The 102676-nt window shown below is 41.0% G+C and overlaps 11 protein-coding genes and 2 long non-coding RNA genes across 29 annotated transcripts in view; 8 read left to right on the forward strand and 5 right to left on the reverse strand.

The window, feature by feature from the left end:
- The window catches only part of ehd2a (EH-domain containing 2a), a 6322-nt gene extending 4200 nt beyond the window's left edge, over window positions 1-2122 (forward strand). Inside the window, exon 6 of the mRNA XM_035761358.2 lies at window positions 156-2122. Coding sequence (XP_035617251.1) covers window positions 156-695 — 540 coding nt within the window. The 3' untranslated portion in view covers window positions 696-2122. The remainder of the gene's footprint in view (window positions 1-155) is intronic.
- A 160-nt stretch (window positions 2123-2282) lies between these two features.
- Window positions 2283-4951, forward strand: selenow1 (selenoprotein W, 1). 2 transcript variants are annotated; one of them, XM_035761360.2, is made up of 6 exons: window positions 2283-2443; window positions 2688-2712; window positions 2833-2886; window positions 3015-3089; window positions 3191-3303; window positions 3513-4951. In XM_035761360.2, exons 1-5 carry the CDS (start codon window positions 2283-2285, stop codon window positions 3266-3268), a joined length of 393 nt encoding a protein of 130 aa, XP_035617253.1. In that variant the 3' UTR covers window positions 3269-3303; window positions 3513-4951. The 2 variants fall into 2 exon arrangements, with proteins under 2 accessions (XP_035617253.1, XP_035617252.1); XM_035761359.2 differs by having other exon boundaries at window positions 3191-3287.
- Window positions 4952-12367: 7416 nt separating this feature from the next.
- On the forward strand, window positions 12368-13018 carry LOC118374874 (syncollin-like). Its single transcript, XM_035761355.2, has one exon. The coding sequence runs from the start codon at window positions 12410-12412 to the stop codon at window positions 12803-12805; it is 396 nt and encodes a 131-aa protein (XP_035617248.1). The 5' UTR covers window positions 12368-12409; the 3' UTR covers window positions 12806-13018.
- A 1578-nt stretch (window positions 13019-14596) lies between these two features.
- LOC118374879 (guanine nucleotide-binding protein G(I)/G(S)/G(O) subunit gamma-8-like) lies at window positions 14597-16204 on the forward strand. The gene is made up of 3 exons (XM_035761361.2): window positions 14597-14767; window positions 15544-15662; window positions 15843-16204. The coding sequence occupies exons 2-3, from the start codon at window positions 15579-15581 to the stop codon at window positions 15969-15971; spliced, it is 213 nt and encodes a 70-aa protein (XP_035617254.1). The 5' UTR covers window positions 14597-14767; window positions 15544-15578; the 3' UTR covers window positions 15972-16204.
- Window positions 16205-19653: 3449 nt separating this feature from the next.
- On the forward strand, window positions 19654-24653 carry LOC118374873 (transmembrane protein 45B-like). Of its 3 annotated transcripts, none has more exons than XM_035761351.2 (7): window positions 19654-19795; window positions 21023-21225; window positions 21335-21547; window positions 21736-21920; window positions 22035-22177; window positions 22486-22584; window positions 23125-24653. In XM_035761351.2, exons 2-7 carry the CDS (start codon window positions 21036-21038, stop codon window positions 23204-23206), a joined length of 912 nt encoding a protein of 303 aa, XP_035617244.1. In that variant the 5' UTR covers window positions 19654-19795; window positions 21023-21035; the 3' UTR covers window positions 23207-24653. The 3 variants fall into 3 exon arrangements, with proteins under 3 accessions (XP_035617244.1, XP_035617246.1, XP_035617245.1); XM_035761353.2 differs by having other exon boundaries at window positions 22486-22618; window positions 23125-24651; XM_035761352.1 differs by lacking the exon at window positions 23125-24653 and having other exon boundaries at window positions 22486-22987.
- A 30-nt stretch (window positions 24654-24683) lies between these two features.
- On the reverse strand, window positions 24684-49679 carry nfrkb (nuclear factor related to kappaB binding protein). 6 transcript variants are annotated; one of them, XR_008139056.1, is made up of 26 exons: window positions 49576-49679; window positions 48987-49131; window positions 48616-48817; window positions 48391-48518; window positions 47912-48083; window positions 47679-47783; window positions 46644-46717; window positions 46401-46485; window positions 45054-45246; window positions 39219-39330; window positions 38692-38818; window positions 38499-38576; window positions 38308-38387; window positions 38161-38207; window positions 37969-38032; window positions 37674-37848; window positions 37477-37583; window positions 37264-37387; window positions 37071-37150; window positions 33387-33577; window positions 33033-33285; window positions 32576-32785; window positions 31696-32406; window positions 29883-29989; window positions 29065-29229; window positions 24684-28904 (listed from the first exon to the last, which is right to left on the reverse strand). XR_008139056.1 is itself a non-coding variant. In XM_052520912.1 (26 exons), exons 2-26 carry the CDS (start codon window positions 49110-49112, stop codon window positions 28767-28769), a joined length of 3822 nt encoding a protein of 1273 aa, XP_052376872.1. In that variant the 5' UTR covers window positions 49113-49131; window positions 49576-49679; the 3' UTR covers window positions 24684-28766. The 6 variants fall into 6 exon arrangements, 5 of the variants coding, with proteins under 5 accessions (XP_052376872.1, XP_052376873.1, XP_035617231.1 ...); XM_052520912.1 differs by having other exon boundaries at window positions 29065-29200; window positions 37969-38029; XM_052520913.1 differs by having other exon boundaries at window positions 29065-29200; window positions 33387-33574.
- A 29-nt stretch (window positions 49680-49708) lies between these two features.
- On the reverse strand, window positions 49709-59546 carry st14b (ST14 transmembrane serine protease matriptase b). The gene is made up of 18 exons (XM_035761341.2): window positions 59096-59546; window positions 57605-57764; window positions 56732-56865; window positions 56575-56645; window positions 56173-56366; window positions 55920-55955; window positions 55572-55806; window positions 55257-55399; window positions 55070-55167; window positions 54858-54967; window positions 54589-54722; window positions 54205-54312; window positions 54001-54117; window positions 53775-53897; window positions 53359-53542; window positions 52893-53164; window positions 52627-52763; window positions 49709-52521 (listed from the first exon to the last, which is right to left on the reverse strand). Exons 1-18 carry the CDS (start codon window positions 59138-59140, stop codon window positions 52360-52362), a joined length of 2463 nt encoding a protein of 820 aa, XP_035617234.1. The 5' UTR covers window positions 59141-59546; the 3' UTR covers window positions 49709-52359.
- Window positions 59547-60021: 475 nt separating this feature from the next.
- Window positions 60022-62116, forward strand: LOC118374864 (uncharacterized). The gene is made up of 4 exons (XR_004823693.2): window positions 60022-60321; window positions 60485-60642; window positions 61062-61173; window positions 61383-62116. It is a non-coding gene; the product is annotated as an uncharacterized LOC118374864 (long non-coding RNA).
- A 4278-nt stretch (window positions 62117-66394) lies between these two features.
- LOC118374883 (sialidase-3-like) lies at window positions 66395-69262 on the reverse strand. 2 transcript variants are annotated; one of them, XM_035761364.2, is made up of 3 exons: window positions 69099-69262; window positions 68630-68878; window positions 66395-68490 (listed from the first exon to the last, which is right to left on the reverse strand). In XM_035761364.2, the coding sequence occupies exons 2-3, from the start codon at window positions 68858-68860 to the stop codon at window positions 67495-67497; spliced, it is 1227 nt and encodes a 408-aa protein (XP_035617257.1). In that variant the 5' UTR covers window positions 68861-68878; window positions 69099-69262; the 3' UTR covers window positions 66395-67494. The 2 variants fall into 2 exon arrangements, with proteins under 2 accessions (XP_035617257.1, XP_035617259.1); XM_035761366.2 differs by having other exon boundaries at window positions 68630-68881; window positions 69099-69259.
- Window positions 69263-69602: 340 nt separating this feature from the next.
- xrra1 (X-ray radiation resistance associated 1) lies at window positions 69603-76779 on the forward strand. Of its 2 annotated transcripts, XM_035761362.2 has the most exons (17): window positions 69603-69852; window positions 70014-70192; window positions 70344-70415; window positions 70560-70632; window positions 70743-70840; window positions 72681-72829; window positions 73233-73334; window positions 73490-73668; window positions 73756-73808; window positions 73928-74050; window positions 74131-74224; window positions 74761-74879; window positions 75094-75393; window positions 75507-75672; window positions 75788-75903; window positions 76054-76159; window positions 76265-76779. In XM_035761362.2, exons 1-17 carry the CDS (start codon window positions 69759-69761, stop codon window positions 76417-76419), a joined length of 2178 nt encoding a protein of 725 aa, XP_035617255.1. In that variant the 5' UTR covers window positions 69603-69758; the 3' UTR covers window positions 76420-76779. The 2 variants fall into 2 exon arrangements, with proteins under 2 accessions (XP_035617255.1, XP_035617256.1); XM_035761363.2 differs by lacking the exon at window positions 70344-70415.
- Window positions 76780-76983: 204 nt separating this feature from the next.
- On the forward strand, window positions 76984-82487 carry LOC118374881 (uncharacterized). Of its 7 annotated transcripts, XR_004823695.2 has the most exons (7): window positions 76984-77082; window positions 78899-79015; window positions 79247-79427; window positions 79883-79974; window positions 80089-80190; window positions 80312-80387; window positions 80619-82487. It is a non-coding gene; the product is annotated as an uncharacterized LOC118374881 (long non-coding RNA). The 7 variants fall into 7 exon arrangements; XR_008139059.1 differs by having other exon boundaries at window positions 79883-80190; XR_004823694.2 differs by having other exon boundaries at window positions 80089-80387.
- Window positions 82488-88856: 6369 nt separating this feature from the next.
- LOC118374869 (chordin-like protein 2) lies at window positions 88857-95099 on the reverse strand. The gene is made up of 11 exons (XM_035761344.2): window positions 94924-95099; window positions 94217-94329; window positions 93849-93942; window positions 93457-93602; window positions 92646-92739; window positions 92490-92551; window positions 92079-92247; window positions 91692-91880; window positions 91408-91590; window positions 91196-91288; window positions 88857-90820 (listed from the first exon to the last, which is right to left on the reverse strand). The coding sequence occupies exons 1-11, from the start codon at window positions 94997-94999 to the stop codon at window positions 90687-90689; spliced, it is 1353 nt and encodes a 450-aa protein (XP_035617237.1). The 5' UTR covers window positions 95000-95099; the 3' UTR covers window positions 88857-90686.
- Window positions 95100-96366: 1267 nt separating this feature from the next.
- spag7 (sperm associated antigen 7) lies at window positions 96367-102072 on the reverse strand. The gene is made up of 7 exons (XM_035761342.2): window positions 101930-102072; window positions 99222-99289; window positions 98928-99016; window positions 98705-98789; window positions 98442-98531; window positions 97924-98080; window positions 96367-97812 (listed from the first exon to the last, which is right to left on the reverse strand). The coding sequence occupies exons 1-7, from the start codon at window positions 102057-102059 to the stop codon at window positions 97691-97693; spliced, it is 741 nt and encodes a 246-aa protein (XP_035617235.2). The 5' UTR covers window positions 102060-102072; the 3' UTR covers window positions 96367-97690.
- Between the last annotated feature and the right edge of the window lie 604 nt (window positions 102073-102676).

Below are 102676 nucleotides of genomic sequence, written 5' to 3' on the forward strand. Positions count from 1 at the left end.
ACAGGGCCCTACTCATAATGGTTATTGCTGATGTGTTTATTGCAGGAAACAGAAAGCTCTCAGGATCAGTACAACTTCTAGAAAATCAGACTAGTTGATTATCACTTACTCAAAATCATGCTCGTATGACTTTCCTGCTTTTTTTCTGTTCTCAGGAACGGCTAATGGGTCAAGATTTCACAAAGTTCAAGACACTCAAGCCCAGCCTAATGGCTTCCTTGGACAAGTTACTGTCCAATGACATTGCAAAGCTGATGCCTTTACTACATCAACAGGATCTGAAGAAGGCTTCCCTGCCAGGGATTCCGGATGGAACATTCTTAGAACCTTCTTGGTCTCTCTTTGAGCAAATTACAAAGAGTGGAGTAAGCAGGGAAATGCAGAATGATGAGTGGGTGGTGACAAAAGATAAACACAAATATGATGAGATATTCTACAATCTCTGTCCAAATGAGGGCAAACTGAGCGGTACTAAGGCCAAGGAGTGGATGGTCAGCACCCACCTGCCAAACTCAGTACTTGGCCATATCTGGAGGCTTTCTGATGTGGACTGTGATGGCATGCTGGATGATGAGGAGTTTGCCCTAGCCATCCACCTCATTGAGGCCAAGCTGGAGGGCAATAGGCTCCCAGGAGAGCTGCCTGCCCACCTGGTGCCACCTTCGAAACGTTTGCATAAAGGATTAGCTGTTTAGCTTAGTCTGGCAGGTTGAACCTATGATGGGCTGGGCAAAGCAAAACTAGAGAACATCATAATGCAGTCAAAAACACCAACACTTTTGAATGAAGAGAAATAATTCAACAAAACAATTGTTCAGAGAAAAAATGACTGTCCAGGATAGATTTCCAACAACTTGGTCATGTCAGGCCACCCACTGATTTTTTTTCCCTGGGAAACTACAATCCTGGCAAGATTTTTCTTCCAAATTATGTAATACCTACAAACACTGCATTTATATTGTGGATCCTGACACTGGTTCACTCCAATAGATCGCTGGATTGTGAATTGGACTCATTCTGTCATTTCTTGATTTAATTATATGTATATTTGTATTGTATTTTAAGAAATACAAATCACTACCAGTGAATTGACACTGACAACAATTTCACAGAAATGCAAGTATCTCAAATAAAATAATCAGAAAAGGGTCAGGGGTTACAATTGTATCAAACTATGATAAAGTTGTAAGAATACATTGTTTTGTCATTGACTAATTCTAGAGATTGTATGGGGACAGATTTCAAATATTTGTTTTTGTGTATGTAAAATTGACAAGAGAATTAAGAAATGAACAACTAATTCAGTAGTTTGTTTTCATTTGAATAATATATTACATCTTTCATTGTAAATACATGGATATTATTAATGAGATAACACATGTAATTACTTAACTCGTGCCAAAATAACTTCACAGAGTCGCACTCATAAAACGTGTAGTTTCCCCTTTTTTTTTTAATCACAAAACATGCTATTAAAAGTTATTACAATGGTATAGTTTGTGCAATATTTTAAAGTTAATTTGTTTTACTTCATTTGAAATACAACATTTGTGAGGGAGCAACCAAGCTTTTTTCCATTCAATTTCAGTAATGTCTACATTCCAGAAGAATTTCCCCCAGAGAGAGAGAGCTTGTTCTTGGAATGTAAACGTTCCCTTAATACATTTCTTATCCAGCTGGGGGCAACCATACAACAAATTGTGCCTCTATCTTGACATGTTCTACAAAACACATTAGATTTAATGAATTGAGTAAATCCTGAAGGTATTGCTTTTCATTTAGAATTAAATTATTTAATGTAATGAAGTTGTTTCTAAGAACATTCTATAAGAGAGTATATTCCCTTTATCAAATAAATCAAGCAAAAATATAATGGTTATTTCAAATCACTTAGGGAAGAATAACTATTTGTTTTTAACAATATCTTTGTTGAAGTGTTTTGTTGCGGGAGAAGATGTGGCAGTTTCCAGGCTAAAAGGGCTTCGTTCTCTAAAGTCTAGTGGTCACGTGAACGCAACGATGACGTAGTTGGAAGGTCGAATTTCCCAACCAAACCATTTGATGCAAGCTTTTAGGGGTAGACAAAATGTACTGTTTTATATTTTTACTTATGTGAATAAATCTATGTATGAAAACGTTATGTATATGCATACAAATATTAAGACTAGAACATGCATTTATTTTTGCCATACTTGTTTTCATGTGAAATATTTTGGTAATGCAAAAAACACATCTCTCCTCCTTGGTAAAGATGTGTTCTCTCCTGTGTGAACCGGGACCTCATGAAAATGTTTCGTGGGTCGCTCCGCCTTATTTATTTCATAACAACGTCAAATATCAAGGAAATAGCCTTACACCGACAACCCTTTTGCAACTACTATCTCTCTCGGAGAAGGGCTGCTGCGACTTGCGATATGGGAGTCAAAGTTCATATCATCTATTGGTAGGTTGCTATTTTTACTACTGCTGACGGTACAGTTTATCCTCCATGCAATTGTTTATTTAGGTAACATTACCGCTTGGTTGCGTTTGCAAATTGCTAGATTGATTGTTAGGTAGGATAAATCGTAGGCCTTCACCCAAAAATTAGTTGCTGGAGCTATTTGCTAATAAAGTTGCATAAACATGGCACAGTGAAGTGAAAGCATGCTGTTTGTTTGACACTAATCTCTGTTTCTCATGCCTAGCGGTGGATGAGGGTACAGGCCCAAGGTACGTGTCCATTAAATGTGGATTAAAACATGTGCTGGTACAATTTGATTAAAAATTAATCTTTTGATTGAATCATTCTTTCTACATCTGAGTGGTATGTATGTATGCCTTAATTTTTAGTTCACCAGACTCAAGACACAGCTTGAGGATGAATTCCCAGGTGATCTTGAGATTGTGAGTCATTTTAAGTAGCCTAAAGAGCAGAAAATTGCAGATGGATGTTACCAGATGTTTGTTTCAAGTTACATACTGACACCCCTCTTTCTGTCTCACATCTTTTCTATCCATCACTCACTCACCAGACTGGTGAAAGCACACCTTCAACCTCTGGGTGGTTTGAGGTGGAGGTGAATGGCAAGTTGGTCCACTCAAAGAAGGTACCGTATCAAACAGTGGAACTTGTTTCTTCACCCAACAAAACATGTGTGCACAGTATATTTAAAAAATATTGTATCAATCAAACATTTGCTTTCTGCAGGAGGGGTCAGGCTTTGTGGACAACGAGCAGAAAATGGCAACATTGGTTGATGCCATTGATAAGGTGTTGGGGAAATAAGATGGTGCTGATTATGGAGGTATGAACCACAGGAGGTTGGTGGCACCTTAATTGGGGAGGACGGGCTCATGGTAGTGGCTGGAGCGGAATGGGTGGAATGTTACAAAATAAATACATCTAACACATGGTTTCAACAATTGTTACACAATGTAATTGTTATATTACTTTGGCTTCTTTCTTGTACACTGTTACTGGTAGCAGCATATGTACATTTTCTTAATTTGATCGTTTTCTCTTTCCACAGTCTGATCTCTGTTAGTCATCTCCTTGACATTGCATAATGATGGTGGTGCTCCAATTGTCAAAGACATGGGTGCTGCTTGATGAAACCTGCTCTGCCAGGGAGGTGCCCTGCAGATTGCTTCAACTCCTACAGTAGCACTGCTTTTGTAAGATGGTGGGTGATACAAAGGGAGAATATACTGTTTATTTGTCATTGAAACATAACATTTCAATTGAGCTTCTTACATTGTTCCATTATTTGTACTTTTAGGCATGGTCAAGCTTTAAAACATTTAACATTGTATGTATCTTCCCAAATGTTGATGCGACTATGAAATGCAAGTTCTTAACTTCTATTTAGTTTGTATGTCCACTTTCTTCTCTTAGTTTGTCTGTATTTTATAAAGGCCTGACGTTTTGATTAAACAAGGAAAGGAAGACCCAACACCTCGACAATAGAAATGCATATTGCAATGTCCAGTAGACTAGTGAGTGATCGTGACACCCTTGGTAGACATGCCTCAAGGAAAATTATAGAGCTGCACTGTCTGGTTCTTGAGTGTCTTTGTTCTATGACCGATAAATAGGATACATTTTCATCTTAAACAGCATCTATTTAGTGTAAAAACAAGACTGTTAACCATTTAGTGTTACATTTATTTGGGGTTTTATACATATTTCTATAAACATTACAGTAGTTTTAATCTACATTCAAGATTGGTGTTATGTGTACCTTCTCTTAAACTAGATCATGAATAATGCATAATGAAAGTTGAAACTGAAATATTTGTCAGATGTGATATCTGAGACAAGCATGTGAAACATGATCCCCTTGCCTGGGTATGGTAGATACCAGTAGGTTGTGCACTTGTTAGAGGAGTATACTAAGTGTCCAAAACATTAAGGACACCTTCCTAATATTGACTCTAATGCTTCCTGCAGTTGTAGTGAGTTGGATGAGTGTCATTTGGGTTTTGGACCATTCTTGATACACACGGGAAGCTGTTGAGTGTGAAAAATTGAGCAACGTTTCAGTTCTTGACACAAACCGGTGCGCCTGGCACCTACTAACATACCCATTTCAAAGGCACTTCAATCTTTTGTCTTCCCCATTCAACCTCTGAATGGCACACACACACACAATCTGTCTCATGGCTTAAATTTGTATTTTTTTAACAAGTCTCCTCCCCTTCATCTACACTGATTTGAAATGGATTTAATAAGTGACATCAATAAGGGATCATATCATTCAACTGGTTAGTCTTTGTCCTGGAAAGAGCAGGTGTCCTTAATGTTTTGTACACTCTGATGACAAGATGGCACATGTCCAGACACATTCTCATTTTCACATGTCTATCCATCAACAAACTTCTGTGATATTTTATTATAAATGTGATTCTTCAAGGTCCTATGATGTAATCTTCTATATCCAACCCCTCAATAAAAGTTAGGTTTTCATTAGTCATTCTGAATATTAGTTCAGGATACCAAAGTCAGTTAACATCTGTTTTCAAAATGGTATATCACTACACCTTCAGAGTGAAGCTGGTAAAAGGCAGAAATTAGCATTTTGCAGATAGTGGCACATGTAAGTGTCCCTATGTGAAGGATTACCATCTGGTTCATTCTCAACAGTAACAGCAGAGATACTGTATATAGTTATGAGTTGGTCTTGTCTCCACCCTAACAATGGGAGTCGTTGTCCCAAAGGCAGGAAGGCAGTCTCTCTGCTTGACAGATAAGCAGAATCACTGTATTCCCACGTGGACAGATTTTGACGGGTGGGTACCCTCTCGCTTCGCCTCTTTCTCCCTGGTCTACAATTAAGGTAGAACAACCTATGCATTTGATGCATTCAAGCAGTGGTTCCCAACCAGGAATACTAGGACTTGAGTACTTGAGAAGACTCATGAGATCATAGGCTCACTGGTATAATGTACATGAGTGGGTACTTCAGGGGTATTCCGGGCAGAGCAAAATGAAATTGGTGGTACAGTCACCGAAAACATTTGGGAACCACTTCATTAAAGTGGCAATATGTGAATGCTACATACATTTGACTTTTAAATTAATTCTATATATTGATTCTTGAAAAAATAAATAAAACTAAGCCTCATGAGCTTAGTTCAACTGTCTGTCACACTCCATCAGACCCCAAAACATAAGCTTGTTTTTCTCCATTGTAAACAATGTCATTCTAAAAAACACTATAGCTTCAAAACATTAAAACTATCATGTCCTTCATCTATAGCCCTGTCTGAATTTGATAAGCCGTTTAGCCAAAAAGGTGGCAGGGAACCAATTTGTTTGAACTCCAGATTCCCCCTTTAACATACATTGAAAATATATTTAACAGCAAAGTTCAAGAAGAACATAAGCAATTTTATTTGTATTTATTTAACCAGGAAGAGCTCATTGAAATTTAGATAGGCAGCACCAAGTCATTACACAATTACAGACAGATAATCTAGTAAAGTAATCTACAGGTAATATAGTAAAAAAACATAGCATTCAAAAGAGTATTACAAAATCATAAAACAGCCAATTAAAAATATTGACAGGTCAGGGAATCAACCTCAAAATCCTTCATCAATGATTTAAAAACGCCAATCAGGACAAGTTATTCCAGTTTAAAAGTATTTTGTACGGTGTTCCAAGCTGATGGCGCAGAGTACATAAAAGCCCTTTTACCAAATTCAGCCCGGACATTTGGAACAGTTAGCAGGATAAAGTCCAGCGAACGAAGAGAGTACCCATCACATTTCTGAACAATACAAATGCCCAAATAAAAATGGTAGTAAACCCAAAATGGCTTTGTAAATAAAAGTATACCAGTGACTGAGCCTACGAGTGACTAGAGAAGGCCAGCCAACCCTGGTATACAAAGTGCAGTGGTGAGAAAGGGTTTTGCAGTTTAAAATAAATCTCAATGCTCCATGGTAAAGGGTGTCAATTGATCTCGAAAACTGAGCGGAAGCATTCATATAAAATATCCCCAGAGTCTAGCATAGGCATAAATGTAGCTGATATTAGCCTCCTTCTGGCTTCAGAACAGGTAGATCTGTGGGTGCACTGACAATGTGACATTTGCAGTTCTGTGATATTCTAATACTGAACACGACACCTTGCAGGACAAGGGAGATATAGTGCCCTAGATACAAGAACGTGTCCAACTGTTTGCACACGATAGACACATGTACTTTCCCAGGGGTGAGTTCAGTTCGATTCCTTTGAGGTGTGTTTGCTCCCTTTCTATGGTGTGGCCTGATCGATATGGGCGTGACCATTTTTGAAATCTCTAATCTCCTGTAGCACACCGTAACACAATCGCCCTCTGGACCACCATAACCACAACGTTCTTCAACTGGTTGTTCAGTACAGTACCAACTCCATTGAACTAAACGTTGCACACCGTTATGTTGTACTAAACATACCCCAGGTGAGTCACTGACTGCTCATGGTCAAGTAAAAGTAAGCACATGTCCTGGGAATGACTGCCATCTGGGTTATTCTCAACAGTAACATAAGTGCATCTGACCTTTTGTCTTTAAAGGAGTGTTGTATTTGAGAGTAACCCAGATGGCAGTCATTCCCAGGACATGTGCTTACTTTCCCAGAACTCACTTGGGGTATGTTCAGTGGTGTGCAACGTTTAATTCAATGGATTTGGTACTGTACAGAATGACCAGTTGAAGAAAGTTGTGGTTATGGTGGCACAGCGGTCTAAGGCACTGCATCTCAGTGCAAGAGGTGTCACAACAGTCCCTGGTTCGAATCCAGGCTGTATCACACCCGGCCGTGATTGGGAGTCCCATAGGGCACATAAGGCGGTGCACAATTGGCCCAGCGTCTTCTGGGTTTGGCCGGTGTAGGCCGTCATTGTAAAGCAGAATTTGTTCTTAACTGACTTGCCTAGTTACATTTTAAAAATCAACACGTTTAAAATACATTGAGGCCAATAACATATGGAGCAGGTAGATCTGATTTTGTGTCCCCCTAAGGACCGAGTCAATGGTAATTTGATTTTGGCAGTGGTGGAAATGAGGGGGATTCAGGGAGTGAATTATTTTAGCATTCATTTCGAACCCAGATGACCCTTTGTTGGGTTTTCTCAGTGAATCCAGTACATTTCCACCATTGGACAGGCCTATAAGTTACACTGAATAAGAACATTTTATATTTTCATTATTGTAGTGTACACAAGTACCGTGTTAATAATGTTTTTTTTTTTTTTTAGCTTTTGTGGTTTCACTAGGCATTTACATTTATTTATTTTTTGCCCACCTCCACCCTCCATAATGGGAGGACAGCTTCATTATTTAGATGTATTTTAAAAACAGGGTGATTCAGATAAAGAGTCAGTAGAGTGGGTCAAATATACAGCACCTTTGGAAAGTATTCAGAATCCTTGACTTTTTCCACAGTTATAGCCTTATTCTAAAATTGATTCAATATATTTTCTCTGAAATCTACACACAATACCCCATATTGACAAAGGGAAACGTTTTTTGAAATTTCTGCACATTTATTATAAATAAAAAAACAGATTCCTTATTTACATAACTATTCAGACCCTTTGCCCTGAGACTCAAGATTCTGCAGCATTGAAGGTCCCCAAGAACACAGTGGCCTCCATCATTCTTAAATGGGAGAACCACCAAGACTCTTCCTAGAGCTGGTAGCCCGGCCAAACTGAGAAATCGGGCGAAGGGCCTTGGTCAGGGAACCCAATGGTAACTCTGACATAGTTCTAGAGTTCCTCTGTGGAGATGGGAGAACCTTCCAGAAGGACAGCCATCTCTGCAGCACTCCACCAATCAGGCCTTTATGGTATAGTGGCCAGATGGAAGCCACTCCTCAGGCTCATGACAGCCCACTTGGAGTTTGCCAAAAGGCACTTAAAAGACTCTCAGACAATGAGAAACAAAATTCTCTGGTCTGATGAAACCAACGTTGAACTCTTTGGCCTGAATGCCAAGCGTCATGTCTGGAGGAAGCCTGGCTGCATCCCTATGGTGAAGCATGCTGGTGGCAGCATCATGCTTTGAGGTTGTTTTTCAGCAGCAGGGACTGGGAGACTAGTCGGATCGAGGGAAAGATGAACAGAGCAAAGTACAGAGAGATCCTTGATGAAAACCTGTTCCAGAGCGCTCAGGAACTCAGACTGGGGTGAAGGTTCACCTTCCAACAGGACAACGACCTTAAGCACACAGCCAAGACAACGCAGGAGTGGCTGCGGGACAAGTCTCTGAATGTCCTTGAGTGGCCCAGCCGGACTTGAACCCGATTGAACATCTCTGGAGAGACCTGAAAATAGCTGTGCAGCAACGCTCCCCATCCAACCTGACAGAGCTTGAGAGGATCTGCAGAGAAGAATGGGAGAAACTCCCCAAATACAGGTGTGCCAAGCTTGTAACGTCATGCCCATGAAGTCTCGATGCTGTAATCGCTGCCAAAGGTCTTCAACAAAATACTGAGTAAAGAGTCTGAATACTTATGTAAATGTGATATTTCAGTTTTAATTGAATAAAGTTGCAAAAATGTTTTTTTAAAATGTTTTTTGCATTGTCATTATAGGTTATTGTGTGTAGATTGAGATAAAAACATAAGGCTGTAACGTAGCAAATGTGGAAAAAGTCAAGGGGTCTGAATACTTTCTGAAGGCACTGTATATAAAAGCAAGTACACCAGGCACCAAATATGAGCTAGTATCTTCTTGATACCCACTCCCGTCACATAGCTCTACCACCTCTTTACCCTCCCCATCCCACCATCCAACAGTACATACAGCTGTTTATTATAGTGAAGAAGGTCAACTGCAACTAAAAAGCAAGAAAGAGCAGAAAGGTTGGGTAAAAATACAAAAAAGAGGAAGCTAAATATAAGGGAGAAGTCAAAACAGGACAAATCAAGCGATGACCAGACTGGAGAAGACAGGACAGAATGGAACAGAACGGGACAGGAAGGATGTGCCATATTTGATCTTGTCTGGGGTTGCCTGGGGGAATGTAGGATAGGAATGGTTCCCAGATTGTGTTAAAGTCCTTCAGTTGTTATTTAGTTTGAAGGTGGATCTCTCCAGGGAGGCCAGGTCAGACAGTAAACTAAGCCAGTGTATGGTTGGAACATTGGATCTGCTTATCCAGTTTAACAGTATCACTTTTTTTGAAGATTGTTAATGAAATTAATAGGAACAGTTTTTTGTCCTTGGGGATAGCAAAAACACAGGGGACGTCATCATCAAAGTAATGCAGTATACAGAGTGATTGGGGATGCAGGAATTGTAATATGGAGGACGTCTGAGAGAATGTTTTTTCCCAGTAATTCTCAATGATGGGACAAAACCAGAATGCATGGAGATGAGTGTCTGGAAGGTATTTTTGGCAGAATGGACACAGAGGTGAATCAACAAGCCCCATTGGTGACAACATTCTATTGGTGTAGTGGAATCTGTGTAGGATTTTTTATTTGTTTTGGCTAAAGACTTCCAATTAAATTGATTTATGGGGAGGATCTCTGATTTGCTCCAATTAATCTTATATCCTGATATACTGTACTACCAAATGTGTTGATTGTCGAGAGCAAGTGTTCTAATGATCAATCGGGTTCTTGTACGAACATCAGAATATCATCAGCATAGACACTTATTTTGTGAGTTATGTTTGGGGATCGGACACCTATGATTGAACTGTTTTGGCAAACAGCAGCAGCCAAGGGTTCAATATTTTTTTTAAACAGAAGTGGAGACATTGGACAGCCTTGTCTGGTCCCATTTAGTAATTTGAACAGATATGAGATTATATTATTGGTATATACGGAGGCTTGTGGTGAGCTACAGTTGAAGTCGGTAGTTTACATACACTTAGGTTGGAGTCATTATAACTTGTTTTTCAATCACTGCACAAATGTCTGGTTTACAAACTATAGTTTTGGCAGGTACAAAAGTAAATATATCCACAGTAAAACGAGTCCTATATCGACATATATTCGAGTCCTATATCGAAATATGTCTTGTGTCATGCACAAATTAGATGTCCTAACCGACTTGCCAAAACTATAGTTTGTTAACAATAAATTTGTGGAATGGTTGAAAAACGAGTTTTAATGACTCCAAACTAAGTGTATGTAAACTTCCGACTTCAACTGTATGCACTAAAACCGAATTACTCAAGTGTCAAGTTCAGGAAGGTCAGATCGACTGTCAGATGCCTTCTCTGCTTCCAACATCACTAATGCAGTAGGAATATCGGTTTGGGAAGCGAGATGCGGAGTGAAATTCGTTGGGAGTTAGCTCAGTATATATAGTAGTTTGGAATAAAATACCTTGGAGATGGAATTAATATTTTCATTTTGCTTACGTTACCTTCTATGTTTTTAATAGAGTAGATTACCAACATTTCCTTGTTATGTTTAAGCATATTAGCCAAGAAATTTCCGGATTTATCCTCGAGTTCGGGGTCATTTTGTTGCGTTCTCATAATTAAAGCCTCTGTTTCTGCAGAAATAATTCAATTACATTTGAGTTTGGCCTGTAATAGTCGCTTATATCATCCGTTTGAGTAGATGTAAAGAGGGTATCAAGCTCCTTGACAAATAACGCAAATTCAACTTTTTTTATTTTCCTTTTTCTTCTTTGCCGAGCAGAAACATATTTTTTCCTCTTAAGTACAACTTTTGCAGTTTCTAAGAGTAGTGTCGGCGTACATTCAGATGTGCTATTAAATACACTTGGAAATTATTTGAAATTACTGAAATACATTGGCTCAGATACACTCCCATGCATTTAAACTCAATGAATTTGTTCCATTTCCCATTAAAATGCGTATCGAATTTGGAATCTGATAGAAGCAAGGTGTTACATTTCCATATTGAAGGATGACGTTCGGAGTTGATGGTTAAAACAAGGTTGATCAATGCGTAATCGGAGGTGCTACTCGAATGAATTTGGGGTTTGGAAATTTGGGATTGCAAAAATGCATTACCGATGAAAAGGTTTATACGGGATTACGTTTTATGATAAAGTGAGATACAGGTATACTCTCTCTCGTCCGGATTGAAGAGGCGCCAAATATCCACCATACCTTGTTTTACCATGTAGCTTTTAATGGTTCCTGGAGCGCTTGTTGAATGCATGTGCGCACTGCCATGGGACTTCAGCTAGTGGGTCAATAACAGCGTTAATGTCTCCTCCAACTAGAATTCTGGAGTTGGTAAAATCTTGTAAATGTTTTAAGATTAAATGGACAAATTGAGGATAGTCAGTTTTGGGACCATATGAATTCAGCATGGTGTATGATTGATTGTTGATTATACCATGAATTAAAATGAAGCACCCTAAAATATATTAGTTTAAATGAAATGGTGTTTCTATGTTGATGAGGATGGCGACCCCTCTGCTCTTGGAGTTAAAGGAAAAATAACACTTCTGGCCAATCCACTTTATTTCTAATGTTTCATGTTCAAGATCAGTTAGATGTGTTTCTGGTAATAAACAAATATCTGATTTGACCAGACTGAGATTGATGCCTCTTATTATTTGATTTGGTAACACTTTATAACCTTTCATGAATAAGCATTTTATACACCATTAATAAATCATTATTTCATTATTTGTTAAAATTTATAAAGCATTTATAAACATTTATAAAACCGCAAAATGGATTGTTCATGAAAGTTATTAAGTATTACACATTATTTGGCTAAAAGATATAGCCTATTTGTAAGTAATATAGCTAGGTCAATATGTATCATGTTGGTTTCTGAACTGGTTCTAATCTGGTTCAAAAAGAGAAACCTTCAGGACACCTGCCTATACACACAAATTTTCACACATGACAAAACATCCACATGGTCAGAGGTTATTAAAGCTATTTAAGGAGACACCTGCACCCCTTCTGTCCAGACACCAACGAAGCAACCATGAAGGTGATGATCGCTCTGCTTCTGAGCACTTTGTGCTTTGAAGTCCTCAATGCCCAATGCCCAGAAGCCAATGCGTTGAAAGACGCAGATGGCGTGAATCTTTGCGCACGTATGTTCGAGGACAGTCACTATTATTACGAGCAGAGTTGTGGGGGAGAGTACCTTGATGCTTACCCAGGTGAGGACGTCCCTATCATCCCATGGCGCTGGAACAACCGTATCTCTTCCTTGGTGGTATCAAGATTTTGCAGCCTTACTGTTTGGAAATACACCAAGAAGAGAGGAAGCAAATCTAAATTCGGTGCTGGAATCAAATATCGCCTCAAAGAAACGATGCAAGGTTTTTTCGGCGATTGGGAAAACGACATCTCTGGATACTACTGTGTGTGCTAGAGGCCAACATCATCACGTTCACCAGACACTTCAACCCATTCCTCAGAATTGTTATGCGCAATTAGCCTGAGGACGAGTTTAGAGATCATGCAAGAAGAGAGTCTGTCAGCAGGAGAGTCTGCCAACAGGAGTCTGCCAATCAAAACAGAGACTACGTTGAGTGCATGATAATGATATCCTGTGTCTGGAGAATAAATGTATTTCTGCAAATCATCTTTGGGCCTATGTGAATTTATTTCAGGGAAAATGTTTTGTCCAGGTCAGTTCATAATAACAGGCCTTAAAACAAAGTATCCCTTTTAAAAATGTGTTTTGAATGTATTCATTGACTAAATGTTAAGGGAAATGGCCAGTCAGCAAAGAAAACAAGTTTAAAATGCACCAGAATAGTCTCAGGTGTAATCTGAACAAGTTAGTGTCTGACAATGGGCCGTCATTATCGTCTGCAGAATTCATTCAGTTCAGGGTGAAGTATACATTTTAGCACAATATATAATAATAAAACATAATAATATAATTAATTTATATAGCAAAAAAAGTGCATGTAGTGCTTGGGCTGGAAAATGGTCTTCAACAGAGGTTGGTGCCTCCAGGTCACATCCAACTCCAGTGGGCTGCACAAAGGCCTAGCCCAGAACAATAATATCATCAACAAGTGTACATAAACTGCTGTTATTTAACCTCTAAACATCTCAATGACTCACCAGCTGCTTGGCCCTCTGTGGCAACTTCCATACATGGTATGATATATCATTACACCATGGTCTAGCCCCCTCAAACTTAAATCTGGATCTCGAAGCCAGTTCCCCTCTAATCAGGGACTGATTTAGACTTGGAACACCAGGTGTGTGCAATTAATTATCAGGTAGAACAGAAGTCCAGAAGGCTCTGGACCTCGTAGGGTCAGAGTTCAGTACTCCTGGTCTAGACTCTAGAGTAAAAGTTTCGTAAAAGAACATGAATTCAATTTAAAAAATCACCATTTAACAGAACACATTTCTGTGGGCAAACTATCCACCTCTCTGCCCCAGCAGCAGAGAAAGGGTTAGTGTAGAAGGGCTAGCTGGTTGGGCTGGTTGGAGCCCACTACTTGCAGTGAGACGACCAATTAATGCAGGAAAACACCTGCTAATGAGACGCTTGGCATTCAACTATGAGGCAGCCACTGTGCCCCCTGCTGTTGTCTGGCAACCCTGCAAGCCCTGCTGGAGATACTGACAATCCAGGCAGTACTATGAGTTACTGGGAGCTTACTGTAACTGCACCTTGAGAGATTTCACTTCACATGCTATATCAGACTGTCAGGATCCCTAGCCGCACAATGAATTATGATAATAGGCTAGCTATATGGTATTAAACATTCCGTATTACACTCCATCAAGAGTATTTTAAGATAACGATGATATTCTCTCCCCTCAATCCCAACAGATAAAATGTGTAGAGTCTTGCGTAATCTTGCAGGTACATATTTGTTGTGGGAGTATGTGGGAAAACAACCACTGGGCGTATCTCTCATGTCACCAGTCCTGCCTAAGGCTCTTGGTTACACGCAGATCACTGGCTTAAATAATTATCTCCAATAAGCATTACCCAAATTTGCAAGAAAAATTATTACGAGAAAAAAAGTACAACCTTTACAACAAAATTACAATCTCCTTTCCAAAGAACGATCTAGTTGTCTAAGGCAAACAGATCAAATGCTAGTCTAATTGATGACAAGCAAATGATAAAGAAAGGAAGGTCACACCCCATGTCGCCTGCTACTACTGTTGCATTGAGCCCAACATGGGGCTAGAAAGACAGCTAATTATAAGAGGAGGCAACCTATTCAAGCACTCCTCCCCATCTTACCCCTAATCTCTCTCCATTTGGAACTCTAAGTGGGTGGAGTGTGCCTTGTTCAACTATCACACCTCAACTGTAGAACCCTGGACCTACCAACCCGTCTGTCTTGTTTTTTTGGTAAGTGGCTAATTAGACTCTTTGAATTAAATTGTGTTGATGTTTCTGTGTTGTAGACCATAGTGACAGTGACATTGTGTTTTGGTAAATAAAACATACATTTGGCTGAGTTCTGATATAGGCAAATAATTATAAAGTTTTACATAATTATTGTAGTACAGTCCATTAAAGTGCAGGTCATGTTATGTAAATGTTCATGTCAAAAACAAAACTAGTTTTCATCATCAGTTCATTCAGTTGTCGATGAAAGAAAATACTGAGAAAATAAACTGCAGTTAAGTTTGGATGTTTCACTGCCCTCTGAATGGGCATAGTGGGCAACGGTCATCAAGAGACAAACCGCGACATGATTACCAGCAACAAAATTGGGCATTGTAAATGGAGGGATGAGAGAGGTGGTTGTTATTTTCTTTATTCACATGCAATGTGTAAGAGAATGAATGCTACTTTTAATCATCACAAATACAGTACGATCCTCATTAAAGGATAATAAGTGTTAAGCAAATGTCATTTACAGATACATATACATATACAGAGAAACAAGTGAGGTGCCCCTTGGGTAATGCTGCTGCCTATGCATGCCCCTCCCTGCACCTCTCCCTCTGAGGCCCTCACTGTAACACTTCCAGCTGAGACCCAGGCAGCAGAAGCAATAACAAGCACATGAAACCATTACACACTATCTCTTTAGCATGTATGTATGATGGAAAATGGATTTTAACGGATTTTAAGAAAAGTGTGATTTTGCATTAACATAATGCATGATCTACAAACAGTTGGACCAGGCTGAGGTACAGCGAGAGGAAGCAGGATGTCCAATAACATGGCTAAGATTGCAGATGCTCGCAAGACAGTGGAACAGCTGAAACTGGAGGTCAACATTGAAAGAATGATGGTGAGCAGCGAATGGTTACAGGGCGTACGCGCTGGAGTACCAGTAGTACATTATATCTCTTCATGTTACCGAATAAACTGTTGATTATCAGTAACTACATTGTAAATAGAGCACATTGTCTCTTTCCCCTCTCTCCAATATTTTATCTTTGTCTTTGTTAACCATGTTTTATATGTGCAGGTGTCCAAAGCAGCAGCTGATCTAATGGCCTTCTGTGAGGCTCATGCCAAGGAGGACCCGCTGGTGACACCAGTGCCATCCTCTGAGAACCCCTTTCGGGAGAAGAAATTCTTCTGTGCAATACTCTGATCCCCACACTTATAACCCCAAGTTTTGTGTCATTATTAGCAAGAATTAATTGCCAGTTCTAAGGAATAAATCTGATAGTAACAGTGAAGAACACTTGAAAATGTTGGTTTTGTTATGCCTAGTCAGGGTGATGATTTTGTATTTAAAAACCTGTATAGTAAATGCTTTAAATATTTATCTGGATTGATCTGATTGACTGAAATAAACATTATTGATGATGGGAGCAAATTTCATTTGAGTCTGGCATTTACACTGGCCTCTCCCTTCCAGCAAACACCTCCCTGAAAGTAAGACATTAACTGAAATTGCGCCTAAGTCCTCCTAAAAACAGCAATATTCTACTGTAAAATGCCTGACATCTGAGAGTTCTATGACCCTTTTCAGAGGTTACACAACAGTGTTGAACAGGGCTGTTCAACTCCGGTCATGGAGAGTGATGCCACTTCTGGTTTTCATCCTCTCCTTCAAATCAGGGACTAATTCAGACCTGGGATACCAGTTGAGTGCAATTAACTACCAGGTAGAAACAAAAAACAGAAGTGTTTCAGCCCTTCAGGACTGGATTTGAACAGCCCTGGTATAGAAAAGTCAAATTTCGGTTATTTTGAAATTGACAACAAAACAGCTACCTGCCTTCAGAAAGTATTCATACCCCTTGACTTATTCCACTTTGTTGTTACAGCCTGAATTATTTTTTTAAATTTTTTTATTTAACCTTTATTTAACCAGGTAGGCTAGTTGCGAACAAGTTCTCATTTGCAACTGCAACCTGGCCAAGATAAAGTGTAGCAATTCGACACATACAACAACACAGAGTTACACATGGAATAAACAAACATACAGTCAATAATACAGTAGAACAAAATAAAACAAAAAGTCTATATACAGTGAGTGCAAATGAGTTAAGTTAAGGAAATAAATAGGCTATGGTGGCGAAGTAATTACAATATAGCAATTAAACACTGGAATGGTAGATCGGCAGAAGATGAATGTGCAGGTAGAGATACTGGGGTGCAAAGGAGCAAAATAAATAAATACCAGTATGGGGATGAGGTGGGTCGATAGATGGGCTGTTTACAGATGGGCTATGTACAGGTGCAGTGATCTGTAAGCTGCTCTGACAGCTGGTGTTTAAAGCTAGTGAGGGAGATGTGAGTCTCCAGCTTCAGAGATTTTTGCAATTCGTTCCAGTCATGGGCAGCAGAGAACTGGAAGGAAAGACGACCAATGGAAGAATTGGCTTTGGGGATGACCAGTGAGATACATCTGCTGGAGCGCGTGCTACGAGTGGGTACTGCTCGGGTGACCAGTGTGCTCAGATAAGGCGGGGCTTTACCTAGCAGAGACTTGTATGTAAATGTAAATGTACTTGTAGATAACCTGTAGCCAGTGGATTTGGCGACGAGTATGAAGCGAGGGCCAACCAACGAGAGCGTACAGGTCGCAATGGTGGGTAGTGTATGGGGCTTTGGTGACAAAACGGATGGCACTGTGATAGAATACATCCAGTTTGTTGAGTAGAGTGTTGGAGGCTATTTTATAGATGACTTCACAAAAGTCGAGGATCGGTAGGATGGTCAGTTTTACGAGGGTATGTTTGGTAGCATGAGTGAAGGATGCTTTGTTAGGAAGGAAGCCGATTCTAGATTTAATTTTTGATTGGAGATGCTTAATGTGAGTCTGGAAGGAGAGTTTACAGTCTAACCAGACACCCAGGTATTTGTAGTTGTTCACGTATTCTAAGTCAGAGCGGTCCAGAGTAGTGATGCTGGACGGGCGGGCAGGTGCGGGCAGTGATCGATTGAATAGCATGCATTTAGTTTTATTTGCGTTTAAGAGCAGTTGGAGGCCACGAAGGAGAGTTGTATGGCATTGAAGCTCGTCTGGAGGTTTAGTTAACACAGTGTCCAAGGAGAGGCTAGAAGTATACAGAATGGTGTCGTCTGCGTAGAGGTGGATCAGAGAATCTCCAGCAGCAAGAGCAACATCATTGATGTATACAGAAAAGAGAGTCAGCCCGAGAATTGAACCCTGTGACACACCAAACTCTATCAGAGAAGTAGTTGGTAAACCAGGCGAGTCAATCATTTGAGAAACCAAGGCTGTCGAGTGCCAATAAAAATTTTGTGATTGACAGAGTCGAAAGCCTTGGCTAGGTCGATGAATACAGCTGCACAGTAATGTCTCTTATCGATCGCGGTTATGATATCGTTAAGGACCTTGAGCGTGGCTGAGGTGCACCCATGACCAGCTCTGAAACCAGATTGCATAGCAGAGAAGGTACGGTGGGATTCGAAATGGTCAGTAATCTGTTTGTTAACTTGACTTTCGAAGACCTTAGAAAGACAGGGTAGGACAGATATAGGTCTGTAGCAGTTTGCGTCTAGAGTGTCACCCCCTTTGAAGAGGGGGATGACCGCGGCAGCTTTCCAATCTTTGGGAATCTCAGACGATACGAAAGAGAGGTTGAACAGGCTAGTAATAGGGGTTGCAACAATTTCGGCAGATATTTTTTTTAAAGAGAGGGTCCAGATTGTCTAGCCCGGCTGATTTGTAGGGTTCCAGATCTGGTTGAAAACAGTATGCATGTTTTGGACAATTTTTTATTCTGTACAGGCTTCCTTCTTTTCACTGTCAATTAGGTTAGTATTGTGGAGTAACTACAATGTTGTTGATCCATCCTCAGTTCTCTTGTCACAGCCATTCATCTCTGTAACTGTTTAAAGTCATCATTGGTGAAATCCCTGAGCAGTTTCCTTCCTCTCCGGCAACTGAGTTAGGAAGGACGCCTGTATCTTTGTAGTGACTGGGTGTATTGATACACCGTCCAAAGTGTGATTAATAACTTCACCATGCTCAAAGGGATATTTAATGTCTGCTTCTTTTTTTCTAACCCATCTACCAATACTGTAGCTGCACTTCTTTGCGAGGCACTGGAAAACCTTCCTGGTCTTTGTGGTTGAATCTGTGTTTGAAATTCATTGCTCGACTGAGGGACCTTACAGATAATTGTATGTATGGGGAACAAAGATTAGGTAGTCAATCAAAGATCACATTAAACACTATTATCAAAGACAGAAGGGATAACCCAGACATGTCACAGGGGCTGTAAAGCTGAAGCACCCGTTTGAACTATCTTGGGTTAGTTATAAATTATTTGCTAGTATTGCACTCAGAGCGAGTCTATGCTACTTATTTTGTGACTTGTTGAGCAAATGTTTACTCCTTAACTTATTTATGCTTGCCATAACAAAGGGGTCGAATACTTGACTTAAGACATTTCAGCTTTTCATAATTAATTGGTGCAATTTTTGAAAATGGGGTAGGGGGTATTGTGTGTAGGCCAGTGACCAAAAAAATCTCAATTTAAACCATTTAAAAATCAGGCTGTAACGCAACATAATGTGGGGGGGGATCAAGGGGTGTGACTACTTTCTGGAGGCACTGTATACTACTAGATCAAACTGTTTGCATATGGAACCGGTATTAGCCTATTGAAGTAGGCATAAACACTGCAGGTGTCTCACATAATTCTATTGATGCACTACAATGATCAACAAAAAATACATTAATTTCATAAATAGATCATTAAAATAAGCATACCATGTGTTTCCATTTGTAATTAGAACCCTGGGGGCTGTGCTCATTGGTCGCAGTCAAGTCATGCAGAGCAAGCAAGAGCAGTGTCACATGATGCTTTCAATACAGGTAGACGAGCAGGTGTGCGGACAGGTAGGCTACTGTTATTGCAATTCATCACAACTAACAGGATTCACTGATTTGAGAGGGAGCAGTCATCCAACTGCTCTGTAACAACAAACAAGGTATGCACATTTTAAACTTTCTCTGGATTGTTATGGTTGTTTTGTATACAGTTTATTAATAGTGGAGAAAAACAGTGTTCTTTCATGATTGATGAGTAAGGGTATAAAGTCCCGTCTCTGGTGTTAATCCGGTAACAGCCCATATGTCAACAAGTCTGACGGTTTCATTTATAGGACCAGATAGAAGAGGAGAAATACTCAAATTAAACTCAAAATCAACAATTATTATTTCTAATTGTGATGAGAACAGAAAATAAGGCAATATTTTATGCAATGTTGAAAGCGAATGCAAGGCGAACAGTCGAGAAAAACTTGTCTGACAGATAGCTTACCACTCCTCTTTTTTAGATCACACACACACACACACACACACACACACACACACACACACACACACACACACACACACACACACACACACACACACACACACACACACACACCCTCTGTCGAAACTAAAATAAACAGTAACCAACCAAAAGTATACAATACATTAAACCAACAACCAAAAAATAAAAAGGATGGAACTCCAGCCTACTGTGATGCCTAATAAGTATGTGACATCCCACCAGCATGACTTAAAGGACATCACCCGCACAACCAACTCTTGTTTTTTTCCACAGTACAGACAACATAGAAACATTGACCTATTATAAACAGCACATGCATATTCAACTCAGTACAGCATTTGTATTAAAGGTCAAATTTGCTATGATCACACAAGTGCTTTTTTTGGGTCAATTATCTGACATGACTGGAAACTACACATTTTCTTGCCTTGGTCTCTCTCTCTTTACGATGCACCTCTAGGTTCTCTCTAACCATCTAGCTCTCTTTTGGACTGCACAAATGGATTTGCATTTTAATTTGCTAGACAAATGCCTTTGGGACATTTAGGACATCTATCTTCCGGATACATGGGAGTCATTGCCAGGACTCAATGCGTGTTCTAAATTGACCTCAAGATAAAAAAAATATATATATACTTTCATTCTGGATGACTGAATAAGCCTAGTACAAAATCATTTCCATCTGCATCGTTTAGCTCATACGCACCTTTTTTGGATATTTTATTAAAGTTGTGAAAATTGTAAAGTTGCTCAAACAATTACTCTCTGTGGTACTTTCTATTATCACAAAACATTTAAGTCATTTAAGTCTTTGTCTTTGTTGTTGTTTATGATTTGTTTCTCATTTAATGTATCATTCATATTTCTCATTTTTCAGTTTTGACAGGAGGATGGCCAACTTCAAGGGACATGCCCTTCCCGGCAGCTGCTTTCTGCTGTTAGGCCTGTGTTGGTCAGTGATGTACCCTCTCCGACACTGCTGGAGGAGGCGTCAGCCTAAAGGAAGACAAAAACTGCCCCTGTTCTTTAACAGAATCGACTTAATCGAGGGGTCACTCGTTATTTTCTTAGCCTTTGTGGGTGAGTGTCTTCCTTGGTGAACTTATTTGTACCACTCTCTCTTTCAGGATTTTACACTATGGAATCTCTCAACCACTTTTGACCGGGATGTTGTTCTGCCATTCTGTAGGCATCATGGCAGAGCAGTTTGTGCCAGATGGGCCCCATGGCCACCTGTACCTCAGAGAGACTAAGTCCTGGGTGAAGCTGATGAACTGGCAGCACAGCACAATGTACTTCTTCTTCGGCATCTGGGGAATTGTTAAAGTCCTCAGTATGTCACCGCTTCCAGTCCCACTTGGTCTTGACCGTCTTGCTCTCTCTCTGGCTTTTTTCATTGAAGGTACAGTGTCAAAAAGGTTGATTGTACATCTCTAGTCATTAGCAGACTTAATTTGCAGGTATTCTTACCATCAGGATAATTGTTATAGTTATTACAAATAATATTTCCCTGCTCTTTGAACTGTAGGCACTGACTAGATGTTATCGTCATGTTGTGTTAATATTCCAGGATGTTCCATTCCCCTCCAGGGTTTCTGTTTTACTTCCATGTGCACATGCGCCCTCCTCTGGATACCCACATCCACTCCCTGCTGTTTGTGGCAGTGTTTGGTGTGGCGGCCAGCACCCTGTTGGAGGTGTTCATGCGAGATAACATCGTACTGGAGCTGCTCAGGGTCAGCCTAACCATCCTGCAAGGCTCCTGGTTCTTTCAGGTAATACAGTAGCAAACCACCACCAAAAAAAACACTTTCATTTTCAAACGAGTCGATCTCATGAATCACACTCTCACAGAGAAAAACTGAGCAAATATGTGTTTGTTCTTTCAGATTGGATTCGTGCTGTACCCATTAAACGGAGTACAGTGGGATCTGCAGGCACACGATAACACCATGTTCGTCACCATGTGCTTCTGCTGGCATCTAGCTGTGGCCCTGCTGATCGTTGGCATCAACTACTGGATGGGCTGGTGGTGAGCATCTTCCTTTATCCACGTTTCACCCATATGCTTTTATACCGTCTCCAAATAGGTCAGTAAGTTTATCCCTACTAGCACTGATTTGCTGACAGTTACGTTATTAAGGAAAAATGTGTTTACTATGACTGAGATGTGGTTATCCCACCTAGCTATCTTAAGATGAATGCTAAATTACAAAAATGTAAATGTCAGTTTAACTTGAATGAAATAAACTAAGTCATTACATTAATATAGCTTGGGTAAATTCACTGCCAGTATGAGCCAACCTCCACCTATGGCTTCTTCTTCTCTGGTCCTAACAGCTGTGTACAAAGATGTGCAGGGAAGGGAGGTGACATAGAGATCGGGATGAGAAAGACATCCAGCTCCCAGAAGGCTCTGCTACAGGATTCCGATGAAGAGTAAGCAGATGGATCATGAAGTGTAACACAGGAGGTTGGTGGCACCTTAACTGGGGAGGATGGGTTAGTGGTAAGTGGTAATGGTTGGAACGGAATCGTATCAAATACACTACAACACACATGGAAGTGTTTGATGCCATTCCATTAGCTACGTTCCAGTCATTATTGAGCCGTCCTCCCCTCACCAGCTTCCACTGGTGTGTTCAGTAGTAGATCACTGTTATTGTTTTCTCCCCAATATTTTTTTTTGTCTGAAGTTTGGTTAACAGTTTTTTCCTGTTTGTATCAGTGCTAGCGTGTGTATTTTTTATTTTGAGTGACGATTTTCAATTAAATAATGAGGTGCATTGTTGAGTTCAGATTACGGCCAAATTAATTGCAAATAAAATTATTTACAAATGCATGTAATTCAAAGTATAAAAGCTCATTTATGATTGTCAAGATAAGTGAAATGTACTAGCATTCTTTTGAGGTTTCTTTCATGAAGTGAAACATTAACCCCGGACATTGTTACCTGACAGGGTTTCCTCTCCTCTTAAGACAGGTTAAACATTTGCTCATCCCCGCCTGTGGCTATAGAGCAACGTACTTCCTTCCATCCTGGAAAAAACAGAACGTCTAATGGATTACCAAAGATAATACACTGAACAAAAATAGAAATGCAACATGTAAAGTGTTGATCCTATGTTTCCAATCTGAATGTGTGGCATATCAAAAAGCTGATTAAACAGCATGATCATTATACAGGTGCACCTTCTGCTGGGGACAATAAAAGGCCACTTTAAAATGTGCAGTTTTGTCACACAACACAATGCCACAGATGTCTCATGTTTTTAGGCACGGTGCAATTGGCATTCTAACTGCAGGATTGTCCAACAGAGCCGTCGCCAGATAATTTAATTTACATTTCTCTACCAGAATCCGCCTCCAAAGTCATTTTAGAGAATTTGTCAGTACGGCCAACTGGCCTCACAGACCACGTGCATGGAGTCGCGTGGGCGAGCGGTTTGCTGATGTCAACGTTGTTAACAGAGTGCTCCATGGTGGTGGTGGGGTTATGGTATTGGCAGACATTGACAACGAACACATTTGTATTTTATCGATGGCAATCTGAATGCAGAGATACCGTGATGGAATCCTGAGGCCCATTGTTGTGTCATTCATCCGCAACCATCACCTCATGTGTCAGCATGATAATGCACGGCCCCATGTCACAAGGATCTGTACACAATTCCTGGAAGCTGAAAATATCCCAGTTCTTCCTTGGCCTGAATACTCACCAGATGCTCTGGATCGACATGTATGACAGCGTGTTCCAGTTGCCACCAATATCCAGCAACTTTGTGCAGCCATTTTTCTTATTTATTTAACTAGGCATTGAATAGGAGTGGGAGGAACATTCCACAAGCCCCAATCAACAGCCTAATCAACTAAGGAGAACATTACCTGCCCCAATTCATAGTGCCAACTGTAAAGTTTGGTGGAGGAGGAATAATGGTCTGGGGCTGTTTTTCATGGTTCTTGTGGCAACAGTTTGGTGAAGTCACTTTCCTGTTTCAGCATGACAATGCTCCCGTGCACAAAGTGAGATCCATACAGAAATGGTTTGTCGAGATTGGTTTGGAAGAACCTGACTGGCCTGCACAGAGCACTGACCTTAACCCCATCGAACACCTTTGGGATAAATTGGAACACCGACTGCGAGCCAGGCCTAATCGCCCAACATCAGTGCCAGACCTCACTAATGCTCTTGTGGCTGAATGGAAGCAAGTCCCAGCAGCAATGTTCCAACATCTAGTGGAAAGCCTTCCCAGAAGAGTGGAGGCTGTTAAAGGGGGGACCAACTCCATATTAATGCCCATGATTTTGGAATGAGATGTTAGACGAGCAGATGTCCACATACACTACATGACCAAAGGTGTCTGTGACCAACAGTATTCCCAGTCATGTGAAATACATAGATTAGGGCTAATGAATTTATTTCAGTTGACTGATTTCCTTATATGAACTGTAACTCTGTAAAATCTTAGACATTTTTGCATGTTGCATTTATATTTTTCTTCACTATATATTTTCAATAAATCGTAAAAAAAAAAAAATTCATTGTACTGTAGTTATTTATTTTTTAGGTATGAAATACTTCTACTTTCACAACCACAGAAAAAAAGAACACTATGTTACAACCAGAATCATCATGAAATGAACAACGACAGGATGTCAAGAGAGGTTACACTGCGATCATATTTTTATACCATGTCTTAAAGATGGAACCACAAACTTTGCATTCAAATCGTCAGTAATTGCAATGATAAGGCCCTCCATAGACTTAGAGATGAAGGATACCTAGAACAATGTATCTGCTTACTGGAAAAGACATCATACCATTCTGGCTTTAAATTGGATAGAAATAAATAGCAATCAATTTGAATTTGTTTATAAAGATCAATGAGTAAGGTGAAAATACACTGTCTGTTTACCATTAGTAAAAACTAGGCTAGTTTCAGTCTAGTTTGCATAGTGACATGTACAAGCTGTTGACCGAGCCTTGCCTGACACCTACTGTAAGAAAGCTTAGACACCTACTGTAAGAAAGCTTAGACACCTACTGTAAGAAAGCTTAGACACCTACTGTAAGAAAGCTTAGACACCTACTGTAAGAAAGCTTAGACACCTACTGTAAGAAAGCTTACAGTAAGGATGGATTGAAATTGACATAAATGGGTACCTGGAGGAAAATGAAGGAGGGTCATGCCTAGTCAATTTTATTCAAGAGGAGTGTTTAGTATTTTTTTCTATCTAGTCCAGGGGAGCATCATAATTTGTAATTGATGAAATTTCTATATTTTTCAGTGTTTTAGAATTGGTTGCTTATAAAGGAGATGCTTGATGTGTGCCCGATGCCACCCCTCATCTATGATTCTCCACTGGGCATGCTATTTGAGTGCCCTTATAAGCTATTTAGTATGGTCTCAATCAAATGACCCATACCCTATAAGCCAGGGTTCTCTAGCTGGCGGCCTGCGGGCCACATTTTATTTGGTCCCACAAGTTTTCTTTTGCGTGTGGAATTTTCATTGTTGGACATAAGGCTGTAAAGACACCAGGAAATCAGCTCCAAGTGGTTTTAATTTAAGAAATCTATTCCCAAGTATTTCCACGCATAATAGACACGTGATCATATACAAATGTAAGTAAGGTTTGAAATGATTACGTTTTAGTCAAACATTATATCCGGTTGGGCTTCTTGTGGTCAATTTGCAGTCTACAAATGATTTGAAATTATGTTCTGGCCACCCGACCATCCGCTCCAGAAAAATATTGTCCCGCGGCTGAATCTAGTTGATCCCTGCTATAGGCTACGAAGTGCATCCTCACACAAGCACAGAACAAAGTTATATTTCTAAGATAGCATTACACACTGCAATGGATGTTCCAACCCTGAGCCCCGGCCTGCTCTGCTCTTGCTGATCAAAACCTTTTTTTGTGTACTGCCTAACCAATGCTGTGCTGTGTAGACCTATGTTGGTAGTTCAGGAGGAGACTCAAAGGCTGCTTCCAAAAATAATATTTTATTAGGGCTAGTCCAAAAAAATGGACTATCTTGCCCATGTTCTGTTCAGGTCAGTTTGAGAAGGAGAGCGTGAAGATGAGGAGGATCGGAGGTAAACTTTGATAGCTTGCTATTATAATAGATTTGATTAAAAAACTATATGTTTCTTTCCCATTATGTAGGCCTATTTACCAGAGGTAAATAATAAGACAGGTTCCAGCAACTTACATTGTGTTGCTGAGACTTGAAGCAGCAGCCGCGGCACAATCAATCAGAAACAGCTCATGGTGCTGAAAGTAGGCATAGTTCATTTTTATTAGACTTTACTAACACGAGGGCTTTGTGTTGGAGCCTGTATCTTCTTATTTAAGAAATAAGAGGTAGGCCTACCTGTCTGGCAGAAGAAATTAGGCTGCTATGTTATGTCATATGCCTACTTTTGCTAAAGAGAATGGCAAAAAGCACAGCCCTACCCCTTGTTATCTTAAGATGTTGAAGAAAATAGAATGGATCCGATTATATAAAGTGATCTATAAAATCACTTTCGTCCGCGATGCTTTATGCTAGAAACAATCTGTATCATTGGGGATATCATTGTTTCGTTTCTTTGACATTGAGAGGCTGATCTACAACCTCTTATATCCGAGAAGACAAAAACAATGACTTTGCTTGGGAAGCAATCTAATTCTGTCACTATCAATTGATTGAGCTATTCACTTTCTGTACAATAAAATATGTTTAAACTCAGACAGCTTTGAGGGAAGCACTTACGACCTTCTCTCACTGGGTTAAGCCATAGAGGAAGAGTAGCCAGCAGTTAAAGCTTACATTTTTCTGTGTCAGTAGGTCTACTCTGTCTGGGGTGGAAAGGTAGGCCTACTCTGTCTGGGGTGGAAAGGTAGGCCTACTCGGTCTGGGGTGGAAAGGTAGGCCTACTCGGTCTGGGGTGGAAAGGTAGGCCTACTCTGTCTGGGGTGGAAAGGTAGGCCAACTCGGTCTGGGGTGGAAAGGTAGGCCAACTCGGTCTGGGGTGGAAAGGTAGGCCTACTCTGTCTGGGGTGGAAAGGTAGGCCAACTCGGTCTGGGGTGGAAAGGTAGGCCAACTCGGTCTGGGGTGGAAAGGTAGGCCTACTCTGTCTGGGGTGGAAAGGTAGGCCAACTCTGTCTGGGGTGGAAAGGTAGGCCAACTCTGTCTGGGGTGGAAAGGTAGGCCTACTCGGTCTGGGGTGGAAAGGTAGGCCTACTCTGTCTGGGGTGGAAAGGTAGGCCTACTCTGTCTGGGGTGGAAAGGTAGGCCTACTCTGTCTGGGGTGGAAAGGTAGGCCTACTCTGTCTGGGGTGGAAAGGTAGGCCTACTGTGTCTGGGGTGGAAAGGTAGGCCTACTGTGTCTGGGGTGGAAAGGTAGGCCTACTGTGTCTGGGGTGGAAAGGTAGGCCTACTGTGTCTGGGGTGGAAAGGTAGGTCTACTCTGTCTGGGGTGGAAAGGTAGGTCTACTCTGTCTGGGGTGGAAAGTTAGATCTACTCTGTCTGGGGTGGAAAAGGTAGGCCTACTCTGTCTGGGGTGGAAAGGGTAGCCCTACTCTGTCTGGGGTGGAAAAGGTAGGCCTACTCTGTCTGGGGTGGAAAGGTAGGTCTACTCTGTCTGGGGTGGAAAGTTAGATCTACTCTGTCTGGGGTGGAAAAGGTAGGCCTACTCTGTCTGGGGTGGAAAGGGTAGCCCTACTCTGTCTGGGGTGGAAAAGGTAGGCCTACTCTGTCTGGGGTGGAAAAGGTAGGGCCTAACTTTTGAAAGTACCATGTTCAGATTCAAAATGACATCTCAGATTTAATTATTTGCAAACAGGGTCAGTGTTGTTGCAAACAAGACACACTGATTTGACAGTAGAGAAATATGACAAGATGAACAGATAGGCCTCTCTCTCCGTCCCTTCGTTTGGTCATTTGTGCAGCATTAAAAAAATATTCTAACATGTAAAATTAAGTAGAACTGCATGACATGATAATAGATTCATGCAATGCTTTACTACAAAGGAGATATTTCTACCCCTACTCTTGTTCACATTGGTCTGCGAACCCACAACCTTCTAGCCTCAGCCATGTGCGCACTCAAAAGTCATGTGTTGCCATGTAATGCTTACAGGACGAAGAACAGTTTGTAAAACTGCACATGTAAGGCTCTGGTCTGTCCCAGAAGTGAGGCTAAACGCTAGACGTACTCTGCTATCCACTTAGGTTTATTATTATTGTGTGTTCAGGGAGGGTTTAGGTCAAATATATTTTTTGCTGAAGGGAGGGCCATACATTTTCATTTCAAAGTGGTCCAATTTTCTCCATGTAACCCTTATCATAAATAACGTTTACTCCCTAAATGCAGGCTATTTCATTAGTGCTGCTGAAACTTAGCCTTGCACAACAGACATGTCAGGTGAAACCACTGTCTATAAATGGTCTAGTGATATGCTGTCCTGGAATTACTGCTATGTTCATCTGCTGCCAGATTACTCCTGTGTTCATCTCCAGACATCCGTCCTAAACATTGAGAGAGCAGAGTTGGGCTGTGGTTCCTAAGCATCACCTGCCTCTGGAGCGGTGGCACTGCCCAGAGCAGTAGCTGGCTTAGGGAATACGCGTCACTGTGTTGGTGGTGGCGGGTCCGGGGCCCGTTTGGGTGAGGGTGCGGTGGTGACTACGACAGTGGACATTGACTTGGGGGAGCCTGCTGCAGAGCGCTGCTGGAGCTGCTGGGCTGGCACCGTCTGGATCCGCACCTGGAGGAGACAGATACATCAGCCTCTCCTACCAACTACTATACCTGATGGGTCAGGTGTTCCCCCATCATATGTTCAGGAACAATTCTTGTCCTGCAACAAAATGCAGTTTGTTTGGGAGCTGGGTGAGTAACGGATAACAGGTGAGCTGCTGACTGACCTGTGTGGCCTGTCCCTGCTGCTGCAGCTGCTGTAACTGTTGAGCCGTGACAAAGCTGACTGGCTTGTTCCCAGCTATCAGCTTGGTACCGGCAGGCATGGTGGTGAGGATGATGTTCCTGCCCAGACTGCTGATACTGCACCGACCATATACATACACAGTGAGCTACAAAAGTATTGGGACAGTGAAACATGTTTGTTTGTTTTGGCTCTGTACTCCAGCACTTCTGAAATGATCAAATGACTGAGGTTAAAGTGCAGACAGCTTTAATTTGAGAGTATTTTCATCCATATATCCAGAAATTACAGCACTTTTTGTACATAGTCCCCCCATGTTAGGGGACCAAAAGTCTTGAGACAAATTCACGCATCATGAATGAATCGTGAATAACGATGAGTGAGAAAGTTAGAGGCATAAATATCATACCCCCCCCAAAAATGCTAACCTCCCCTGTTATTGGTAATGGTGAGAGGTTAGCATGTGTTAGTAGAATGTTATTTGTGCGTCTAACTTTCTCACTCATCATTATATACGATTAATTCAGGACATCTGTAATCATGGTAGCATCCACATTAATGTAGACGTGTTTACAAACATATTCTATTCATTTTGCTTCATAGGATGCTGCCTTTTGCATCGTATGATAATTAATAATAATTTAACATAATTTGGGAATGATTTATGTATTTTTAAAGTTACATATCTTCAAAACTTGATTTCTGACAAGCAAAACATTTTGGGACTATGTCAACAATGGACTAAAAGATAGTTTTGGGGTAGAGTTTTCCTTTAAGGCTGAACTGAACATGAGGACTCACTTGGTACTGAGGTTTCCTTTCAGCATGGGCGTGGTCATCACACTCTTACTTTTCAGTGGTTGGCTGAGGACAGACAGAGGCACTGTGAACCGAGCTGGTAACTTCCCCTGGGGAAATAAAAGAAGGAGACAATCATTGGATGATCCTTTCAAAGGTGGATGGTGGGGGCTATATAGAATGGGGCTATATAGAATGTGGCTATAGAGAATGGGGCTATATAGAATGGGGCTATATAGAATGTGGCTATAGAGAATGGGGCTATATAGAATGTGGCTATAGAGAATGGGGCTATATAGAATGGGGCTATATAGAATGGGGCTATATAGAATGTGGCTATATAGAATGTGGCTATATAGAATGGGGCTATATAGAATGTGGCTATAGAGAATGGGGCTATATAGAATGTGGCTATAGAGAATGGGGCTATATAGAATGTGGCTATAGAGAATGGGGCTATATAGAATGTGGCTATAGAGAATGTGGCATTAGAGAATGGGGCTATATAGAATGTGGCTATAGAGAATGTGGCTATAGAGAATGGGGCTATATAGAATGTGGCTATAGAGAATGTGGCTATAGAGAATGTGGCTATATAGAATGTGGCTATAGAGAATGTGGCTATAGAGAATGGGGCTATAGAGAATGTGGCTATATAGAATGTGGCTATAGAGAATGTGGCTATAGAGAATGGGGCTATAGAGAATGTGGCTATATAGAATGGGGCTATATAGAATGTGGCTATATAGAATGTGGCTATAGAGAATGTGGCTATAGATAATGGGGCTATAGAGAATGGGGCTATATAGAATGTGGCTATATAGAATGTGGCTATATAGAATGTGGCTATATAGAATGTGGCTATATAGAATGTGGCTATATAGAATGTGGCTATAGAAAATGTGGCTATAGAGAATGTGGCTATAGAGAATGTGGCTATATAGAATGGGGCTATAGAGAATGTGGCTATAGAGAATGTGGCTATATAGAATGGGGCTATATAGAATGGGGCTATAGAGAATGGGGCTATATAGAATGTGGCAATAGAGAATGTGGCAATAGAGAATGTGGCTATCGAGAATGGGGCTGTATAGAATGGGGCTATATAGAATGTGGCTATAGAGAATGTGGCTATATAGAATGTGGCTATATAGAATGTGGCTATATAGAATGTGGCTATAGAGAATGGGGCTATCGAGAATGGGGCTATCGAGAATGTGGCTATATAGAATGTGGCTATATAGAATGTGGCTATATAGAATGTGGCTATATAGAATGTGGCTATATAGAATGTGGCTATATAGAATGTGGCTATATAGAATGTGGCTATAGAGAATGGGGCTATATAGAATGTGGCTATAGAGAATGTGGCTATAGAGAATGTGGCTATAGAGAATGTGGCTATATAGAATGTGGCTATATAGAATGTGGCTATATAGAATGTGGCTATATAGAATGTGGCTATAGAGAATGTGGCTATATAGAATGTGGCTATAGAGAATGTGGCTATATAGAATGTGGCTATAGAGAATGTGGCTATATAGAATGTGGCTATATAGAATGTGGCTATAGAGAATGTGGCTATATAGAATGTGGCTATAGAGAATGTGGCTATATAGAATGTGGCTATATAGAATGTGGCTATAGAGAATGGGGCTATCGAGAATGTCTTGAAAATAAGAGAGATCCTACGTTAGCCCTCCCAACAGAGGCAGAGAAGGTGTTTGGATAAAGAGTTATTACACAACCATCCTGAATCCCACAGTAGATATAAGAGGGGAGTTAATGGTGATGTTGATGAAGCTGTGGGTCTTACTGGTTGTGTGGACACCACTGTGGCTGTGACGGGGACCTGGCGGACAGTAGCTGTGGCTGTTCCCAGAGTCAGGGAGCCTGAGGCAGAAGATCCCACCGTCAACCCTTTAGCTCCGGCCAGTCCGCTGGTGGCTATGGTGACAGTGGCGGCTCCAGTGGAGACTGGTTTGCTGCCAGTGGTGGTTGTCATGGTGATGGTTTGGCCCTGTTTATGTGGGATGACCCCGAGGCCGGGCATGATCCGTATGGTGGTGCCACTCTTCGAGTCAGACGAGGAGACGGTGGAGAAGGTTCTGGTCTTCTGTTCGGCCATAGTGACTGCTAGGGTGGGCATCAGGCGGATAGTGTCCCCTGCAGCCTTCAACAGGGTGGTGGTGCCAGCAGAGGCCTTGCTGGTCCGGACTTCACCCGAGGAGGAGGCTGGGCTGGAGGTGGAGTGGGGTGGGGCTACATGGAGAGTAGCAGATATGCTCTTGGTAGTGGCAGTGCCTAACATGTCGGGGGTGAGTTTGACGGTGGTGAGAGGGGACTTAGTTAGGGTGGCCATCATGTCAGGAGTGATCCGCAGCACCGTCTGTCCTTTAGAGTCTGTGGTGATGGAGGAGGGGGGCAGGCGGAGCACATCCTTGCCCTGGATGCGAAGATTGGTAGTCGTTATTGGAAGACCCGGTCTACCTTGAGACTTTATGCCCAACTGGCCTGTGATAGCCACCTTTAGAGAGATAAATGACATGAGAATAAAACATACAGGAAATACTCTGACAAATGAAAAAAACAACTCTTTCATGAACACATTACAGCGAAACTATAAATATCTGAACCCTTATTTACATGTACATCCTTAAATTCCTCCTAATGAACTGTACTAACTTCCTGTTCACCTGTTTGATGATGTTCTGGCTGGTGACTCCCTGACGGACAGCGGGGGAGGTAGGGTTGTGTGCTGGGCTGCCAGGGGATGCAGTCTGAGGTTTGAGTACAGTAACAGCAGTGGTCAGGCCTGACACTGACAGGGTTGTCTGCCCTCTGGATGCCTGCACCTGGATGGGGCTACCAGCAGACTGGGTCCTCAGTGGTAATGACACCACAGCCTGCTCAGTTACAGGGTGGAGAAAGGAGAAACACAACCCTTCAATTACATGCACCAGTGTATTACAGCAAAAAATGCCTCTTATCTGTGGTTCAAGACCATTTCTGATTAATACAGTTAAATATGGTGCAAATTCCAGGTAAATGTTTTTAACTCTACTCAAAATCGAAGTAACACGGAAGAGACTCAGTTCTCTTGATAGTAAGCATTGCATTGTTTTGTGGGTAACAGAATGGTCCGTGATTAACCTGTGTGATGCCCTTGGTTCCCATGGTGACTGGCACTCTGATTTGATGAGGGGTTTGGTGCACCAGTGTGGCATGCTGTCCTCCTGCTGTCTGGGAAGAAACCACTCGTACCTGTGGGAGAGTGCCTGACTGGTGGCCCACTACCCTGGCTGTGTGTTGGGAGGTAGCTGGCTGAGAGACCTGGGGGCCAGACTGGCTGCTGGACAACAGGGTCCCCAGCTGGGGCATGGGAGGAGGAGACACCAATAGAACACTAAGGGTGAAGAGAGCAGTGGATTAGTACTATCATAACATAAAGACGTTCTAGAATTGAGCCTGATAAGAGTTCATCCATGGTATCTGGGTTATACTGACCCAGGACTGGTCTTGACTGAATCTGGGATCCCAGCTTTGGTGGGGGTTGTGGCTATAGGGGCGAGGGGTGATTTGGGGGTTCCAGGCGTGCTGGTAGTGGGGGTGGTCGGAGTTGGGGACATGGGACCCCCCACATCACTTGCTTCCAGGCCTCCAGGGGTCTTACCACCCCCCTCCTTACTTCCAGACTTCTATAACACACAGGGTGCATAGTCACCATCAACACATACCACAACCATGACATACAGTTACAGCCAGTTACCCGTAATTTCCGGACTATAAGCCGCTACTTTATTCCCACGCTTTGAACCTCGCGGTTTATACAATGACGCGGCTAATTTATGGATTTTTCCCGATTTCACAAGATTCATGCCGCCAAAAAACTGAGCACCGTCACATAATGTGACGTAAATCGAGCGCGCTCAAACTTCCCATCATTCTGATTACGGTAGTCATTTTGTCACCCTCGTTATGGCAAAGAAACGGAGAAATGCATATGATGCAGCTTTCAAGTTGAAGGCGATCGATCTGGCTGTTGGAAAAGGAAATAGAGCTGCTGCCGGGAGCTTGGCCTTAATGAGTCGATGATAAGACGTTGGAAAGCAGCGTGAGGAACTGACTCAGTGCAAAAAGACAACAACAGCTTTCAGAGGGAAGAAAAGCAGATGGCCCAAAGTATTTGCAGCCACTCGACATCAGTGTAAATCGTGCATTTAAGGTGGCGCTCCTTGTTCAGTGGGAGGCTTGGATGACAAGTGGGGAGAAATCCTTCACTAAAACGGGCCGCAGGCCAAGAGCATCTTATGGTCAAGTCTGCCAGTGGGTCCTGACAGCGTGGAGCATTGTCAAAAAATCCACTATCATCAACTGGTTTCGAAAGGCTGGACTGCTGCGTGTTGAAGGGGCAGCATGAGCTCAGCGGGGTATTTGCCTCCGGATGAAAGTTACGAGAGCGACAATGAAAATGATCCAACATCGGATGAAGCAATTCTGAGGCTATTCAACTCCGACACCGAAGGAGATGACTTCAGTGGTTTTAGTGCACAGGAGGAGGAAGATAGTGACCAATGACTTTCTTGGTAGGTCACTGTTTAATTTTTGTTACAAGCCGTGTTTCGTTTAAAGGCTGTGTAAAGTTCATTTGTTTCAATGAACCGGTAGGCACCTGCGGCTTATAGACATGTGCATCTTATTTATGTACAAAATACATATTTTTTAATAATTCAGTGGGTGCGGTTTATATTCAGGTGTGCTTAATAGTCCAGCAATTACGGTATATTGGCACCATTGCAAATATAAAAACAGCTTCTATCTCGAGCCAATCAGAATGTTAAATAGCCATTAATAGCCGGCCTCTGAGCAGTACCATTCCCTGAACTTAGTGACTGTTACTAGCCGGATACCACCCAGTACTCTACCCTGCACCTTAGAAAGTGCTGCCCTATGTACATAGTCATTAAACACTGGTCACTCCAATAATATTTTCACACCGTTCCACATACTTTATTCTAGTGAAGGCTCATCCTATATAAATACTTCTGTTCACACCTTTTCTATTCATATACTATCCATGTCTACAGTGCCTTCAGAAAGTATTCACACCCCTTTCCTTCTTCAGGAGTACACATTTAAATTGGATGGACTCACTCTGTGTGCAATAAGTATTTAACATTATTTTTTTAATGACTACCTCATCTCTGTACCCCACACGTGTATAATAATGTTTACATAGCTTTGCTTTATTCATCTCATATGTGTATATATCTACTGTATTTTAGTCTATGCCACTCTGACATTGCTCATCCTAATATTTATATATTCCTTAATTCTATTATTTTACTTTTAGATGTGTGTGTATTGTTGTGAGTTGTTAGATATTACTGCACTGTTGGAGCTAGAAACACAAGCATTTCGCTTCACCCGCAACAACATCTGCAAAACATGTACGTGACCAATAAAATTTGATTTGATTTGCCATACAATTATCTGAAAGGTCCCTCAGTCGAGCAGTGCATTTCAAACACAGATTCAACAACAAAAACGAGGGAGGTTTTCCAATGTCTCGCAAAGAAGGGCACCTGTTGCTAGATGGGTAAAAAATGTAAAAACACAGACATTGAATATTCCTTTGAGCATGGTGAAGTTATTAATTACACTTTGGATGGTGTATCAATACACCCAGTCACTACAAAGCTACAAGTGTCCTTCCTAACTCAGTTGCCGGAGAGGAAGGAAACCGCTCAGGGATTACACCATGAGGCCAATGGTGACTTTAAAACAGTGATAGGAGAAAACTGAGGATGGATCAACAACATTGTAGTTATTCCACTATACTAACCTAAATGACAGAGTTAAAAGAAGGAAGCTTGTACAGAATAAAAATATTCCAAAACATGCATCATGTTTTTGTTTTTATATATAATATGTACCTTTATTTAACTAGGCAAGTCAATTAAGAACAAATTCTTATTTACAATGACCGCCTACACCAGCCAAACCACGAGAACGCTGGGTCAATTGCACGCCGCCCTGTGGGACTCCTAATCACGGCTGCTTGTGACACAGCCTGGTTCGAACCAGGGTGTCTGTAGTGACGCCTCTAGCCCTGAGATGCAGTGCCTTAGACCGCTGTGCCACTTAGGAACCCCAGTCGGGTAAAATGTATGGAGTAAAATGGACATGATTTTCTTTAGGAATGTAGTGAAGTAAAAGTTGTCAAAAATATAAATAGTAAGGTACAGATACCGAAAAAACTCCTAGGTAGTACTTTTTACTTAAGTACTTTACACCACTGCAAATTTATGCCCATGAATTTGTGCCCAAATTTGTGTGTATGGAACTATTCCGGGATATTTGATTTCAGGTCATGAAACATGGGACCAACACTTTACATGTTGCGTTTATATTTTTGTTCAGTATATTTGTGAAGAAATAGGGAATTATTTAAGAACAGTGCAAGGGTGCCAATATATTTTGTCGCAACTGTATGTTAGACAACAACAGAGCTCATTCCATAGTATCAGCCTATCATCAGGATTCTAGACAGGAATGACAAGTGTTTTAGCAAGACAAAGTTGCACATTCTCCAGTCTACATACAAGCTAAGAGGGTGTGTCAATGTACATGAGCTGAGAGGGTATTTTAGTGTACATGAGCTGAGAGGGTGTGTTAGTGGTCCTTCTGTAGCTCAGTTGGTAGAGCATGGCGCTTGTAACGCCAGGGTAGTGGGTTCGATTCCCGGGACCACCCATACGTAGAATGTATGCACACATGACTGTAAGTCGCTTTGGATAAAAGCGTCTGCTAAATGGCATATATTATTATTATTATATTAGTGTACATGAGCTGAGAGGGTATGTCAGTGTACATGAGCTGAGAGGGTATGTCAGTGTACATGAGCTGAGAGGGTATGTCAGTGTACATGAGCTGAGGGTATGTCAGTGTACATGAGCTGAGAGGGTATGTCAGTGTACATGAGCTGAGAGGGTATGTCAGTGTACATGAGCTGAGAGGGTATGTCAGTGTACATGAGCTGAGAGGGTATGTCAGTGTACATGAGCTGAGAGGGTATGTCAGTGTACATGAGCTGAGAGGGTATGTCAGTGTACATGAGCTGAGAGGGTATAAAACCTCAATTTGTCAGAGGTACAGCAATTACAGCAGAGTAGAGGCAGTGGGACTCACAGGCTTAGACGCAGGTTTGGGTTTCTGCTGCAGAGCCTTTCTGGCCTTGGCAGCAGCAGCTTGAGCCTGGTGAATCCTCTCTAGATAAGGACAGAATTATTAGTTGTAACAATGTGCCTGTGGGCTACTGAGGAAAGCAATGTCAACCACATTCAGATCTTATCACTTTCCATTGGTAGAAAGTGCTGCTCACCAAACTCCTCCTGACCGCGGTCACGGTGCAGGTAGATCCACAGCTTGCGGCCGATGTCATACTTCACACAGGGGTCCTTCTCATAGTGCAGCCTGTCCAGAGCCCCACTCACAACCGTGTTCACCTGCAGGAAACATTACGAGGTGCAGTGCTCAGTCACAGACAAACAAGGACAGACCGATAACAATAACCCAGTCGCCGTGAGGATCTAACCTGAGCACTGGTGACATCTGGTGCCAGGAATTGAGAGTCCTTGAGCAGCTCACAGATCTCAGCTCTGGTCCCCTCTCCGTTGGGCAGCCGGGCTGCTGCGTCCCGCACTGAGGGAGAGGAGCAGCAGAATAGTCCTATCTAACCTGTGGCTACTGCAACAACACCACATACTGATGGCAGGTGTATACATGTCTTACCCAAGGAGAGGATGGTGACATAAGCTGGGCGGTCGGAGCGCAGCAGAGTGTGTTCTCTGGCTTTGTTGAGAGACATCTCCTTGTCAAAGACCCCCTTAACAGGCCCCACCACAGACTCAAAGCCATGCATTCTGAAGGTGAAGGCTTTGTGTGGCTGGTCATACCGCTGCTGCTCCTGGTGATCAAAACAAGAATACGGACGCATAATGATTACAGAGAACACTGTGTGATCGTTGTAAATAATACTCAATACAGAACAAACCCTAGACTAAAAAGGTAGAGACGTGACATGGACCTGCACTTGGAAAACATGCCTCTCGTCTCCTGTGCTGGGCCGCACCACGAAGTCAGTCCAACTGCTTAGTTACAGAGAGAACAGCAAACAGTAATTCAATCAAATCTAAATCCCACTATGGCAATAAACACATACACTACCCAAGTCATTCAGAGTAAGAGCATTTGTGAAATGAGTAAAGTGGAAACTTACACTCTAGGGGTGGGAGAAGTCATCTCTGTTAGTTCTTCACATTCTGTCTGTAGAGGACATTGTTTTTTTTATTCAAGTGTATTAGAGGGAACAGAAAACAACCATACTGACAGAGTAGTGAGATGTGGAAATGTGTACTTGCAATACCTTGACCACAACCAAGTCCTTGGAGTCGACCCACAGCTGACACAGAGCACTCAAATCCTTCTCTCCATCCTGACTGGGACCTTTGAGACACGAGATCGAGACAAACCTCTATGTCTCAAACTATAAATATTTTAACGTGCAACGTGACAGAATTTGGACAGATCATCTGACTGACAAAAAGGAGATCTTACCAATCCATTTCCATCGCTGTGAGTTTTCCCTGAACGCCACATAGGGAGTGAAGCCACTGGGAAGAACCAACATACCGACTGAGTGAGAGAGAGAGGAAGACGATGAGCGAAGAAGAGAGAGAGAAAAGAAAGATGAGAGGATGATGATATTACTGCTTTAACGATGCAGAGAAGAGGATGTCCGCCTGGTCACCTTTAGTCTCCCCAGCCAGGAAGTGCAGGGCCGGCAGCACCATCTCTGACCAGCAGGAGGCCGAGGAGAACCAGGGGTTCAGGGAACTAGCTGGAGATGTCTGCCACTGTTGGACCTTCTCCTCCAACTAACAACAGGACATACATGATTCATTATATACTCTTAAAGTGTTACAACAGTTACAATTCAAAGTAACAGTTCAGCTCATCACATAACAACTCAGTGGTCTTGTGGTTAGTGTCTGCCCTAAGTCATACCAAAGACACTAAAAATGGGACCTGATGCAACTCTGCTTGGCACTCGGAAATAAGGAGATAGGGGGTAGAAAGGCCCTGTGATAGACTAGCGTCCTGTCCAGGGGGTGTGCTTGTACATCAAGCTGCCTCATGCTACAGAAACAGGAAATAGGCTCCTGATCCTATGAGCCTTTCTGCCTCGCTTGTGCAAAGCTTCTTACTGATCACATACGCCACCATGTCGCCAAACCTACTAGCAATATATTTGTGATGGTATAACTGATTGAATACCATGGTGGTGCTGGCGAGGCCGTCTAGTTTTAGGATGTTCTCCAGCAGGTTGAAGAAGCTCACTGCAATCTCCTCCACCATGACAGGGCTGTTCTGCACCTCCTCCATCGGCCTGCAGAGAGAAAAGTACGGTGTGCAACTGAATTCATGATAGCATCTAAATGTCCGGAGCACAAGAATATCAGTCAAGCTGTCATTTTGCTTCACTCATTGAATGTCATGTTAGAACATCTCTGTTCATACAACCTCATCAATCAATGAAATGTATTTATTGAGCCCTTTTTTACATCAGCCGATGTCAAAGTGTTATACAGAAACCCAGCCTACAATCCCAAACAGCAAGCAATGCAGAAAAACTCCTAGCCACTCTACTCTACTGTACTCTACCCCACTCTGCTGAGCTCTACCCTACTCTGCTGAGCTCTACCCTACTCTGCTGAGCTCTACCCTACTCTGCTGAGCTCTACCCTACTCTGCTGAGCTCTACCCTACTCTGCTGAGCTCTACCCCACTCTGCTGAGCTCTACCCCACTCTGCTGAGCTCTACCCTACTCTGCTGAGCTCTAACCTACTCTGCTGAGCTCTAACCTACTCTGCTGAGCTCTAACCTACTCTGCTGAGCTCTAACCTACTCTGCTGAGCTCTACCCTACTCTGCTGAGCTCTACCCTACTCTACTGTAGCATGCAATATTTCATTACTAACATGTCAGGTTAAAGTGCCATCTTTGTGGGATGAGAACATAAGACTTCACAATGTTACCAGTGTAAATATCTGGCTTGGGTTGTTAATCAACCTACAAGGGTGTTTACAAACACCACAGGAACAAGATCATCCACATCTATTGATCACATGTTTACTAGTACAGTAAAACTTTGTTCTAAACCTGTATCCGTACCCATTGGATGCAGTGATCACGATATAGTGGCCATATCCAGGAAAGACAACGTTCCGACAGCTGGGCCTAAAATAGTGTATAAGAGATCATACACATTTTTGCTGTGACTCTTATGTGGATGATGTTAAAAAATATTTGTTGGTCTGATGTGAAAAGGAGCATCCAGACGCTGCACTTGATGAATTTATGAAACTTCTTCCTATTATTGATAAACACGCACCTGTTAAGAAACTGACTGTTAGAACGGTTAAGGCTCCATGGATTGATGAGGTATTGAAAACCTATGGCTGAAGCTGAAAGAGATGGGGCAAAGGGAGTGGCTGCACATCTGACTGGCTGATTTACTGCCAATTCAGAAATTACAGTTGAAGTCTGAAGTTTACATACACCTTAGCCAAATACATTTAAACTCACTTTTTCACAATTCCTGACATTTAATCATATTAAAAAGTCCCTGTCTTGGGTCAGTTAGGATCAGCACTTTATTTTAATAATGTGAAATGTCAGAATAATAGTAGAGAGAATCATTTATTTCAGCTTTTATTTCTTTCATCACATTCCCAGTGGGTCAGATGTTCACATACACTGAATTAGTATTTGGCAGCATTGCCTTAAAATTGACTCGGGTCAAACGTTTTGGGTAGCCTTCCACAAGCTTCCCACAATACATTGGGTGTATTTTGGCCCATTCCTCCTGACAGAGCTGGTGTAACTGAGTCAGATTTGTAGGCCTCCTTGCTCATACACGCCTTTTCAGTTCTGCCCACAAATTATCTATAAGGTTGAGATCAGGGCTTTGTTATGGCCACTTCAATATCTGGACTTTGTTGTCCTTAAGCCATTTTGCCACAACTGTGGAAGTATGCTTGGGGTCATTGTCCATTTGGAAGAACCATTTGCGACCAACCTTTAACTTCCTGACTGATGTCTTGAGACGATGCTTCAATATATCCACGTAATTTTACTTTCTCATGATGCCATCTATTTTGTGAAGTGCACCAGTCCCTCCTGCAGCAAAGCACCCCCACAACATGATGCTGCCACCCCCGTGCTTCATGGTTGGGATGGTGTTCTTTGGCTTGCAAGCCTCCCTCTTTTCCCTCAAAACAGAACGATGGTCATTATGGCCAAACAGTTCGATTTTTGTTTCATCAGACCAGAGGACATTTCTCCAAAAAGTACGATCTTTGTCTCCATGTGCAGTTGCAAACCGTAGTCTGGCTTTTTTATGGCGGTTTTGGAGCAGTGGCTTCTTCCTTGCTGAGCGGCCTTTCAGGTTATGTCGATATAGGACACATTTTTACTGTGGATATAGATACTTTTGTACCCGTTTCCTCCAGCATCTTCACAAGGCCATTTGCTGTTGTTCTGGGATTGATTTGCACTTTTCGCACCAAAGTACATTAATCTCTAGGAGACAGAACGCGTCTCCTTCCTGAGTGGTATGACAGTTGCGTGGTCCCATGGTGTTTATACTTGCATACTATTGTTTGTACAGATTAACGTGGTACCTTCGGGCATTTGGAAATTGCTCCCAAGGATGAACCAGACTTGTGGAGGTCTACAATATTTTTTCTGAGGTCTTGGCTGATTTCTTTTGATTTTCCCATGATATCAAGCAAAGAGGCACTGAGTTTGAAGGTAGGCCTTGAAATACATCCACAGGTACACCTCCAATTGACTCAAATGATGTCAATTAGCCTATCAGGAGCTTCTACAGCCATGACATAATTTTCTGGAATTTTCCTAGCTGTTTAAAGGCACAGTCAACTTAGTGTATGTAAACCTCTGACCCACTGGAATTGTGATACAGTGAATTATAGGTGAAATAATCTGTCTGTAAACAATTGTTGGAAAAATGTCTTGTGTCATGCACAAAATAGATGTCCTAACCGACTTGCCAAAACTACAGCGTGTTAACAAGAAATTTGTGGAGTGGTTGAAAAATGAGTTTTAATGACTCCAACCTAAGTGTATGTAAACTTCCGACTTCAACTGTATGCACTAAAACCGAATTACTTAAGTACCAAGTTCAGGAAGGTCAGATGCCTTCTCTGCTTCCAATGTCACTAATGCGGTACGAATATCGGTTTGGGAAGCGAGATGCGGAGTGAAATTCACAACAGATTAACAACAGATTTTCAGTATGATTATAGAGAAGGGCACTCAACACGGCACTGACATAAATTACTGATGGTTGATTAAATACATTTTTTCACCAATACAACTACACACAATACCCCATAATGACAAAGCAAAAACAAGTTTTTAGAAATGTTTGCAAAATACCTTATTTACATAAGTATTCGGACCCTTTGCTATGAGACTCGAAATTGAGCTCAGGTGCATCCTGTTTCCATTGACAATCCTTGAGATGTTTCTACAACTTGATTGGAGTCCATCTGTGATAAATTCAATTGATTGGACATGATTTGGAAAAGCACACACAGTTGACAGTGCATGTCAGAGCAAAAAGCAAGCCATGAGGTCGAAGGAATTGTCCACTGAGCTCAGAGACAAGATTGTGTTGAGGCACAGATCTGGGGAAGGGTAGCAAAACATTTCTGCAGCATTGATGGTCCCCAAGAACACAGTAGCCTCCATATTTTTACCCCTTTTCTCCCCCCAATTTTGTGGTATCTAATTGGTAGTTACAGTCTTGTCTCATCGCTGCAACTCTCATACGGACTCGGGAGAGGCGAAGGTCGAGAGCCCTGCCTCCTCCGAAACACAACCTAACCAAGCCGCACTGCTTCTTGACACAATGCCCACTTAACCCGGAAGTCAGCCACACCAATGTGTCGGAGGAAACATCGTGCACCTGGTGACCGTGTCAGCGTGCACTGTGCCCGGCCTACCACAGGGGTTGCTAGTGCACGATGGGACAAGGACATTCCTGCCAGCCAAACCCTCCACAAACCCAGACGGTGCTGGGCCAATTGTGCGCCGACCCATGGGTCCCCTGATGCGGCCGGGGGCGACAGAGCCTGGACTCAAACCCAGAATCTCTGGTGGCACAGCTAGCACTGCTATGCAGTGCCGTAGACCACTATGCCACTCGGGAGGCCGTGGCCTCCATCATTCTTAAATGGCAGAAATTTGGAACCACCAAGACTCTTCCTAGAGCTGGCTGACCGGACAAACTGAGCAATCGGGGGAGAAGGGCCTTGGTCAGGGAGGTGACCAAGAACCCAATGGTCACTCTGACAGAGCTCCAGAGTTATTCTGTGGTGATGGGAGAACCTTCCAGAAGGACAACCATCTATGAAGCTCTCCACCAATCATGCTTTTATGGTAAAGCGGCTAGACTGAAGCCACTCCTCTGTAAAAGGCACATGACAGCCCACTTGGAGTTTGCCAAAAGGCACCTAAAGGACTCTCAGACCATGAGAAACAAGATTCTCTGGTCTGATGAAACCAAGATTAAACTCTTTGGCCTGAATGCCAAGCATCACGTCTAGAGGAAACCAGGTACCGTACCTACATTGAAGCATGGTGGTGGCAGCATCATGCTGTGGGGATGTTTTTCAGCCGCAGGGACTGGGAGACGAGTCGGGATCGAGGGAAAGATCAACAGAGCAAAGTACAGAGAGATCCTTGATGAAAACCTGTTCCAGAGCGCTCAGGACCTCAGACTGGGGCGAAGGTTCACATTCCAACAGGACAATGACCCTAAGAACCCAGGCAACATAACACAGAAGTGGCTTCGGGACAAGTCTCTGAATGTCCTTGAGTCACCCAGCCAGAGCCTGGACTTGAACCGATCGAACATCTCTGGAGACCTGAAAATAGCTGTGCAGTGACGCTCCCCATCCAACCTGACAGAGCTCGAGAGGATCTGCAGGTAAGAATGGGAGAAACTTCCCAAATACAGGTGTGCCAAGCTTGTAGCATCATACCCAAGAAAACTCAAGGCTGTAATGCTGTCAAAAGGTGCTTCAACAAAGTAATACATTTGCAAAAAAATTCTAAAAACCTGTTTTTGCTTTGTAATTATGGGGTATTGCGTGTAGATTGATTAGGGGGAAAAAAATGTTTTGTCAATTTTAGTAGAAGGTTGTAACGTAACAAAATGTGGAAAAGGTCAAGGGGTCTGAATACTTTCCGAATGCACTGTACACATCAGCAACCACAGCTAAACCCTTAAAGAGTTGCAGTCTGTTTGGAATGGGTGACCAGTACTAAATTGGTCCTGAACATCTTTAAAACTAAGAGCATTGTATTTGGTTCAAATCATTCCCTATGTTCTATACCTCGGCTGAATCTGGTAATGAATGGTATGGCTGTTGATATTTCTTGTCCTCATAATGTTATGGGGGACCATGCCTCAGGACTATCTGGCCTGATGACTCCCTGGCCTGATGACTTCTTGCTGTCCCCTGTCCACCTGGTCGTGCTGCTGCTCCAGTTTCAACTGTTCTGCCTGCGGCTATGGAACCCTGACCTGTTCACAGGACGTGCTACCTTGTCCCGGACCTGCTGTTTTCGACTCTCTCTCTCTACCACACCCGCTGTCTCTAACTCTGAATGCTCGGCTATGAAAAGTCAACTGACATTTGAGGTGCTGACCTGTTTCACCCTCTACAACCACTGTTATTATTATTATTATTTGACCCTGCTGGTTATCTATGAACGTTTGAACATCTTGGCCATGTTCTGTTATAATCTCAACCCGGCACAGCCAGAAGAGGACTGGCCACCCCTGGTTCCTCTCTAGGTTTCTTCCTAGGTTCCTGCCTTTCTAGGGAGTTTTTCCTAGCCACCGTGCTTCTACATCTACATTGCTTGCTGTTTAGGCTGGGTTTCTGCTAACCCTAGAGGGGTTGGTTGTATAGCAACAAAACCTACACATGCTTAACTATGTGGCAAAACAGATGGTGTTGGCTTAGATTGTTGACAACATGTAAACTATATTTCTAATGAATCAAATCGACTCACTCTTCCTTGACACTGGGCAGTGGAGTGACTGGGGTCTCAGGCAGAGTAGCTGTGATGTTAACTGTTGGAGCTGGGGCTTCTGAAGGCATCAGAGCCTCACAGGGATCCTCAGACTCCACTTTAATTGTCCTCATCTTCTTCTTTCTCCTCTCCTCCCTCATTTTCCTCTTAGGCAGAGCCAGGTCAAACAGTGCTAGGTTATAGAAGACACTAGTTAAGAATGTTTATACACTGGTTGTGCCTTACATCATTCAGGGGATCTAATTGAATCTAGCTACATACACTACTAACCAAAAGTATGTGGACACCCTTTGAAATTAGTGTATTCGGCTATTTCAGCCACACCTGTTGCTGACAGGTGTAAAATATCGAGCACACAGCCATAGACAAACATTTAGCAGTAGAATGGCCTGTATTGAAGATTTACGTGACTTTCAACGTGGCACCGCCATAGGATGTCACCTTTCCAACAAGTCAGTTCATCAAATGTCTGCCCTGCTAGAGCTGCCCAGGTCAACTGTAAGTGCTGTTATTGTGAAGTGGAAACATCTAGGAGCAACAACGGCTCAGCCGCAAAGTGGTAGGCCACACAAGCTTACAGAGTGGGACCGCCGAGTGCTGAAGGGCATAGCGCCCAAAAACTGTCTGTCCTCAGTTGCAACACTCACTACCGAGTTCCAAACTGCCTCTGGAAGAAACATCAGCAAAATAACTGTTCATCGGGAGCTTCATGAAACGGGTTTCCATGGCCGAGCAGCCGTAAAAGTCGGCTGGAAAGGTGTAAAGCTTGCCGCCAGTGGACTCTGGAGCAGTGGAAATTCTGGAAAATCTTAACGTTACAGCATACAATGATTCTAGACGATTCTGTGCTTCCAAATTTGTGTCAACAGTTTGGGGAAGGCCCTTTCCTCTTTCAGCATGACAATGCCCCCATGCACAAAGAGAGGTCCATACAAAAATAGTTTCTCAATATCGGTGTGGAAGAACTTGACAGGCCTGCACAGAGCCCTGACCTCAAATCCATCGAACAACTTTGGGATGAATTGGAACACCGACTGCGAGCCAGACCTAATCGCCCAACATCAGTGCCCGACCTCACTAAATGCTCCTGTGGCTGAATGGAAGCAAGTCCCGCAGCAATGTTCCAACGTCAAGCGGAACGCCTTCCCAGAAGGGTGGAGGCTGTTTTGCAGCAAAAGGGGGGACCAACTCCATTAATGCCCATGATTTTGGAATGAGATGTTTGACGAGCAATTGTCCACATACTTTTGGCCAAGTAGAGCATGATTCATTTGTCTTTATGATTATGAGTTTGGTGTTTTGGTTATAGACTTGATTTGTACTCACTCATCATGGAGCCTTTACGACCTATGTTCACTCTAGACATCATGTCACCCAGGCGGATGTCAGAAGTCATCAAGTCTGGATGATCCTGTGCAAATAAGAATGACTAGGATTAGGATACAAGGAAATGTTGTACAAGATGATATTAGGTAGATAAACAGTGTCCCCAATTTCCATTCACACCTTGATTTTATGGATAGCAGAATTCTCTGTTTTTGTGAATGGAGAAGCAAAGAAGAAACTAACCGGTTGTCGTCGTCTCTTCTCTCTATGTCTCCGTAGCATGGCTCTCATGTCCTTCTCTCCCAGTTCTTGCTTATCTGTGTAAGCAGGCACCACATATCTTCAATCACTACATCTGCAGAGTCTTTATGTCCATTACAGCAGTAGGGCTGGGAATTGCCAGGGACCTCACGATACAATATTATCACTATACTTAGGTGCCGATACGATATGTATTGCGATTCGATGTTCAAAACATATGGTTCACTATATAGTCTGCTGCAGCGAGGCAGAGAGTTTTGATCAGTCATGGAAATACAAGTGCTGAAAACATGTTGGCTCACTATTTTAGAAATATGGAGAAAAAGCTATAGGACGAAAAATACCGGAGTTTTGGCGCAGTTACAGCTAGCTGACTAGCGCAAGATAGTGCTATCTAGCAAAATCGATACTTGGAAGTCAAAGTATCGATTATATATCATCCAAAACAATATTGCGATATCTCTCACGTCACCCCGCTCCTCCGCTCTCTCCACTGGCTTCCAGTTGAAGCTCGCATCCACTACAAGACCATGGTGCTTGCCTACGGAGCTGTGAGGGGAACGGCACCCCAGTACCTCCAGGCTCTGATCAGGCCCTACACCCAAACAAGGGCACTGCGTTCATCCACCTCTGGCCTGCTCGCCTCCCTACCACTGAGGAAGTACAGTTCCCGCTCAGCCCAGTCAAAACTGTTCGCTGCTCTGGCCCCCCAATGGTGGAACAAACTCCCTCACGACGCCAGGACAGCGGAGTCAATCACCACCTTCCGGAGACACCTGAAACCCCACCTCTTTAAGGAATACCTAGGATAGGATAAGTAATCCCTCTCACCCCCCCTTTAAGATTTAGATGCACTATTTTAAAGTGACTATTCTACTGGATGTCATAAGGTGAATGCACCAATTTGTAAGTCGCTCTGGATAAGAGCGTCTGCTAAATGACTTAAATGTAAAATGTAACCATAAATGTTTTTCCCCAATCATTATACAGTAACTGTATAGATCTACTGTAACTGACCGGTGGTCTTCATGTCCTGGGTGGAGAGACTGGGCAAAACCCTGACAGAGACTGTGGGCGTTGGAGAGGAAGGAGATTGAGGTGTTGGCAGCCAAGAGGCTGTATCTGCAAATACAACACAAAGGACAAGTATGTGACATCGAGAAAACATTGAAAGAGGAACTCTGACACTTATTCAATGCTGCTAAATGCAATTACATTTTAACATTCTAGGCTGATGAAAGCAGACTCACCATCATCGTCAGATGAGGCATTGCTGTCTCCACACTCAGTTTTAACTTCCCTCAGTATCCGGCACACTCTTCCTCTGACCCTCTGTTCCTGCACCTCACCATGTGTCTGGGTGGGATACTTTCTGTTCACCGCAATGTCAGGGCCACTGCGGACAGCCAACTCTAGCAGTTCCTAAACACAAAGAAATGATATAGGTGAACATACTGAGGAAGGCTTTTCACCTTGTGCTTGAAGATATATGCATATGTAACCGATGTGAAATGGCTAGCTAGTTAGCGGTGGTGCGCGCTAATAGCGTTTCAATCGGTGACGTCACTCGCTCTGAGACCTTGAAGTAGTTGTTCCCCTTGCTCTGCAAGGGCCGCGGCTTTTGTGGCGCGATGGGTAACGATGCAGAGGGTTGAAGTGTGCAGAGGGTCCCTGGTTCAAGCCCAGGTAGGGGCGAGGAGAGGGACGGAAGCAATACTGTTACACATACCTTTCTAGAGACCAGGATCTGTTTAAGGAGTTTGTGGTAGTACTGCTGCAACGAGTTCAGCTGGCGTTTCTTCTGGGACTTGGCACACAGTTGTCTGTACTTAACCACTTCTGGATTGAAATGGCCATCTGGGGAGAGCACAGTGGTACATGATATCACTGATATGCCATAAACAGTCCAAAAACTCACTCAAAATCAAGCCGTTTGAGAGAGGCGGAATGTTACCTTGGAACAGTTTCTGTGCAAGGTGCAAGGGGTTTCCGAAGCAGAAGTTCTGTTTGTTGAAGAGTTTGCTGATGGTGCTGTCCTGCTCACAAGTGTTGTCTTCTTGAAAGTGTGGTAACAGTTGACGGAGATGCTGCCTCTGGTCATCTGTCAGTACTTCAGACCAGGTGCTTTCACTCAGCACAGAGAAGAATATTTCAGGCTGTTTGCCCAACAAAAACAAAAAATATATATAAACAGAACTGTAAATGCAACAATCGACATACAGTACACCTTTATATATACTGTCTATGCAGTGTACAAAATGGATAACCAGCATATGATAAAGTTAACACAGAAATCACTGCAGTATGCTATTATTAGCTACTCACATCCTCAAGCAGGTCTTCTGGAAGACTCACTTGACAGTTTCCCAACATGCACTCTTCAGTGATGCGCCCATCACTGCCCTCCCCTGAGTCTAGGGGGTCGGTCAGCATGTGATCAAGTGCATCCATTCTGATCTTCCTTCACAATCTGAAGGAAAAAAATGAATTGCATTGGTAGCTACAGTAACGTTCGCTATCTAACTAAAATCACGAGTCGCTTGGCCTTGTTAGCTAGCTAGCTCACGTAAAATAGAACGGTTTTTCTGCATTTCTACAGAAAACATTATCGATCTTGTTGGCTGGCTAACGTTATCATGTCAAGGATGAAATACAAACCAAAAACACATGTCAACGTGAGCTACTAGCTAAATTATGCTAGCCAGCTACCCAAGGCAAGATAACTAAACCAGGAAAAATACGATTCAATGAAATATTCTGCGAACTTTGGATATGATCATCTAGTTAGCAATATGAGCTTAACCAATAGATAACTCGTTTAGCTAACAAAGACACAATTACCTAGTTTACCAGAAAATAGAGCACACTGGACATCGGATAAAAGACTCAGAGGGGAATCATAACAACGACGTACCAATACGGTTTCCGTCCCGTCCGCGAAGTCTACCGTGACTACTTCCAATTTCCTCGATTCTGGTTGCATTCGATGCACGAAATTAAAACAAGTTCTTTAGATAATACACAACAAAAGACATTTCACTTCAGACTCATTTTCCCAATAATACAGGGTATTGTAATTTAATATGAAACTAGGCTTTACATAGAATTACACTGAAATAAGGCACATTGGCACTCCCACAATCTAAACATGTCAGAGAATGGTGAAATTACTGTAAAGTACATTACAATAATCACAAACTCAAGTAAAAGCACAGGTTGTCAGGACCCTGAAATTCCACAAATACACGAGTACAAGTCTTTTTGGTGTTGTTACTGGGCCTTTGTGTATTACAAGCCCAGCTTGACACTCACACAACATACGCGCTTTAAAATGATCAATAAAAATGTCCTAAACTGTACACAAGAAAAAATTATCTAATTTACATACAACAACGAATTAATGATATACTGTAAGCACCAGAATGGTATGGATACATAGAACAGAGTATATAGGCTGCTTAAAAAAAGGCCATTTTGATATTTGCTTCCTTTTTTGCGCAATCAGATCTTTTCTAAACACCAATTACTGGGGAAAAAAAGATCAGAATTGGGCTGCCTGTGTAAACGCTGCCATAGTAGTGTTAACATCACTTGTTAAAATGTGTACGAGGAGCAATGAGATGTACTTTCAACTAATGTATAAACCTAGACAAGGACCAAGCGACCAACCATATTGACATAATATAAACCAGAAATATATTACACACCAAAAGCTCTCTATGCTCTATGACATTTACATATGGTTTACAAATTGAAATATGTCTCGGGAAGAAAATATAAAAATCAATGAACTGAGTTTAGTATAAAATCACAAAATACCTTAATTCATATCTAAAATGTGTAAAGTATAGCTCTCTGAATATGTGAAATATTTTCCTTTACCATTTCCCTGTTCAATCAAACCATTAACTAAGTACCCAGGACAGTCATTTTTAGTCGTATGGTATCTCAGAAACCCAGTCACCTGTTTTGACAGAAAAGGGCCCTACATCTCAGAGCATATTAGAAAGATATTTAAAAAATGCAGGTACACAAGCTGTCAGGTTTACTGAGGTACAGCAGTCTGAAGATCAATTAAAAAATAAATATAAACAGGAAATGAAAACATATCCTAAAAAGAAAACACCTACATTAACAAAACATAATATAAAAATGCAAAGACATATGAGATTTTAAGAATCCACAAAACTTCATATAACACATCACTTTTGGAAAAACAAACAATTGCCTCGGCAATGTAAGGATAAGGATTCTAAAACACATGAACAAAGCAAATTCTAAATAAAGAAACCCAGGGTGGAAAAATGCCTACAAGGTCACAAAAGCAGGCAATTTTAATGCACTTGGGTGCAAAAATCCGTCTTTAACCTGCAACCAATGCTTACTAAATATTTATTTAAGTAAGATAATAACACAGCTAATGTAATGCCCAGTCTATTTTTAAGTAAGTGTATGTATACGTATGTAAGAATGGTATATTCTGTATAAAGTAATACTTTTGGATAGAACCAAACACCATTTACAACATAAGTGTAAAATAATGAAAACTCCTTGTTGAGTCTTGTAGAGTCCCAGTAGTCACATACTGTAGTGTGCATACCAAGGTTATTATAGTTTTGTTTTTAAATTAGTTTTTTTTATTTCTATTCATTTAATTTTTTAAAATTTGAAATTCATTTTATTTTAAGTTAGTTTTCAGACCTGATTTGCTAGTTTTTTATTTAGTTTGAATTTGCTAAAAATGTGTATATTTAGTTTTTATATAATTTAGTTTCAGTTTTAGTATTGCTATGAGCCATTTGGGTTGTATAGCATGTGTGTTGTTTTTGGGATGTCACTTCTTACCACTGAAAGGTGTCATGTAAAAATATTCCCAGTGTGAAATAGTTCCCAGTGAGAGTTTTACATGACAACGGGCAGTTATACACAAGCTGATGGGTCAGCTCATAGGATAGGTTTATATTATAAAGTCAATCTCATTGTGACTTGGATTTAAAGGTAATAGAGCTGAGACTGGTGAAAAATAATAATGTAGAAGGAAACCCCATATTTACACCAATCCAGTGCTTTTTAAAAAACGTAGTAGTACATGTAAGAGGAATCAAGTTAGCTCCCTAGACAATTTTTTCCCTGTTAGCTAGGGATAGTGATGCACAAACTAGGCCTATTTGAAACATCTCCTGGAAGCATTTACACACCAGATTCAGTAGCTGAAAAACCCCCATAAAGCTTCACAACTTTTTACATTTACATTTGAGTAATTTAGCAAATGCTCTTATCCAGAGCGACTTAGGGTATTGAGTGCATACATTCGTAAGGTATCAGTTGCAGCCTTCACCCACCTTTGATCCCCATTGAAAACCCAATCAGAAGTTTAGAAAAAAACTAAAACTGAACATAACTCATTATGGTTTTTATTTTATTTTAGTTAGTTTTGGAGTCAAAGATAATCGTTTCAGTATAGTTTTAGTTTTTTGAAACAGGTTTGTTCATTATTTTATTTCAGTTTACTAAATCGTTTTTTCAATATTAATTTTTGTTTTAGTTTCTGCATTAGTTTACTATAATAACCTTAATGCATACCAATCAAAGGTCTGGGGATTTTAAGAACTTGAACAAAGACCAATCTTCTGAGGGCTAAGTATTGCTCAGGCTTGACAACCAGGTTTCCCACTCAGCTAGACCTTGGTCTTCTCAGCTACACTCCGGTCTTCTGCTTTATCCAGTCCCTGTATTTGGTGACTTGGGTGTAGACGCCAGGCTTGTTCCTGCGGGCACAGCCGTCCCCCCAGCTCACCACTCCAGCCAAGAAGAAACGTCCGCTGTTCTCCATGGAGGACAACGGACCTCCAGAGTCTCCCTGACAAAAAGAGCAGGGTAAAGACAGCATGATGATGATGATGACGTAAAGAGAGGGAAAGTAAATACGCAACAAGAAAGATCATCTTGCTGCTGGCGGGGTTACCTGACAGGCATCTACTCCTCCGTCCAGTACACCAGCACATAACATGTTGGAAGTGGTCTGTCCTTCCATCAGGGTGTTACATACTGTGGCATTGATGATACGGACCTCTGCCTTCTGCAACATTGATGCCTCGAAACCTGGGATAGTGAATGACACTCAGTCAGCATCAACAGTAGTCAGAGGTTAAAACATGAGGAAATGTCAAGTGTATTACTACAGAACAAGGTGGGGGAAACTACTGCAGCTATACACCGGATTCAACTCACCCCCCTCTCTGGTGGTCCCCCAGCCAGTGATCCACACTGGCTTGCCAGCAGGGAAGTAATGCCTGGCCGTGGGCAGACAGATTGGCCAGATGTTCTGGTTGAGTGTGACAGGACTGTCTAGTTCCATAAGAGCTATGTCATTGTCATAGGTCTGGGCTTGGTAGTCAGGGTGCTGGATGATCTGTTTCAGGTTCTTCTTCAGCGTCCACTTGTTAGTCTGACTCTGAACATGAAGTCCAAGGTATGCTTCCCATTGTTGAGGTTGAGAATATCTGTTAGAAAACATACTCTTAGTTCACGGTCCTCAATCCTCAAGACCACAAAGATTTTGAAAGCTGAACTGTAAACAGGAGAGGTTACAGGGAACAGTCCTTAGAGCAGTTAATCAATTGGGGAAACGTACAATGGTGTGAATTAAACGTAGAAAGAGTAGGAACAATAAGGTGAGCACGTGACTTTGACGTACTTGACTTTGACGTCATCCTGGACACAGTGGGCAGCAGTGACAAGCCAGCGGTCGTTGATAACTGAGGCTCCACACACATGGCCAGACCCTCGGATGTGAAGGCTAACCTGCCAGGGCCACTCCCCCTCAATGGAGGCCTGCCCACCCACAATACGGGAGTGTCTATAAGGCCGTATACCACACTCTGCACACAGACACACAGAAAAAACTATCAGTAAATAAAGGAGGACCACAATGGAAACCCAGTCAGACTTTTTGTCTACATAACCCTCTGTGATTTTGGTACATTTATTGTTTGCCTGTTGTTTTAAATAGTCAAATAAAATGTAATCCAAATTACATTCAGAAGTCAGGGTAATGGTGGTAAAAGTTGGTCTGATGATGTAGAGGAAGCTGTGTGAGATATCTAAACTTACGACAGTCTGCCTCGTCTGAGCCATCATCACAGTCCTCTTCTTCATCGCACTCTGGGTTCAGCTTGCTGATGCACATGTTGTTCTTACACTTGTAAGTATACTCTGAGCATTGCAGGGCTAGAGCTGGATACAAGGAGATGGGGAGTCAGTCACACAAAGGTCAAAGGTCATGTTTATATGGTAGCCAGTTGTATTCTACTGCAGCTATTTATCTTTGGATACGTACATTTTGCGCATTTTGATTCATCAGAGCCGTCAGCACAGTCAGCACGGCCATCACATTTCAGTCTCTCGGAGATACAGCTTCCATTCCGACAGGTAAACTCACCTGATTTACAACTCCCTACAGAGAGGACACAGTAATACACAGTGGTAGCAATGATGATATAATCTTGTGTGACCTCTCTACTGATGTATAGTGTTGACTTACCACAGTTTTCCTCGTCTGTGCTGTCCCCACAGTCATTGACTCCATCACACTGCCAGAACTTGACTTTACAAAGACCATTTCTACATTTGATTTGATCTGGCTCACACTCTGTACAGAGACAAGACATCAACTCAGATTACATCATAATCATTTGGAGGTAACCTAGTCTCTCTTGTAGAGGCAAATCAAGCATCTGTTTACAAAGGTGACGTTATAAAAGTTAAATACACTCAGATGGAAACACTTGAGAAGAATAGACATGTTATAACGTAGTTATAGGTCTGTACTCACTGCAGATCTGTACTGATAACAGGTTTTAAAGTATACACTCTAGATGTTAGTTTAAGAAACAACTGTGTACTGATAACAATGTTTCTGGCTTACGAGTAGTTGGCACAAAGGCTTCAAACTCAGCAGTGAAACCTGAATCCACATAGGACATGTCAGAGTTAAATATCACGACTATCTTGTTGACTGTGCTGGTGACCACAGTGCTGTAGGGCTTATCGCCACATAGCCTGCAACACAAAAGGTTAAAGAGGATCAGCAATGTTCATCAATTAGGGACATTGCAGAGTCATTGCTGATATTAATAGTAAATTCTTCCAAATTCCTAACGGATATACTGACACCAAGAAGATCCCATGACTCACTTTTCACTGTTGATCTCTACGTAGTCCTTAGGACAATTATTATTGTTCTGTCCTGGCTCAGACATCAACAGCTTGTTGAACTGCACCTTGACAGACTTCCCTTTTGGGACCTGAAAGAGAATAGAATGGTAGGTGGAACTTCAGAAATAAACATATTCTCACTCTAAAAGGTCAGCAGCAGGCTCCACAACACAAATTGAACATTTGTTTACCTCAATATCCCAGACACACTTGGTCAGAGGTGGGTAATGGGAGGGAAAGTTTGGAGATGTGAAGGTGCCATTAAGTCCTGATAATTGACCACCACAATCTACACAGAAAGAGTAACAGATAATGAGTCTCATGACCATTAGGGACACAACATGGTACACCCCGTGATCATCAGAATAGTAGCTGCACCTTGGCTATTGAGGGGAACCTGAGAGTAGGTGGCTCTGAAGCCAGGGAAGTTCTTCTCCTTGTTGGTTACCAGTGTCAGCAGCATGACGTTTCCAGAGGAAATGAACGACAGAGGCTCATTGCGAGTGTAATATCCACATTTCCTGGACAGAGATCAACACATGACTTAACTGAGGCAGACAGTTGCACTTGGATGGAACTCATTAGTCATGAGGCTAGTATCTGAAGGGAATATCAATGGGAAAATGTTGACTGTGTTTCTTGTCTCCACTTTCTCTTGATCCTAAAAGTACTGTACAACTCCTCACTACTCACTCTGCCATGACCTGCTGCTCCAATGGCACCAGGGAGTCATACACCTTGATGAAGTCGTTCTGACAGTCAGCCTCCAAGTTGAAGGTGTCAAACTCCAGTTTAATCCTGTAGCCTCGGTCAGCATGTAGTCTCCACAACACATATGTGTTTGGAGGGTATGGAGAATCAGGAAAGCCAGGTGACTGTAATGTGGCCGTGTGATTCTCACTGATGTGATAGGAATAGGTTTGGGAGGCTGGGAAACGGACAGACAGATACAGTAGACAAGCTCAGTGAGCTGTACAAGGACGGCCTGTGACATCCAGAAAGATAATAGTTGAAACTATAACAGCGAATGTTGATTCTCACCAGTCAATAAGGCCTTTGTCATACGTGCATCCAGAGCTGTGAAATGGAAGCACATATGAGACATTAGCATGGAGCAAATAAAAACATCTGCTCTGACCTTTAACAGCTCTTTTTTTAACTGAGGGATAGAGAATGTGAAGGAAATGACTACAAAAGCTCCTATTAACATAGGCCTTAATGAACAGGGATGCATACAAGAGTATAGGTAACTTTTCACATCCAAAGGCAGAGTGATGTTCACCCTTTACTGTACCTCCAGACATCACATTGTTGATGAGCAGGGAGCTGGTTGGCCGGCGACCCATCCCCATCCTCCCCTTCAGACTTCCCTCCATTGGATCCATGGTGCCAATAGCTTCATCCACTGCAGACCCCCGACCGATCGGTACATCAAACTCAGACAGGTAGTAGGCCACTACATTGTCCTCACTCCCTCTGTTGCCTTCACTACAGTGGAAAGACATAGTGCATTGTAATTCTGAATATGTTAAGCAGCAAGAAAACATAACAATTGTGGGTTGAATTGAAACAAATGTACTGTCTGCTACCCTTTGTTGTAATGTCTTTATAATGTCATTATCTTCAAGTAAGCAACCATAACTATCTCTGAATTTCAAAGTGACCTTAGGGGAGTGGTTAAATGGGGAACAAATACCTGAAGGCTTGCACTGTGGATCCCACTAAATATTTATCCAGATCTTTGTATTTAGAGTAGATCCCCTTCAGCTGAAAAGCAGCAAGATGAAACACGTTATTGTAGCTACCAGGACTTGCTACAAATAATAGAGAAGGTCATCATCACCCTGTCTTACCTGCTGTGACACCTGCATGGCCAGTTGTTTGAACTCATTGCTGTTGGGGTTGTCGTAGGAATCTATAAATCTTTGGTTGGTGATACTCATAGAGCCAATGTACATCTTTGTCAATCGCACCTCTCCTCTCCGCACTGCAAAATAAGAGAGGGACAGGAGTGAGGACCAGAATATGTATACTACTGGGACCAGAATAAGTATACTAATGAGGCCGGAATAAGTATACTACTGGGACCAGAATAAGTATACTAATGGGACCAGAATAAGTATACTACTGGGACCAGAATAAGTATACTAATAGGACCAGAATAAGTATACTAATGAGGCCAGAATAAGTATACTAATGAGGCTAGAGTAAGTATACTAATATGACCAGAATAAGTATACTAATGGAACCAGAATAAGTATACTAATGTGGCCAGAATAAGTATAGTACTGGGACCAGAATAAGTATACTACTGGACCAGAATAAGTATACTAATCGGACCAGAATAAATATACTACTGGGACCAGAATAAGTATACTACTGGACCAGAATAAGTATACTAATGAGGCCAGAATAAGTATACTACTGGGACCAGAATAAGTATACTAATGAGGCCAGAATAAGTATACTACTGGGACCAGAATAAGTATACTAATGAGGCCAAAATAATTATACTACTGGGACCAGAATAAGTATACTACTGGGACCAGAATAAGTATACTAATGGGACCAAAATAAGTATATTAATAAGGCCAGAATAAGTATACTACTGGGACCAGAATAAGTATACTAATGAGGCCAGAATAAGTATACTAATGGGACCAGAATAAATATAATAATGGGTAATGGCTCTATAGGGATTCAGTCAAGGTGGACAATATACTCACAGTGAAAATGCCAAACCAGCAGGCCTGTCGTCAGCGCAATGACTGCTGCCAACCCCACGAGGCCAATCCCAACAAAAAGTGTTTTACTCCCTCTATTTTTCTCCAGCTTCTTGGTGTCTGGGGCTGGCAAGAATGTGACAGAATTTTCCCAGTCATCATCCTACAAGTTAGAAAATAATGTTATTTTACTTGCATTTAATTTCAACATAAACATTTCAGTGCTCATGTCAATGGCAGCAAAAGAGAAATGTCTCCCTAGATAGTAATTGGGTTTATATCGACAGCACATTCAATCAATCCATGACAACATGAATATACTAACTTGTCAAATGATCTGTCCTTGGGTGTTATACTACTTATGGTGCCTGCATAACACAGTTATATTAATTGTTACTGCAATTGAACTAACCAGTGCAAGTCAAGTCCTGTCAGATTCAACAGTTACTACATTTTCCAACAACCACACCCTACTTGAACGTATCAGTTATAGACTACTCTTATGTGTCTAAAGAGCCATACCCTTTTTGACAAATTGACTCACATGCAGCCTAGGCCATATGATCTACCAGGCATTCCAATTCAAAGGGAGCAGCACTGAGAGGAATGCTGCTTACATAATACACCTCGCATACAAAACATTAAAAACACCTGCTCTTTCCATGACATAGTCTGACCAGATGAATCCAGGTGAAAGTTATGATCCCTTATTGATGTCACTTGTTAAATCCACTTCAATCAGTGTAGATGAAGGGGAGGAGACAAGTTAAAATATGTTTAAGCCTTGAGACAATTGAGACATGGATTGTGTATGTGTGCCATTTAGAGGATGAATGGGCAAGACACAAATATTTAAGTGGCTTTGAACAGGTTATGGTAGTAAATACCAGGTGCCAGGTGCACCAGTTTGAGTGTGTCAAGAAGTGCAACGCTGCTAGGTTTTTCATGCTCAACAGTTTCCTGTGTGTATCAAGAATGGTCCACCACCCAAAGGACATCCAGACAACTTTACACAACTGTGGGAAGCATTGGAGTCAACATGGGTCAGCATCCCTGTGGAAGCTTTCGACACCTTGTAGAGCATGCCCCACGAAGACTGGAGTGAAGTCCACGGGGTTCCATCCAAATTATCCCATTCTCTTGTTTTTTTTAAAGAGATACGACTGAACTACAACATCTGTTTAAGAACAAAACAGAACTCAACAGCGTTTGGAGTAAAATGGTTTTGTTGATTTTCTGTTGCTTTTTTTAAACAGAATCGGTGCAATGAATCAACCCCTGGTTTCCACTCTAGAAATACACTGAGCTTGGAATGTAGGAATGTTTTGTACAGTCAGTGTATTTCTAGAGTGGAAACCAGGGGTGTATTCACACAATTATATTACAATTACACATAGCCAACATTTAATGAAACTTGCTATAAAGATTTGCTTAGAATAGACAAAATAGATTTTCGATAGCGTTATAACAACTGTATTAGTAGCATTACAATACCTGCGTTTTCGGGGTAAACTTCGTTCCAGAATCCAACAAATCCATGACAGAAGAACGTCACGTGTGGAAATTGATCCAAATTTGATTTCACTGTGCTTGAAATGTTTAATTATTTGTCTAGTTTCGGTCAAATTCTACAAGCCTTGAGAATGATTATCGACAGCCTCGGTCCATTGTCTTCAATAGGATGGCAACAGCGACAGGTGTCTCGCAGGTAAATCCACACCAGTCATTACGAATAGGTTGTCATTTTTCCCCTATATAAAGTATTCTGAAGGATATCAGAACAACCGAAAAGTTCATTAATTCCGACACTAATGTGTGTTTATTTAGCGTAACTTAAAAAAAATGTCGTTATTAAGCCTATTGTAGACAGAAACCAAGCCGCCTATCCATTCGACTTCCTGTGTACAGGTGATACGCTGAACAGTGGGGGAGAAGGCGACTGACTGAATAGAGATGAACGAGGAAATAAAACCTGTGGCACATATTCTGCTCACCCATAGGTTACTATTACAATCCTGATGTCTTCAGTTTAGACTACCCTTTCCTGGTCATAGTTTTGTATCCTGTAATATTTGTTAATTTTGAATCCCATAAAATGTTTGGTTTTGCAGGTCTAACAGCTCTGAGTTCCTCTCAGGGCTAGTGACTATCAAACAGAAGACAAATCACTGCCATTTAGATCAAATAAAGATATGGAAAGAAGTAGGCTAGTTGAGGACCTAAACCGATGTCATTATACGACTACAAATTGGTATGCTTAGACCACACACTGTATATTATTCGGTATTTGTCTCTCACTGGAGGGCCAGTAGTCTGCCTGACCCCGCAACACTAGAGGGCGTAGTATACCATTTCAATATGACAGTGAGTCTACGCGGTTGTTGTGCAGTTAACAACAGCTCCTGCGTCATCAGAATGGTGTGTTTCGTGCAGTTTCATTGCAGTTTGACAGCATCGGCAGTATCATAAAAACGACAGCCATATTTAGATTTGGTCCGAGCGGTGTACTGAAAGACCAGTATTAAACACTGTGGAAAAGACACAGCTGGATGAGTTGTTTGTATCTTAATCAAATAGTTATTGAGATAATTTACCATAGCCGCAGGAAGTAGTTTGTGGGTGGGGTGCTGCGAGTTTTTTGCCCGCGCTGAAGATTCAATATTGGTCCTCTAATACAGGACTAGTAAAGGCCTAGTGCACTACTTTTGTGGAAAGAAAATGTAAACTAAATATATTTGAGTGTTTACCAGCATTTGCAACTTGAGTTAATCTGATAATACTTGTGGAATATAAAAATACTTGTTTGGTGTATTTTTTCCAGTTTCTGGAAATACTTTGCAAATGCAACATATTGTGAAAACTGAAATGGTCTATTTTCCCTAGGCGATCTTATCCAGAGCAACTTACAGTAATGAGTGGGAATCAAACCCACAACCCGAGCATTGAGAACTGCATTTGCCTGAGAACTTAGTGTTGACATAACATGAAGCGATTGGGCTTTGTTGTCCTTGTACTTCTCCTGATGCTTTTGGCTGTTTAGGGTAAGCAGTGGATACAGTACCCAGGCTTTGTTATGTAATGCCGCAGGTCTGCATCATACCTGTAAAATGGGATTTCATTAGTGTACTTGCTGATGTATATTTGGGAGAAATGTTTTGGATCATTAGTTCTTATTTTACCATTAAAGACATTGAACTTGTTCTCAACTAGCCTACCTGGTTAAATAAATGTAAAAGAAATGGCACATTTCTGATTATACGGATCATATGGTAAATGTAAGATCTTCAATGGTAATGTTTTAGCTTGACATTGGTTATACTGTTAACATTGATTGGTCATCATTAAAGGTAATATAATAACAGCTCATAAGTATTCTAGTCATTAACAAATTACACAAATAGTGTAGTTGAAATGTTCTTCTACTAATTGTTCCATGATTGTTTTACTGTTGTTCTAACAGCTGATGATGCAGAGATGTAATATTGGACGTGTGGTTATAGAGGACTCTGCAGACGGTTGTGTTATGCCCAAGAATATATTGTTGGACACTTCGGTTGTCCTCGCAGATACAGGTACATGGATGATCTATTGAAATGTACAGTACACATGTAACCATGGTGAGATTGTATATCATGTATATTGTCAGAGAGATCAGCTTTGTCAGACATACACAATAAGAGTTGCTGTTATGATGTTACACTTGTTTTTTTCTCAGAGTTAAAAACTGTCCAAGATACCTTTTTGCACAAGCCCTCACTGTGTCTTTGTTCGTCATTCTCAGGTGCTGTGTTGTGCGGTTTTAGCAGTGACTGACAGTCTAATGATACCTGTAACAGGACATCACAGGCTGATGATTGGTCTGCTTCTTTGACATGGATTCTTTTGGACAAAGCCTACTGTGATCAAATTGCAAGCCTCTTGGTAAACGACAATGACAATGTTTTGGGGGAATTTTTAGCTGATGTCGAGATCAATGTACAATATCTTGCTATGGAATCTGAAGTATGTAGTTAACTTGATGTGACTGCTTGAAGTGACTGCTTTGATTACAGTACATTTGACATAATACATGGTAATGCAACTAAAATAGAGTTCATTTGAAACGCAATACCCATATGATTAAAATAATCTGTAAAATACTGTAGGATCAATCACAGTGAAATTATTTCCATAACTATTATCAATGCATTTTCAAACAGTTGATATGTGCTTTGGAAATGAGTGGTTGACAATACACGTGTATCAATACTTTCTTTGTTGTTTAGTTTTCTATTAAAAATTTCAGGTCTTCTAATTATATAATGTTAGATGATGAATTCCACTCTGTCGACCAGACTTTGATTCTTAAAATGAGGGTTTCAGGTACTCCATTTTACATCCTTTGTCTGATGTAATGCTGTTAGTCAATAATATTGTCATGTTGCTTTGGAAGGAGAGAAAGATATGACTATAAGGTATTGATTGATGCATGCACTCTGAACAGTGGTTGAATCAATATAAAAAAGAGAAAAAGAAGAGTGCTTTATTTTTTATTTACTTTCTACAAATAACAGCATACAAAGCTGCTAATGGGGGGACAATGGCAGTCAGGTGACTGACCCAAATAGCTTTGGTGGAATGGTGCTCATGTTTATGTCATCTCACCATGTATGGATATGTTTGTTTGGCATTTCCATGGCACAATTCTGTCCTAGGCCATTTTACTATGTTACAATGCCAAAGCATTTCCATTTTAGTGGGATGACTAATATGGTAGACACCTGAGATGTCAAGTAGCCTCTAGACTTGTTTGCCTGCTGCTATCTTGGACCAGATTACCTTTCGCCATAGTGCATGTATATTGAGACCAATCCACAAATAGCAACAATATCCCCAAATCATACCAAACTTCCCTTGAAATCCAAATGTATGCAAAGAGAAAACCAAAAACCAAACAAACCTCCTAAAATGCATGGCCTACTCAGTGGTTTAACTAGTAACAACCTGTTATAGACCAGTAGGAGTGTTAACCCCGGTGTCCTGGCTACATTTCCAATCTGGCCCTCATACCATCATGGCAACCTAATCATCTCCAGCTTCCAATTGGCTTATTCATTCCCCCTCCTCTCCCCTGTAACTATTCCCCAGGTTGTTGCTGTAAATGAGAATGTGTTCTCAATCAATTTACCTGCTCAAATAAGGTTTTTAAAAATGTAAATAAAAATGTCTCAGTCATTGTCTGAAGCTTTGGCTTGTGACTGGCCTGGAGCAGTAGAGGTTAAAGGCATGGATGTTATCTGTAAAAATGTGCTACTGCATTGTACACTGCTTTGTGTTCTTCATCCGTCATTCGAACTTTGTACCTCTGCTATTCAGTCAGCACAGTGTGACACTACCACAATGGAGTATAAACCCCCACAGATCTGTTTACATGAGGCTCTCTATCTTCACAATTATATCACGGCAACCACACAGGCCTCACACCAGCTGGTTTATCCCAGCAATTCAGGGGTGGGTTTCTGATGTGATTTACTAGTACTTTATTTTGATAAAATAAAACATTTTATTTTGAAAAATAGATTTTAACATGTAGTCAACTATTTGAAAGTTAGCTTAGTTGTGCAGAGTTGAATGTTGTTGAACAGAATCATAAATGTTATTTTCTGGAACAGGATGGTGTAACTTCCGATCGTTTTCTCCCTGTATTTGATCACCTTTAGTACAGTCCTGTTTGTGTGTAAAAAATAATCAAGATTAAGATTAAGTTATGGGTGGCCAATTAAATACATGCTTTTGCTTTGAAAGGGAGTCAAAAAGACATACCTTATTCATTTAATGTTGTGATCACGTTGGCAGAACAATCCTACCTCCATTACATGACCTTATCTTGACAGATAGCTCGTCTGTACGTTTCTGCTCTAAGCCAAGTGTAACATTTAACTATGACACATAAGAAACTACAATCAACTTCGTGGCTTGTCATCAATGGTAGGCTAAGCATCAAGATGAAGGTAAAGTAGGGGTCAGGGGTTGACCATGATTTGCAGCGACAGTCTGTAATATTTCCAGTAATTTATACTAAGGAAAAATCCTATCTATTACACCATTTTTTATGTAATTTCTTGAACACTACAGGTATATTATAGAAATCAAGTGCTATTTCCATTGTGAAACTCTCATGGGATGTAGTTGCTTCATTGTCTGTTTTGGTTGGTGGCCCTGGCCCACTCTGGGATTGTATGCACATTATGGAGTGTGGCTCTGACTCTGCTAGACTGGTCAACACTCCAATCCGGTAGGTGGCAACACGGCTGCTTATCTACTATTAACCAAATACTGGCAGTGCACTACAGAAGTTGTTCAGCGGTGGATGAGGTCTGGACGAGATGGGTGAAACATGCTTGGATGAGAAGGAATTTGATGACTGATTTATCGAGTCTTTGAAAATGTAAGTACGAGGTATTTTGTGAAAGTGAGTTGAGACTTCCATGATGTCTTTTAGTTGCATAAATCATGCTTCACATCACATGTCTCTGTAGGAAAACAACAGGGGTACATTCACAGGCGTAACGTTTTAGGACGTTGCAGATAGGACTAGGTTATAGATCAAAGTAGCCCCTACACCTTCCTTTCAGATACAATAATATTCATGATTATCAACTTGAACATCCTACAAAAGTAATTGAATGGACCGCAGAAAAAGGTAGGCCTATTCATAATTGGCCCATGTTATAAGGCAGTACATTTGGATTATAACCAACAACATTGATTGTGTTTTATTGCCCTTTTGTCTTTACCTCACAGCTATCTGTGTCGCAGGTTACAGTTGATCAAATAATGACATTTTAGAGTTGCTTTTGCCTCTGAAGCTCTTTGCTGATGACAATCAGGTAATGGATTGAAAGGATAAATGGATTGAAAGGATAGACAGACACCTTGGCAGTCACTGACATTCCAATTCATCACGATATCCGTGATGAATTGGAATGTCAGTGACTGCCAAGGTGTCTGTCTATTCAATGTGTGAAGGGTCTTTGTGCAGAGCGAGATGTCAAAGTGGTCCATGGAGGTTTCTCAGATGGCACCGTTCATTGCCTTAAACACATTCCAGGAACAAGGTAGATGGATCATAGTAGCCATTGCTTATGTAACTTCCTTTTGCTGTCATTAATATTCATCTTCTTACAGTTTTTCTCAATCGCGTACAAGTCATTTTGGGATATGTGTTGAAACGCATCTATAGCAGAACAGCAATGGCCAAATGCTCAAATATACACAACTTCTGTTCATTTTATTTTTTTTGAACCTCACTTGCATATCTTAAACCACTTTTTGCAAAACTTTAAATACAAAATGTCATTAGTAAATACAAAAGACACTTAAGTGTTTTGTTTACATAATATTAACACATTGTTTTAATCAGATGAGAAATGTCTGCAATTGTGTTCACTGTTTACAGCAATCAATAAATACTACTGCACTACATTTCTAATCATCCCATCAGGTTCATACCATGTACAATATAGGGAAAGACCTAGATAATAGGAACTCTCTTCTAGGAAGAGTCTTGGTGGTTCCAAATGTCTTCCACTTAAGAATGATGGAGGCCACTGTGTTCTTGGGGACCTTCAATACTGCAGTTTTTTTGGTACCTTTCCCCAGGTCTGTGCCATGACACAATCCTGTCTTGGAGCACTGCGGACAATTCCTTCGACCTCATGGCTTGGTTTTTGCTCTGACATTTACTGTCAACTGTGGGACCTTATATAGACAGGTGAACACAGTTGCCTCCATCATTCTAAAATGGAAGAAGTTTGGAACCACCAAGACTCTTCCTAGAGCTGGCTGAAGGTCCAAACTGAGCAATCGGGGGAGAAGGGCCTTGGTCAGGGATTTGACCAAGAACCTGATGGTCACTCTGACAGAGCTCCAGAGTTCCTCTGTGGAGATGGGAGAACCTTCCAGGACAACCATCTCTGCAGCTCTCCACCAATCAGGCCTTTATGGTAGAGTGGCCAGACAGAAGCCACTCCTCAGTAAAAGGCACATGACAGCCTGCTTGGAGTTTGCCAAAAGGCACCTAAAGACTCTCAGACCATGAGAAACAGAGATTCTCTGGTCTGATGAAACCAAGATTGAACCTTGTATAGTGAAGCATGGTGGTGGCAGCATCATGCTGTGGGGATGTTTTTCAGCGGCAGGGTCTGGGAGACTAGTCAGAATCGAGGGAAAGATGAACGGAGCAAAGTACAGAGATTCTTGTTGAAAACCTGCTCCAGAGCGCTCAGGACCTCAGACTGGGGCAAAGGTTCACCTTCCGACAGAAAACAACCCTAAGCACACAGCCAAGACAATGCAGGAGTGGCTTCGGGACAAGTCTCTGAATGTCCTTGAGTGGCCCAGCCAGAGCCTGGACTTGAACCCAATCAAACGTCTCTGGAGACCTGAAAATAGCTGTGCAGCGACACTCCCCATCTAAGCTGACAGCGCATAAGAGGATCTACAGAGAGGAATGGGAAAATTCCCCAAATACAGGTGTGCTAAGCTTCTAGCGTCATACCCAAGAAGACTTTAGGCTGTAATCGCTGCCAAAGGTACTTCAACAAAGTACTGAGTAAAGGGTCTGAATACTTATGTAAATATAGTAAAGTATTTTTTATTTATTTATAAATTTGCAAAAAAATATAACCTCTTTTTGCTTTGTAATTATGGGGTATTGTGTGTATATTAATGATGCGTAAAAAAAAGCCATTTAATCAATTTTAGAATAAGGTTGTAACATAACGAAATGTGGAAAAAGTCAAAGGGTCTGAATACTTTCCGAATGCACTGTATTTTATAAGAAAACAAGATTGTTCACTTTTGTTACATATTTGATAATAACATGTTAACAAGTAAACTGATTTCTTAATGTACCTGCTAAATAAGTTCAACCCTGGCCTGGAGATAAAGGTGGAAGGCAGTTGCACCACATTGTTTGCTCACAACACTTTGTAAATCAAAAAGCTAAACATAGTTTATCAGATTTTTTACATTTATTTTCAAAAGATAGTTCTGCATGCCATTCACAGAAATGATTAACAATATGTTTTCTGCATAGCCAAGGATACAGACAGGGACAGGATTGTGCAGATAGTTGAGACAGGACTAATATTGTAGCATTACTTAGAGACAGGGAAAAATAATCTAATTTGGCACATTGGGAGTTCTCAGCAAATGAAGCTGATCTGTCCTTTAGCAGACACTTTTCAGAGTGGCTCACTGTCATTACAGAGGGTCTGAACAACAGCATAAATTACATCAATAACATTCACAAATTACATAGTCATAACATTTATAATGCTATGGGGAATGTTTGAACTGTCCAGACAGGGATACAATGTGCTTAGAGACAGGGTTGGATAGTGTGGCATTGGGAAGCCCATGCAGTTTGAACAGATGAGTCACAGTAGATAACAAACAACTTCCTGATCGAGGGATGTCTGTTCATTCAACAGGGAGCAGAGTTGTGGCTGAGCAGGTTGTTCTCTTCACAGTGTGCTTGACAAGCATGAGGAACTGAATCCTTTGAATCAATGTAGAGGTGAAAGGAGTTACATTGCAGAACTAAGTAACAAACGTATGCTGTTTAAATAGACTGTCGTCCCATGACAGCATGCATTGCAGTTCATAGTCCGACTTAATAAAATGATCACATCGACAGATTATATCACATTTAACTATGATTGCATTTCAATGACATTTTAGTGTAAGTTACCTTTTCTACACAAAACGACGTTGATATAAATGATCATATTATTTTCAGATTGCTTCTTTTTCGATACTAATAAAGTATAGGGATGATAATGCATCTACTGACCACTGAATCTGATTGGAGTTAGAGTGTATTTCTGAAATACAACCCTAACGAAAACCTAGAAGGTCTTTTCTTTCTCATCAATGGTCTGCATGACATCACTGAGTGGAAAAGACACAAAAGCAATCTGTTCAATCTCACTCTTCTCCCCACATTCCATCAGGCAAGCAAAGTGCTCAGTGTCCTCACTGTAGGCCAGGTCTGAGTAGCCACTGGGTCCACTGTGGACGATCCAGGGCCGGTCCCAACCTGACGTGTGCAGTGGGGATCGGTTCAAATACACTCCCAAGTCTTTCCTCGTCCTCTTATTGGTCGGGTGGGTGAAGAGAAGCCAGGTTTGCGTGTCTGAGGCCCGTGGTGATGATGTGGTACCACCCATACCCTCTTCACCTTGCTCAGGGGCAGGGAAGCCAATCACACTACCTTGGCAACCACCATGGCCTGGCTCCACTAACCTCGGAGCCAAGCGAGGCTTGTCATAGTAAACCCCACTGCTCTCACTCAGAGCCTCCACTCTATGTCCTCCATGGCGGGCGTTGCAGTACAAGTGACTCCTGCCCTCGTGGTCTATGATCTCTGCCATCTCACACTCACAGGACTTTCTTTGAAGCATCCTGCCCATTTGCCATGTCTGACCGAAGTCGTCACTGTATATTGAGAGAGCATGAGGCTGTACCGTGAAGGGGAAGGGGAAGGAGAAGCATTTGAAGTGGATATAATAGGCATAGGTAGGTATGATCAATCTTCCACTCTCCATTTGAATGCCATGGCCTGGTCCCACAGCAAATGTAGCCCACCTTCTGACCGTTTTGCCAATCACACTCTCTGTCAAGTCCTTTGTCGGGCTCCAGTTCTGGCCCTCATCATTACTGGTGATGTAGCACAGGTGGGCCTTATTCTTGCCTGTCCAGATCTGATGATGCTCCGAAGTGTTCCCTAAAATGCAGATGAAAAACAGGAATAGAGTCTTGGTATTCTTCTCATACACCGGGCAGGGGTTCATGGTGCGGTGGTCTGGTAAACATGCTGACAACAGCTCCTGGGATTCTGACCACTGGGGAACAATGGAAAAGAATTGAATAAAAAATTAACAAGTAGAAACTGTAAGCTGTATGTAACAACTCAATTAAAGATGAACTCCTTCAACTGTGTATTATGACTGTGATGTGTTTAGATTTGGAGGGGACATTTACCTGAGTGGATCCATTTTGTTGAGTTCCTCGCCTCATAACAATACTTTTTGCATCACTGTCACTGAGGGAAGAGCGCTTTTCTGCAAAGGCAAGGAATGTCTGACTCTCTTTTAGGTAAATGAGAGCTGGAATTCTGTATCTTGTCCCAGTTTGCTCCTGTTTGAACAGAGTTGTTTTTGCAGGTTGCATTTCGATTCCTGGTGAATAACTCCTTGATGATGTGTTCCCCATAGCTGAAATGGCTGGTTCCTGCTAACAGAGGGATTACTTCAAACACACATGACATATCACCTGAGCCACTAAATTCACTATATTTATTCGCTTGACATGAAAGAAAGGCGTATAGGTTGAATCGGATGAACGCTTCGCACGACTGCTAGCTTACATTCAAGTAAATCATCAAGCTATTTTACATGCAAAAAGATGGTCTACTACGTCGACGTCGTTATAAGCCAGAACACATACTTACAGGAGCGCAGGCTTCTTAGCCTACAAATCACACCGTCGAGTCGTGAGACCCAGTTAAAACGAGCATAGCGTTAGCTACCTCTAAAACTATTTATTATTATTATTTTTCCTGTTGCTATTAAATGTGGAAGCGTGTCGTGAAATAACAGCTTACGTAGCTCGTCTGGGGTGTATTCATTACGTCCTGCAACGGAAACCGTTTACCGTTGAAGAACCAAACGGGGGCAAACAGAGCATATGGAACAACACCGCTACCAACATGAATTTGTCCAATTGAAACTCTAATTTTTGTTGCAAATTTGCACATTTCCATTTGGAGTAAACGTGTCTGTTGCTAAACGTTTTGCAACATAATTGTTGTAATGAATACACCCATGTTGTGTGAAAGTCAGTGGCGGCAAAAGAGACCAAAACATTCTATACTGCCAACAGCTGGAGGGAATGTAGTCCCGACTTGTTGACGTGTTGCTAGGATACCGGAGTCTTGACTGATTGGATGTTTATCCATGTACGCACATCATGAAAATTGTGATTTTTTTCATGTCTGGCTGGTAAATTAACAGTTTTGGTAAAATAGGTCAATTTGGGCTGTAAATTGTGTAAATAATCTGGATAGCTCTCAACAAAAAGGTACTTGCTGTAGATGTAACAGTGGACGTTAATGGCTGCAGCCGGACTCTACAAATTAGATGTGGGAGACAGTTACCCCGCTAATTGTTTTCCAATCCGACCATTGTTTCATCAACGAAAAAACGGTATGAATTCACCACTCTATAACAGCAATAGTATTATTCACTGTTCACTGTAGTCTTATCACTTCACTGATAGGCATATCGAATGGCATTTGATTAATCTATCCAAGACTGTCTGGAATAAAATAATTCAGCATGGTGCTTGTTTTCTGTTGATTCGTTAGGGGCTGGTCACTGGCTGGTTGCTCACAGAAATGCAGTGGAACATAAATACAAAAATACACGAACTAAGAAATCAGAGGGAAACAGTTTTGCCTCAAACTCAATTGTGTCTGAGTGCACACGGGCTGAAGAGTGTGCGACATCAGATATTCCTGGCTATACATTGGATGCTCCTCTCCTGGTAAGCAAAGAACACATTTGGTTTACAACTCTTTTTCAGAAAATCGCAAACCCATGCAGTAAACAATGAACAATGTATCTATGAAATAATATATTTAATCTCACTTTTAATAAAAATAACTATTTAGAGATTGTTTTATATTGCCTTGTAGTTGTCATTGCATTGTGTGGACAAGCCATCTGACCTGTGCTCTGTTGACATCAGTGAACAGAGATTGAATTTGGTAAGATTTGCTCTTTGAGCGATTCATTCAATTTAGTGTTGGATGAATTCAAACACTCTTAATTCCAATGGGAGATAGTTTATAGGTAGACACATAGCTTCATAAAGTTCAGTAATGTTTGACGTTTTTGTCTTTCTTCAACAGATCAATACAGAAGATTTCCTGGATTTTGAGAATGTTGCTTATGTCAACGCATCTGACAACAGTCTTACCATAGGTATATCATGTAATTATGTGTTTTTATTTATTATTTAACATCTTATACATAAATGTTCATTTAAACAGAATAGAAAAGTAACAAACAACAAAAATGATTTTCTGTTTCAGAGCCTTTTGGTAAATTCCCCTCCCTGAGGGAACTTGAGCTATCCTTGAATGGCCTCTGCAATGTGACACTCAATGCGGAAGATTTCCCTCACCTGGAGGTAAAATGACACTATGGTTCTACAATACCCTGTAGTCTCATACAGTGCCTTGCGAAAGTATTCGGCCCCCTTGAACTTTGCGACCTTTTGCCACATTTCAGGCTTCCAACATAAAGATATAAAACTGTATTTTTTTTGTGAAGAATCAACAACAAGTGGGACACAATCATGAAGTGGAACGACATTTATTGGATATTTCAAACTTTTTTAACAAATCAAAAACTGAAGAATTGGGCGTGCAGAATTATTCAGCCCCCTTAAGTTAATACTTTGTAGCGCCACCTTTTGCTGCGATTACAGCTGTAAGTCGCTTGGGGTATGTCTCTTATCAGTTTTGCACATCGAGAGACTGAAATGTTTTCCCATTCCTCCTTGCAAAACAGCTCGAGCTCAGTGAGGTTGGATGGAGAGCATTTGTGAACAGCAGTTTTCAGTTCTTTCCACAGATTCTCGATTGGATTCAGGTCTGGACTTTGACTTGGCCATTCTAACACCTGGATATGTTTATTTTTGAACCATTCCATTGTAGATTTTGCTTTATGTTTTGGATCATTGTCTTGTTGGAAGAAAAATCTCCATCCCAGTCTCAGGTCTTTTGCAGACTCCATCAGGTTTTCTTCCAGAATGGTCCTGTATTTGGCTCCATCCATCTTCCCATTAATTTTAACCATCTTCCCTGTCCCTGCTGAAGAAAAGCAGGCCCAAACCATGATGCTGCCACCACCATGTTTGACAGTAGGGATGGTGTGTTCAGAGTGATGAGGTGTGTTGCTTTTACGCCAAACATAACGTTTTGCATTGTTGCCAAAAAGTTCAATTTTGGTTTCATCTGACCAGAGCACCTTCTTCCACATGTTTGGTGTGTCTCCCAGGTGGCTTGTGGCAAACTTTAAACAACACTTTTTATGGATATCTTTAAGAAATGGCTTTCTTCTTGCCACTCTTCCATAAAGGTCAGATTTGTGCAATATACGACTGATTGTTGTCCTATGGACAGAGTCTCCCACCTCAGCTGTAGATCTCTGCAGTTCATCCAGAGTGATCATGGGCCTCTTGGCTGCATCTCTGATCAGTTTTCTCCTTGTATGAGCTGAACGTTTAGAGGGACGGCCAGGTCTTGGTAGATTTGCAGTGGTCTGATACTCCTTCCATTTCAATATTATCGCTTGCACAGTGCTCCTTGGGATGTTTAAAGCTTGGGAAATCTTTTTGTATCCAAATCCGGCTTTAAACTTCTTCACAACAGTATCTCGGACCTGCCTGGTGTGTTCCTCGTTCTTCATGATGCTCTCTGCACTTTTAACGGACCTCTGAGACTATCACAGTGCAGGTGCATTTATACGGAGACTTGATTACACACAGGTGGATTGTATTTATCATCATTAGTCATTTAGGTCAACATTAGATCATTCAGAGATCCTCACTGAACTTCTGGAGAGAGTTTGCTGCACTGAAAGTAAAGGGGCTGAATAATTTTGCACGCCCAATTTTTCAGTTTTTGATTTGTTGAAAAAGTTTGAAATATCCAATAAATGTCGTTCCACTTCGTGATTGTGTCCCACTTGTTGTTGATTCTTCACAAAAAAATACAGTTTTATATCTTTATTTTTGAAGCCTGAAATGTGGCAAAAGGTCGCAAAGTTCAAGGGGGCCGAATACTTTCGCAAGGCACTGTAATTAACATGTTGGCAAAGTTATATTGGAAAGGCAGATACATTCATTGTTTAAGCCAGATGTTTTAAGATGTTCTAATTGAATCACTACACTGACTTGGATTGAGAAGGAATTACCTTCATCTCTCCCAACTAAATTATGTTTAACTGTATTTCATGTGGCACAGGTGTTGGATTTGTCTTACAACAATTTGTCTGGTGATGACATTATGTCCATTGGTCTACTTCCCTGTCTGAAAGTCCTTCATCTCACCGGGAATCAACTTCAGTTTCTTCCTCCCAACCTGGCAGCCCCTCCCCATGGCCCCTCACAATGGTAAGTTTATGTTACTGGAATCAAATTGTTTTTATTGTAAATAGTCAACTTTTTACTGTAGGTAGGTGCAGTTTTCTGGTTTAGTTCACCCAGTCATTGATGAAATATTCCTACTCAACAGGGTTTAACGACAGGAATGAAATGAGTGGCTTCCTGTTGTGCAAGTGTTCAGAAACGTGGCTCTTGTTAATTGTTATCTGCTTAAAGTTTATGGTGTAGTACCCTACATTCCATTAGGTGGCAGTATAGAATTACAAAGAAGAGAGATTTACATTCTGTCTCTTTATGCAAGTTTGCACTGAATACCTGCAAACAGTGATGGACAATACACACTTAAAGTAATTTTATGACATTTTATGAAAGTATGTGGAATAATAAGATAATATTTCCTCCTACTGAATAGTGCAAAGGATAATGGCATGCGATTTCAAACTCTTGAAGTGCTGATGCTAGATGACAATAAGCTGTCCTCTGGTGTCTTCAGCAGCCTTGCCAACCTGAAAAGGTCAGTCATTGTTTATAAAGTTACTATTTTTACTGTCCACAGTATGGTAAATTAAGAAAATACTCCAATACATTACAGTGCATAATACACACCTACCTGTATACCTACTGTATATATCTGTAAACTTCCATAGCAATATGGCATGTCCATTTTAGGCTACAGCATTTAAACCTGCAAGGGAATCGTATCTCAGAGGTACCAGAGGTGTTGCCGAGGAACCTGCAACAGAAGGGATATCTGCAACATCAGCAGGTGTTTCACAAACAAAATTGTGACCTACAGGACCTCAGGAATCACCATGTCTTTGAGGGGTTAGAGACTGAATACATGAATGGTTGGTATACTATATTTTTAAAATAACGTAGCTGGCTTGTACACTTCTTTGGACAATATTCATGTGTTTACTATTTGTTAAATCTAGCTGTCTCCGGTGTTCCGAAACACCAGCATGAACATATCAAGAACAGTTCAGAGGTACAAAGTTGTTATGGTGATTTGTATCACTTCTTTGTGCTTTTATTACTTCTTCATACTCTATAACACTAACACTTGCAACTTATTGCTCTTTTTTCTGCATGTTCTTTCTATTATAGGATGAGTGTGGTCAATCCAAAAACGATTCCCCCATTCGCATATCCCTTGACACTGAGGAATTTTCTGGAGCATACGGTTTGCCACTACCAGAGCTTTGTTTCCTCAATCTGGCTGACAACAAGGTCTGTAAATTGTCTGAATATATTTGGGAAGACTATACTGTGAGTAAGTGGAGTCACTTGTGTCTCATTATTGCCTCTAGATTGTTGAGGAAGAAGCACTGTTGTCTGTGGCCCTGTTTCCTATGCTCAGTGAGATTGTTATTCACTCCAACCCACTGACCACACAGAGAAGTGGTATGTTGACTCTCTATATTTATTTGAAGCCTTTATTAGATATGAATTTGAGCTTTTGTTAAATAATCTATTTAAGTATGAACACAGACATTTTATTAAAGTTCCAATGCAGCCATTTGAATCTCAATATCAAATAATTTAATATGGTAAAAAAATAACCAAAAATAGCTTCTTGGCAAAGAGCAATTTCTCAAGCAACATTTTTGCTAGGACTGTCTGGGAGTGGTCTGAGTGGGTTGGGGAAAAATGAAAACTAGCTGTTGGCAGAGAGGTTTGGAACTCTCTTTCTTATTGGCTAATTTACCGCCTGGTGATGTCACCAGGAAAGCCAATACTCCATCCCACCAAAACAGGCTACAATTTCAGGCGGTCTTTTCAAACAGCTGTTACACTAAAACGGCATTTATCAGAATTTTCATAAATTCACAGTATTGTTCCTAACTCATAGAGTGGAAATATATATAAAATACAGGAAATAAAGTGTTTGATTGCACTGGGCCTTTAACTTTTTTTTCTTGTCATTTCTTTCCATCCAGGTGACCCACCACTTCTGACATACTTTCTCCAGGAAAGGTTGGGTATTAGAATTAGGCGCAAAAAGACATCAGAAGTTGTGAAGCCCCCTTTGATATTATGTATTGACTCAAAACGAAAGGTTTGAATGCAATATTCTTAATCCATATTTCAGCATAGCACATACTCATTTAACTAGGAAGTAAGATATAACTGCACATTTTTGACTGCACTGTCTTACTTTTCATTTCAATATTTTTCAAACTCAATGCATCTTACATCATTCGGGTCTAACAGAGACTAACTTTTGATTTTGAAACTAATTGAGGAACATTCATATTTATCTTTTTCTTCAGGTAAAAAACAAAATCCCAAAGGTAACAAAGGTGCCTTTATTGATTCTCCTTGAAGAACCTTCTAGTCCTGCCTTACTTGATCCTGGCTCTCTGGAGGAGAAGCATGTTGAAGGTCACTGTACAAATCCTCTCTCAGTAGAGAGAAAGTCAACAGAAAAGTCTGGCCGCTCCTCACACGCAATGGATGAGGAAAATAAACAGGAATCCATGGGAACTGCTCATAGAGTCGAGGCAATAGAGGATGCAATAGAATCATCAGATGATACCTTCCAACATGGAGAGTCATTCTTTGTGACACAGGTGATTTGCATGGTCTCTTTCATGATATTCCGGAGGACAGTTATTTGCTTTGGTTGAACATGCCAATGTACAGTATGGTGACATGAGTATAATAGTTAACTTGTTATTCTCAGGTGACAGATTTACATGATGAATCTGAATACCATCTGCTATCTGACGAGACAGAAGAAGTCAAAGAGATCGAGGAGAAAAATGAGTCAAATGCAATTCCAGGAAAATTCAGAGGCTTTGAATTGCTATTGGATGCCAAACCAGATCCAGACATGGTGGAGCCTGTTGGTGAGGAGGACCCTTTTATGAATTATTTAAGTCGGATTTTCCTACGAGTCAACGGGATTGTGGGCAATTTCAATGCTGCACTCCCTTAAGTAATGTAATCTTATGTGTTCTACAGGACTACAACACACTGTGAGAATGTTGGAACAAAAACTCAAGAATCTCCTAGTTTACAGAGATTCCAAACCTAACCTTGATTGCCTGCAGAAGCCATATGAAGTGAAGGAGAAAAAGGTGAGCTATGTGAATAACATTCGAAGCACATGTCTACTAGTGAAAATGTCATATGATCTGATCTGTCACGTGTTATCTGCTTCAACCTGTTGAGTTGTGTGTCAGTCATCCATATTTAATCATAAAACAACAACAACCTTTAATTCTCAGATTGGAAATCTACCATCTCTGAGACCAAGAAAGCAGAGAGGAGAAAGAGTTGAAGAGATGCTCATACAAATAAACGAGAGGAAAACAATCAGCGAAATCCCTCTAAGTACTAAACCTCTTTTTATTGTCATCAATAACATGGGAAGTGAATATCTATCTATCTATTACATGTCATATTATTTGTTAAGTATGTAATCCTGTTCTTTCATAGCTAACGTCTTAGAAGGCAAGGGCGTCTTCAAGGATGAGTATGAAGAGGCTTTGACTTTGCTGAGGGATATGAAGAAAAGGTACAAGATGGTTCACATGAAGGCAGTGGAGCAAGCAACACATATTGAGTATGAGAGGACCACCAACCACAAGTAGAGATTCACAAACTCTAGTACTTTCATGAAGCATGAACATTAAACAATCAACCAAACACTCTTCTTCCAATTTAGGTGAAGAGAATGATCAGAGAATGATCAGCTATTGAGTTTATTTAGCCCATCTATGAGAACTGTTAATGAGAACTGACAACTGTTAACTGTTCATGTATAACATAATGTGTATGTATAACATTATCATCATGCATTTGTTTGTCTTTCATTATTAAATAGCTCTGTTTCAACTTTATTCAACCTTGACAAGAAGGTGACAGTGGATCTTGCAAATTGAGGCACTGTCACCCAGGCTCATGGCAGTTTTGTATTTCAGTGGGGTATCAATAAAATCTGTTTTAATAAATTAGTTGGTAAAACAATCTAACAAGGTGCCAATGTGATATGGGGTGACCTGTCATCACTTCAACTTTGTGTGTCGCTATGATTCTGTACAAATACTATACAACAGACCCTGAAAGCGTGATACTCTTGAACATATCCCACGCAAACACTCATGACAGGAAGTAAATAAAGGACCGTAAGTGACGTCGGTATATTCCCGCCTGAAACGGAGGCAAAAGAGCTATTGAATAGATAGCAACATACATTGGACAATGGATGACCTTTGGATAATATTGATGAATTTGTCAACGACCAGAATAAAATCGTAAGTCACTTAGCTAACTAATCTATCTCGACCGATCCAACTAGCTGTTCGAGTCAGCTACCTGACTGCTCAGGCTAGCTACGCTAGATAGCTATTACTTGCCCACCTTGCTATTGTCGAATGATGCAGTGTAGTTTTAAGACCGCATCAGGTCCCGAAATTGTGTGAATACACAGTCGGTTGGGGGAAACTTCGAGCAGTATTCCTTCCTAGAAGATAGGAATATAACATACCAGATCGAGCTTGCAAGTCTCAGGGTAAACTACATAAATTGGGTAGGAACTAGAAGCACAAACATTTCGCTACACTCGCATTAAAATCTGCTAACCTTGTGTATGTGACCAATACAATTTGATTTGTATGGATCCCACAGATCTCAGTTGACAAGACTTTGTTTTAAACTGTGTGCTAACAGGTGACATACAAATGGCTGAGTCTCACTCTTGGGGTCCATGTCAACTTAACCAAGCAATGTGTATCCAGATCCAACCTCCTAAACTGCCTTTTACAACCGAGTCCATCATGATGTGTATATTTCAGAATGCTATATATATATATATTTTTTTTTTTATTATTATTTTTTCACCTTTATTTAACCAGGTAGGCAAGTTGAGAACAAGTTCTCATTTACAATTGCTACCTGGCCAAGATAAAGCAAAGCAGTTCGACAGATACAACGACACAGAGTTACACATGGAGTAAAACAAACATAGTCAATAATACAGTATAAACAAGTCTATATACAATGTGAGCAAATGAGGTGAGAAGGGAGGTAAAGGCAACAAAGGCCATGGTGGCAAAGTAAATACAATATAGCAAGTAAAACACTGGAATGGTAGTTTTGTAATGGAAGAATGTGCAAAGTAGAAATAAAAATAATGGGGTGCAAAATTAATTAATTAATTAAATACAGTTGGGAAAGAGGTAGTTGTTTGGGCTAAATTATAGGTGGGCTATGTACAGGTGCAGTAATCTGTAAAATGCTCTGACAGTTGGTGCTTAAAGCTAGTGGTGCTTAAAGTAAAGTTTTTGTAGTTCGTTCCAGTCATTCGCAGCAGAGAACTGGAAGGAGAGGCGGCCAAAGAAAGAATTGGTTTTGGGGGTGACTAGAGAGATATACCTGCTGGAGCGTGTGCTACAGGTGGGAGATGCTATGGTGACCAGCGAGCTGAGATAAGGGGGGACTTTACCTAGCAGGGTCTTGTAGATGACATGGAGCCAGTGGGTTTGGCGACGAGTATGAAGCGAGGGCCAGCCAACGAGAGCGGACAGGTCGCAATGGTGGGTAGTATATGGGGCTTTGGTGACAAAACGGATTGCACTGTGATAGACTGCATCCAATTTGTTGAGTAGGGTATTGGAGGCTATTTTGTAAATGACATCCCCAAAGTCGAGGATTGGTAGGATGGTCAGTTTTACATCATTTATATCATTACCTGGACCGCAAGGGGAACGAAAGCTCAGCTCTGCTCCATGCAACCGACCTTGTGTCTGGCAAGTTTGTCAAGAATGATACCACGGTAAGAGAACAAGCCAAAATGCCCAATTTCATTCACCATGCCCCTACATAACTCGACATTAAACAGTAGGCCCATTTGGAAACAACGTTGGACATAGGATTCTTGCTTTGTTTTGGTATGTCTGAGTTTGTACATAGGTTATTTTTCAATGCTTTTTTCCCCTTAAGTGTCACAAGGTTTCATTAGTGCAAGAGGATCAGTTGGAGGGTAAATGACCAGTTCACCTGCCTCCTTTCCTAACTCCATCTAGATGAATATGAAGTGTTGTGAATGTATAAATGTCATGTGTTGTGAAGTCGAAGCAGAGCCTGACCGTCAGTGTACAGTGTTCAGACGGCAGTGCTGAAAGACAGTGGTCCCCTGTACAGTGCGGATTATGATGCTGTGAAAGAGAACCTAAGGAACTGCAGCAGGTATATCTGTCTTCACACTTCTTACTTGACTCAGTCAAAATAATAGATTGAGAAATTGCTGTTAAATATGAAGTTTGGTGAGGTATTTATCAGAACATACCAATCCTATGAGTAACTTCTTTGGGAATCAAGCAACCAGTGAGTTTTTCAACATTCACATATCATATATGGGGATATCGTTCTATAATTTCACATGTAAATACTGCACTATTGTCCTTTACATCTCTTAAGATAAATAAATCCTGTATGTCCGCCACATCTGGCTTACATCTGACAAATCCATCAAGGAAGAGGTAGAAGCAGCCCATATGTCCTCTTCAGTGGATGAGAAGCCCTCAAGCCCAGTCCCTAAAGCAGAGACTCCTGTCAAGGAGGAACTACCAAAAGGTGCTGTGGTTGAGAAAGATATTAGGTGTGTATTATTAACTCTTGTAGGAGTCCTTGTATGAATATACAACTTGTGTCATAATTAAAAATACCATGGGCACTGCAGTGATTATAAGAGGAAGTATTTGTTTGACACAGGGCTTGTATAATATATTAGAACCAGTGATGAATCTTAAGGATTTTGGTCACCATCCAGCCGGGCTAGTAGACAGTTTTTTTTTTTCCTAGCCTGGGTCTTATTCGTATGCAAAGTCTGTGCCGAGCGATACTTGTAAAAAATAAATAATAATAATTCACTGGCCACCGGGCTAGTTGGCACATGTTCTACTAGCCCAGTCTGAAAAGTGCTAGCGGGCTAGCTTAACTTCCATCCCTGCTCAGAACCAACATCTCGCAGAAACCTTGTCATCTTGGTGAACGGTGAGTATTTTGAATGGCATTTCCAGAATATGCTTTAACAGAATATTTTCCTTTCAGTAGTAAGAGCAAGCGTCTTGACCATTCCGATAGTGAAGAGAAGAACAGGCGTCAGAGGATAAAGAAGCCCCAGTCAGACAGTACTGATGATGAGGGTAAGATGAGCTGTAAAGGGAGGGCATGCTTATTGCTCAGGCTCCCCTCGACATTCACACTGGACTTCAGAGTTCAACTGTTTCATGGTTAATAACAGAACTATTCTATGTTAGTTATTCCAGATTCTCCTCCAAGGTTGCAAGACCAGAGGGGCCCATCACCAAGCCTTCTGAATCAAAAAAAGAAATAACCTTTTTTCTATTTTTCATTCAGATGTAAGCGTTCACATTTTATTTATTTAAGTACTAAACTGTTGAAGTTGCAGGATATAATTTAGTAAGACTTTTTTATTTATTTTTTATCACCAATTTGTAATGATCGTTATCTACCTATCAGTCCATGTAGGAGCTTTCGGATTGTAAGAGGAGACCTGTCTTGAAACCGCGCACCTTTTTGGATGAGGGGTGCATTGGTAAAATATTTTTTTGTGTTTTTTTTTCTATTAAACTTTTTCTTGTAAACATTTTGCTTAAGTATAACGCCTCTGACATACACATGACGCCTATTTCTTCTCCTTGAAGTTTGTCTGTTAAAGCTAAGATGAGAGATGGAGAGATAGAGAGAGAGATATATATATATATATATATCTCAATGTCTTAATGATGTCTCATCTCAAAACCATTTTAAACTGTCTACCTTCCAGTGACTGAGAAATGCTATGAGAGTGAATCCTACTCTGAGAAAGAGGATGACTTTAAGGCAAGTAAACCATCCCAGATGAATCCAGACCTACCAATACCATCAACTGGCAAGAAAGGGGAGGAGAAGAGAAGGAAGAATGTTGCAGCCTCTAATAAATCAACTAAGCAGGCTTCTATTATGGGATTCTTTCAAAAGAAATGACCGACATACTCGCAATGTACTGAACACAGAAGATTAACATCCATTTTGAGGGACTTGAGGCCCTGGTGGAGAGAATCTAGACTGACGCACATTATCAAATGTCCCGGCAACATTTGGAAGAATGCTGTCATTTTTTTCCCTATTTTAAAAAAACAAACAATTTTTTAATATATTTCCACATTACTGTATATGATAAAGTGGCATAAATATATCCACAACACATTGTAAAGTACCGTCAGAGCTAGTTGACCATTGCCATGTTATTGTAGCACTTATTTTGTGGGTTTGAAATTGGTTACAATTCTGCAAGTATTGAAGGGTTCATACTGTGGGGAACCAGAACAGATTCTGAACAGCCGCAGTACGGCACGCTCTTTCCAGCGGGGCTATACATTTGGGTGAGGTTTTTTTCTCACCTGAGGAGCCTCGTTTCACTGCCAAAAATCATATTAAACCATCTAGTATTCAGTGAAATAACACCATGTCAAATATAGGTAGCCATATCAAATAATTAACATCCAATCACATTAACCCTTAATCTCTCCTGGGAATTCCACTAATGGTCCGTATGTAGCTGCTGCTCATGTTGGTATCTGTACTGATGGTGCAAAAGACATGACGGAGACATTGGAGTAGTAACGAGTATGCAAGCAGTTGCTCCCGACGTCACTTGGGTACACTGCAGCATCTACCGAGAGGCTCTTGCTGCCAAGGGAATGCCTGACAGATTGAAAGACGTTTTGGACACTACAGTGAAAATGGTTAACTTTGTTAAAGCAAGGCCCCTGAACTCTCGTATTTTCTGCACTATGCAATGATATGGGCAGCGACCATGTAACGCTTTTACAACATACAGAAGTGCGCTGGTTATTAAGGGGAAAAGTAGTGACACGTTTTTTAAAATTGAGAGACGAGCTTAGAGTTTTCTTTACTGACCATAATTTTCACTTGTCTGACCTCTTGCATGATGAGTTTCTTACACGACTGGCCTATTTGGGTGATTACAGGGACTCTCCACAACTATATTCAATGTGCGGGACAAAATTGAGGCTATGATTAAGAAGTTGGAGCTCTTCTCTGTCTCCATTAACAAGGACAACACACAGGTCTTTACATCAATGTATGATATTTTGTGTGCAAATGAACTCAAGCTTACGGACAATGTCAAATGTGATATAGCGAAGCACCTGAGTAAATTGGGTGTGCAATTACGGAGGTACTTTTCTGAAGCGGATGACACAAACAACTGGATTGGTTATCCCTTTCATACCCTGCCTCCAGTCCACTTACCGATATCTGAACAAGAGAGCCTCATCGAAATTGCAACAAGCGGTTCTGTGAAAATAGATTTTTATCAGAAGCCAATGGCAGATTTCTGGATTGGGCTGCGCTCAGAGTATCCTGCCTTGGCAAATAGAGCTTTTAAGACACTGATGCCCTTTGCAACCATGTACCTATGTGAGAGTGGATTCTCGGCCCTCACTAGCATGAAAACCAAGTACAGGCACAGACTGTGTGGAAAATGATGTAAGACTGAGACTCTCCAATACCACCCAACATTGCAGAGTTATGTGCATCCTTTCAAGCACACCCTTCTCATTAACCTGTGGTGAGTTATTCACAATTTTCGATTAAAAAATAAGGTTTTATATGTAAGATGGTTAAATAAAGAGCAAAATTATTGATTATTATTATTTGTGCCCTGGTCCTATAAGAGCTCTTTGTCACTTCCCACGAGCTGGGTTGTGACAAAAACTCACACTCATTCTTCTGTTTAATACATTTATTGTATAGTGTGTGTGTGTGGCAGGCTTACAATGATGGCAAAAAAACAACATTTGAGAGTGTGCTGACCCTGGTGCTTAGAGGGGGTACAGCTGACCCTGGTGCTTAGAGGGGGTACAGCTGACCCTGGTGCTTAGAGGGGATACGCAGCTGGAGGTTGAATGTTTGAAGGGGTACCGGACTATAATGTTTGGGAACCACTGGTGTAGAAAACACAGCGGTGGCCTTTTAGATGCATCGTATCTTTGAGTAATAGGTTTGCTTCCTATGGTTTTGACATGCATGATATCACTTTGGAACAATGAGGCACTCAGGTTATGTTTGATACACAATGGTCTGCCTTTGGCAGGGCTTAACTCTGGAAGCACACTTTGGAATCAACTGGTGTCTGATCCTGTGCCACAGCCGTGTTATTGCTTGCCGCACGGCTTGCAACGTCCCTTGATGCAGGATAGTACCCTGCCCCTTTGACAGGCTTATCAATTGAAACTGTCTCTGAATTTCACAGGACCAGATGAAATGACATTCATGTGCTTTGGGAATGTATGTTTGGATTCATTTCATCAATCAACAGTTACCAAATCTGAACTGACCCCAATCTTACTTTAGGTGCTCTGGGTCAAGAGCATGAAAGTCGTCTTATTTTAGATGCCAACCTAAGGCATTACACATTTGTAATATATCATATTAGTGAATAATAAAATAACACATTGCGTGTGCCATGCCGTAAGGAGAGTTGCTTTCATGAGTAAAAGGCAACTGTTGAGCAAACCCATGCAATGGAAAAACAGGCCATGGATGGTCTAAACTGAGGCAGGGTTCCCTCTCCATGACTTGGCTATGCAATGAGGGAACATGATAAACTGTTTCCAGGTTTCTTCAAAGGTACATTCATGTGAGGGAGGGCTGGGAGATTCATACACTATCACACACAGCAGGAAAGAACTCTTTACGAGAGGATGGGGCATGCAGGTATGTGGACTAATGAATCTTTGTTTTTTGGTACATAAAACAAAACAGTCAAAATCCCTGCATCTAGACTGATAAAAGTGATACTCAAAGAAACACGGTGAAAGCTGTGAACAAAACAAATTAAACCAGGCAAATAAAAGTGAAAACACAATGACTTATTTGCAGATCTGAAGTTTCCGAACCCAACAACAGCACAACATCAAATATACTCTACGGAGTCTAGAAGCCTATAGCATTATGTATTATTAAAAACGGACAGGCTGAGACTTTATGATTGAAACTCAATTCAAGGAAATAAATTAAAACACCGTATCAGTCAGCTGTGCGTTTGCTAAAGGAGGGACATTATTTCACAAATTTCAGAATTAGTTATACAATCAGCGTAGATTAAAGATCTCTACTGTGTAACATACAGTCAATTACAAAGTACTCCGACTCTGTAATTGTGGTTTAGTGTTGCCACACCACCTGAATGTGCACTCACTGCCCATCCCTTGATCACTGCCCATCCCTTGATCACTGCCCATCTCTTGATCACTGCCCATCCCTTGATCACTGCCCATCTCTTGATCACTGCCCATCTCTTGATCACTGCCCATCTCTTGATCACTGCCCATCCCTTGATCACTGCCCATCTCTTGATCACTGCCCATCTCTTGATCACTGCCCATCCCTTGATCACTGTCCATCCCTTGATCACTGTCCATCCCTTGATCACTGTCCATCCCTTGATCACTGCCCATCCCTTGATCACTGCCCATCTCTTGATCACTGCCCATCCCTTGATCACTGCCCATCCCTTGATCACTGTCCATCCCTTGATCACTGCCCATCCCTTGATCACTGTCCATCCCTTGATCACTGCCCATCCCTTGATCACTGCCCATCCCTTGATCACTGCCCATCTCTTGATCACTGCCCATCTCTTGATCACTGTCCATCCCTTGATCACTGCCCATCCCTTGATCACTGCCCATCCCTTGATCACTGCCCATCTCTTGATCACTGCCCATCTCTTGATCACTGTCCATCCCTTGATCACTGTCCATCCCTTGATCACTGCCCATCCCTTGATCACTGCCCATCCCTTGATCACTGCCCATCCCTTGATCACTGCCCATCTCTTGATCACTGCCCATCTCTTGATCACTGTCCATCCCTTGATCACTGTCCATCCCTTGATCACTGCCCATCTCTTGTTCTTTCCACATATTGGTTTCTCTGTCCATCCCTTGTTCTGTCCTTCTCCTTGATTGCATGGTCTTGCCCACCGTACGATTTAAATTATATTCCAGCTAGGCAGATGTGGAATGCACTTTAAAACCCAGGTGGAATAAATCAGTGGGCATTTAAAAAAATATATCAAGTGATTCCACATTACTATATTCAAACAGACCTTCAGCACTGGATTTCTTCCCAGTCTCTGAATACATTAGATATGGTGTGGTCTGTGGTAAGCATGCGCAGGCCATGCACATTCCTTCTGCAGTCTTAATTCTCTGTCAATAATCACATAAAACAACTAACATACATTACATTCATATTCTAACAAGCAGAAATACATGTTGAAATCAGAAGATAATATGGCATGGTAAATTACCTGCACATTTTACCTGCACATTTTAGTTAGAAGTGTTATTAAAAAACACTTGCCTGTAGAAAAACATCTATGATTGATTTCATGCATAGAAATAATAAATATTGTTGAGTTGCGTTTAAATACTATCTGTCATCATCACATGAAATCCTATGATTTACCGAGTACATCTGGAGGTTGTTAGACGGTTAATTGCCATCCTGTTTGTTTTAATGTATAAAATAATGTTTGCGGTTATATTTATGTTTATTTTAGGTCCGCAGAAAACCATAAGTATGCAGTTATCTCAAGGTAAAGCATGCTGTAATAGATCTACATCTACAATGTGAAGACATACTCCACTATACAAATACAGCACACATTTGACTACTGGTACAGCCACTGCTCAACCTCTTGATACAATTGACTAAATTGTAAAGGCACCTATTGCCAGTAATCCTTATCGAACAGATCTCTCTCTCTCTGATTCTAGATGTTAGAGAAACATGTGGTTGTGAATTGCGTTTGAGAAAAACAGTTTGAGAGAAAAAAAGTTTTTGTTCTTGTCTATTTTGAGTTCTTGTCCGGATTAATATCAACAAACAACTTTAAAGGCAAATAAACATTCACTTGTAATTTACTTTTATAATCCCTTTCTTTCTCTTCTTGAAAAACTCTTCAAAAGAAAATGATTAATTGAAAACAGGTTTTTACACATGCTCTTAGGACTTGGTGATGTAATAGAACCTGGCTCTGCTCTCTGTCCAAAAGAAAACATAGGCAGACATAGCTGGGAAAGGCAATGAGGAGTCTGAGGATCTTAAGGAATTTATATCCTCGGGTCAATTTCAGTGTATCTGGGTGCGCCAGTATCTCCACATCTGTCTTAATCGTTGCAATCAAGCCTGAGAGATGTTTAGATACAACTGTTGTTTTGGATCATAAATTGAGGCCTAACAGTAGGAGAATACTACTGTGTGGGGAGGCTGAAACAGTTCATTTGGCTCTGAGGCCAAGCAGCTGATTACCTCACCAACACTCCTCATTAATCAATGTGCCAAATGAGTTTATTCAAGATTGGCCCCATTCATCATAGTCTTTTTGATGCACAAGTATACTTAGAAACTGTAGCACACACTTAACATGAAATCATAGGGAGAGTGATTGAATGGTCCATAATTGTACATTTGTTGTCAGTTTTTCTCTTGAACAATAATAATTTCAGCGACGAACAAAAATATTCCTGTGAAACGTGGTCTTGGTTTATCAATCATGCCTCCATCACAAGCATGTGTTTAAAAATGTGAACCTCTAACAGTGGGGTTCAGGAAAGAGGGTGTAATGACTGAAGTGTTTATGACATGAATCCCAGTATTGTCCATATTTTCTTGGCACTGCCCAGATCATCAGCTGAAATGATCAGGGCCAACTTAATTAAGGAAAGGGGTAGGGTGTAAAAAACAGTGCCCTTAATAGATTTCGGAAGTATTTTGATGAAGCAAAAACTCAGGGGTTCTCTTGAACACCTTAATCAGCTATGAAAGCAAACACATCTATCAGACTTAATTAACTTAACACAATTTGGCTCCCTTTGAATCAAAAGACTGCTTGATTGATTTTCAATGCTTCAGTTCCTCACAAACACTGTTTCTGTGAGGCACCATAATTATGGTGTAGAAGCCTAGGGACAGATATTTCTAATATTTATTTAGTTTGCTCACCTCACCTGCCTCCATCTACTGCAACTAACGGCTCGCTGTAGCCCGTTATCCACAGGAAATGGCTACATTTTGGATAATAAGTTGTACAGTAGGCCCATAGACTGTAGCTATCTTGTAGCATACAATAATATATTGTTGCTACTCACACGTTGAGACACTTTTCAATAACACTACAGATGTAATTACAGTATTGTAGTAAATATTCTTACTCCGATTCAAACCCTTAATGTACTTGAAATGGTGAGGTTTCTTCAATTCTGGGAGAATTCCCTGGTCTGACATATTCTCTAACAATGGGCAGCAGCAGGGTTGAGTAGACATGCTCCTACAGAGAGCTGACCCCACTACCTGATTTATACCCACTGACTGCCCCCAGCTGTTACTATTGCCTGAGCCAAGACTAAGCATGCATAGCTGAATTGGCCAAATGCTACTTAGAGGGAATTTGAAACGTTCCCCTCCAAAAAATTAACAGACCATATAAATGCTGAAAAGTTTCAAGATTTTCCACCAGCAATAAAATATAGAACTTTGAGGTATAAAAATGTCAATGTGACAAAAACTTTCAGCCCCACCACCCCTGTTCACTACCTGACCTGCCACAATAAGGGAGTCTGTACATTGCGTTATTATCCGGGATCAAGTTACTTCCTCTAAATATAACACTGCATTCTGGCATATAGCAAATACTTTCTCATTCATCAATTTGGAAGAGAAATAATATGTGTTTTTTTTTATGGAGAAATGGAAAGAGGCACATCTACCTCCTTTATGGAAGAGGACCACCTTGAACCTCTCAAAAGAAGATATTGCCAGGAACTGTCAAGTCCAACAGCCTGTAGAAATAAGTCACAGCTTCATTGTAAAACTATTAAGGTCTACAACTGAGGGGCTTCTGTTTCAAAATATTTTGTCAGGCCTTTAGTGAGAGATGGGCAGCAATGTCTGGCGCAATGTGTGAAGCCAACACAATGAGTCATTGTAGCTGTGAAGGGAGAGAGTGGACTGTTGGGGTTCACAGATGAGGGATATTAGTCACAAGTCTGTGCACCGTTCCCATATCGACAGGACTCGGTGTATGGCTCTTGTTTACTGCAATGAAAATGGCACAGGGACAAATGGGCTTATCTTACACCTGTTGACCTAAACAAGCCTTTTGACAAGCTGTTCACAGGGCAGCTCAACTCAAAGGCGAACATGGATTTCAGATGATGTGATCATAAGCCAGCTTCTCAATGTGTGTAGAACAGTAATGACATGCTATCTCATTGTGTGTAGAACAGCAATGACATGCTATCTCATTGTGTGTAGAACAGTAATGACATGCTATCTCAATGTGTGTAGAACAGTAATGACAGGCTATATCATTGTGTGTAGAACAGTAATGACATGCTATCTCATTGTGTGTAGAACAGTAATGACATGCTATCTCAGTGTGTGTAGAACAGTAATGACATGCTATCTCATTGTGTGTAGAACAGCAATGACATGCTATCTCATTGTGTGTAGAACAGTAATGACATGCTATCTCAATGTGTGTAGAACAGTAATGACATGCTATCTCATTGTGTGTAGAACAGTAATGACATGCTATTTCATTGTGTGTAGAACAGTAATGACATGCTATCTCAGCATGTCATTACTGTTCTACACACACTGAGATAGCATGTCATTACTGTTCTACACACAATGAGATAGCATGTCATTACTGTTCTACACACACTATCTCATTGTGTGTAGAACAGTAGTGACATGCTATCTCATTGTGTGTAGAACAGTAGTGACATGCTATCTCATTGTGTGTAGAACAGTATTGACAGGCTATCTCATTGTGTGTAGAACAGTAGTGACATGCTATCTCATTGTGTGTAGAACAGTATTGACAGGCTATCTCATTGTGTGTAGAACAGTAGTGACATACTATCTCATTAATGTTTCATAATAGTTATTTGATGTGATAGAAGAACACTCCAATAATATCCTACATTTTTAAAGACCAAGGATTTATTTTTCTTGGGTTTGGTGTATTGTACATACGGCAAATCATCTAATTGTGTCTAACTATTTGACAAGCATGTTACTGTTGTGCTCTATCCCAGTGTGTTCCAAACCTGGTCCTTGGGCCCCCCCTGGGTGTACGTTTAGTTTTTTGCCCTAGCACTACACAGCTGATTCAAATCATCAAAGATTGATGATGAGTTTGTTATTTGAATCAACTGTGTAGTACTAGGGCAAAAAACGAAATGTGTACCTGAGGGGCAACACTGAGTTTGAGAAACCATGCTCTATACCTTTTTTTAAAGACTGGGTCCTCCATCAACAGTATTCTTATTTTTCAATATTATTCCTCCCTGAGCCCTCTCTTCTTCTTCAGTTCTCTGTATTGGAAAATGTTGGTGTCCTTCCAACTCATGACCTACATTTATATCAAATTAACAGAGCTCTATTGTTGTGCTCATCCTGTTAGGCCATTACAACCCTTGAGAAAACAAACTATAGCACTGGAGCACAAATCCAAATTACAGGCACAATTCATAAAGGAGAAATTCCCCTGGTCCGACTGGGTTCACTGGAGGGTAGTCCAAGGAATAACAACAGCCTGATTTGTGCAGGAATTCTTGCCTCAGGTAGAGCTCAACTATATCATATTTTTGGTTGGCTCCAACTTTTAGCCTTGTCAATCACGTGCAAGAATGCCTTGCCACTGTGCAAAGGGAAGAAAGATGCATCAAGTACTGAAATCACACATAATCCTATGGAAACTTAGTCTGTAGAAAACTGGCCAAACATAATGATAAACACCTCCGAGAACATAATAGAAAGTAGATCCAGCAAACCAATGTAGCCACTCTTATGAAAGAATAGATACAACTGCTGTTGCAGGGAAATACTGATGCCCAGATATCAAACCCACATTTTCTGAGGAAAGCCCTATATGTACACTGCCCTACCAGCAAAAAGGCAGTAACTGCTCATAGTGTGGAACTGAGAAAAATTGTTTTTATTTACCTTGGTTTCACAGTAACTTTATGCAGTAACTGCTAACATGACCCCCATTTTCTCTAAAACACCATACAATAGAGGCAGGATACTTGTCCACATGTTTAAGCATGTATTTAATGTAGAAAAATGACATTAACTCATTTTCAACCAAATGAGCAGTTACTGCCTTTTTGCTTGGTAGGGCAGTATAGCCCAATGAACTGAAGCCATGGCGTCTCAGGCAAGGACCTTCCAGTACACACTCAAATGTCTACAGAATGTACAAACAAACATGTCAAACAAACCAATGTTGTACGCTCTGCCTCAAAATGACATCTGTTAGCATATTTGTATTTACAATAAATATGTTAATGAATATTTCTCGGCATACAATTTCAAACAGCAGTATTTAGCAGAACAGTAAAGTGATTGTAAATATGGTCTACTCTATAAAGGTGTTATTGCCAGATGGCTGTCTAATTTGCCCAGTGTATTTTTCTATTATGTACACCTGTATTTTTTAGATAATACTGTTTTTACTGTATTCCAGTATGCCAGAAAACAAAAATTAGATACAACTGTAATTCATTTAAAGTATTTTTTCCATTTTGGTTCCTTCTACTACCAAATGCTACCAACAATGTTGACAATTCTGCTGACTAATTGTTACTGAGAATATGGAACATCACATTGTAATGAGTTATGATGACATTTAAAAAATAAACAAAAGCTTGTTATTCTATAACCAATAAGCAGTGCTATGTTTCATGTTTAATGAAATGCATATGAATGCTGTGCATTTTCCATTGATGTCAAAGTCAGGGGATGGGAGTTAAGAAGAGCACAGGCTTTCTAGCTGGTCTGGGTACAAGAACTTCACTACCTCCCTGATACCATCCTCACAGGTCCTGGTCTTGGGAAATTCCTTTTGGTTGTCTTCTTCATCCTTGAATCTTTTCCAAGTCTCTGTGTAAAAAGAACAAAGAATTGACATGTTGCCATCCAAAAGCAGACAAAAAGCGTACAAATCCATAACTTTTTTTCCCTCAGCAGGAAACAAGATGGTCACTGACAAGAGGAAGCATCCATTTTTTAATCAGTTGAAATGAAATGAAATTTCCTTTGGTCTACAATATGTCTGGTTGGTCTATGACCTTATGTCTAGAAATGGATTGAGCTATATTGCCTAACAATTCAGATTGTCAAAACAATGGAAAAGCTTTACTTAAAAGAAACTAAAGTATTACAAGATTTATACCTAGAGAACTTTTAAATTACCGGAAAATAAAGGTATGCATACAAAAACAACAAAAAAAACACAAAAAACATGGATAAACTCACCTTCATCCAATGTCGCCAGTAAAGTGTAGTTATCTGGATTATCTAGAAGATCTTTCTTCAGAACTTCCCCAGTTTCCATTAATTGTAAAACTTCTGGGAAAAGTGAAAATACATATTGGGTGACATTCTGAATAGTTAGGTAATCCACAGCTGTAGCTTTGTTATTAACACTGCCATGCTAGTGCCCTCTAATACTTCCCCCCTCCTATTACCTCCTACTGTCTTCCATACTTGCACTTCAACTTCAGCAGTCCCTTGTCTTTCAATAGCAATTATCCTAACTGTGTCCTCTGTGTGAACCTTTGACGATGGCTTAACTTTGTACACCAAGAGGTTGTTATTGTCATGTCCAAGATTCATGTAACAGTCAGTCCTGTTGCTCTCAGCATTATGTTCTAGGGGCAGAAATCAGAGAGATTAAAAATGTATATTATTCAAAACCTATGGTTAAACTAATTTTCGGAAGTGCATTGTAAATTCTGCTGAGCTACAGTACCTGGACAAATCTTGCAGCATTTCCCCACGGTTTTAACGGGATGTTGGCATGGATACTGGCTGGGACATGAGAGGCGTTTGCAGTCCTGTATGCCATCCTTACAGGTGCACAAAATGCACTCCAGGACCTTCCCCAGGACCGGGTGCCACACATCACCATGAGAGTAGGTGTTGCCGCTGTACTGACATGCTGAGAGAAATAGGAACAAACAATCACGGAGCTGTAAGAGTTAGAATACATTGACTGCTCAATGACCAGGTAAGTGACTCCCTATTCTAGGCCATGAAAATAGTACTACTATTAATAGGATAAGAAGAAGAAGAAGAAAAAGATGAATAGCATTAATTAATATGATTAATTATTGTAGGGCTATCATTTAACTCTCACCCTTCTGGTGCTTTTTCTGCAGCAGGAAATTCACAGTGGTCTCTGCAGCACCTTTGAAGTGGAGCTTGGGCAGGCTCAGGCCTCTGGGAGTACCCCTGACAGTGGATGGAGTAGAGCGGACAGACCGCCCTCGGAACTGCTCTCCAGCACACTGGTCCACTGAATGCCTCTTGTGTATTCACAGAGACAAATAGACACAGTTATTATGGGGTTATTTTGGATGTATGTGCAGCTCCGATGCCAGTGAGTTGGAACCCCTCCTACTCCAGGTAAACTTGATTTACATGCCCCACAAATGAAGATTCAATATTAGTTGTTGTCTTCTCTGCAAATGTGTGGTGTTTTGGATGTTACGGTTTGACAAATCTACAAGACTAAAACCCATCAATGAATTAACAGAAAGCCACCTACAACGCCTCGGTTCAGCTGTTGGCCTACATCCTCCACCGATGAGTACCCATTAATGCCACCATCTAATCAAAGACAAATGAAGAGGATATACATTGACTTTGATAACAATAGAAAGTAGGGTGAAAATCTGCTGTGGTAAGAAACATATGTGATCACCTTTGCACACCAGACAGCAGGTATCTGGGAATGAGACTGGTGAGGAGCAGGTCAGCGGCTGGCAAGTTTTCAGAGCACAGAAAATATTTCCATTCTAAAAGCGAATGTGGAAGAAAGCCAAAGGTGAAGGAAGAACAGAAGTGATTGTAGACATTGCCAGCCGTAGCTTTTTGGGTGCCCTAAGCTAAATGTTGTTTCGGGGCCCCCAACTCGCGAGCAAAACATTTTAGTGGCTTCCCTCTTAACGACAGAGAGATCTTTTTTTTTACAAGTTAATTTCCTGCAATTCTACACATTTTGCCATGGTGCGGAGATAGAAATGTGCAGTTTTAAAGCCAATACATTTTTGCTGTTTTAAAGCTAATTTCTTGCAGTTCTACACACTTTGCCATGTTAATATGATATCTGAGTGAGAGTGACTAACAAAACCAATGGATAGAAATGTGGGCACATACCCTTTCTTGCCCGGTCGATAATTCAACCATGATTACTACTAGTTTAGATAGTTGACTAGACTAACATACCAATCTGAAAATGTTTTGCTGACATGGGCTAATTGAGTGATTGTCAGTGACTGAAATAACAAGAAGAAAACTGCTGATGCACAACCAAATTTCAAAATTGCACCTTGTGTATTCTACTATTCTAACTCTCAACAATAAGTTGAGACCAAACTGAGTTCCTAAAATTAAAAAAAAAAGTTGCTTACTGCCAGTATTATGGCTGAGACATGAGGAAAAACTTCCAGTTACGTTCTCAGAGTGATGAGGTTTACACCATAAACTAGAGGAAGAGAGAGAGTGTGACTTACTGAACATGTGCACATGACACACTGGTTGGTTTGTCGAGATGGGAAGAGGTCATGGTTGGCAAAGGTCTCCCCTGGTTGGTAGAAAGTTCCATTATACCTGCAGGACTTCACTGGGGCTCTCAAGCCTGCTGGGATCCTAGGCTCATCTGAGCAGATAATGAATGGTAAGCACAAGATGAATAAGTGAATGCCAAAGCAGGATGTTTTTGTTTTACACACCTCTAGCCTTTTTTCCCCCAAGGATAGAACTGGTGTATGCAATTGAAGTCCTGTGACTAGACATGGCATAAAAGCACACAGGTACTACTTTACCAAATGGTGTCATAGAAATGATTAAATAACTTTATTGTACTGCCTGTGTGTGCTTATTGTATGAGAATGCTTGATCCTACCTGTACAGCGAGGGCAGCACTGCTGAGAGTCAGTCACTGGGTTGTCACACCGCAGAGTAGGACACTTAATTGTGTTACATTTCACATGGCCTGTCTATGAGGGAAACATTACATGGTTTACGGGCATACCTTGAAATCCCACCCACCAGAACCCTTTAAAGCAACTGCCAATAGGATGTATAGCCAGTAGCCTAAATCCTATTTGCACACAGTAGCCTACAATCCAATACTCAGATTTTGACAGTTTGATACAGTAGAGTATAGGGCAGTGTTGGGCTTCTTTTGGTACACTTGTACATGGTTTCATATTAGGTGACAGATGTGACAAAACTGACTAATGATGTACTCTAATTCTATGAGTACAGTACCTCAGTGCAGGAACAGCGCATACAAAACATGAAACCAAAGGGTTCCAGATAAGGATGCCAGCTGTCTCCAGGACTGTATGTTTTCTCCTTGAAAGAACAGAACACTGCAGACACTGGGTGAAAAAAAATGGAAAGTAAAGATGGAAGGTAAGATGGAAAGTTATTTTAGCAGTAGAAGCACTTTAATATGAAGCAAAGCTGGAATTTTCATAAACAGAAAACGAAAGAGACTAATCTAATAAAAAATTATCTTCCATGGCTCACAAACCTGTCAGAGTAATAACTGCTAATATCTTCTGGCAAAAAAACACGTGGAATAAATCAGTATACCATCATAATTGATGTTATGTGGTTATATAATTAATGTTGTGGTTATATAATTAATACATTTCAACCGGAATTAGCACAATTGAATACTAAATACAGTTTAATACTAAATACAGTTTAATACTACACTGACCTTATAGACAGGCTAGAAATACACACCGCATAAACTTGCCAAATATTTTTTTTTTTTAAAGTTGGTTGGAACAATGATGAAATCCAGAAAAGGAAAAAAATAACATAAACCCATGTTTAATCGCCAGTTGTGAGTAGTTGTAGTGTATACCTATAGTAAAACTCTTCGTTTGATTTGAGCTACAGGCGCATTTCATCAATTGTGGATAACGGTTTAACTTTAGATTTGCAGAGAAAGTCTGTCCTACCTTTTCTTGCTCTTATAACATCCGAAGCACAACCAACGAACAAACAGATGCTAATTAATAAGAATATATGCTTCATGTTGGAGGATAAATCCTTGTCAATATGAAATGAAATAGCAGCAACTGCGACAGCAAACCCCAGGACAGTGTGAAACTCCCCATAAAATCACGAATTTATTCTTGGTTTTCATCGAAGGCGCCTCCTACAGGAAGAATAAGCCAATTTATAAACTGGGTGAAGTGAATGATGTGATGTCAAAGAAAATGGAATGAATAAGTCTAAGTTTGTTGTTTGTCAAGTAGGCCTATAGTAGGAATAAAGCATATAGATATTGTCAAATAACTTATTGGAGGCAGAACATATTAATGTCTCTCAAATGCACAGTAGCCCCAACATAAACAGTATAACACCCTGCTAGATATGTCAGTGTCTAGCAAATTCACACTGGCTATCTACTCCGATTTCAGAGCACTCTCGTCTGTGTGCCAGAGCGCAGAATAACTTATTCATTTACAAACACTTAAACCCCGTTGAATATAGCCGGTGTCAGTAAACGTCGGCAAAAAAAAAACAATTAAATTGTCAACAGCAGTTAGTCACCAACGCTCTGGACAACATAACACCCTAACCAACTCAGCTAGGGCGAGTAAAATGGTCAGAATGAGATTCTCTCATTTGTGTCTGGAAGTAGAGCAAACTAGCCACTGTTAGCTTGGGTGCTTGACTGCCGTTGTGAGGTCAGAACGCTCGATCAACCCTACTCCTCGGCTAGAACACTCAATTTACGAACACCCAGAGCACACTCTGACACTCCAGATTGAACACACCCGCTAATGAAAGTGGGATGGGAGCCTGTGATGTCATAATAAAAATGGGAGCCTATGATGTCATAATTGAAATGACATGACCTCCTTTGAGGTCAAAAGCCTGCCACTAATTTGTCAAAGATTCTAAGGCAGGTAAGACCTTTCAATACGGAGAACCACATTCCTACTGGAGCACAATGGTTAGGACCCGTGCGCAAGTGGCGCTGCTTGCTCAACGCAACGATCAGCATCTGGGTCGCCGTGGAGGGCCACAAAGTCAGAGGCCCCGTCATGACAGACCTCAGAGAGAGAGGCCTCGGAGTCGACGCCCCCGATGTCAAGTGGGTCCGATGGTTGAGAAATGGAGATGGCCACGAAAACGATTAAGCTTGCTTCCACAGTCAAGATCATTCGCAGATGTGAGACGAGGACTGAAGGGCCGACGCGTGGTACTTCGTGTTGGAGATTAGAAATTAAAGTGCAGCTTGAGGCCTCAAAGCATTAAAACATTTGTAAAGATACTTTTAGGCCTACTGTTTTTGTTCGCTAGACATCTAGCTACCCTCCTAAAAATGGTGAAAGGGGCTACAAGTGCTACCAACACACTGCAATGTTATGGGACACAACATAAAAGGCCTATTAAATCAACATTTCTCCCAATTTATTAAAACATAAGGAAACAAAGGGATTAAAATGGTTACAGCTAGATGCCATCATGCCAACATCTTTACACACTGAGCAAGTGAAAGAGCGCATAGAATAAAACATTGACAACACAGCATTGTCCACATAGCATAGGACACGTATTTCAATCCTCATTTAAAAATTTGACTGATTCAATTTGACCAGACTACACAACGGAGCAGAGCTGTATTACATTTGCTGAAGGTAACAATGATTTATAGACAGTGAGATTCAAACAGTGCTTTGCGTCTCTAAATGAGACACTTCCCCATGAATATGACCCCAGAAATGTAATCATCATCAACTTGATGTTTGCTAGTATATCTACCATGTAGGCCTACAAACTGCAGTGGTTTCATTCTCAAATTAAATCTTCAGCCTCCATTCACTTTTCATTTGTGGGATCGAAACACTATATGGGCCTGAGAACAAAGACTTAGGGCTCTATTCAAGCCGTACCGCAGAAGTTCAGTGTTACCCTCTGGGCACAGCCGGTAATTCAACATCTATTCCACATTGGTTCAACGTCATTTCATTGAAATGACGTGGAAAAGACATTGGTTCAACCAGTGTGTGTCCAAGTGGGTACAGTGTGACTGACATTTAGCGGAGACTGCATTCACAGTAAACACTGCATGTGTCAGCTCAATCTGAAACGACCTTTCTGTCAGGTCATCTGTAACGCTTCAGCGATGAGACTGAACAGAGCCCATAATGTAGCTAAAAACAAACATAATAAAAACATATCCTGTAACTCCTAACTGCCACGATATGTCACAATAGGAATTATTTTCCTCGTAAAGGTGAAAACAGACAAATGCTAAACTACCGGCAACCTACTGTTGCCCCTCATGGTTGTGCTACTCTCCTCTTTGCGTTTACGGAGAAAAAGGATTCATTTGTGTGGGAGAAATTACAGGAATTACAGGACAGAAAGAAAGCCAATAGACAAAATGCTCTTAAATCAGACTTTCCACACGACCAATTTGGTTGGAACATAAAAACAGTCAACCCGAGTCAAGGACAGAGGAGAAAAATAATTCAAGAACCTTCCTTACATACCTACAAGTTTCACCTACTGTATATGTCCTGGGAAACATGTAGGATCTTTCAATGTAGTAGGCCTCCATTAGGTTAATACAGATTTGAGGTACTCCCTCTGTGCCCCTCATACGTTTTCTCTCTTTTACACTCAGACTAACTGCTGTTTTCTCTCTTTTACACACACAACACACACACACACACACACACACACACACACACACACACAAAAGCCCTCTCAAGAGGTGGAGGTGCTCCCTGCCCCGGTGTCTTCATCTCCTGTCTTCTGACGTTTCTTGGCCCGAATCTCATTCATGGCCTGCTCTATGGAGCGGGTGTCCCTTTTGTTGGCCACAGGTACTGAGGGAGGAGAGACAAATACATTTTGTTAGGCAAAGTACACAGCACACCCCATGAGGAGATGTGATTCACTGAGGATGAGAAATCCATACTGAGCCTCTTCACACTGACCCATGCCATATGCCTGGTTGGCCTCTAGCGTATGTGCTGCATCCTTAGCAGAAGAGGTGCCGATCAGATGGCTGTACTTGTCACGGTAATTGGAGCTGGGAGACGCTGCCCTCTTCTGTGTCTTACCGGTGGTCTCCTCTTCTAACGCAGCCTGCTCCTGAAGAGCAGTGGACAGGTTTAATTATCAAACACTTTCTTTGAGCAATAGCTCTGACCCCAACCTATACTCCATAGATATTACGCTGAGTGAACAAAAGACAGCAACATATTATAGAGCAAAAGGTTACCTGCAACATGTCAAGGACTACAGCTAGAGTGATTAGATCTATTAAGGTACAGAAAGTGTGAACCATCAGTACTTGCAATGTTATAACAAGTTTACATTACTTGAAATCGGATTTCACTGTGTAAATGAATGTATTCTGCCAAATGATATACAGTTATGGACATGTATACTAGAGTATGTGTTTCTATTCAGTTTTGTTCCTCTGTGAGTGTGACTGAGTCTCCAGTCGTACTTTAAGTCTGCGGCGGTATTCAGCTTTTTGGGGGTCCCACTCCTCTCCTTTCCGATAAGCCTCCAGCTCGTCGTCTGATGGAGCAAACTCCTGCCACAGTCATTTTGAATACATACATTCAGTTACGCATCAGGAAGAATAACACATATACAACACATAATAAAATGCCACCACTAAAATAATAGTGCAACTCCTGGGAAGGGCATGTAAATCTGGTGATATTTGTGAACGCAGCAATAAAGAACATCCGAAAGAGGTCTGACCTTCTTAAAAATCATGACGTATCTGCTTTCCTCATCCTCTCCGAAAGAAAACGATGCCAGACCAGCAACTTCTGCTACATCATGCCTTTAACAAGCCAGGATGTCAGTAAAAGTTTACATGCAAACTGTTAAATATTATGTTTGTAGTCTTCTCATAAAATAAACTTATTACATAATGCCCTCTATTTATAGATTCAAGGATATATTTATATTTTTTACTTACAATATGCTCCTTTCAATCTTTCCCATGGGATTGTACTTCCTCTTCTGTTGCTTAGTGTCTTGAATGAATTCGGACACCTCTTTCTCCATCTGAAAAAGAGATGAAGGCAGTATAAACTGGATTGTTCTTTACCCACCAAAGATCAGTCAACGAAGAATTGGAAACAATTCTTGGATTTGTTCCTTGGGATTTGGTTTGTCCAAGTTACTGACTGGACATTCAGCTGGATGAGCAGAAAATGACCCCACAAAGGAGACAGAATACAATCCTCCGCCTGCAGGCAGAGCCTCTCACCCTTTTCCTGAACTCGGCTTTCTTTTTCTTCTCATCCTCCTGCATCTTCTTCATTCTTGCTGCCTGTTCTGTTGAGGGATAGAAAACAAGGTTATTTCAATTGTTTTTATACTGAAAATATAGGCCTATTAATTCCCATGAGATGTTATAACAGATTGTCTGAATAGCATATATTTCCTATACCATACTTTAAATGACCTGGACATCACTTTAATTATGTTGGTAAACTCTGGATTTAGTGTCATCTGAGCAAATGAATCCATAGAGCAACAAGATCCTATGCTATAGCTGCTTAAGTGTAATTCACATCATTTTTGGATGAGGGACTACTGACATAGCACATGTGACTTGCATAACAAGTGTTCAGTATGATGTTCATTATTACCAAATAACACACCCACTGGGCACACTACGTCATTTCAATGTGGATAATATTTGGTTGAAACGTTGTTCAATAAGATAACCTATAAGTTAGTTGAATTTCTAATGTGTTATCTAAAAGCACAACCAAATTCCAATGGAAAAACAACGTCTGTTTTTTGTTTAGTTTTCACCCAAATGCCAATTACAGCACTTTCACCCATTTAAAAGTTAAATAAAGGTTACAGTGCCTTGCAAAACTATTCATCCCCCTTGGCAGTTTTCCTATTTTGTTGCATTACAACCTGTAATTTAAATGATTTATTTACTTATTTGGATTTCATGTAATGGACATACAAAATTATCCAAATTGGTTAAGTGAAAAAAAACATGTTGACATTGTTTTTCGACCCCCCCCCCAAAGAAAACAGAAAAGTGTGTGCATATGTATTCACCCCCTTTGCTATGAAGCTCACCTTCAGAAGTAACATAATTAGTTCAATAAAGTCCACCTGTGTGCAATCTAAGTGTCACATGATCTCAGAGAGATATATATATAGATCACTACACACACACACAAACCTGTTCTGAAAGGCACATAAGCCTGCAACACCACTAAGCAAGGGGCACCACCAAGTGGCACCATGAAGACCAAGGAGCTCTCCAAACAGGTCAGGGACAAAGTTGTGGAGAAGTACAGATCAGGGTTGAGTTATAAAAAAAAATATATGAAACCTTGAACATCCCACGGAGCGCCATTAAATCCATTATTATAAATTGGAAAGAATATGGCACCACAACAAACCTACCAAGATGGGGCCGCCCACTAAAACACACAGACCAGGCAAGGAGGGAATTAATCAGAGAGGCAACAAAGAGACCAAAGACAACCCTGAAGCAGTTGCAAAGCTCCACAGCAGAGATTGGAGTATAGGACCACTTTAAGCCGTACACTCCACAGACCTGGGCTTTACGGAAGAGTGGCCAGAAAAAAGCCTTTGCTTAAAGAGAAAAAAAACAAGCGAACACATTTGGTGCTCTCCAGAAGGCGTGTGGGAGACTCCCCAACATATGAAAGAAGGTACTCTGGTCAGATGAGACTAAAATTGAGCTTTTTGTCCATCAAGGAAAACACTATGTCTGGTGCAAACCCAACACCTCTCATCATCCCGAGAACAGCATCCCCACAGTGAAGCACAGCATCACGCTGTGGGGATGTTTTTCCATCGGCAGGGACGGGGAAACTGGTCAGAATTGAAGGAATGATGGATGGCGCTAAAACAGGGAAATTCTTGAGGGAAACCTGTTTCAGTCTTCCAGCGATTTGAGACTCATACCCAAGAAGACTCAAGGCTGTAAGCGCTGCCAAATGTCCTTCAACAAAGTACTGCGTAAAGGGTCTTATGTATGTGTGATATTTCATTTTATTTATTTGTAATACATTTTCAAAAATGTTTAAAACCAGTTTTTGCTTTTTCATTATGGGGAATTGTGTGGGTGGAGGATTGGGACAAAAATACATTTTAGATTAAAGCTCTAACGTGACAAAATGTTGAAAAAGTCAAGGGGTCTGAATACATTTTCCGTATGCACTGTAGGCCTAAAAAAACATAGTTGGTGATTGACAAAGGTCACATTTCATTTGCTCTCTTAAACCTACTCTTTGGAATGACTTCGAAAGCAACAGAAAAGTTAAGTGCAGATCTCTCAACAAATCATTCTCACGATAGTGCATGGGTAATAGTCAGTGTCAAACATAGCTGGGCTTGGTTAAAACCCTTGAAGGGAGCCCAAAGGGCAGATAGATAGTTCTCCAGTAGGAGGTGCTGCCCAGACTATTTTGTTTTCTGATAGCAGATGTTGAAAGTCTATTATTTTAATAGGCATACATTCAACATTTTATACAAGGTTTGTCTGTTTTAATATTTGGTAACCATGCGGACATAATCATGTAGTTTAAGTTTATGATTTTTTTTCAAATCAAATATTTTTTAACGTAGATTCAACGTCACAATACGTTGACAAATTACATTGAAACAACATTGATTCAACCAGTTTGTGCTGCTTTGCGTGCGCAAACAAAAAATGAATGATGGCTCATTTGGCCAATGAGAGCACTAGAAGAACTGACTTTGACCAATAGGATGTATCTTATACAAAAACGTAATTCACTACAAGGGCAAATACTCGTTCGTGACTGGATACTTTTCTGTACAGACGATAGGGAGGTTGAGAACTCCACGGAAGGGATCCTGTAAACAGCTACATTTACGAAATACTTTTATCTTTACAATCGAATAATACACACGAATTGGGAATAAATAACTGTAGAGTAATACTGAATATACCTCGGGCCTTTCGTCGGCTCTCCTTGTCTCCAACTGTGGGAGGTTTTTCCATCGAACTCAAAATTGAGCCCAGGAGGTCCGCCATTTTGGACTGAATGATCACTACCGGAAGCATGATGTTTAAAATCATTCGTGGGGAGGGAATACGCATGCGCATATCAACAAATAATATTAAAATAACAGGCTATTTATTATAGCCTTCTATTGACAAATGGTGGGTTGTATTAGTGAATGTACTGAAATAATATATATTTTTTGTTTCTTGAGTTTAATTAAGGTGCCTTTTTTTGTTGTCTGTAAATTGTCTGTGTATGTTACAGTACACAGAAAAATGTAAATAAAATACACGTTTTTTCAATGTATTGCAATTTGCAATATATGTTTATCAAATTTTTATAATAGCTCTAATCAATGATAGAACATTTTCTTCATGAAATAAATAGCAGGTAGCCCAGCGTTAGCGGTTAGGAGCATTGGGCCAGTAACCGAAAGGTTGATGGTTTGAATCCCTGAGCCAAGGAGTTTAGGTGAACAATCTGTCTATGTTCCCTTGAGCCTAGTGATCAACCCTAATTGCTCCTGTAAATTGCTCAGGATAAGAGTGTCTGCTAAAATGTAAAACATTAAATATAAAGCATTAATATCCCTTTTCATGAAAAATACAACTAGCGATTGATCAGATGAAGGGAGGATTATATCTTACAGTTAAAGTCACACTAAATGTATGAAAAGAGGACCTCCGTAAAC

Source organism: Oncorhynchus keta, chromosome 6 (assembly GCF_023373465.1).
Source record: "Oncorhynchus keta strain PuntledgeMale-10-30-2019 chromosome 6, Oket_V2, whole genome shotgun sequence".
NCBI classification, from domain to species: domain Eukaryota; kingdom Metazoa; phylum Chordata; class Actinopteri; order Salmoniformes; family Salmonidae; genus Oncorhynchus; species Oncorhynchus keta.

Coding starts and splice junctions, on each gene's coding strand:
- st14b (XM_035761341.2), bottom strand. CDS start 59,140: ATGGATTTGTTGGATTCTGGAACGAAGTTTACCCCGAAAACGCAG. Junction 57,765..59,095: donor AGTTTACCCCGAAAACGCAG/GTATTGTAATGC, acceptor TCTAACTTGTAG/GATGATGACTGGGAAAATTC. Junction 55,400..55,571: donor GAGCAGCAGGTCATGGCAGA/GTGAGTAGTGAG, acceptor ATCTCTGTCCAG/GAAATGTGGATATTACACTC.
- LOC118374879 (XM_035761361.2), top strand. CDS start 15,579: ATGTCCAATAACATGGCTAAGATTGCAGATGCTCGCAAGACAGTGGAA. Junction 15,663..15,842: donor TCAACATTGAAAGAATGATG/GTGAGCAGCGAA, acceptor TTATATGTGCAG/GTGTCCAAAGCAGCAGCTGA.
- xrra1 (XM_035761362.2), top strand. CDS start 69,759: ATGGCTGCAGCCGGACTCTACAAATTAGATGTGGGAGACAGTTACCCC. Junction 69,853..70,013: donor GTTTCATCAACGAAAAAACG/GTATGAATTCAC, acceptor TTGATTCGTTAG/GGGCTGGTCACTGGCTGGTT. Junction 70,416..70,559: donor GTGAACAGAGATTGAATTTG/GTAAGATTTGCT, acceptor TTTCTTCAACAG/ATCAATACAGAAGATTTCCT.
- nfrkb (XM_035761338.2), bottom strand. CDS start 49,112: ATGGATGCACTTGATCACATGCTGACCGACCCCCTAGACTCAGGGGAG. Junction 46,718..47,678: donor CCAGGACATGAAGACCACCG/GTCAGTTACAGT, acceptor CTGCTTACACAG/ATAAGCAAGAACTGGGAGAG. Junction 29,990..31,695: donor CAGTGGTGTCCACACAACCA/GTAAGACCCACA, acceptor TTATTTCCCCAG/GGGAAGTTACCAGCTCGGTT.
- LOC118374874 (XM_035761355.2), top strand. CDS start 12,410: ATGAAGGTGATGATCGCTCTGCTTCTGAGCACTTTGTGCTTTGAAGTC.
- LOC118374873 (XM_035761351.2), top strand. CDS start 21,036: ATGGCCAACTTCAAGGGACATGCCCTTCCCGGCAGCTGCTTTCTGCTG. Junction 21,921..22,034: donor AAGGCTCCTGGTTCTTTCAG/GTAATACAGTAG, acceptor TTGTTCTTTCAG/ATTGGATTCGTGCTGTACCC. Junction 22,178..22,485: donor AACTACTGGATGGGCTGGTG/GTGAGCATCTTC, acceptor TGGTCCTAACAG/CTGTGTACAAAGATGTGCAG.
- LOC118374869 (XM_035761344.2), bottom strand. CDS start 94,999: ATGAAGCATATATTCTTATTAATTAGCATCTGTTTGTTCGTTGGTTGT. Junction 93,603..93,848: donor GTGCTGCCCTCGCTGTACAG/GTAGGATCAAGC, acceptor TTATCTGCTCAG/ATGAGCCTAGGATCCCAGCA. Junction 91,289..91,407: donor AGTATGGAAGACAGTAGGAG/GTAATAGGAGGG, acceptor CACTTTTCCCAG/AAGTTTTACAATTAATGGAA.
- LOC118374883 (XM_035761364.2), bottom strand. CDS start 68,860: ATGGGGAACACATCATCAAGGAGTTATTCACCAGGAATCGAAATGCAA. Junction 68,491..68,629: donor AACAAAATGGATCCACTCAG/GTAAATGTCCCC, acceptor ATTGTTCCCCAG/TGGTCAGAATCCCAGGAGCT.
- spag7 (XM_035761342.2), bottom strand. CDS start 102,059: ATGATTTTAAACATCATGCTTCCGGTAGTGATCATTCAGTCCAAAATG. Junction 99,017..99,221: donor AAGCCGAGTTCAGGAAAAGG/GTGAGAGGCTCT, acceptor TCTCTTTTTCAG/ATGGAGAAAGAGGTGTCCGA. Junction 98,790..98,927: donor AAGATTGAAAGGAGCATATT/GTAAGTAAAAAA, acceptor GGCTTGTTAAAG/GCATGATGTAGCAGAAGTTG.